The following is a 144,179-nucleotide window of genomic DNA, read 5'->3' on the forward strand; positions in this document are numbered from 1 at the left end:
TCAACACCAGCTGACTGCATGCCAGTTATCTCTCTAAAATGTTAATCCTCATTCCTTCCTAGACGTTATAACTACCTCTTCGAACACCTTTGTCTCATCACTCGAAGCATTTGGCATCCAACAAAGCCTCCCCGGCCCTCAAAAGGCTCGTGATCTTCAATCATCTGGTACACGTGCTCCTTTTGATCCTCATCAGTGATATCAACCTTACGCCAATTATACAGTTCCAATCACCAACATCTTCCCAAACGCATATTTACGAGCCAAATCCATCGATCCGTTGCAGAAAAGCGCCCACCTTGTTTAAAGTCACGAATGAGACTGTATTTTCATCGTTGTATTTGTAATCGCAAAACCAAAGAGCGTAACCCCCTGGATCATACATGTCTTAGAAGCCTGTAAGATGAAGTGAATATTAATATCACAAGAGAAATATGAAAAAATTGTTTGAATGTTAAAGGCAATTTTTTGAAATGACAATCTTGAAGGCAGCTAAGAAAGAAAACCAGGGTGTAAAATTTTAGAATGGGTTCCTAATCCAGAAATGAGAAATAATAGGTTTCTAATCAAGATATGGGCTAGAGGGGAAGCAGCATGACTTATTCAAGAAATTACTTCGAGGATGAATCCACTCAGAGTGAATCTGGATAAGAGAGAATCAAGTTCTAGTCAAGACATGGGCCAAGAAAGAGGTAGCTCAACTTATTTGGAAAATTCCTCGAGGCAGATTTGGATAAGGTGGAATTGGGTTTTAGACTTTTAGTCAAGAAATGGGCGGAAAGGGAGGCAACCCAACCAATCTGAATATTCCTCAAGGCGAAATCCCTTGAGGTGGATCTGAAAAAGGCGGAATTGATTAGCTCGACCAAATCCATACCAAGCAGGAAATTCCTCGAGGCGGATCTAGATGAGGTGGAATTGGGTTCTAGACTTCTAGTCAAGAAATGGGTCGAGAGGGAGGCAGCTCAACCTATTTGAGAATTTCTCTTTTGGGTGGATCTGGATAAGGCTGAACGGTCAGCTCGACCAAATCCATAGCAAGCCGGAAATTCCTTGAGGCGGATCTAGATTAGGTGGAATTGGGTTATAGTCAAGAAATGGATCGAGAGGGAGGCAACCCAACCTATTTGAAAATTTCTCAAGGTGAATCTCTTTGAGGTGGATCTGGATAAGGCGGAACAGTCTGCTCGACCAAATCCATAGCAAGTGGGAATCACTGCCCCACTTAATCTTAATTAAGATAGTGTTATGGACCCACATTAACGCATGACTTGCAAAAGTTGCACACCACAACGTGCACTAACCAAGATATCCGCTTAGGTTCACCTATAAATACTTAGTAGGCATAATTGTCAAATTGCTACGATAGATTTCACCTTAGTGTCAATTTGCTAACCTATGTTTTATTTCAGCCAATTTGCTACCCTATGTTTTCAAAATTAGCTTGCTACCTAGAATTTATTTTAGCCAATTTGCTACCCTATGTTTTATTTTAGCCAATTTGCTACCATTCTATCAAATTTGCTACTCTAGGCTTTCAAAATTAACGAATTTACTTCGCCAAATTTTCAAAATTAGTCATTTGCTATCTTAGATTTTCAAAATTAATCAACGTAGGGATGAAATATTGTACAAATTAATATTACGAAAAGGAGGTAGATTGGCTAATTTTATAAACATAAAGCAATAAGATTGGTAGAAATAATACTTAGGGTAGCAAATTGGCTAATTGTGAAAACCTAGGGTAACAAATCGACACCACGGTGTAACGTAGGGTAGCAAATTAGCTATCAAGGAAAGCAATCAATCCCTAAACAATCATGACACGTTTACTTACTTCGAATGTGAATGAAAACAGAAGGAATGGTTCCGGGATAAAAGTCTTTTACTAACACTAAGATTCGAAAAAACGCTAGGCACTAGTCGGGCGGTGGACAGGAGACTAGCGGCCAGACGTCTAGGCGGTTTTCTATATATATACACACACATATGCCCACTATATAAAGAAAATTAGAATAAGAGGAGTAATAAAAATATATTTAACTGGATTATTAAATTTTTGTTTAACTAACATTTATTTAATTAAATATTTATTTAACTAAATAAAGGAAAAATTGAAGCAGTATTCAATTATCCCTCTAAGTTCTAATAATGGTTGGCCTGCACACACCTGTCCCACTTACTCATCTATTCCTTTTCTCTTTTGAGACGAACAGGAGCCACACATTTCTTTTTTATTCTATTCTTCATCTTCTTCATTCTGTTCCTCTCTTCCTCTCTTCGCAAAACCAACAGCCACCACTCCACGTTCTCTCTCATCATCGATTTCTCTGCTTTCTTTGTTGTTCAATCACTGGGTAAATAACTACACAAAAAGAAGGTTTCAGTTCTCTGCAGATTACAAGACGTTGTGATTTTTCAACTGCTCTGATCAAAGATCCTGGTTTTTAGTTTTGAATCAAGGCGACTGAGAGAGGTGGTCAGAGACTTAAAAGGATGAGCTTGCAGCTGTTTCGAATAAGAGACGAAGTCTCTTTCTCATCTTCTCTTTGATTTTGACGAGAATTGAAAAAAAAAAAAAAAATCAATGCCCAGCGCCTAGACGGAGCTGCCTAGGACCGCCCAGCCTCCGCCTAGACCACCTAGGCGGGCGCCTGGGAACCCAGCGCCCAAACCATTCGCCCAGGCCAAAATCGAATCGGGCAAGTGACGCCTAGCGCCTAGGCGCCGTCTGGGCGACCGTTTTTTAGAACACTGACTAACACATAAGGAATCAAAATGGGTGTAGGTCACACCTCCTTGTCAAGGATCAATTCTTGAATACTCAGGAATTTGATTATAAAGGGAGGAGATGGGTTTAAGAATCAAAGCTTCCGGAATCAAGATCGATTCTTTTCTTCTCCCATTCATGATTTTTTTTTAATTTTTATTCTAAGTAAGTAAAAGTGTCATCAGTGATTTAGGTATTGAAGAATCTTTTATAGATATCCCCTTATTTCAATTTGACTTGCCAACGCCGATCGAAATCTAAGTGCATAGGAATAACCTCTTGATCAAGTAACATTCATTCTTACTCTAGTCAACAAAGTAGGTGAAGATAACTTCTAAGTCTACCAAACACTGAATTGAGGTTTATGGCTGGTGCTCATTTTAATAGCTAAATTTTTTCACAATTGTGTATTCTCATACCAATACCAAACTATTAGGCTCAGTTTGGCATTGCTTCCTGAGCTGATTTTGGGATCAAAAGTACTTTTGAGCCTAATCTAAGCTATTTGGTAAAACTCCTTAAAACTGATTTTGATCCAAATAGCTTCTTCCAACCGCTATTTCTGAGAAGCAGCAATTCCTAGCTTTTAGGATTTGCTTCTGCGGAACCGCTCCGACAAAACACGGAGCTTTTAATGAAATATATTCAACTACCTATTTTGTCATCGTCCTTTCTGAAAATCACGTTGAACCCAACAACTCAATCTTCTCTCTTCATCGTAGATTCGCAGATGCATCGTTCTTCAGTTCTTCTGCTCCTCTCTTTGTTGTCAATCCCTAATCCTCATCGGAACAAATTGGAAGAGAGGACCTCTACTTGTCCTCCTCTCTCTGAGAAGTATCGTTCTCATCAGAAACACGAGATGAACTCTATTTGTGATTGTCGTCTCCTTCTTTTTCCTCTACGGTCATTGAATTGTTAAAGAATCAATTATCCTCATCAAAAACTGGGTAGAGCAGCGTTGTCCCCCAATTCTAAGAGGTAAAACCTCTTACCAACTCTTTTACAGAAATATTTGGTCGGATTTAGATTTGATTTTTTTTTTCTGGGTTGCTGGGTTTGCTAGATTTTGGGCTTATCACTCTTTGAGCTTTTTTTGTCTTCTGTTAATGCAAAACGTACTTTATGCCTTACAATAGTTGATTTCTTCATCTTTCATATATACAGGCCAAATGAAGGACCACTCTTTCATTGCAAGAATTGTTTATGGCGTGTACTGTCCATGAGAATTACATGAGAAAGAAGGGGGGACTCTGGGGTGGAGAAAAGTACAGAAGCTTCTTGAATTGCATTGTTGCAAATGTGCAATTAAAAAGGGGAAATGTTTGTTTGATTGTTTGGACGGGGAAATGTTTTGCTATAAACTTGAATCAATTTTTGTGCTTCTTTAATTGAGAATGCTGTAAGAATGATGACTTCTGTGAGTATGCTTTGGTCTTTGTACAAGTCTGTGTGATAATTTAATTGAGAATCCTGTTTGTGCTAATGGAGGGAAATGAACTTAACTTTTTCTAGAGGCAAATCTGACGATTCCTGACTGTGTACGGTATGGTCTAACCTTCAAGTGTTGTTCTAGGTTGAGTTATGGTTAAATGTGTCCTCTAATTATTTGTATTTACTGGTACTAGTTGCAAGCACTGATCGGGGAACAGTTTGATCATGGAGATGAAATATGTGGAGCAATTGTCAATGTCAGAAATAGGCAAGAAAAAATTGCTCTTTGGACCAAGAATGCAGCAAATGAGGCTGTTCAGGTAATTGTTATGTCCTACTATGTGTATTTGTTGGGCTGATCAAAGTGAATTCATTTATCTAATCACCAACTAGCTATTGCCTTTCAACTATTTCCTTATTACAAATGATGAGATACTTCTAGGCGAATCGCATACAATCCTTTTCATTTATTGCACAAATACAATATTGATCAGCTAAGGTGTAAATATAAGATCCCAAAAACTACTGTGAAATTATATCTTTGTTGCTTTATGGTATTTGCAGATTTGCATTCTATTTTCCCAAAAACCAAGTATTACTGGTTAATATGGGCACCATAAAGTTTCACTTATTTATACCTACGAGTTGGATTTTCTTAACTGAAGTTTGGAGATATATCATATCCTCTTTCTTGCATAGGTGAGCATTGGAAAACAGTGGAAGGGCATTCTAGAGAGCAATGAAACTACAGGGTTCATATTTCATGTAAGGATATCTATACATGTATGTTATCTTTTGATTTATTCAAATCATGTTAAGTTATATAAGTAATAATTTATGTTTTGGTCTGATTGGTTCTGCAGAAAGATGAGAGCAGTGCTAAGAATAGATACAGAGTGTAGTCTCTGTAGTGCTCTGTGCCAGTAGATGTTTTCTGAACTTGAGCATTGTCGACTTTAGATGCGAGAAAATGTAGTACTTTGCTCTAGGAGCTTCTAATTTTGTTGTTTTACAATCTAAGCTTACTTTGTGCTTAGTTTACAACCTAGGTTGACTGTGGTTCATTTGGTACAAATGTCAATCCCAGCCCAACTATTCATTAATTAAAATCAAGGTTCAGGAACGTGTTTGCCAAACATCAATGGAAATGTATTCATCGTACTGTTCTAAGAAATCATATTTATTGGCCAAGCTCTTCAATAACTCATAAACCTGATGCATATAAGGCCTATCATTCTCAATTTCTTATTCGATCTTCAATTTTCATTAGAAATTCTTGTAGTTGTATTTGTAATGGATTTTTCAATTTTGTATTCACCCCCCCCCCTCCTTTTTCTCTTTGCCCACTACATGGCCTCGCTCTGTCCACCTCCGTCATCATCACATGCCTCCTGATCTCCTTCTCTTTGTTGTCAAAGATCGTAGAGTTTTTTTCTTTAGTGTTTTTTTTTTTCACTTAGAAGGGTTGGGGTGAAATAGGAATATAAAAATGTAAAAAAAAAAAAAAAGGCATGTGTATTTAGTATAAAGGATTGTGTATATAAATTTCAAAAAACAAAATTATGTATTTTAGTATCATATATTAGCATGTATGATCATTTTGGTAAGTATACCAAACAAAAGCACTTTTTTCTAGCAACTTACCAAACACCTAGAAATTGCTTTTCATTCTCACAGCACTTTTAAAAACAGTTTACCAAACACCTCAACTGCTTCTTCTCACAGCAAGTTCGGAAGTGCTTTCTCTCACAGCAAATTTGGAAGTGCTTCTTCTCACAGCACAGCAATCTCAAACTAAGCCTAAGCTGTAGTCTATCGATGATCTTTGACCAACCTCATTGTTTAATTTTCAAGAAATATGGTTAATTTTCATTTTCTTTACACCAATAAATGCGTGTCCTCTATTCAGCCCTTGGATTAACGTTGATGAGGTGGCAGCAATCCGATGACCACTCGAGTACTAAAACTAACAAATGGCTCGAGCGGAGGGAGATCTAAAACTGAAAGTGAAATCCCCCTTCCTTACTCCGCAAAGCTCTCTGCCTTAGGGCTGGGCATTTAAGCCCGAAAACCCGCAAACCCGGACCGGCCTGTCAAAGCCCGACCCGTACAGGCCGGGCCCAATTTTTTTTTTGTCTAAACGGTCCGGGCCCGGGCCTTGACTTGCGAGCAAACGGTTCGGGCTGGGCCCTGTCTTTCAAAGTGACAAAAGCCCGTCAGGCCCGTCTAAGAGATTAAAGGACAGATGTCCTTGTATTATTGGTCATAATATAGAGACTAAAATCCTTATCATAGGATCGAATACACAAGATTATATTCTACTTCAAATACCTAAACCTAATCTTCAGCCTTCATTTCTAACATCTACACGATCTGTCGATCTGAACAAGAGGCCGCCTCCTCCTCATTTCTAATCTCCACTCGATCTGAACACAGAACACACGATGCATGCTGCTCAGTTTCGCCATAGCTGGGCCGCCTACTCCGCCATAGTTGTGAGCCTGTGACGCCGATGCTGTGACGGTGAGACGCCGATCGAGACGCCCAGAAGCAGTGACAGTGAGACGCTATTCGAGACGCCGAGAGCCGTGAGTCGTGACGGTGAGACGCAGATCGAGACCATGCCGAGGCAGTGACGCAGATCGAGACCACGCCGCCCATACTGCTCTCTCTCTCTCTTTTCACTTCACCTGTTCGGCTGCACAGCTCTTCCTTCTTTCTCCCTCACAGATCTTTCTGCCATAAGCCAATTCGAAGCCAGGGAATAGAAGCTCGTTCTTCAGGTCTGCAGTTTCTGGTATTTTTGTTTATTAAGAGATCTGCAGTTTCTGGTATTTTTGCATATTGACTTGATGATGATCTTGAATGTTGGTATTGAAGTAGGTTCTCTGTGTACTCTTAGTTGAGTAAAGTTTTGACTCTTGAATGGTTCTTAGTTATCAAGGTTTCTCTCTCTCTCTCTCTCACTATCTGTGATTTGATTTCAGCTTTCCTCTTTTGAAAGTCTGATTAGTAGATTTCATACTTTTTGATTCATAGATTTCGACTCGGCGGAGGAGGCGCTGACTCGTAACAGACAGTTCAAGTCATACTGAGGTTGCTTGGTGTGAGTCATACTGAGGTTGCTTGGTGTGAGACATACTGAGGTTGTCAGAATCTGGGAAGAATTTCAGTACAAGGTGAGGTTCTCGACTTGTGTAATACCTCCAGTACTTCTCTTTAGAGTTGGTTATTTCACCATGTGTTGTGGTTGTGCTTTGGAAATAATGATTGTCAACTCCTTCTGTTGTGTTCTTGCACATAGTGATGGATATTGCCTTTATATGTACATGCTAATGAAATTGCTGTTCTTGGAGTCTTCTTGTTTTACACTGATGTACGCTAATGGCACAGCTTGTTTTGCTACTTCATTACGGTGTTGGTTTTGTGTCTGTTTTAGCAGTTTGGGTTTAGTTTGATTAATTGCTTGCTGCATTATTTTTTGATTAATTGCTTGCTTGAATGGTTCTTTGTTATCTAAATCGATTTATAATGGCTGTTGTAGGGACAAGTGTGGAAGCCAGTTAATGGATGGTTGCATTGTTGGTGAACTGCTGGATTGAAGACTGGAAGAATGGCTACTAAGTATTTGAATTAGGACTTTCTATTTCATTGCATTTGGACTTGAATTTGGACTTCGTATTTAAATTTGGACACTTTGTATTTCAATTGTAGCTTTCTATTTCATTGCATTTGTACTTGAATTTGGACTTCGTATTTAAATTTGGACACTTTGTATTTCAATTGTAGCTTTAATTGTTCTTGATGAGTAGTTGAATTTGGATATTATGTATTCTAGGTATTCAAATTTGCAGATTTAACTTTGGATCTTGATATTGTGTTTTGATTCAAATCTTCACCAGGTGGATATGAATTAAATTTGGATATATAGTAGGGTTAATGCTCATACACCCTGATTCTACCAAAATACTTCCCAAAAACCCCAGCTAATTATTTCCTTTCCCTTTCACACAAGCATCTGTCTCTTTCTTTCTCACTTGCACAAACTTTCACTTTTTCTTCCATCTGTACCCTTGTGATGTTTATATATATATTAGTTTAATATTTCTGTTACGATTATGAAACGTGGTGGGCCCATTCTCAAAACTATTTAAACAGAAGTCTGTTAGATTTTTCATCTTCTATTCAAAGGTAAACAGTACAATTTACTATTCATAATTTCGATCGTTGACAGACTCGAATTAGTAGCTATCTGCAAACATACTGAAAAAGAACTGCAAACAGAAAAAGAAAAACTGAGAAAATTGAAGGCCTATAGAGACAATCTTAATAGAGAATCCCCCAACTATTGGGATATCATTTATAGACTTCAAAATAGAATTTATAAAATCGAAGAGGAGATAGAAAATCTCTTATATGTTCTGAAAGAGGAACAAAAACCTCTTGATTATTTGAGCATTGGTTAGATCCGCACACAACTGGTATCAGAGCTTGTAAAATTAGCTCAAAGGAGAACCCCTCCTTAATGGGGACAATGTCAGAATTGTTATTAGAGAAAATAAATTCTCTACTGAAATCTTCTGATGAGAAATATCAGAAGCTGTTACTAGAATTATCTAGATGTCAAGATCATCTAGAAAAATTACCTACAATAATCCACCAATTGGAAAGATTGGAAAACAAACTGGATTATATCAAAAAACTTCCAAAAACGGAAGAAGAAAAGCTGACAGTCGTCAGTAGAAAAATCAATGAACAGCAAAAAACGCTGGAGTCTATGAAAAATATACTGAAGGACAAGAAAGTGCCTACAGTAAAAAAGAAAGCTAATGGATTCAAACCATTAGAAAGGCCAGACAAGAATCCTGTTCCAAACATGATTTTTCTGGATCCTTCAACTAGTATCCGGTATGAAAACCCGGAAAAAAGAGAAATGAAGATGTTAAGCATCTTTGGGAAAAAGAAAGGAGTACAACTCCTAAATGCTGAAGAATTTGAGTTCAATGAGATTGAACAAGAAGTAAAAAATTCCTCAATCCCAAAGTTAGATTTCAAACAGATCTACAAAAGAGGAAAATTTGATTTACTGGATAGCCAGGATTTCAAATTACTAGAGATTACAACCCCAGCAACAGCAGGTGGAGAGACTGATCTTCTACTGATCACTCCAACAGAAGTTTCCAGAGCACAAGAAAAAAAATATCAATTTATGCATATCGGAGCAGTCCAGGTAGGCATAAACTTGCTTGCTCGTGAAGGTATAAACTGTTCAGTCCTATGTGTTCTACAGGACAACAGGTTAACAGACTTCCAAGCTAGTCTGTTGGGAACACTTGAAGCCTCCTTATGCGATCAAGTAGCATATTTCAACTGCTTCCCCAACTTCACCACCAGCTTGAAAGATGCAGCTCACTATCTCAGATTGAGAGTCAAGACAGATGGCATATCTATGAAAGAAGATATGCAAGAACTTGCAATAGTATACAGGATATACTATAAATTGATGAGCACCACAGTAGCCCCTAAGACAAGGATTACAAATATCCCAGGTCTTACTACTGGGTTCCTCACCAATCAGAAGAACCATTCACAGCAGATCCATAAAGTTACCTGGAATGAAGTAACATTTCCTCCTGAATGGAAATTATCCGGTCCAAAAAAGCAACCGGAAAGAGCAAGAGCAAAAATCTACGAGAGTAGAAGAACTGGAGAAATCAGCCTCAACTTCGACAGTCACAGGAAGAGTGATGTCTGTCCTGAGAACAACCTCAGGATAAATAGCAGTCTTCTGAGAAGAAGCTATAGCACTAGAGAAGCTAGTGTCAGTGGCACAAAACCCACTATTGAAGAGCCAGTATCGGAAGAAGATCTAGAAGCTGATCTAAACAGACCAGTCCATATGCTCAGAGCTGAGAAGCTCTATGATCTTTATGAAGAAGCTGAGAATTGTGAAAATCCTGAAAGATTAGAAAAACTAATCGAAGAAATGAAAAAATTCAAAATCAGAAAGACAAGAAAAGTCTTTCCATATCAAGATATTGAAATGGAAGAAGGAGAGAGCTCCACGACTTCCATAGTTCGAGAAAAGGGAAAAGTCAAACTCCCTATACAGAAGGCCCCTACGGGCAGAAATGGAGAAAGAAATTCTCAAAGATTTGTCCCAGAGGACAAGATACCCAGAGTACCAATTTCCAACTATGGAATTTGGCTAGATCTGGATAAAGCTCTTGACAAGAGAAAAACTCTTGACCAATGGGTAGACAGCCTAATGATGGCCTCTGCTCTTACTCTTGGAAAATTTGAAGCTCCTGATCTTCAAATGTACTTTGAAACTACTCTCACTGGGGTAGCAAAAAAGTACTACTTCTCTTTCAAGGAAACAGCCAGAGGAAAAGAGTGGCTGGAAGAAATCAAGACTTCAAAGTCTCCGTATGATTTTGCAGTACCTCTGTACGATCAGTTCTGTGGAGATCTCTCAAATTTGAGTGAAAAAGCCAAAGAAACGGCAAAGTCAAATATCTATGCTCTCAAAATCTGTGACATGAGATATTTCGAAGAATACCTGAATGAGTTTCAAGAATACTACTGTACAATCGGTGAACTAGAGAATACTGATCTAGTTAATCTGTTGCACAGAAAACTCCCTGAACCATGGAGAACAGCTGTGAGAGAAAGCATAGCTGAAAAACCAATTGAAAGATTTTCAGTTGGAGGAATTGCCGACAGAATCCGGCAATTACTGAAGGAGCAATGCAAAGCCAATCTTAAAGCTAAGATGGCTAAGAAGCAACTCAGAGGAGTTGAAAATTTCTGTTACGGAATATTAGATATGCCCACAAACTGGGGATGTCATGAATCCAAGTTCCACAGAAAAAGAAAAGAAAAATATTACTCTAAAAAATTCAAAAGGAGTAATCAAAAGAAGAATTGGAAATTCAAGAAAAGTTCCAATTACAAGAAACAGAAGGATGAAGATCCTAAAAAGAAATTCTTCAAGAAAAAGAAGAATACTCATCAGCCTAAACAACCGAGCAAGAAAGCTTGCAGATGTTGGTTGTGTAAAGCTGAAGGTCACTATGCCAATGAATGCCCGGAAAAGGGTAAAAGATTTACTAAAGCTCTCTTTGAAGAATATGAGCAAATAGTAGAGGTAGCAAACTTGAAAGGCTACGAAATAGCCTATTCTGATGATGAAGATGACGAGTCAGTTTATTCTGCCTGGTCTGAAGAAGAAACTTCATCAGATGAGTCTGAGATAGATTCTGAAGTAGAGTACTTCGAATCCAGACAAATGAACGTTTTAAAAATCAAGAATTGGGAAGAAAGCAAGACAGAATCTTTCATGTCTTCTTATCAGGTGAACCCTGGTACATTCGTTTGTGACTACTGCTTTTGTCACGAAAAAGATAGTCTCCCTATGTTTTGTGAAGAGTCTAAGAAGACTTATCATAAAGAATGCTTCATAGCTGAAGCTAGAAGAAAAACCAAGAATGGCCTTGTCAGCCAATTGGTTGAACAAGAATATGAAGAATATTTCTCTGAACAAAAAGAGAAAAAAGAAGAAAAAGAGGCAGAAACTTTGTTCCAAAAAATTATGGAACCTTCTCCTCCCTCTTCCTCAGAAAGAAAGGAAGAAATCATCGGTGAAGAAAACATCGAAGAAGATATTGAACTGGTCGAAATACCAGAAAAAGGAGAACTGGTGAAACCACCAGAAACTATTGAACTGGTCGAAATACCAGAAAAAGGAGAACTGGTGAAACCACCAGAAACTGTTCATCTCTTAGAACGACAAGAGGAGGTTACCAACACATGGGATCTACTTGGCCAACCATCTGGCAAGTTTGATTATAAAGTCAGGTATGACCCTCCGTCATGGTTCAATGATCTAGAGATCAAAGAGATAACTCCTACAAACTGGGATGATAGAATTGATAAATCACCCACTCAGGAAAATGTTCCAGAAGAATGCAAACCATTCATTCCCAAGGAACAAGCTCAGAAAAATGAGCCTCAACAATCAAAAGTCGTCTCTACAAGTAGATACGGCAACTATATAGAGATTGGACTCAAGTTCCCGGATCACAGGAAATATCATCTACATGCTTTTGTAGATAACGGATCGGGATTTACTGTTGCAAAGAGATTTGCAATTCCAGAAAGACTCTGGAAAGAAGATAAGAAAAAATCAGCTACTGGTGTTACATTTGATGGCAGCCATCTCACCATGAAGAAAGTAGCAAAAAATGTTCATATCACCATTGGTGGAGGAACATTTATCATCCAGAATGTTTGGCAATCTGAAGGCCAAGGATCTGATTTTTTGTTGGGAAATGATTTTATTCTCCAACAGAGATTCATTCAGGATGAAGAAGCGATAGGCTTCAGAAAAGGGGAACGGGTGTTCTGGGCAGACCGCCTCCCACAAGCCAAAACTGTGGTAGGTCCCGGTTTTACTACTCAATATCAGAGATCGCAACAGAATAGTGGTGATCTTACCCCCTACAAACTAAAATTCGAACCCATACTCCAAATCAAGCAACAAGAAGAATTACTTGTTGAAGAATCTTCTGAAGAAGAAGAAGAAGAAGAAGAAGAAACTAGTGAAGATGAAGAAGCTAGTTTCATCCACAAGCATAACCTCAAGCACTTCCAGAACAAGCTTGAGTCTCAACAAATTCCCACTCTTGACAAAATCAAGAAACTACTCGAGCAGAATGTGGATACGAATCCTCAAAAGTTTTGGGAAAAAGACCCAGTGGTCTGTGAATTAAGATTGCATGACATAAACGCCATCTGCCATGTCAAAGCCATTCCTCAGTATAAAGAGGAAGATCAAAAAGAATTCAGAAATGATATTGAAGATCTCCTGAAAAAGAGATTAATTCAACATTCCACTAGCCCTCATCATGCTCCAGCATTCTATGTGAGAAATCATGCAGAGAATCTACGAGGAAAAGCTAGAATGGTTATTGACTATAGAGATGTCAATAAGAAGACTGTCAAAGATGGATATCAGATTGCTCAAGTAAGAGTCCTGATCAACCAGCTCAGAGGAGCTAAAGTCTTTTCGAAATTCGATGCAAAGTCGGGTTTCTGGCAGGTCAAGATGCATCCAGAGAGTATCCCTCTCACTGCATTTGGAACACCACAAGGTCATTATGAGTGGCTGGTAATGCCTTTTGGCCTAAAGCAAGCTCCCTCAATCTTCCAAAGAAAGATGGACAACATCTTCAAACATGTGGCAGAATTCTGCGTCGTCTATATAGATGACATCCTGGTCTTCTCCAAAAACAGAGAAGAACACATGAAACACCTCCATGAGGTAGCAAAGCTGATAGTTCAGCATGGAATTATCCTAGGAGAAAAGAAAATCTTCTTTATCCTTGATGAGGTTGATTTCCTAGGGATAAACATCAAGAATGGAGTGATAAAACTCCAACCCCATATTCTTGAAAAGATCTGGAAGTTTCCAGACAGAATTCCTGATGCTAAGAGTCTAGAGAGATTCCTTGGTGTCATAAATTACGGGAGAGATTTCATCCCTAAAATCTCAGGGTTAACAGCAATGTTATCTCCAAAGACAAGTTCCAAGAAAAAATGGAATTTCACAGAAGATGATGAAAAGATAGTAAAGCAGATAAAAAATCTCTGCAAGAACCTCCCTCCTCTCCAACAACTAGAAGAGAATGATGAGATTATCCTCCAAACTGATGCGAGTGATAATTACTGGTCTGGTGTTGTTTTGGCGAAAGCGCCTGGAACCAACATTCAAAAGATTTGCAAATTTTGTAGTGGCAAGTTCAGCCCTGCAGAACTGAATTATCCCACAGGGGAAAAAGAAATTTTGGCTGTCAAGAAAACAATTTTGAATTCTCCAGCTTTTCTTGGAAAACCCTTTATTGTACGCACAGATTGTGCTAGAGTAAAGAATTTCAAAAATTTTAAACTTGATAAAGCTGCTGACAGAGGAAGATTAGCAAACTGGCAATTGTTTCTTAACCAATATGATTATACTGTTGAATTAATTGCAGGAAACAAGAACTATCTTCCAGATGCGTTAACCAGAGAATTAGCCATGTTCAGCCAGAGAGAAAACGACGAAGGTCGTAATCCCAGAAGCAGAAGATCTGGGAAAGAGCATGAACCTGAAGAAGAACCCATAGAAACCCAAGAAAATGTTCTTAAAAGGTTTCTGCTAAGCCCAAAAGGCTTAGCCACAACTGATCAATCCCAGGGTAAAGGATTGGCTAGCCCGTCTCAAACGGCAGACGGTAAAGGCTCATCAAGACCGTTGATGGCTGCTGCTTTGCCAAAAAGCAGACCAACTCCAACTGGAGTTCTAAATGTTTTTAATTATGAATTAAGAACCTTTGATACTCCTGTGTTCAGAACTGGCAGGAGATTAGCTTATCACCAGAAGGCAATCCTTGATACTCTTTTATTTGCCTTTCAAGAAAGAAGCAGTGGTCTAATGTTCCCAGCTCTCTTTGCTTTAGCTGAAGAACTTTATGAGAATGCCAGACCACAAACTGAAGAAATCTATATACAGCAGAGTGCTGTAAGAAAAGAAAAAATTTTCTTCCTTGAAAGTCCAGAAAGTGCTAGGGTTCCTATCAAGGCACTTAAGGAATCAGAATGGCATGAATTCCACAATCTGATAGGAAGACACAATTCAGAAGACCTAGTTCCTCCAACACTCTTCATTGTTGCTGGACCTTACGTTGGAAGATACCTGGTGAATGTTCAGAGTGAACATCCTCAAGAACACAAGCTTTGGCTTGTTGAAAATGGTTTTGTCCATAATCTGTGGACTAAAACTAATGATGATCTAAAAGGTTTGCCACCTATTATTGTCAACACAGTCAAGAACATCCGGAAAAATGACTGTACACTTCGTCTGAAGTTCAGATCTACTCCTCCAGAATGGAGTCAGAAGGCAAACGGAGAAGTTGAATATATTCCTCCCTATCATTATGTTAGACTCATTCAAAGGAAATATCTTCAACCAGCCTGTGTAGCATACAATGGTCAACCATATTCAAGCATTCCTTGGATGAAGGCTATGGCTCTGGAATACATAAAAAAGATCATCTCTGAAGACATCAGCAACACCTTCCTGGCAGCAGGAGAAAAAATAATAATCACTGCTTACGATCATCCTAACGTAGTCAGCAGTGACCTATTCATATCTCTCACCAGAAAAGAGATAGATTCAACTATGGCATGCATGCGGTGGGTGGAAAAGCTTGAAAACGACAACCACTATAAGATGTATGTTGATACTGATGTTGAAGACAATGCTACTACTGTTAGAATGGCCCAGACGGACAACAGCTCCTTTATCTTTGGCTATCATTCAGAAACAGACGAGAACATGTAGCATCACGGGTGAAAAACAGGTGAATGAACCAAAAACAAAATACTGTAGCACTTTTGACTTTGAGAAAAGTTAAAGCTACTTTTCCAAAAGAAATGACGGAAAGCAATCCATTCATCAACTTTCACCTCTGCTTTTGTTTTTCTCTGCCCGACCTACACCAGCAGGAGCACTCAGAAAAGCAAAAGTTGTTCACGGAGCTGTCCTATAGATTTTATGTTTTTGAATTCTAGTTTGAGTTCCGCTCTCTCTATATAAAGAGCTTTAAGTTCCATTGGTAAGGCATCAGAAAATTGAAGAGAAGAGTCTTCTCTCAAGAAGTAAGAAAGCCATAGTAGCAGTGTGTTTCTGTACAGGAGTGTGCTTTCATTACAAGTAAGTACCTGTTTTTCATTCTTATGGAGAACTAAACAGCCTTGTGCTGTTTATCCAAGAATGAAGCTCTGAATTTCTAGCATGTATTTCTGTTGAATATAAAGGGAATACCCACCCATGTTCATCAAAAGTAGCAGAATTAATTAACTTTATCTATCACTATCTAGTTTGCATTATATCTGTCATATTCTCTTAACCTTGTCATCTTTCCATCACCATCCACTTCCTATATGCATCCAGATTTGAAAAGTCTTTTTCACCAGAAAAACTCAGTTTTAAAACCAAGATTAAGACAAGCAGCAGTGATTCCACCTGTTGAAGTATCCGCTAGGCAGGGAGCCGTTAGGAGAAAACTTGGGTATGTTGAAGGCTAGTCTTGTTTTCAAACTTTGCTTTAAAATAAAAGTTTCTAAGGTGAACAAAAACTCTAAAACTCAGGATAACACATAGGAACAACCCTTTTTGGTCTTTTCCTAAGCAAATAGTAAAATACGAAAAGGTTGGTGCATTTGGGAACAATACATAGGATTTTTGGGCAAAAGGGAATTACCCCTATATAGTATAGTAGGTATAGAAATGGTAAAATACAGGTTTTTGGGCCCGAAAGCCCGCAAGCCCGGCCCGAAATGAAACGGGCCGGGTCCGGGCCGGTCCCTGTTTGTGTCAAAACGGACCGGGTCCGGGCTCAAAGAAAAACGGGCCTGTCCCGTGCCCAGTGAAATTATTGTTGGACCCGGCCCGTGCCCAGCACTACAGTCTGCCTCATTCTCCTATTATGGAGAATGGGCCTGCTACTATGGACTCTCAGTCTTCTCATCTCTTACTGGAACCTCCTTTTCGCCTAGATTACTCCTCCTTCCAGATCATCACCTCCCTCATTTCAATCCAGGTCCATTTGCAGGCTACTTCTGGATTGGGCGCTGCGGCGGCCCATGCTCTCTCCGCTCACGCCTTCTTTGTGGTTCTTGGTAATTAATCATAGTTTTCGATTTAATCACTTCTTTCGTAATTTATACAAATCAAGATGCATGTGTATCAAATCCTGTATGCAGTTGGACGCTCATCTCACTTGTTAGAAAAGGTACCTAATCTCCTCGGCTTTCAAATTTCCGACTCACAAATGCACTCTTCAATCCAACTCCTAATTAACAGTGCTGGAATATTTGCTACATCGTCTACATTCACCTCCGAAGTCTATGATCAGTAATGACTTTATTTATCTTTTATCTGTCTTCTGCTTTAAGGAATGTAGCCTTGGTTGATGGCTACAAATTACTTGAGTGCATTTTCTCGTAGTAAACTATTATCACCACTTCTCAGAAACAGCCCAGTTCCTTCCCGTATTGCGAATGTCACATCTTTCACACATCCAAGTGGTGAGTAAGAATCTTTCTAATATTTGGTTCTTGTTCTGGATAGGGCTCAATTTGAGTAGAATTTGGTTTTAGAAAGTGGCTCTGATCTGTACTTAATTGATTTGCTCTATGAATTTAGGATGCTTTTTTTCTTTTCCTTTACTAATGTTCTCCCCCTTCAGTATCTGGGAAGTGCTTTGGCAGAACAAAACGATACCCCATATGCTCATGTCTACGAGTGCATTGACAAGTTCACACAGTGCTGGGTAAATCACAGCCTCTTTCTCTCCTTTTTCAATTTTTTTTTTCCAATGGGATCACTAAGCCTTCAAATAAAATTATAGTGTCAAATTATGAAAAGATTTGCAGAGTAATCTAGCATCCTGTATTACAACTGTTATTGTAGGTGAATGACTGAAAAGATTTATATGCATTTTCTAACGTACTGATTAGTTATTTTTGCTAACTTGGTTTGGCACATAATTAAATTGTATATGCGGTCATCTTTTCAACACTTCCCTCCACACATCATGTATTTAAAGCATATAGGTGGTGATTGAATAATAGGGTGGTTGAGTCCATTACACCTTTTCCAATACCTATATGCTCTTCTGAAAGTCTTGTACCTGTGAAAGAGTGCTTGTGCTTCTTTTTTACTTTAGTTTGAAGATTTTAGTCTCCACTGATCAGAGAAGCAATGTCAGGCCCTCAGTGCTGTTTTTACTCGCCAGTTATCAACACAAGCTGTGGGTCAGACTGTGCTGAAAAATTTGGAGGTCTTAATGTCTGTGTCACAGGGTCTCCTAATCCCAAGCGTGCTATTCTTCTTATTTCTGGTGTTTATGGTACTTGCCTAGATCTTCAAATTTTTTTTATTTTTTTTTGGCTTAAGTTTTTATACAGCTATTTTCTCTTTTATGTTCGAGTGCTGTATTAGGAAGGAAGTAGAATTGTAAGTCCTTGATGGAGACAAGAGGAGAATAAAATATTATATCACGTTGAAAATATACCGATTCAATGTGCCCTGCACGATATGGAGCTCCGAAATTGATGTATTGAGCTATGTGTACATGGATTCTGCTATAACTTTAGCTGTACTTATTGTTTTTGGAAGAAATTGATGTCTCAGTACATTATAACGAGTACATGGGGATGTAATAGAATTATGTTCTGTTGTATATATGAAAATGAATACTCTGTGATCAGGATCCAAACTTATTAGAACTAGAGGTTGCAGAAATCAGTATTAATTACAATATCTGTAGTTATTTTGGATTCCATTTATTGAAGCATGATAAAGTGGAAGGGGCATCTACATGCAGCTTGCCCTGGAAATTTATGGTGTTAATTTTTTTTAACACAATCACATACTTACGTAGAAGTTCCTTTTTCTTAGCAAATAACTCATCTTAAAGATATCAAACCTCCAACCTTCAGTTTTGTCCGTCAGAAAAACTGAATTATGAAAAGGAGATATTGAGTGCAAGAAAGAAGTCTTGTGCCAAACTCATTGATGATGAAAATTATATCAGTTAAGGAAACTTCTGATTGTGGTGGACTTCCCTTCTAGTGTTTGTGATTGAAGCAATAGATTGTAGTGTTGATATAGTCATCTATGTGTTGAAGTTTGATTACACTTCCTGAGAACTAATGCATTTCCACTTAAGGAAGCGGGGCAGGAAGAGTTGCAACTTCTGGATTCTGTGTGGTAGTACCGGACTTCTTCTATGGAGATCCATTTGCATAGGACAATAACAGGCCTCTAGCAGTCTGGTTAAAAGATCATGGAACGGTTCGTTCTTGCTCTTTTCATGGGATTCCTGGTTTTTATTATTTAATTAACTTATGCTCAGCTGTAATATTGAGGCGTGAATCAGATTTTCACATTTTTGGGCTGCATGAAAATTTATTTGTGTCCTGCTGCCTGGTTTTCTTGTTTATCAATTACACCTAGCATAATTATAGCAAAAATGAAAACATTTTGGCCGTTCTAAAAGTCGGTGGTCCTAATATTGCAAACTTTTGCATATAGACTGTTGCATGTTTTGGTTTTAGATTCATGTTAAAGTGTAATGTCTGAAGCATGCTAAGCATTTATCATGATAAGGGATTTGAAGATGCAAAATTACTGATTGAAGCTCTGATAGGCAAAGGTTTTTCTGCAATTGGAGCTGCAGGCTTCTGTTGGGGTGGTGAGGGTAGTTGATATTCTTTTTGTATAGATTGTTTTCTGCTTTTTCTCTGTTTTATTAACTTTCAGTTTTTTTCTCATCATTTCCACCTTATCCTATTGTGAACCAGAACTTAGTTCCACTTGTAGTTTCCCCTATTTTAGTTCCACTTGTAGTTTCCCCTATTTTAATTCTCCAACCACAGAAATGAGGAAACTTCAAATATAGCAGCTGATTAAACTAGATATTCTATGTTTTTCTCAGCCAAGATCGTGACTGCACTTGCGAAATCTGAGTCCATACAAGCTTCTGTGCTGTTATATCCGTCATTTATTTCTGTGATGATATTGAGGGTATGGGTTCCACTACTTAAATGTTTTAAAGTGATATTGTAGTTGCATTATGTCAAATCTGCACTTCAAGTAGTGTTTGTGTTTGGAGCAAGCTTAAGTAAGAACTGTACAAAATGTTAGATAAGTCCAAACAGCAGGATCATATTTATATAAATCAATTCATTGAACTTGCACAGAAATAAGACATTACAAAACCAGGTGACAGCAGTGTCTGTCTTAAGCACTTGCGAATAAAATAGCAAGTACTATGTAATGGATGTATATTAGTACTTGACCAAGTCAGTTGGAATGACGAGCATGATAATATGAAGTTGAATCATACTCAAGTAAGTTCCAGTGCTTGTCTTGTCATACCTAGAATAAGAACTTGATCCATGATCGTGAGTCATATTATCAAAAAAGTGGTTCAGTACTACTCACTAAGATCAGTCTAATAGAAGCTGGAGATGTTGTACTCCATCGTGGAATTCGGGATCAACCGGTGCCATTCATGTTATAGTCAGTCACTTGACTCTTTCGTTTGACGGTTTGGTTGAGGTCTTGAGAATGCTATGTTTACAGTGCATCCTATATTGCTTGACAATTGTTTAGCTATCATTTGCTGAGAAAACAATACCCTTCACAGGTGACTGTTATTGCAATTATGACATTATTATTCTCACAATTTTGCCACACTAAATGGTAAATGCTTTTCTTTGATCAACAGGGGTTAAATCTCCAATTGCCATACTAGGAGCTGAGTTTGACAGCCACTCTCCACCATAACTCGTGAAAGTTTGATGAGATATGCTAAACCTGAGGTGCAGAGGCCTTCTTTTTACTTTTTATTTTTTTATTAGGAATTTGTTCCATGTTGAAGACTTGAAGCTGCTCATCCTACATTAATTAATGTGCATTTAGTCTAAGAACTGGGACTATTTGGAAGTAGTAATTCCATATCTAGGGATATAATGTAGTTTGACAATAATATCATATAGCCATATATCAAGATTTGAATTAGAAGGGAAAAAATAAGGAAGAAGAAAAGAAATGAATTTTAGATCATTTCTTGCACAATTGCATATAGTATTTCAAATCTCTCTCCAATGTATTGAATTTAGTACATTCATCTGCAATCTATCTAGTGTTTTGCATTTTGGTTTAACTGGGATACCAATTGTTGTCAAATTTCAATCTTTTCATTCAAAACTCCCTTGACCAACTTTATTCTCTTAACTATAGGTTGATAGCTACGTGAAGATATTTCCAAAAGTTGCACATGGTTGGGTTGTGAGGTACGATGTTGATAATGAAGGAGCTGCAAAGAGTGCAGAGGAAGCTCATAATGACATGTTGCAGGGGTTTGCTAAACATGTAGAGTAATTATCTCCTTCTCATTCTGTTCTGATGAGAACAATATGGATTCTAGAATGGTTGAATAATTCTTGGAACTCTGATCCAATTCAAAGTCTTGATATATTAAGTATAAGGGGCATTTGATACTCGGCATTTGAATAGTCAATTTATGTTAATTTTAGGGAGAGAGTTTGCTAGTCTTATATGTATATCTTCCAAATGATACCTAATAATGTTCTTATTTCAAATAACCGGATATGTAACCCCTTATGAATGCCTCCTCTCATGATACTCTCGGTTATGACTAGGATGCTGAAGACTTGTGGCCAAATGGTATGTACGTAGTTCCAACCATTTAGATTAGATGTTAAGACCCTCTATTTATCTGAGTTCGATCTGAAATCTTTTGGTTTCATAGAGGAAGGTTTATGTGGACATGGGTCTCTGGAGATTTTACTGCTATCAGTTTATAGCCTTCTAGTATAGAGCTTCAATTCATCAGTCATCAGAACCATGCTCATGCTATCATACAAGTCAGGCTTCTATGTTGTGCGGTTCTAGTTTCTTCCTACTTGGAAATCATAATACTAATTTGGTACCGACTAACAAATAACTGAGGTATTTGAAATTATCAAATACATGGAATTGAAAATCATAAACTAATATGAGCGCGGCACTGTGCTGGACTTCGGGTAAACAGGCCATTGCGTGCCTCCTTGTGGTCCTTCCCAGTACCTCCTTTTTAAAACAAAAAAAAAAAAAAATCATAAACTAATATGATACCGACTACCAAGAAAAATGAGACATTTACTTTTTATATGGGAGATGACTGACGATTAAGAAAACCTGCCCTTAATCCTTAAATAAATAAAACACAATTAGATAAATGAACTCTTTTTTTTTTTCTTTTTTCTTTTTTCTTTTTTTAAAGTAAGTGGGCTTTGTTTGAACAAATAAAAATTAAATGATTCATTGCATTGGCAATATTCTTTTGTACACGCGATGGTGTTTGTATCGGTTGCAACAGCTGCACATGGTTGGATTGTAAGGTTGACTTTTGGATTGTAAAGAGTGTGAACCCATCACATGCAAGCTTTCTGTCTTCCGGTAAAGAGTCCCTGTCTTTCCTAATGTTTAATAGTTTTATTTAGCAAAACTAGTCCCTCTCTTACCTAATGTGTAATAGTTTTATTTAGCAAAACTAGTACACAGTTTTATTTAGCAAAACTAGTCCCTCTCTTACCTAATGTTTGATAGTTTGCCATCGTTGATAAACTAGTCCCTCTCGCATTATTGCAGTGGCTCTAATTTTTTATGATCATGCTTGCAATTATTAAAGAGGAATATTCATAATGCTCTGTTGAACAAATAATTGAGGCACTTTCCTTGGTCCCTATCGCGTCTAATTTCGACACTATATACTCTGTAGAAGAGAGGCGAGAGCAGTCAGGGCACACTCATCCAACAATTTCATATTCATCTCTGTTCTTTTTCTTTATCAATTTTCACCAAGTTCTAAACACGGCAAATGGCTGAGGCACTCATCTCCGCGCTTGTGGAGAAATTGGCTTCAGCAGTATATGAATACACAAATGAAGAGGTGAAACTTGTTTTGAATGCTGACAAAGATGTTAAAAGTTTCAGCAGCAAGCTCAAAGCTATCCAGGCTGTGCTTGAGGATGCAGAGAAGAAACATGTGACGGAGGCCAGCGTGGGAGACTGGTTGCAGAAGCTGAAAGATGTGTCGTACGAGATGGACGACGTGCTAGATGAGTGGAACACTGAAATCCTCAGAAAACAAGTGGAGGAGAAGCAAGAGGAGGAAGGTGAAAATGCTCTTGTTACCGAGAAGATGGTATGTTTCCCCATGCTCTCCGATTGCTTTTGTTTTTGTTTTGGCCAAGTCAATAAGGTCATTCATCATCATAACATTGCTAGAAGGATAAAAGAATTGAATGAGAAGTTAACTTTGATTGCTGATGAAAAAGCAATGTTTGGCTTTCATCAATCCACAATAGGTGGCCAAGATGATCAACAGCTTATTCAACGACAGAAAACTTCATCTTTGGTCGATATATTCAAGATATGTGGCCGAGATGAAGAAAAAGAGATGTTGTTGAGCAAGTTATTGAGAGAAAGTAACCAAGAAGGCGAGCGGTTCCTTGTCATCCCTATTGTAGGGATGGGTGGGATGGGGAAAACAACTCTTGCCCAATTAGCCTATAACGATGAAAAGGTTATAGCCTATTTTGATAAAAAAGTATGGGTTTGTGTCTCGGACCCTTTTGACGAGATTAAAATTGCCAAAGCGATTTTTGAAAGCGTGCGAGATAAAGGTGAAAATCAGAGTTCAAATGAGTTGGAAACTCTACTGATATGGATAAGGACACGTGTTGAGAATAAGAAGTTACTCATTGTTCTAGATGATGTGTGGACCGAAGACAAAACAAAGTGGGAAAATTTGAAACTAGAAGTGATAATGAAAAGTTGTGCTCAGGGCAGTACAATATTGGTGACCACACGAAAAGAAGGGGTTGCTAAAATGATGAGAACAACCAGCAGCATGATCCATTTGGACAAGTTGAGCGATGGGGATTGTCTAGCATTGTTCAATAGTTTTGCATTTTTGGATAGGGAAGAAGATGAGGCTAATGGGTTTGGAGTTATTGGTGTGGAAATTGTGAAAAAGTGTAAAGGTTTGCCTCTTGCTGCAAAGACTTTAGGCAGTCTAGTGTGGTATAAGAAAACAAGAGAAGAATGGCGGGATGTTCTGAATAGTAAGATATGGGAATTAGAAGAAGTTGAGGAACAAGTTTTCCAACCATTGTTACTAAGTTATTTCGATTTGGCCCCTGTAGTCAAAATGTGTCTTTTGTATTGTGCAATATTTCCCAAAGATTATGATTTCAAAAAAGATAATTTGATTGATCTTTGGATGTCACAAAATTATCTTAATTTAAAGGGAAAAAAAGAAAAGAGAAGAATAGGTCAGAATTATTTTGAGAGTCTATCAATGCGGTCTTTCTTTCAAGATTTTGACAAAGATGAGTTGGGAAATATTAGAGGGTGCAAAATGCATGATATAGTGCATGACTTTGTGCAGTTTCTTACCCAAAAAGAATGCACTATTATAGAAGCAGTCAAGGGTGCTAATCAAAGAGTGGAGCTACCGGGTGATTATAAGGTTCGTCATTTGACCTTAATAAATGTACGTGAAGGTCAACTTCCTACTTCATTTGACAAGTGCAAAAATATGCGAACCCTCACACTCCTTGATTCAAGCATTACAACCATAAGCCCCGGTTCAATTATGCAAATGAAATGCCTTAGGACATTGAATTTGAGTGGTAACATGAGATTCGGTGGCATGCTCAATGAAGTTCCAAAAGAGATTGGTGAATTGATTCATTTGAGATATATGGATTTGTCTCATAATTATAATTTGAAAGAATTACCGGATGCTGTGTGTGATTTATACAATCTACAAACTCTGGTCGTTTCGTGGTGTGTTAACCTAGAGAAACTACCCAAGGCAATGGGAAAGTTGATTAACTTGAAGCATCTATATGTTTGGGCTTGTGAAGAGCTGAGGTACTTACCGAAAGGGATTGGGAGTTTGAAAAGTCTGCAAGTACTAGACAGGTTTTATGTATGTGAGGGTGATGATGATGAAGCATTGAAATTAGGAGATCTCGGAATCATGGACCAGCTTCAGGGGAGCCTTGAGATACGATGGTTGGGGAAAGATGATGGGAGTGAGATTGAGAAAGCACAGTTGGGGAATAAGGAGCACCTCTCTTATTTGCGAGTAATTTTCGCTTTCCCGAATGTAGCTGCAGAGCAGAGAAAAGGCGATGAAGAAATAGTGAAAGCATTGCAACCACATCAAAATTTGGAATCTTTACACATTTTGTGGTGCCACGGCACCACCGAGTCTCTCTATTGGATCAATTCTTTACGCAATTTGAGAAAACTTAATCTCGATGGGTGGAGATTTTGTGAATTTTTGCCTCCTCTTGGAAAATTGCCATCGCTTGAAATTCTGGAGATATTGGAGATGAAGAAAGTGAAAAAGGTGGGAGTTGAATTTCTGGGAATAGAAGAAGAAGAACAAGTCTCGGGAATTCTCTTCCCCAAATTGAAACGACTTGATTTTGGATCGATGAAGAACTGGGAAGAGTGGACCTTTCTTTCTGAAATCACAATAATGCCACGCCTTTCTGAGTTGCGAATTCGGTGGTGCCGAAAGCTAAAAGCACTGCCAGAGTTCCTCTACAAGATAACGGAACTGCGTACTCTGGAGATCATTGGTTGTCCAATTCTGGAAGGAGAATACGAAAAAGGCTTGGGGAAGGAGTGGCACAACATTTCTCACATCCCAAACCTCACAATCCAATCTGGATGGAACTGAACAGGTATCGATCACCTAATGCAAAATTCTGAATGAATTTTTTATTCGGAAAAGTTATGTTGTGTGCTCACTTGAAGGGTGTTCTTTAGGTTCTTCATGAAGAACTTGCAAATGCAAATGGAATGCGTGCAAGGTGTGCAAGTCAATCAGGATAGGCATGCTAACTAGATACACTTGAGGACCGCATTGAAGCTTCTAGGAGTAAGAATGTCATTGGAGTTGTCAAGCGCGCTGTTGAAGCTCTCTAGATAGGTATGCTAACTAGATACACCTCAATATCATTCCTCTGCTTTCTCTCTCCCTTAGATCAAATCTTCAAGCTTTTTTTTTTCTTTATATTCATGTCTCTTTTCTAACTCCTTATGCCGAGATGAAAATGAAAATTTTGACCTTAAACTGTTACAGCTAATTGATATCGAAACTGCTTGTTCTTCTCAGCAAAGGTCGTGACCTTGTGAAGTTGGAGTTCATCCAATCTGACGTGCTTATGCAACATGTTGGGATATGGACTATTCTTCAGTCGCTTAAATGTTTCATAGGTATAAGTTGCATTATGTTATATTGTATATAGCAGTTGCATTATGTTATATTGTAATGTTTCAAGATAGAACAATATTTGCACGCTAAAATGTCACATTAGAGTAGTAAAGGAAAGGAAAATTTGTATAACTTAGTGGAAGGACACTTACAGTATTGGGTGAACTGCTTGCTAATTCACAATTTTTATATCTACCGGAGTTGGTTGTTAATTTGTTGAACTGCCTAAATATTAAAGTCCAGGTGGAGAAATGAATTTATTTAGATGAACACATTCTATGCAGGATGGAATATGTATCAGGCGGAAGTTCACCACAAAGGAAATTCCGTATGCATTTGACTGATTGAAGTGACCCTTAACTCAATATTTTATCAGTATCTTAAGCAATCCAATGTACGTAATACTTATTAAGGCTTGAAATTATGCACTTTCCAGTTGTGAAACTAAATAGACTAGTTTTGATCAGTGTTTTCAAAGGCGTCGCCGAGGCGAGCTCGGGGCGCGCTCCGGTGTGAGGCTACCAGAAAAAGCCTCGCTGGATCAAACTCAGACGTGCTGCTGGAAAAGCGGTCGCCCAGGCGATGGAGCGTCGCTTTTTTGCAGAAGCGACGCCTCAGGCGGCAGTGCGAGGAAGAAGAAGATGCGAGGGTCATTTTTTTTTCTTTTTTTTCTTTTTTTTTTTTTAATTTCCCCCATACGAAGTCGACATCTATCACACTGACTTGTCTACTTCTATTAGATTGAGAAGCAAACTTTTTCTCTCTTCTTCTTCGTTGTCGGCGACCTCCGATAAGTCGCAGGTCACTCTGGTCTCTCTGGCTTCTAGCGAAGGAAGGCGAGAAGAGTTCCACACCGAAACGATGACGGATGAGGCGTCGGGGAATCTGGAGTACGATTTCTATTGGAACCCAAAAAAGTGAAGGTAAGCTCTGTAAATGAAGTTTTTTGGGATTTTTGGGTACTATGTGCTGAAGTGGGTATCAATGGTGTTTGGTATCATCTGCATCTCATATGGGTATGAGAAATTTTTGTTCTTTAATTGTAATTCTAGTCTCGTATTTGAGTTCTTTGTTTGCAACCAATTTTGAAATATAGGAAGAGTTGTCATTGACTTTTTAATGTGTTTAAGCTTGAATGATGAAATCAATGTCCAATTCATGGTGTTAATTGATCCACGAGAGTTCTATATGTTTGAACTTCAAGAGTTCTATATCTCGGTACTCATTATATGCTTCCTTGTGCCCTCAGGCAGAGACCATTGTGAGGTCGAAGATGGCTTGGATTTACGGCCAACAGAGGAATGTCTCGACTCAGTTGCTGCGTCTCTTTTTCCATGACTTCATTGAGGTAAAGAACTCAGATTCTTCATGACTTTGGTGTGAGTTTTTTTGTGATATGGCTTTAATTTCTGGTTTGAAGTATCGAAATATAAGGATATATGGATTCTTGAAATTACGGATTTCTTGATTGTTTGTGGCTGATCAGCTTGGCATTGAATGTGGTTTGGGGTTTTGCTCAAATCGGTTTTAGTTGCTCTGCTCTTAACCATTGAAATTACTTCTTGACTCTTGTAATTTAGGGATTTCTTGACTCTTGAAATGCTTAAAATGTAGCTTGTTTCTTTGGATTTTCCTATATGGGTGTTGTTTGGAACCTTATTTAAGTATATTCATATTATTTATAAATGTAGTGTATTATTATAATAATTACGGGAAAAGCGATCGCCTCAACACCTTGAGGCACTCGCCTCGCGAGGCTCTAGGTGGTCGCCTTCGCCTTCGCTTTCGCATTTGAAAACACTGGTTTTGATATCTAATTTCCATGGCATGGGTTCCGTGTCTTAGGAGGAAGCTTTTTGTGAAATGGACCGTAATGCCAATTGGGATTTGGTAAATGAGAGTTGAAAGATTTTGTAATAATAAACATGGAGCCCGATAAATGGTGTAAACTCAGACTTGAAAGATTTATTGGATGATTCGCTGCCCAAATACAAATCTCCATGGAACTGAACAGGTATCAGCAAATGCAAATTCTGAATGAATCTTTACATTTAGTATGAATTATTTGACAATAATCTAGATTATAGATTACAACTCTAATTTTGTATTTTTTTTTTGTTATAAATTTCCATTCAGGTATTCATATTGTTGGATTTCAACTACTTTGCCAGTCTACAGTTTGGTGTTTGAATCTTGGGAAGAAATTTGAAGTTGCTGAATCAGTTCAAGGTAGTGGTGGTTCAGAAGTTAGAGCTGCGTGATTCTGTTGGAGAGAAATTCCTTGTAATTGTTATCTCATGTATCTGATATTTTTCTGCTTATTTTAGATTTTTATGACCGTGTCCTTATAAAAATTTTCTTCCTTGTATCCTTTTAAAATTTACCTTCCTTGTATCATATATTCATCCGGACATGAAGTTGAGTGAGTAACATTACACATTTTCATTCGAAAAAGAAGAAAAATAGTTACGATGCTTTCTGGTGAAATAAATCTGTCAATCAATCATATCCACCTTTTGTGGCATGTAATTAACATATCAATTGCATATATCGTATCTCACAAGATTCTATGCCTTTCAAAGACAAACAAACAAACGATTTGATTAGAACTGTTCTCCAATCCTGTAGGCTCAACATCTCCTTGAATTTTTTCTTTTTTCTTTTTCAATTACATCCCTGCTGGGGTGGTGGGTTGTTTCCTTCGTTGTAATTGTTGTTTGATATATCTGATATTGTTCTGTTTAAAATCATTGTCCCTTGTGTCATATATTCAACCAGAAATAAAGTTCTCGTGACAAAATATCACACTAATTAAGTTACACTAGAGAACATCATTGAAGGTTGTCAAGCTGATGAAGCTCTCTACATCTATATGTATGCTAGCTAGATACCTAATTTTGTTTCTTTAACTGCTACTGATTCATGATCTCCTCTGTTTCTCTCTCTCCATTAGATATAATCTTAGAGCTTGTGTGTTTTATATTCATGTCTATTTTCTACTATTTTTATCTCTTTCTATTTTCTACTCACTAAAAGGATAAATACTTCCATTAGGTCCAATATTCATATTATTGGGTTAGCAATACTCTGCATCAAGCCATCATGTGCAATAAGAATACCACTGTTTAGTCATTTGCCATCTTACTGCAATCCGATGTTTACCGACGTTGGTTGCTGATTTGTTGAACTGTCATAAGATTTCACTCCTGGTGGAGAAATGAATAAGATTTGACAAAAACATTCTATGCAGGAGGGTCTATAACACCGTCGTACACCATACGAGAAATTTGGTATCCATTTGAATGATTGAAGTGCCTCACCTAAACTAGGTAACTTTTATCAGCATCTTAAGTAATCCTATGTATACTTTAAACTTTACAGGCTTCAATTTACACAGCGTCTAGTTCTCAAAGAATCTAATTTTACTAGGTTTGATGTCTAATTTCCATAGCATGGGTGTCCTGTCTTAGGCTGAAGCTTTTGTGGAATGGACGCTGACTGGGATTTGACTAGTAATTGGGGTTTGGAAGCTTTTTCTGCAATCTGTCATTTAACAATAGGCAGCAGGGAGCTCGGTAATTGGTGTTTCTGCAAATGAACCGTTCAAATGCTGCCACCCCAATCGTTGAAGGCTACTTGAAGGTAAAATATATGGTCCACATATAAAGGAATCTGTTGTGTTAAGCTACACCCGAAACATAGACCGACACTTCGATCGAACTACAATGCCTAGAATTGCAAACCGTTCGACCTCACCATCGTTGAAGGTAATACCATAATACCCTAGACAATCATTGTGTTGAACACTTGAACTACACCTGCATATATTGCAAATATACCTATCTGAACTGCTGCTTTAAGTTCTTTGTTAATTGATTGCTGGGGACCTAGGGTGTTAATTGTTAGTGATCCTTATTCTGCTTTCTCTTTTCATCAGATCAAATTTTAAAGCTTTTGTTATATTAATGTCTATTTCTTACTGGTCATTTATATCATTTTACTACTCATGAATACAAAGATATATAAATCCGGGGTATCATACTTGGGTTTCACATATATACTTTGTGCATCATAAGACTTTCGATTATGTAGTCTTTGTTCTGTTTTACTGAAATGTGCTGCTTACTGAACAGAGATATGAAATAATGGGGAAGGAACAAGAAATGACTGGCATGTGCGAAAAGGCTGAATGCCAAGTGTTCAATATGGATGAAAGAATTATGGTCTTTGTTCATGTATGATCAACTTTCTATTACTTCGATAGCTAAAAGCTATACAATCTTATAATAGCTATGAACATATTTTGAACTGTTGCATGTTTTCAGAAGGCAGAGTGTACGTTGATGATAAAGTTCAGAGATGAGGACATATGACATATTATTATGCTCTGTCTCAACTTGTTGAATAAGAGCTCGACTTCAATGCAGCCTTTTATTTACTTAAACTAGTATATGATATGCATCTATCAAACATTTTTTACATTTATTTTCTTGTATTTTTTTTTTTAGGCTCATTTCTGCTGTAATTGAGATACTGAGGTTGTAGGCTTTATGCAGAGTAAAAGGAGATTGCTTGTGGCTCATAGTGACATGTTGGAGCGGAACGATAAGCTTTTCAAGGGATTACTAATTTGTAAGTCCCTTATTCTTATATTCTGATTTCTGCTGGGAACGATTATGGATTCTTAAATGGTTGATTAATTCTTGGAACTCCAATGAAACCTAAGTCTTGATATAGGAATTTGATAATCAAACGGATTCAACAATCTGTCTGGAAATTTATTTCAACAGTTTGAGAGTATATTAAAGTCCTATATGTGTATTCTCCAAATGACATTATAGTGATTATACTAATGTTCTTATTTCAAATTGGAGAAAAGTTGTAATAAGATATATAGACTCAGCCGTCAATGCAAGACCACCCCACAGGGACCCGGTTCTGACTAAAAGTTTCTGAAGACTCCTGTCTAGAGACTTAGAGAGTTCCATGCTAATTACATATAAGAATTTGAGTACTAAAATCTGTTGGTTTTATTTTATATAGGAAGCCTTGAACTTACAGTACAAGTGTACAACCAAGGTTACAGTAAAACCATGCTATTCATGATTCCCTTGAATTATTGTAGTGGCAGATGGGGTTCCTATCTTTTGGGTTGGAAATTACCATATATTAATTGAAGAGGAATTTCTTGCAAGTAAAAACTTGTGTGCTTCCTGAGTCAATGCATGTGGAAAATGTCATCTATATTTTTCTTTAGGGTTATTACAATGTGAAACTAGTCCTGACCTCCTTCTAGACTCTGGTGGTGGTGGTGGTTGTATCTCTCACTTTATGCAGTGTCTCTGCATAGAATCCAATGCTCTAATTCCATTAGTAGTCTTGTTTTTTTTTTTTTTTTTTTTTTTTTTTGCAAGGTTAAGTTAATTAATTAGTAAATTACCTGCTCTTTGGTTGTTCGAACATGGGCAGTGTACTACGCAGTTTCAACAGCCAATCCTCACCGTGTGATTCAATTCTCCAATGCAGAAATTAGGTATATAGCATTGTACTACGCAGCTAAACCTTAATCCTAGTCTCTCTCATCCATAGTTTTCCATGGTACAAGGTAAATACATGCATATATATATATATATATATATATGTATATATGGTTTCATGGAACTCCATTGGGTTAAGCCAAATGCCTATATACTCTGACGTCCTTGATCAAACTCACTAAATCAGTGGCTTAAAGATTGCGTATATGGTTTAGCTACAGATTGATGCTTTAAAGTTTAGTGTCCAAAGCTTGATAACTGCATGTATACTACGATAAAATTCAAAGACAGAAAATCAATTGAAGGTAAAAGGTGGTTCAGTAATTGGAGCTGCAAGATTATGTATGTATAGTGACTTGTTTCATTCCTTGTACAGTAATTCATGTCTCATGTGTCTCAAATTCTTTTAGCAACAACTTTCTTTTGCTTATGTTACTTTTTCCATCATTTTGATCCCATAATGACTACTTTTGTTTCGTAGTTCCACCAGATACAAAGTTTCATTAGTAACTTAACATAAAGAAAAAGAAAATTTTGCCCATAAACTGTTACAGCTAATTGATATCGAAACTGTTTGTTGTTCTCAGCAAAGGTCGTGACTGGAATAACTAGTGAAGTAGGAGTTCATCCAATCTGATGTGCTTATGCAATGTGTCAGGGGTATGGAGGTATGGACTATTCTTCAGTAGCTTAAATGTTTCAAAAGTATACAACAATGTTATATTATATAGTAATGTTTGAAGTCAGAACAATTGCACACTAAAATGTCACATTATTTTACTAAAGGAAAGGAAAAGCTATACATATAATCTAGTTGAAGGGTACTCATTGGGTGAACTGCTTGCTAATTCACAAAATTTATGTCTCATGATTTCAATTTATTAGCCTCTTGGATACAAGAGTTGGTTGTTAATTTGTTGAACTGCCTAAATATTTAACTCCAGGTGGAGAAATGAATCTGACTTTGATGAACACATTCTATGCAGGATAGACTATGTATCATGCGGACTTTCACCATGAAGGAAATTTGGTATGCATTTGACCGATTGAAGTGGCCCTTAACTCAATATGTTTTCATCATCTTAAGCAATCCAATGTATGTAATACTTAAAAGGCTTGAAATTATGCAGTTTCTAGTTGTGAAATTAAATTGACTAGGGTTGACATCTAATTTCTAGGGCAAGGGTTTTCGTGTCTTAGGCGGAAGTTTTTTGTGAAATGGAAGTTAATGTTGTCTGGGATTTGATTGTAAATGGGATTTGGAAGATCTTGTATAATCTGAATCTAAACAATAAACATGGAGCCTGAATCTTGTATTATCTGAGAGATTTATTGGACATCCTCTAGTAGCAAACCCTGCCACCTCACCATCGTCAAAGGTAGTGGTCTAGATCCATTGTGTTAAGCTGCACCTGCATATAGCCTGGCCTTGATTGAGAACTATGGCTCTAACCTTGCAAATTCACACACACACACAATATTCTTGTTATAGGTTTTTGTTAAAAGTTCAGTGTCCGAAACACACACACACAATAATCTTGTTATATGTTTTTGTTAAAAGTTCAGTGTCCGAAACTTGATAAGTGTTTTACTGGGATACGGGATTTGAAGATGCAAAATCAGTTGAAGTTAAACGGTGGTTCAGTAACTGGAGCTACAGGATTCTGTTGAGTGGTGAGTAGTTTTTGTTCCTTGTAATTGGATACTCTAAGATTATGAAGAATGAAATTCACAATCCCTAATTTGCAATCCACAATCCTTTCCTTTTTTCGTTTAAATTCTTACAAAAAGACAAAATTTAAGGTACTAAAAAATGAAACATGGAGTGTGGATTGTAAAATTTATTTTACTTCTTTGTATCAATATCATAAGGAACTTTAAGTTCTTTAATTTGAAACTGGTACTGATTTCTAGGAACCTTTGGTGTTAACTGTTATTGATTATTTGATTGTTAATGTCCCCTGCTTTCCCTCTTCATAAGATCAGATATTAAAGCTTTTGTATGTTATACTGAATCACTGGTGTTTATTTCTTACTGATCGAAATCAGTGGCCATAAGATTGCAAATATAGCATTGCATATATTTGTACTTAAAGATTCATGTTTAAAGTGTTGTTTCTAAAGCTTGGTAAGTGTATTTATACAGGGATTTGAGGATGCAAAATCAATTGAAGGTAAAAGGTGGTTCCATAATTGGAGTTGCAGGATTATGTTATTATGGTAAATTGTTTCTTCCTTGTAATTCATGTCTGGTGTGTGTCTCCTATTCTTTTATTAACAGCTTTGTTTTCTCATTTTTACTTTTTCAATCAAGTTCCCATAAAAAAATTTCTCTTGTTTCATATTTTCCACCGGATTTACTCCTTGTGCAGTGAAAAAATAATTTCACCACAAATTGTTACAGTTAGTTGATATAGAAACTGTTTGTTGTTCTCAGCAAAGGTGGCTGCTGAATGAACTTCTAAAGTCTGTGTTCATCCAAGCTGATTTTCTTATGCAGCATGTCGATGGTATGGAGCTATGGACTATAGCTTTTCTTCATGTGCTTATAAATGATTCAAAAAGTATATAATTGTTGCATTAAGTTATGTTTCAAGATAGAAGAATTGTATCGATACATTAAAATGTCGTATGTTATGAAGAAGATTTGGTGAACTGCTCGCTAATTTACAATGCTTACTATATCTTATACCCCATTTCATCAGCCTCTAGTGTCCTGCCTAAATAAAGTTGCATATTCTAGCCTCTAGCATAATGCATTCGATTTTTGTCCATTGATTTGATGATGATACTGTATCAGGCTTGGGACAGCTAAATGCAATACTAAGAGCTTGTTGCGATTGGCTCGCCATAGGCGTCATGGATTCAAGTACCGGTGCAATTGAACTAAGAAAGAGGATGAATTACAGGTCGGGGGTTTTGCGACTGGTCACCAGCTGAATGCATGCCAGTTATCTCTGTTAAGTGTAAATCACCATTCCTTCCCAATTTTGACTGGTTTAGGAGTAGTTGGCCCAAACTTGTAAACATGAGTTTTCCAAGTATCATTATTATTATTTTTAATTTATCTTTTTATTTTTGAGTATCAATTATGAGCTGCCCAAAAAATAATGGTAGCAATTATAAGTGTATGAGACAAAAATTGAGATTCTAGGGCTGGTATTGTGAGAGAATTCTTGGTGGATTTTAAAAATTTTTTTTTTTTTTTATCACAAGCTAATGAAATCTTTCGGAGTATCCCTCGCGAGGATGTAGTCACTGATTTTGGCAAAACCTCATTCTTGATGTTCTAGTTCCTTTACTTAATTGTGCATCATTTACCCTATCAGATCATTGTTTGCAAGTTGACAAGGCTTCACATATATGATATCTGCCACATGCTACCTGCTGGAAGGATCTCTGCAGTTTTGATTGACCACAGTGAAGTCTTAGATTGATAACCCAACCCAACATATAGTGAAGCCTCCCAGGAGTCAAAAGCAATTAACATTTCACTTGTGCTCATTGTAAGAAACTAAGAAATTGTGATATTCAAAATTTCACCATCCTTTCAAAAAAAAATTCACCAACATACCTGTTTGAAAAAATCTAATATAACTTGCAAATAAATGTTGACTTCATCACCATGTAATTCAATTGATATTCCTAATATAACACAACATTTGTCCCATATCCTATCAATGTAATACACTAGGCCACATTTGGTAGAGTAGATACAATTGGATTAGGATTTCAAAATGGATTAGACTAGATTAGATTGGATAGGAGATGCTAACTCCAAACCAATCTTGCGTTTGTGTAATAGAGGGAACTGGATAACTAAAAGATTAAAAAAAAAAAAAATACAGAGCCATGGACTCGTCATCTTCTTCTTCTACCTCTGCAACCTTCGCTCTCAACTCATCCATGGCTGCCTTAGTCAGCGACTCCCTCATGGCCGTTTCCGCCTTCTACATCCACAAACGCACCGTCGGCCAAGTCATCAACTGCCTCATCGAGATCCGCCGCAAGCTGTTGTCTCGCTTCACCACCGAAGAGGACGCCGACGAAAAAGATTACATCGAAAAAGACGATCAAGAGCAGCAGCGATGGTTTGGGTTCAGACCGCGAGACCGTTATTGATCAGTAAACAACGCCGTCCAGGTCCATGGACGAGAAATCGATTCCCTCTTACAGAATCTCATCCTCGCTGCCCAATCCAAATAAGAGAAGAGGCGGTTTCAACGAGGAGGCCAAGTTTGATCCGCTCTCTTATTATTGAGCTCCTAGTTTTTCTTCTTTAATTAGCGGACAGGCTAAATTTGTTTTCTCGGTGAGGTCGAAGACGAAGACGTTCTGCTTTTTTCATCATATCCAGATTGATAAGATTTATCTTACCTTCTCAGCAAGATTTGATATGATGATCTGACATGATTAAAATTTTCTGGTTACTTAATATCCGGACGTCCAAACACAACTCCTCATTAGATAGGAGATAATTAATCTTGTCCAAGTATCATCTCCAGGCAAACAGCCTAGAGTGCTAGGAGAACTGGAGAAGCAAAAGATAATGTCTGAAACACAAACCAACCAGAATGAACAACCTCTAAAGAAACCTCCTGAAACGTTACAGCTACCTCTTCGAACACCTTTGTCTCATCACTTGAAGCATTTGGCATCCAACAAAGCCTCCCCTCAAAAGGCTCGTGATCTTCAATCATTTGGTTCACGCGCTCCTTTTGATCCTCATCAGTTATATCAACCTTACACCAATCATACAGTTCCATGTCATAACATTCATCAATTATGAACTGGGGAACCTCTTGCCCACGGAACAGCCACAAGCCCTTCACCTTGAAAGGAGGAACAGACCCAATCACCAACATCTTCCCAAACGCATATTTACGAGCCAAATCCATCCGCTGCAGAAAACCGCCCACCTTGTTCAAAGTCACAAATGAAACTGTATTTTCATCGTTGTATTTGTAATCGCAAAACCAAAGGGAGTAACCCTCTGGATCATACATGTCCCAAAAGCCTGTATGATGATCAAGTGAATGTTAATATAACAAGAGAGAAATCATGAAAATCCTGATTGAATGCTAAGGCAGTTAGAAAACCCAAGTACCAGATAATTGCCATTCAGATGTAGCAATTTCCTACCGGAGGAAGGTAGACTGCAAAACCGATACGCGGTATGAACCAACGCAAAATATTGGCATCAATCTCTAACGTTGCAAAATCAATCCATTGCTCCACAAGGGCCTGTCAATCGAAAATACAACAGGGTAAAGACATTACTTTTTGCATCGACAGAAGTGAGGATGGCCAAAATTGCGAATCATATCAGGATCCAAATGAAGATGCTTGATCATAAATATCTCTAGCATTATGTTTTAAGTGCAATCACAAAAGATGACCTATTTCTACATCCAAAATCTCCTCACAGTAGATTTTTAACATCACAATGATCTCATAAACTCTGAATCCAGAAATTCAGACAACAGACACTTAAGGAGACATACAGAGCCCTTATACCACTTACATATTTGATCAAGGAAGAACCATAAAGGGGATTATCCGCCTTCAAATGAGTAACTGCAGCAAGTGAAAGCACACAATAAAAGTTGGGCTAAATACTAGTTAGTACTCTGTGGTTTAGGTCCAAAATCAATTCAGTCTCTGGATTTCTAATTTCATCAAAAACACCCCTGCACTTTCAATTTTGATCTAATAGGTCCGATTCGTTAATATTCTGTTATGGGTTCAAGTTATAGTTGAATTATTTGTTGAAAAACTATTTATTTTTAATAGTAGGACTCACTCCTAAATTGACTATGCAGAACACCTCGACACCACATCATAAAACATAGGCCATATATGAGCCACGTTAACAAGTTAAATAACTCAATTGTCGGAAAACTAACAAATTGGACCTATTAGATCAAAATTGAAAGTGCAGGGGTGTTTTTGATGAAATTAGAAGTTCAGGGACTGAATTGATTTTGGACCTAAACCATAGGGTAGTAATTTGTATTTAGCCCATAAAAGTTCCAATTGACGAAATAGTGACGGATTGGATCGATTTGATGAAATTGGAGAGTGCAAGGACTTTTCTGATTAAATTAGAAGTGCAGGGACTGAACTGATGAACCCTTGAAAGTACAAGGTAATAAGCAGAATTTAATCCTTTTTTTTAATACCATTTTACCCTCACCCCTTTGTTACTTAAAGAGAGAAAGAGAGAGAAACCATAGGATACTTCGCCGGAGTCCGGTGAAATCTGGTCACAGGCTGCCGTCCATATTACTTAAAAGTTCCTTCTGTCCCATTACTTTAAAAAAAAAAATGGGCACATATAAGCACATGCTCTGCCCTGTCCATATTCACATCCAATGCAATGTGTATCTACATAGCACAACGCCAACCATGATGACAACAAACAAATAGACAAGAAAGACTCGTAAATGAACCTACGGAAATGCATCGCAAATGGTTTCTCTGCAACCGCCCTTCTTTCCCTGCCCGCCCAGCGCAACCCCGAAAGCCCATCCAAGATCCACGCCCTCCTTCACGCTTAACCTCCAGGATCCGATTGGCGCATGGAACTGCTGGGATTTCTCCACTCCCTCCGCTCCCTGCGACTGGCGCTGCGTCTTTTGCGACGATACTACTCGGGTCTCCGAGCTTCGCTTGCCTCGCCTCCAGCTCGGCAGCTGACTCAGTGACTCGCTCGTGAATCTTAGGATGCTGGGGAAGCTGAGCCTCCGATCAAACTCCTTCAAACAAACAACAAACAAAACTCGCCGATCTCAAGGCTGAGGTGGTGATGATGATGCTTCTCGATCGAAACGCCGCCACCGCCAACGCCGTCTTCTGCCATGGACGAGTACTTCCGCTTCAGAGTGGCTCGATCTGAGCAGGAAGACTCATAAATGAATCCAAGGAAGGATCTGGTGAGAGAGAGAGAGAGAGAGAGAGAGAGAGAGAGAGAGAGAGTGTGTGCAGATCGTGGAGAAAGCAGAGAGAAAAAGAGAGAGGCATAGAGGGTACATGTAATTAATTAATTAAGCTAAGGGTAAAACTGTCATTTTGCTTTAAACAGGGTAAGTGGGAATAAAAATTTGTTGTTGGGGTAAGTGAGATATTTTTGTTCAATTTTGGTGTTTTGGGTCAAGGACCCTATGTATATTTTACACACACACACACACACACACATATATATATATATAGCCAAAGGCCTGCTCATCTGAGGAACAGTTTTTAAGGGACTGTGAGGGACAAGTGAATCTAACGGCTGAAAATAAATGCACGGCTTTAAGTTGTTATAATTTCTATTTTTATACTTAATACATATGATTGAGATGCATTTGTCCCTCATAGTCCCTCAAAATTGTCTTTTAGATGAGCAAATCTATATATAGCCCTTCCAGTTCCAGTGAGAGATCCTTTTTTTCAGTCTTTTCTAGGGATAGGGGCAGGGCATTAGAAGTGGTGGTTAATTTCAAAGGCCCACATTACACCATAATAATTCTTTTTATTTAAAATATATTTCCATAATTCTTAAATTTCAGAAATTCATAATAAATACCTCGGGTAACGAAATAATTCCCCAAAAATTCCCACGAACTCATCGTGTCACGTATTTAATTATTGGACCCTTAAATTGAGGATTCCACTCTGTGAACAATATCAAAAAATATTCCCGAACATTGTATTAATTTTTGAGATCGTAACATAATTCCCGAATTTAGCTCAATAAATTTTTTGAATTGCAGTATAATTTAGAATGACAACATTAGTGTAGTGGCCAAGGCACAATGTAGGCGTGGCCTGTTCAGAGTTTGAGCCTCCTTGTTCCCATTTGCTTTTTTGTTCCATTTTATTATTTTTTTTTACCTCAATTTTGTTGGTTGCCCAAAAAAAATTTGCTTACTGTTTTAAATGGAACATAACATAAAAATAAATGGAAAAAAATTGAAAATGAATTGTTGAATTAATTTTTGAAATGGATGTTGACATGTTCATTATTTTTGTTCTAACCAACAAGATGGAAGAAATTGAATTTATCAAAATTGACCGTTGGATGTTATCATGATAAGAAAAAATTGTTATGCTCAAAATTTCAGCTATTTTAGTCGTCAGTTGGGTCTGATCTACTAAGACATCCCTAAACCCCAAATAACACATAAAATTAATATGCACATAACTGCTCACTTACAACTTCTTTTTTTGATCTATCAGCTCTCACACTCTCGTGGGTATGAGATATATCAATTAATGTAAAATTTTTAAAGTTGATCTCCTTGTGGTTCAGCACCCCTTAGGAAAGTATAAGCGTAAAACCGCTTTATTTGATGTCTAAATGACGACGGATCGGGGTCTTGAAAGACTCAGGACCGGCCCTGTTCAGCGATGGTCTTGGCTTGTGCAGGTAGATCCAACAACTCAGGCATCACACCCTCCAGAATCTAGATAGGTTGACATTTCCAATGGCTTAATTAGCAGGGTTTGCAAGATGTGAGTTGTGGAAAGAAATCAAAAATGGATGAGGGTGAGAGAGAGCTCCTGGTGGAAAGGTGGATAGGCGAGGCCTCTTATTTATGTTTAGCGAGACCAACTTGATAAATCGAATTTTAATTGATGTAGAGGCCTCTTCTTTATGTCGAGGACTTGAGGGCTTCTCTGAGAATCTTTATGGAGGGAGGGAGGGAGAGAGAGAGAGAGAGAGGGAGCAAAATGAAAGACATGATTGAAGGAAAAAAGTCGAATGTGGATAACAGAGGGCAGGGACCAATAATTAATCTTGGGTTAGTTATATATAAGTGCATTTTTGAATGTTTTTTTAGCCATAAGGCCACCAACTAATTTTTTCCCTCATAAGGCCACTAACTAATTTTTTTTCCTCATAAGGCCACTAGATTAAAAATGATGTTATATTTTGGATATAAAAACCAACATGTTTACATAAATGTCACTAGAGTAAAAAATCAACAATCATTCTCTCTCTCTCATCTCCAGCGAGGTCTTTGGTCAACTCCAGCTGACCTCCAGCCAACTTCCGGCGAACTCCGGCCGACCACAAAAACTACTGTTACTAACATCAAAAGCTACTGTGGCTAGCAACAAAAGGTACTCTAATAAGATTTCCGGCAACCTCTAGCGAGGTCACAAAAGCTACTATCACTAGCAATAAAAGCTATTGTCACTAGTAATAAAAGCTACGCTGGTAAGATTTTCGACAAGGCTACAAAAGTTACTGTCACCATCAACAAAAACTACTGTCACTAACAAAAGCTACACTCTCCAAAACCAAAAGCTACTATCCCTACCAACAAAAGGTACAGTCACCAACACCAAAAGCTACTCTCACCAGCAACAAACACTATTGTCACCAACCCCAGAAAGCTACTCTCACCAGCAACAAACACTACTGTCACCAACACCAAAAAACTACTCTTACCATTAACAAAAGCTACTCTGACCATCAGCAAAAGTTACTCTCAACAGCGCCAAAAGCAATAAACAAGCAGAACAAAAGCTACACCCAGAGACTGAGAAAGTTATTCTCAGAGACTAATAAAGCTATGGAAATGTAAATGATACAACTAAAATAAAAAACCTACTACAATCAAAAAAAGAAAACAAATTCAATGATGTAAAAAGTATGCAGGGTCCAACAATAATATAACTATGTAAAAAGCAAGGTTCCAAAAAACGCTAGGCGCTAGTCGGGCGATAACCCGGGGCCTAGGCGGTTTTTATTTTTTATTAAATTTATATAGCTTTAGTGATTTCGAAATAAGATATTATTGTTTTTTAATAATTAAATGACAATTATAAACGGAATCCAATTGATTTGTCTCTCTGTTGATCAATTGAAATGGCTATAGAACAAAAGGTGTCCCACACCCTTTTGTCCAGTGAATGATAAAACAAAAAATAATAGGATAGAACCACTCTCCTTTGCTCAGTGAAAGACAAAAACAAATAGCTACGAAGCTACAAGATAGAATGAGAAAGAGTGAGACTCTATTTTTTATACCAAGTAAAAGCTGTCATTGCAAGACTTTTGATGATAGCGTCATTGAAGATAATTTTTTAAAAACTGAGGCAGGCGTACTATTCATCTTCTTCATCACCTACCCAGTTTTTCTCTTTCTAGCCATTATTACAGAGCACAGATCTTGAAGACTTTGTGCTTCATAACTGATCTAAAAACTTAAGAGGAGAGAGAGAGCTGACGAAGAGATAGAGGCTGCCGAGAAGAGAGGGTCAAGTCGCGACTCGGAGAGGCGAAGACAGAGAGAGAAGACGACTTAGATGAGAGAGAAGAAAAGCGCCTAGCCCCGCCCAAACCCGACTAGGAACGTCCAGGCCCGCCTAGGACAGCCCAATCCCGCCGAATTCCCCCCTACATGCTGACCGACTACTTCACCCAATTATGAAGAAATCGAGTCGATTGCCAGCCGCTCAGCGCTTAGGTGCCGCCTAGGCCGATTTTTAGAACACTGGTAAAAAGCCACTACTATAGTACTGAAAATTTATTATAATAGTTGTAGAAAGCTACTGTTAATGTTGCAATGCTAGTGTCATATTTCAAATGGCCACCATTAATGTTCCTTCTTGTCAAGCTCTACCACTCTATGCTAACCTTAGGTGTTATTTCGCCACCTTCAGTACTAGACTTCACTTCAACATTTCTTGGTTGGCCGAATAATCTTTTGGTCAATGGAGCCTTCACTACCCAAATTTACATGATTTTCATAATCTGGCACTGCAGATGCATAGGGAAAGAATTCAGGACCAAAGATACAACAAAATATTAATATTTGAAATGCAAATAAAATCAACAGCATGCAGTTGCACTGTAAATGTGGTACTCTTTATTAACTAGATAATAAAAAATAAGTAATCTAAAAAGTTACTGATATAGTCATATAGGTACATTAGCCTACTATGACACATGTACAAGACTACCTTACCAATAATAAAAAGCTACTGATAAAGAAATTTTTTTGCTCAAAATCATATGCTGATCGTCCATGTTTGTCCATGTTGATAGTGCAACACAAATCTCAACCAAGAAATGCTAGAGATACGAAATCACAAACAAAAGAAAACTAAGTTCCATACAAAATTCTGATTTTCCAATAAGCTTTTGATAGAAGACAACTTGAAATCAATCAAAATGAAAACAAAAAAGCTATTAACATCATCTTGAAAAGACACTAACATAGGGAGAGAAAGCTACTATCAATGTGTTGAAAAACCATTATATCAGTTATAGAGAGCTACTGACTTAATATCATCCAAAACATGGGTTTCCGTGTCAGATCAGCACCAATCTCGACATGGAGAGCTTTTGGCTGGTTGGCGTCTGGATATTTGGGTCTTGTGGCAAGACCAAGGTGCGGCGGTGGCAGAGAGACGCAGAGGAGAAGAAGTCGGTGGTGCTGCAGCAAGGAACGGCTGGCGCCAGTGGAGGCCACCATCGCTAGGTTTCTCCCTTCGGTTTGCTCTCCTCCCTCAGGCGAAGGCAGCACGGCGTTTTGCTTCAGGAGGAGGTGGTAGCGGACGTCGGGCTGAAGCCAGGGGGCCCAAGTGCTTGGGTGTCCAGATAAGATTAAGGTGGGCTTGGGCTTTTGTTAAGTTTGACCCGTCTAATTTGATTACTTTGGATTCGGGCCAGATTTGGATCCGTATTTGGGACCCGGGTCATCTTCAAATCCGGATCTTGGATCTGAGACAGCTGCTCATGTTGATCTGGTATTTGTTATGGTTCTTGGGATTCATTTGCTAATTTTCGAGTTTTTGACACCCTCGATTACTTCGAGCTCCCGGTGAGCGAATCACCTCTCCTAGGTGATCATATCACCTGTTACGGTTACTATTACGGTTACTATTATATTTACACTGCTCTCGTGACTTATGCAGTGCAGCGATGTCGTCCAACATTAAGTCACATAGTTACCTTTCATTTTAGATGTGTCTGTGCATCTTGCTATCCTTTATTGTTTTTCTATTTTATAGATGCGTTTGTGCATCTTGTTCTGCTTTATTGTTTTTCTTTCAATGTTTTTGCATCGCTTCTTGTACTTCTCAGTTTCAATTAATATAGTTTGACGTCTTTCCTTTCAAAAAAAAAGTTTCAAAATGACACTTATGATTAATTTTTTAATTAATCTTTTACTTTTTTGTGGGACAATCCCACATAATGGTCAAAGGAACATTAATTATTTTGGTATCTGTCAAATGGTACGTGAATTATTGTTTGGTGCATATTTTAGTTTTCAAATTTTTAAGCTACCGTAGTTGTCTAATAAAACAAAAGTTAAATAAATAAATTACGATAGTTGATTGAGATGATTTACCTTAATAAGACCTCACTTGGTTTGCAAAAAGGAAAGTGATTCCTTTGTTTTTTTCATAGGAATGTAAATGAAATTTTTGAAGAACTTTTCATTTCGAAGGGAAATTATAACATGGTCTCGGACCATAGTGCATGTGGTGGTCTGGATTGATGTTATTGGGCCCATATGACTTGCATTTATTTTTGATTGGTCTCTTAATTTTTTTTTTTTCATCCTCCTGCATGATTTCCACCAAATTTGAGTAACATTATTGGTTTGGAGTCTTTGACCACCACAGTGCCATGTGGTAGTTTGGGACCACAAAATAATTTTTCTAAAAAGAAAGTTATCCGGAAAGTTGTTAAAAAATTTATAGTTAATGCAATAAACTAATGTGTTGTGAGTAATAAATGCAAGGAAAGAAGGGCAAAATGATTCACTTGGAGTAGACCTGTAAATGGACTGGATTTTGATCCGGACCCGCTCCAGATCCGTAGCTATTAAACGGGTTTGGATCGAACATTTTGATCCATTGATCCGTTAATGATCCGAATCCGTTAACCCGTTTAATAAACGGATCGGATTTGGATTTAGGTCGATCCGATCCGTTAATGATCCGACCCGTTTTAGTAATAAAAAAAAATTATTTTTTATTAATATATTATTATTTTTAAAAAAATATAAAATATAAAATATTAAAGATTTCTAATATTACTTTTTTGCAGAAATCTAAGAGGCAGTCTTCGTAATTTTATTTTTGATAATGTAATTTTATTTTTGGTGATACTCTTCATGTAGATCATGTTATTTTAATATTTTATTAATATCTTATGAGATATTATGATATAAATTTAATATTACTATTTAAAATTTAAAAATATTTGAAATTATAAACGGATCGGATTAGCGGATCGGGTATCCGTTAATCCGACGGATACGGATTTGGATCAAGGTATCAATGATCCGCCGGGTTAACGGAGCGGGTTTGGATCAAATTTTTTTTTAGTAAACGGATTTGGATTTAGGTCGATCCGATCCGAACCCGGTTCATTTACAGGCCTAACTTGGAGTAGGGAATGAACCATTTCCCCCTAAATTTTCCTTTACTTCGAAAGTGAGGAATCCTAGCAACCTTTCCTTCTAACCTCCAATCTTCCAGTTTCTATCTTCCCAATTCATTGCATGGCATGTGTATTCTACTATCTAAAAAATTTAAATAATTAATACAATTAAAAGACATGTTTTCACTTTCCCTTTTTACTGTTATTTGATTTCACATGCATTTAATTAAGTAATTAATTTTTGTTTCTCAACTTTTTTTTTTCATTTGTGAATCCTTTTTATTTGCAATTTATATTACTCTTGTGGGTACGTACATATTTACATAAGAAATACGTACATATATATATTTAAGAACATTCTTCAAATTTTGTCCCAAAAAAAAAAACAGAATTGAAAAAAAAATAGCCAAAAGTTTCCTTTATATACATTTATCAAAGAGAATGCTAAGAAAAAAGAGAGAGAAAATTTATATAATCATCTAATCTCACATGTGTTCTAACAAGAAGAGACAAAAAAAAAAAATTTGTACTGTTTGTAGCTGCCATATATGAGCTTTACCATTAATTTTGTTTTTTTGTTTTTTGTGGGTTTTGTATAAAAAAAAAAGGTCAAAAAAAGACTCAATATTATGGAACATGACTAAATGAATGAAAGAAAAATTTTCGTTGAAAATTTAGGAAATATAAGAAATGAAAAAACATTAGAAAAAAAAATTAGGAAAATAAAAGAGTCAAGAGTTTTTTTTTTTTTTTTTTTTTTTTCATATTAATAGAGACCATTTAATAAGATCAAACATAAATAAGGATAACATGTAATGAAATTAGTTTTTTTTTTTTAAGATAATAAATACGTAGATCGTAATCATAAATGAATCAAAATGGCACAAGATAAGTGAGGAAGGTAGAAAGGAAAAGGTTGGAGGAGAAGGTTGCTAGCATTTCTCTAGAGAAAGTTTTTTTTTTTTTTTTTTTTTTGTGTATCCCAAACGCAAGAAATGCACAACTTTCCTTTACCAATGTTTACTTTCCGCAGTAATAACTCATGAATAGACTTTCAACTAAAAACGATAGTATCGAGACCCTCTCTCTCTAAACAGTAGAGAGAGAAAGTAGATCTGAGAAGAAACTCCCCACCTCCCCCTTCTCTTTTGCCCAAATCTTGATCCTTCAGGATCTAGATTGAAGGCTTAAGAGTTGGGGGAGGTCACTCCTTCTTCTCTTTCAGCATCCTAAAGACTATTGTTCTTCTCTCACCTTTGTGGTGTTTTTGCTCCCTTTGTGGTTATATCTGGCCTTGTCCAGTTCTTCTCTGGCTTTGTTCAGATCCAGAGGACCTTGTTCCTCATTTTTTATTTTCTTTCTTTCTCTCTGTCAATCAATCCCACATCTTTCCATATCAATGTATACCCAACCCCTAAAAAGCTCTTCCCTTTTCACTCCCAAACTCCATGAAAGCTATGGTGGCTGTGATAAGAAAGTGCAAGGCACTTACCTAGGTGAGTATGGGTGCTCACGCATGGGTTCATCACCCCCCATTCTCCATGGTTCTAGTTCTCGGTCCTCCTTCGGCAGCCACAATGCTTTCTTGGTATGGGTCTCTATGGTGGAGAGTATGGTGTTGTTTTGAGGGATCTTATCCTTTGGGTTGTTGGATTTCACATGATTTGTGTTTTGGGCTTTGATTGGCATCGGATATACAATACGGAACTACTTGGTGTTCTGCTTCCGGCATCACATCGGCGGCTCTCCGTGGTCGGCGGCGCGAGGTGGTCTGCAGTAACTAGGTTTTCTGTATTGGAGTGGGCTTATTCTTTGGGCCTTTGTTTCAGTTGTTTTATAAGGGTTAATTTCCTTATACTGGCTCTTGTTGAGTCCAGTGGGAAATTAAGTTTCCTTTTCTTTATTAGTGGGTACTAAGTTAAGCCTTATAGGCTAATTTTGAGGCAGCTTAATTGATCCCCATTTCCAAAAAAGAAAAAAAAAATAAAAATAAAAAACTCCTGAATCATATCTCTATTACTCAGTTGAGATCAAAGAGTCTGAGACATTTGATACATTACACCAGGCCAGATCCCAATTTCCCAACTCAGACAGCAGCAACAATCCCATACACTCTTTTGCCCAAAAAAAAAAAAAACAGACACTCACCGAACGCCACCCACCGACTGTCGTTACGACGTCGTTACAAGTAAGTTATGGAACCTCAGTGCAGATGCTTATATATCGAGACTCAGATCATCAAATCACTGAAAATATAAACCATCTTTATCCCCAAATTTCACAGGTTTGACTTGGTTTCGGCATCAAATTGCAAAAGGCGAGTGCGATGGCATTAGATGTTGCTGAATTGCTGTGGAGCAAGTTCTTGAAGTCTCTGGCAGAGCTAGACTCTGAATCTAATTCAGGTTCTATTACCATCTCTGTCTTCAAATCATCAATAAAAGCTCTCGTGTCTGATTTCGAAGCAATCAAAGATGTTGTGAATGAGAGAGACATAATGCCGGAACCTTATTCCTACTCTGAAACTATCAATCTGCTCTACAAACTCAACGATGCATTGGCTGACTGCCGAGTCTTCACACACGAGTGTATGGAGCTTAATAATGTGATCTCACGCTTCAACTTTCGAAGATTTACTTTTGTCGCAAAGGTAAAGAGTCGGTTGACCAAAATAAAGCAGGAGCTTGAGCACTTGCCGCAACAACAAATTGGCAATCCTCGGGCAAAGACCGAGTTCACCGGATCCGGACCTAAAGTACCTTCAGCCAAAGTTTTCAGATTTGATGAGCAATTAAGGGAGATTAATGAGGGGTTGCTACAAGCAGGGGGTTCCAGTTCTAGCAGTGCTGGTGAACTGAGGGCAATTGGGGTAGTTGGAATTGCTGGAGTGGGTAAGACCACCCTGGTTCAGAAGGTTTTGGAGAGCAAGGAAGTGAAGCAGAAGTTTAATCATGTACTTTGGTTACCCTTTTCGTTGAGTGAGGAAGAAGAACAATATAGTAAGTTCAGCTTTGAAACATGTATCTTTGATAGTGATGGCCAAATCATAGAGGCAAGGATTGTTGGCCTTGATAAGCTCCTGGAAAGGCTAAGCCGGCAGCTGTTATCGGATAAATGCTATTTGATTGTGTTGGATGATGTGTGTCATCGGCACATTAACATTATGGAACGCTTATGCAGCGGATTGCCCAAGCATAATGGTGGTGTTGTCATTGTCACTACTAGATTGGAGGAAGTGGCTCAAAAGCTGGGGAAACAACATAGATTGCATCTGGTTCATGTTAAGCCTCTTGACAAAGAGATTTGCGGGCATATATTTGAGGAGCAGGCTTATTCCATTAGAAAAAGTTCAAACTTCTCAGGTGATGAAGCTACGAGAAAGATGGAGGAACTCAAGGATCAGTGCCATGGTCTACCGTTGGTTGCGAAGACGATAGCAAATGCTTTTGCAGTGGGATTTGGAGGCGACGGATCTGAACAGAGAGGTGGTGATCACGGGGAGGAAGTAGGAATTTTTGAAGAATTAGTTGAAGACGACCAGGGTTCAAGAATTGCTGACCTGATCCATCATGTTCAAGAATCTTCTTGAATCATCAGTTCAGTAATCTGCAAAGCAAGATGTTACCAGCATATTTCACCATGGTGGGGATTTATCAGTAGCTTCATTTGGGTATTTGCATCCATGGAACTCTTCCACTGTAGCAGACAAGTACCAACTCGGCCTTTTGCTTTCAATCTCACAAATTTGTTTGTCTTCACACCCATGACAATTGAGATATTGAAGAATAGAAGGGGCATAAGGTAGAGAGGGAACAGAACATTGTGGAAGAAGTGGGATGGTCCGAAAATGTGCAAGTTGCGAAGGTGAACCCAAAACTAGCAGCCATAAATAAGAAGTTCAGGATGATTCACGGGTTACTATATCTTGCCGATATTATGGCTTTAGCAGCCTTGCCATGCACTCATAATACTTGGCAGGTAAACTCAATCTGTAGTTGGTAAACAAAACCCAAGTTCCCCTTTATTTGGAGATGGGGGAGGGAAATGTTCTGGGAATGACTGAATGAAACCACTCAGAATGTACACATCCTCATTGAAGGCCTCGTATACGATACAGGAATATTGGTATACATTTGATTGATTGATTGAAGTGCCTCTCACCTAAACCAGGTAATTTTATCAGCATATTAAGTAACCCTATGTATACTTTAAAGGCTTCATATACGCAGCTTCTAGTTGTCAAAGAAACTAATTTTACTAGGTTGATGTCTAATTTTTGTGGCATGGGTTTTTCTGTCTTAGGCTGAAGCTTTTGTGGAATACATGCTGACCAAGATTTGACTAGTAATTGGGGTTGGGAAGTATTTTCTGCAATCTGTATCTTAACAATAAGCAGCAGGCCGGGAGCCTGGTATATGATGTTTGTGCAAATGAACCATTCAAATCCTGCCACCTCAATCGTTGAAGGCTACTTGAAGGTAAATATATGGTCCAGATCCAAAGGACTCTATTGTGTTAAGCTATACCCGAACAAAGTGTGGTGCTTTGATTGAACTACATTGCCTAGAATTGGAAATATATTCGTGCATATACATTTTAGTTAACAATTCATGTTAATAGTTTAGTGTATGAAGCTTGACAAATGTGTTTTAGGAGGAGCTGTAGGATTCTGTTGGACTAGGGAGTTGTTTCCTTGTAAAACCTCAAAAGCAATTCCTTCTCATTCCTCTAGCTCGGCCTATCTATATGCCTGTTAACTATGAAAGAAAGAAAATCATCTTTATTTGCTGCACGGGTTGTCAGTTTACAAAATTTTGTATCTTATTTTGTAGGTATTCATAAGATATCATATTTATTGTAATCCTCTGGTAGTACCTACGTACTCATTAGATCTGGTGTCTTTCAAAAAGAATAAACGAAAATACATAGCTAATTATGTTTTGTAATCTCGTTTTTTGGTCACTCCTTCCCCATGCCTTTGTCGTAATCTTGACTCGAAAAGAATAACAGCAGTTCTGGAAAGATTTGTTAAGAATTTTAATGTTGCTGCATACTTGGTTTTGATTGATGGCTCTTAGTTTCAGTTTATACCGTTGTCCCCAAATCATGTCTGTTTCCTACCATTGTTGTCTCTTTAGACTCAGTGAAAGGATATTACATTCAGGCTAGGTATTCATATTACTGTGCAATAAGAATACCATAATTTAGTCATTATGTCTTCTCACTGCAATCCAATGCTTATATTCCCTGGTTGTCAATTTGTTGAACTGTCAAAAGATCTATTTACCTCCAGCTGGAGAAATGAATCTGATTTTGATGAACACATTCTATGCAGGATTATGTATCACATGGTCTTTCACCATAAAGGAAATTTGGAATGCATTTAACTGATTGAAGTGGCTCTTAGCTAAACTAGGTACATGTTATCACTCAGCATCTTAAATAATCCAATTTCATACTTAAAAGGCTTGAATTAAAACACTTTCTAGTTGTCAAATTATCTTATTTTACTACATTTGATAACTAATTTCCATGGCATGGGTTTTCTTGTCTTAGGCTGAGGGTTTTTGTGGAATGGACGTGTATGCTGAATGGAATATAGGTACATGGCATTTGCAAGGTTTTTGTACATTCTGTATCCTAACAATAGACATGAAGCTTGGAGAAATGGTGTTTCTTTAGCTGTATTCAGTCTGAAAGTGAGTGGACATCCTCTCTACAAAACTGTTCCACCTCACCATAGTCAAAGGTAATACCATAATAGTCTAGATCCATTGTGTTGAGCTACACCTGCCTTTATTGAGAACTATGTCCCTAATATTGCAAATATACCCATTGGTACTGCTGCTTTAAGTTCTATGTTAGCATGTGTTTGAAGCTGCTGCTTTAAGAATAGTTGGTTTGAACTGAAAAATGTAGCATATTTTTGTTAGATCTAACCAATTTTGTATTCTGTATATAAAGCACAGCTTTAGTTAGAATATCAATTTTGGAAAAATGTAAATACACAAATCTGGCCTCTGTTTAGAATTTTCACTTTTGAAATATGTAAATACACAAGTCTGGTTAGAACCCCACCTTTTGTAATCCACTAATATTTAAGGTATATTACAAATTCAGTATGCAATTTATTACGGATAAAATTCAAGATGCAAGGAAACCCGCAGGACGGACTATCAAGCGGACACCATAAAGGAAATTTGGTATATATCCATTTGACTGATTGAGTGAGGGCTCTCACATAAACTAGGTAAATGTGATTGGCGTCTTAAGTTCCATTACTTGGTCCTTAATGTAAGGTCCTCATTAGAGACTCACCCTTCCAATATAATAGTTTTAGGGCTTGAATATATGTACTTTACCTGTCAAATAATCTAATTTTCTTGGCATGTTTTTTATCATTTTAGGCTGAAGCAATTTGTTGGTAAATGGACTCTGAAAGCATTTTGTGCAATCTGTGTCTAAATCAGTCAATCTGAAAGATTTGTTGGACACTCTCTCAAACTCTGCCAACATCATTGTTATCAAAGGTGAATATACATAAACACAGACAACCACCACCCCCCCCCCCCCCCCCCCCCCCCCCCACACACACACACACACAGAGTTCAGTGGCCCTAAGATTGCAAACATAGCGTTGCATATATATTTTAGCTACAGATTCTTGTTTTAAAGTTTAGTACAGTCCGAAGCTTGATAAGACCATGTATACTAGGCTAAAATTTAAAGATAGAAAATCAATTGAAGGTAAAAGGGGTGTTCAGTAATTGGAGCTGCAGGATTACGTAGGCATAGTGAGTTGTTTCATTCCTTGTACAGTAATTCATGTCTCCTGTGTCTCAAATTCTTTTAGCAACAACTTACTTTTGCTTACGTTACTTTTTCCATCATTTTGATCCCATAAAATTTTCCTTTGTTTCATAGTTCCACCGGATACAAGGTTCCATTAGTAACTTAGCATATTATAACTCCTTATGCAAGAAGAAAAAGAAAATTTAAACTATTAGAGCTAATTGATATGGAAACTGATTGTTGTTTTCAGCAAAGGTCGAAACTGATTTTTTTGTACTCATATAACTTTTAACTTGTTGCAATTGTGTGCGTGAGTCTTCTAGATATATATTGCCGTACTTTTGTCATTATAAAGCAGTGAGAGAAGATAATATAGACTATATGCTTGCTAGGTATCCTCTTTCTTCTTGCAATACTATTCTCATTATGAAGAATTGACAGAATACAAAATATATATGGTTGCAGGTATTCTGATTTTAGATGATGGGTGGAAGTTCGATTGATGATGACTGGGAGCTTCCCTTTTCTAATGCTGCTCGCACTGTGGTCTTGGTTAGTCGCACTGGTAATGGAAAAAGCGCAACAGGCAACAACATTCTTGGCAAAAAAGCATGCACTGGTAATGGAAAGAGTTGTGCAGAATTCTTTTCTAGGATCATGCATTAGATGTTATTTTCAAAATCTCATGTTCAATATGGTTTTGTTTGGTTTTGAAGTGCTGTGGATTCTGGTGTTGTTGAAACCAAACATCATGCGAGAAGTTCCTCCATGCCTTCCAGTTTGGCTTTCAAAGTTTTGAGACTTCTGTGCCTCTTGCAGTCAACTGAAGTTGGAATTAGCTCCATTCTTGACGCATCACTTGCTTCACCAGTAAGCTTATACTAATCCTACACTTATGCAGCTTTTTTATGTGTTGTGAAGGCCAGTGATGGTTTGTTCTGTCTGTCCCAAACTTAATAAGAAGTTCTGTGCCAAAGGATCTCATTAACTCTCCCTTGGGACATTTTATAGGTTGTAGCCAATGTTCTTATCCTGATGCCAATGTGTCTTTTCTTATGCAATGAGTTATAATAATATATGTAACATATGTTTAGTAGTTCATCTGGAAAAGGGGCGTAAGGTTAACTGAACTGTAAAGACTGACTATTTCTCATAAGATATCTTGGAGATTGAAAATTCCCTAGTTAAGAATTGCTATTTTTAATGTCTCATTGTATTTGTTGGTGGGAACAAGGTTTCAAGTAAGGCTTATCAGGTTGCTGGATAATAGATGCATTTATTCATTAAGTTTCCAAATAGTGCATTATGGCATAATCATGTCCACACCATCTTGGTTTAATATTTTTCTGTTGCTTATAAAAAAGAATATTTATAGTAACTGCAGTGGAGTGCATTGTTAATTTAGTCACTGCATATAACTAGAAATCCGTTGGGTATCCTTCAGCATAGTGCTTAACAAATCCATTGGGAATGAAAAAGCATAATCTAATGTGTCTTGAACTAAATGTATACATCTTTCCTTCTTCCCTCACTCTTGAAATGGAGGATTACAGTGAAATCTCACAATTCAGATCATCGAAAGATTCCTCATCTGATCCACTGTCTGTTGATATTAGGAAACATCTGGAGTTTACTTTTTTGGTGGAAAGGGCCAGACTTTCAGCTCTTCTATGCTTTCATATGATGCTAAACTTGCAAAGGCACTTTGGAATACATCGTCTGATCTATTCTTAGAGTCACAGCTTGCTTTCAAGGAAACCTCTACTTCTGTATCAAATTGTGTATCATAGGTAAGAAGCAGTTTACATATAAATGGATGTGTCAATTATAAGGTGTTTGAGTTGGTTGATGACCTGTTCATTGTTATGCCTGGCTCAGTAATTTGCCTTGGATTGGAGTATAGCAGCATGCAGTGCAATAGCTTAGGCAACCATGGTATAACTTTATAGAGTGGATAGCTGACCAGTGGCAGGCAAACATATCGCGAAAATTACAAAGAAATTATATTTGGCTTTAGCTCATTGAAGGAGAGGAACCATATGGATTTTAGAAATGTGATTAGTCCTCCAAAAGTCGTACTCGTACCTATGTCTATTATTACGCCCAGTGGGAGTTGATTTTGCTCCTTCCAGCTTAAACCATAATCTTTCACTTATCCATAAGTGTCATCTCCCTTACGAAAGTTAGCTTTTTGTCAATTGTTGTTTGGTTTGTGTGCTCCAACATGACAGACTTGTGCTGAATCCACCTGTTAAATGAACCCATGTTTGAACAAATAAAACTCAATCAGATAAATGAAGCCATGTTTGAACAGATTAAACACTATCATGTCTTCTGATACACAAAATTAGCATTCCTTTCCGCTACATCCGGTTTTGTGCACCTGCGAGTTTTGAAATCTGTTGGTTTTATTCTATACTAGCAGCATGCCCGCAAGAAAGTGATATTGTGAGAATAATGAAAATTGGTTGACTAAAAAAAATAGTTTTTTTTTCTTTTTCTGAACATAGAATAGTGGTGGTTTTGTGATTTTTTTAATTTTACATTTTTGTAGTTACGTTTTCAAATTTATATTTTATTAACTTAATTTGATTATTATGTTATATAAGGTATTTTTGATAATCTAAATTTTAAGGAAGCTTTTGACATCAAAGAAATATTTAGCTTTATATATAGAGATATGAGGCCTTGACCATATAGTCCAATCAGTCATAATGCAACTATCATATTCATTCATGATGCATGAGGCCCTTGCATAATTGTAATTGCAATAAGGCAAGTGGAACGTGTCATCACTATTCTTCCTCAAGTTTCTAAGACAGAGTCATATACATCACAATGTGAAACACGAGTTTGAGTCATGTCCGACTAAGTGGTGGTGGTAGTTGTTGCATCACTCAATTCATGCAGTGGCTCAGAGAATCCAATGCTCCAATTTGGTTTCACATACATGGTTAAGTTAGTTAGAGCAACTCCAACAGTTTCTTTATATTTTAATTTTTCTCTACTTCAGGAAAAAATGAATCTTTTTTGTTCCAACAGATTTCTTATAATTATCCATATTTTAGGAAAAGTGAGGAAAGAGAAAACGAAATTTCTTATATTTACATCAATCTCTAAAATTTAAGGAAGAATATGAAGATTTTAGAGATGACTTTGACTTTTGCTTCCCTATTATACAGAAATGATAAAGAAGTTGTTGGAGTTAATCTTAGTCAATTACTGCTCTATAATCTTGATATTTCAGACAGGATTGTAAGTTCTAATTTTTCTTATAAACGCCATCTTCTTGAATTTGTTTTGTCCAATTGTTTTTACTAATTACTATTTATAATGGAGCACGTGGTTGCACATGGCATATTTCCAACAGTTGCACACGGTTGGACCCAGTCCACTATTAATAATGGAGCAGCTGTTGATATATGGACACCATGTCATAACTCATAAGCTTTCTGTCTTTCGGAGGTCGGTAAAGAATGCTGCTTTTCAAATCGTGTGGCTTTAGTTTCTTTATGCTTGCAATTATTAAAGAGTAATATTCATAATGCTCTGTTAAATAATAGTCACCAAGATAATAATCAGTCTAACAGAAGCTGGAGATGTTGTAGCCTATTATGGAATTCGGGATCAACCGACGCCGTTCATGTTATCAATCAGTCACTTGACTGTTTCGTTTGACGGTTTGGTTGAGGTATTGAGAATGCTATGTTTACACTGCACCCTATATTGCTTGACAATTGTTTTGTTTTACCTATCATTTGCTGAAGAAACATTAACCCCCCTCCTCCCTCCTCCTCCTCCTCCTCCTCCTCCTCCTCTTCTTTCTCTCTCTCACGGGTCACTGTTATTGTAATAATACTTTACTATTCTCACAATTTTGCGATGGTAAATGGTAAATGGTAAATGGTAAATGCTTTAATTGATCAACAGAGGTTAAATCTCCAATTGCCGTACTAGGAGCTGAGATTGACAGCTACTCTCCACCAGAATTCATGAAAAAGTTTGAGGAGATATCCTAAACCTGAGGTGCAGAGGCCTTTTTATTCTTTTTAATTTTTTTTTTAATTAGGAATTTGTTCATGTTGAAGACTTGAAGGCTTGAAGCTGCTCATCCTACATTGATTAATGTGCATTTAGTCTAAGAACTGGGACTATTTGATAGTAGTAATTCCATATCTAGGGATATAATGTAGTTTGAGATAAGCCATAAAAAATAGCACTATTGTAATTTTGAAATAGAAGGGGAAAAATCAGGAAGAAGAAAAGAATGATTTTTAGATCATTTCTTGCACTATTGCATATAGTATTTCAAATCTCTCTCCAATGTATTGAATTTAGTACATTCATTTGCAACCTAGTGTTTTACATTTTGGTTTAACTAGTTTACCAATTGTTGTCAAATTTCAATCTCTTCGTTAAAATCTCCCTTGAGCAATTTTTTATTCTCTTAACTATAGGTTGATAGCTATGTGAAGATATTTCCAAAAGTTGCACATGGTTGGGCTGTGAGGTACGATGTTTATGATGCTGCTTCGAGTGCAGAGGAAGCTCATAATGACATGTTGCAGTGGTTTGCTAAGCATGCAAAGTAATTAAATATTTATCTGCTCCTCGTTCTGTTTCTGATGAGATCTATATCGATTCTTAAATGGTAGAATAATTCTTGGAACTCTGATCCAATTCGAAGTCATGACTCATGACATATTAAGTATGATATTTAATACTCTGCATTCGAATGGCTAATTTATTTTAATTTAGTGAAGGAGTATGCCAGAGTACTGTGATATGTATATATTCCAAAACAATGTTCTTATTTCAAGTTGGAGAAAATCATATCGTAAGTAACTGGATGTGTAACCCCTTGTGAATGCATCCTCTCATATACACCCGGTTATGACTAAGATGCTGAGTCATGGACAAATGATACGTAGTTTCATCCATTTAGATTAGAAGTTAAGACCTCTGTTTGTCTGAGCTCTGAAATTTTTTGGTTTTATAGAGGACGGTTTATGTGGACATGAGTCTAGAGATTTTAGTGCTATCAGCTTATAGTCTTCTAGTGTAGAGCTTCAATTCATCAGTCTTCAGAACCATGCTATCATACAAGTGGGGCTTCTATGTTTTGCGTTTCCAGTTTCTTCCTACTTGGAAATCATAATACTAATTTGGTTCCGATTACCAAGTAATTGAGGCATTGGAAATTACCATACACATGGAATTGGAAATTAATACTAATATGGTAAGGAATGTGACATTGTATGCGCAAGTGACTTTTCATGTGGGGAATTATTAACACTTAAGTGAACCTACTGCTGAACAAATAAAACTCGTGTTTGAACAAATGAAACACTATTACGTCTTCTGATATACAAAAACTAGCAATCCTTTACCGGCATACTCGAGATTTAATTAATTAATTCACTCTTGGTCTCTTGTTAACAATGAACTTCAAATGATTCCTATCATTCTCAATATTCTACCTAATGCTAATTTGTCATCGTCTGCGACTCTGCGTGATGTCTCCTCCTTGTCATTGCTAATTTGTCATCAATAAAATCAGACTAATCTCCTGCCTCAGGTATACAAATCCGAATGCCTCTAAAATTTGTTGGCCGCAAACTAGTAGGAGTTGGGACTCGAACTCTAAACATGAGAGTTCATTCTAGGTAGCTCAACTAACCTTACTATACCATTTAGTTAAGACGTTAAGTCGTGTGTAACCTTCTGTTTATTTTTTATTTTTTTATTTTTTATTAATGAATAATAAGGAGGAGACTCTGGAGTGTGGATAATAAATTATTTTTCCAATATTTTTATGTTTAAAATTCTCACACCCACATTGGAGTTGGGTATACTTTCAGACAAAAACAAAGTTAGGTTAGCTAGACAGCCTAGACTCCTGAAGATTAACGATATCTTATTAACGTTGCAAAGAAAATACCATCTCCTCTGGCAGCAAGTGGGCTGGATCCCGCGTCCTCTGCCAGCAAGAGACGCACTATGAGACTGTTTGTAGTTGTTGGACAGCATCTTTTGACTCACCACCCTCATTTGGAGACTTGCGACAATTATGTAGTGGGTCATAGAATAATACATACGACGGTGAGAATTAATTAAATAATTCACAAAGGCCTGCAATTATTAAAGAGGAATATTCAGAATGCTCTGTTGAACAAATAATTGAGGCACGCTCATTGGCTCCAGTAGTCCCTAGCTTTATCTAATTTCGACACTATATGCTTAGTAGAAGAGAGGCCAGAGCACACTCATCCAACAATTTCATATTCGATTATCTCTTCTTTTTCTCTTACAATTATAATCAAGTTATAACACAAAAAATGGCTGAGGCACTCATCTCTGTGCTTCTGGAGCAATTAGCTTCAGTAGTATATCAACACACAAATGAAGTGGTGAAACTGGTTTTGAATGCTGACAAAGATGTTAAAAGTTTCAGCAGCAAGCTCAAAGCTATCCAGGCTGTGCTTGAGGATGCAGAGAAGAAACAAGTGACGGAGGCCAGCGTGGGCGACTGGTTGCAGAAGCTCAAAGATGTGTCGTACGAGATGGACGACGTGCTAGATGAGTGGAACACTGAACTTCTCAGACAACAAGCGGAGGAGAAGCAAGAGGTGGAAGGAGATAATGCTCTTGTTACCAAGAAGAAGGTACGTTTTCCCATGTCCTCCGGTTGCTTTTGTTTTGGTCAAGTCAATGAGGTCATTCATCATCATAACATAGCTAGAAGGATAAAGGAACTGAATGAGAAGTTAACTTCGATTGCTGGTGAAAGAGATTTGTCTGGCTTTCATCAATCCACAATAGGCGGCCATGATGAGCAGTTTACTCAACGACAGAAGACTTCATCTTTTGTCGATATATCTATGATATTTGGCCGAGAAGAAGAAAAAAAGAATTTGTTGAGCAAGTTGTTGAGAGAGAGTAACAAGGATGGGGGGAGGGTCCTTGTCATCCCTATTGTAGGGATGGGTGGGATGGGGAAAACAACTCTCACCCAGTTAGTCTATAACCATGAAAATGTTACGGCCCATTTTGATAAGAAAGTTTGGGTTTGTGTCTCGGATCCTTTTGATGAGATTAAGATTGCTAAAGCGATCATTGAAAATCTAGATGGACCCCAAAGCAGTTCCAATGACTTGCAAAATTTACTGCGATGTATCAAGACACTTGTTGAGAACAAGAAGTTACTCATTGTTCTAGATGATGTGTGGACCGAAGACAAAACTAAGTGGGAAAATTTGAAACTACAAGTGATAATGCAAAGTTGTGCTCAGGGCAGTATAATATTGGTGACCACACGAAAAGAAGAGGTTGCTAAAATGATGAGAGCAACCAGCAACATGATCCATTTGGACAAGTTGAGCGATATGGATTGTCTCGCATTGTTCAATAGCTTTGCATTTTTGGATAGGGAAGAAGATGAGGCTAACTCGTTTGGAGCTATTGGTGAGGAAATTGTGAAAAAGTGTAAAGGTTTGCCTCTTGCTGCAAAGACTTTAGGCAGTCTAGTGTGGTATAAGAAAACAAGAGAGGAATGGCGGGATGTTCTGAATAGTAAGATATGGGAACTAGAAGAAGTTGAGCAACAAGTTTTCCGACCACTATTACTAAGTTATTTTGATTTGGCTCCTGCAGTCAAAATGTGTCTTTTGTATTGTGTAATATTTCCTAAAGATTATGAGTTACAAAAAGATAATTTGATTGATCTTTGGATGTCACAAGATTATCTTAATTCAAAGGGGAAAAAAGAAAAGAGAAGAATAGGTCAAAATTATTTTGACAGTCTATCAATGCGGTCTTTCTTTCAAGATTTTAAAAAAGATAATATGGGAAATGTTTATGGGTGCAAAATGCATGATATAGTGCATGACTTTGTGCAGTTTCTTACCCAAAAAGAATGCACTATTATAGAAGCAGTGGAGCTACCGGGTGATTATAAGGTTCGTCATTTGACTTTAACAAGTTTACCCGAAGGTCCACTTTCATTTCCTACTTCATTTGACAACTGCAAAAATATGCGAACCCTCACACTCCTTGATTCAAGCATTACAACCATAAGCCCCGGTTCAATTATGCAAATGAAATGCCTTAGGACATTGAATTTGAGTGGTAACAAGACATCCGGTAGCATGCTCAATGAAGTTCCAAAGGAGATCGGTAAATTGATTCATTTGAGATATATGGATTTGTCTTGGAATCATAATTTGAAAGAATTACCGGATGCTGTGTGTGATTTATACAATCTACAAACTCTGGACGTTTCGTGGTGTGATAAACTAGAGAAACTACCCAAGGCAATGGGAAAGTTGATTAACTTGAAGCATCTATATGTTTGGGCTTCTGATGGGCTGAGGTACTTACCGAAAGGGATTGGGAGTTTGAAAAGTCTGCAAGTACTAGACTGCTTTTATGTATGTGAGGGTGATGATGATGAAGCATTGAAATTAGGAGATCTCGGAATCATGGACCAGCTTCAGGGGAGCCTTGTGATAGATCGATTGGGGAATAAGGATGATGCGAGTGAGATTGACAAAGCACAGTTGGGGAAGAAGGAGCACCTCTCTCATTTGGGAGTATGGTTCTTGGATGAAGAGCAGAGAAAAGGCGATGAAGAAATAGTGAAAGCATTGCAACCACATCAAAATTTGGAATCTTTAGAGATTTGGGATTGCCACATTGGCACCACCGAGTCTCTCTATTGGATCAAGTCTTTACGCAATTTGAGAAGAGTTGAGCTCTATGGCTGGAAATTTTGTGAATTTTTGCCTCCTCTTGGAAAATTGCCATCGCTTGAAATTCTGGAGATAAGGAGGATGGAGAAAGTGAAAAAGGCGGGAGTTGAATTTCTGGGAATAGAAGGAGAAGAAGAAGTCTCAGGAATTCTATTCCCCAAATTGAAACGTCTTGCGTTCGAATCGATGGAGAACTGGGAAGAGTGGGCCTTTCTTTCTGAAATCACAATAATGCCACGCCTTTCTGAGTTGCAAATTGAGCGTTGCCCAAAGCTAAAAGCACTGCCAGAGTTCCTGTACAAGATAACAGCACTGCGTACTCTGGCGATCATGGGTTGTCCAATTCTGAAAGGAGAATACGAAAAAGGCGTGGGGAAGGAGTGGCACAACATTTCTCACATCCCAAACCTCACAATTGGATGACTCGCTGCAAAGGTATCGATCACCAAATGCAAATTCTGAATGAATCTTTACTTTAGTGTTAATTATCTGAGCATAGTCTAGTTTATAGATTACTACTCTAGTTTAAAGGAACCTTTCTCTGCAATCTGTATGTTAACAAAAGCAGCCAGCAGGGAGCTCGGTAATTGGTGTTTCTGCAAATGGACCGTTCAAATGCTGCCATTCTCAATCGTTGAAGCCTACTTGAAGGTAAATATATGGTCCAGACAGACATAAAGCACTCTGTTCTATTCTGTTAAGGTAAATATATGCAATTGCAAATATTGTATATGACAAGAGGCAATGCTGCCATGCCGTCTGGTTATATAAATCTGTCTGTCAATCATATCCACATTGTAAGTCTAGCATTTTGACTAATTCAAGACGCTCTTACCTAAGCTATTAGGTAATCTGATATTAACATTGTAAGTAGTCCTATATAATAAGTTTATTTAAACAATCCTATATTATCTATTGTACAAGTGCTTGCAATTGCAATTTCCTGTTGTCCAATTCTAAAATATTACAAGGTTTGACATCTAGTTTCCATTACATGGATTTTCTTGTCATATAGGCTGAAGTCTCTTGTGGAAATGAAACTGATTGGAATTTGACAAGTGAATCGATCAGACATCCCTTAATCAAAGGTTCGATCTTTCTCAATATGGTCTTCTTTTACAACATCGGTATATCCTTGTCTGCTGCATGGACTCAATTCCTTTGTATGTTTACAGATAATTGTGTGTTAGTTTACAAAGTTACTTTTGTGCACACCAGATGCTCGATATTTTGTCTAGCTGGTTCTCTTATGTAAAATAAATGATGTTCGAAATGATGAGCCCAGCAATGTTTTAGTCTCATAGGTGGTTTTTGTCATTTTCTTTACACAACCCAAATAAGATGTATATAAGAAATGGGAATTACCTTTCTTCCTTTCCCGTATGATATTTCTAAAATTTTGTCTGACGAAAGACTTGTTACATATTGAGATATGAAGAAATGATGGCCGTGTGTGGAAAGGCTGAATACCAAAATGTTCAATAGGGATAAAAGAGTTATGGTCTTTGTTCTTGTATGATCAACTTTCCATAACTTCGATAGCTAAAAGCTATGCAATCTTATAGTAGCTATGAATATATTTAGAACTGTTGCACGTGTTCAGAAGGCAGAGTTGATGATAAAGTTCAGAGAGGAGATATGACATATCATTATTCTCTGTCTCAACTTGTTGAATGAGAGCTGGACTTAAATGCAACCTTTTATTTACTGAAACTAATATCTGATATGCATCTCTCAAACAGACCTAACATTTTGTACATGCATTTTAGTAGGAGTTGATTCTTGTATTTTGTATGTGAGGCTCATTTCTGCTGTAATTGAGATACTGAAGTTGTAGGTTTTATGCAGAGTAAAAGGAGATTGCTTCTCATAGTGACATGTTGGAGTGGAATGCTAAGCTTATCAAGAGATTACTGACTTGTAAGTCCCTTATTCTCATACACTGATTTCTGTTGGGAAAGATTGTGGATTCTCAAATGGTTGATTAATTCTTGGAACTCCAATTATACCCAAGTCTTGATATATTACTTTGATAATCAAACAAATTTAACAATTTTTCTGGAAATTTATTTCAAGAGTTTAAGAGTATGCTAGAGTCCTATATGTATATTATCCAAACAACATTATAATAATGATCTTATTTCAAATTGGAGAGAAGTTGTAATAAGATACATAGACTCAGCCTTCAATGCAAGAACACCCCACAGGACTATAGTAGAAGAGGGCACCTATAATAGAGGAGGTACACCCGGTTCTGACTAAAAGTTTCTGAAGACTTCTGTCTACATACTTAGAGAGTTCCTTGCTAATTACATACATGAATTTGAGTACTGAAATCTGTTGGTTTTATTTTATATAGGAAGCCTTGAACTTATAGTAAAACCATGCTATTCATGATGCCCTTGAAGTATTGTAGTGGCAGATGGGGTTCCTATTTTTGGGCTTGGAAATTCCCATACATATTTGTGGATAAATTGCAAGTAAAAATTTGTGTGCTTCCTGAGTCAATGCATGTGGAAAATGTCATCTATATTTTTCTTTAGGGTTGAAAAAGTCGTACATATCAGGATGTGAAGCACCCGACTTTTGAGTCCTGACTTGTGGTGGTTGTATCACTAGTTTATGTTGTGTCTCAGAGAATCCAGTGCGATCCAATTCCCTTAATAGTCCTTTTTTTTTTTTTTTGCAAGGTTAAGTTAATTAGTAAAGTAACTGCTCTTTTGGTTATTAAGACATTGGCTTAGCTGAACAGTTTCAACAGCCAATCCTCACTGTCTGATTCAATTCTCCAATGCAGAAATTAGTAGTGCACCACACAGATAAACTTTGGAGTTAAATACTAAATCTAGTCTCTCTCATCCTTAGGTTTTCCAATTGTACCATTAATTTCTCTTTTGGTGATTAGAGCTGCTATTGTTACATTAGTCATTAGAATTTGGATATTTGTAATTGTAAATTTGAAAACTTTATTATGATTAATTGTTCCAAGTTGGTATGGCCATTACCACAAGTATTTGGACAATGAACTGATAGGTTTGTGGTTGTTACAAGCTGAACTACTTACCAAAAGGGATTGGGAGTTTGAAAATTCTGCAAACACTAGAAAGCTTTCAGATATGTGATGGTGGGTCTCTCTTCCTTGTACATTTTGGGCAGCCCAGTGCTGAAACAATTGCCAGACTTCCTGCGGAAGATAACAGCACTGATTTGGAGATCAAGCGGTGTCCATTTCTCACATCACAATTGTGAAACTTGCTGCCCAAATACAAGTTTCCATGGAACTGAACAGGTATCACCAAAAGCAAATTCTGAATGAATTGTCACAATGAAATTAGTTTATTTTATAGACTAGTCCTCTAATTTTGTATCTTTTTTTTTTTTTTTGCAGACAGAAAATACAATCATTCAGGTATTCATACTGTTGGATTTAACTTTATTGCAAGTTTCCATTATGTGCACATTTTGCAATAAGAATATATTAGTTGCATAGTTATTCTATCTTGTTATTGTAGTACAACGCATGCAGATGGTTGCTAACTCGTTGAACTTTCATAGATGATTGAACTCCAGCTGGAGGAATGAATCTAATTTGATGAACACATTCTTGCAGGAGCGTTTTTTAAGCAGTGGTAAACCTTAAAGGAAATTTGTTACCAATTAGACTCAGGTGGCTCTTACCTGAACTGGGTAATATATTATGTATAGAGTTTATAAGCTTGATCACTTTGTGGTTGTCAATGCCTTATATATATTCTAGTTATGGATTCCATTTAAAATTTTGGTGTCTGAAGGTAGATACAAAATCAGTTCAAGTTGATGGTGGTTCAGATGCCTGATTCTGTGGGACTGGTGAGTTGTTACTTTCCCCATAATTGTTGTCTGATGTATCTGATATTATTCTGCTTGATTTTTTTTTTTTTTATCGTGTGCTTATAAAATTCTCCTTCCTTTTACTATATCCCCAACCGGAAACAAATTGAAGTGCCGTTAATGACATTACATATTTTCATTTTACAAAGAAGAAAAATAGTTACCATGCTTTTCTGGTGATATTAATCTGTCAATCAATCATATCCACTTTTTTTCTGGTATGTAATATCATTTGCAGTATAATAGTATCTTATATGATGTGATACCTTCCAAAAAAAAAAAAAAAGATATAATAATCCTATTGTCACCTAAAAATTCTGAACGAATCTTTACTTAGTTTGAAATTGACTTTCCCTTCAATTCAGTCACCTAATTATGTTTTCTCCTACAGAAAATTCACCAAGCTACACTTGTATATGGAACACACTGATTGAAGCTTCAAGAATGGTATTAGAGTTGTGAAGCTGACAAGCAGTACATAGGTATGCTAGCTATATACCTCGATATCATCACTTTAATGTGTTAATTTCTCAACTGTTAGATTCCTCATATATTCATGTCTATTTCCTACCATTGTTATCTATTTCCACTCCATAAAGGGACATATTTAGATTCAGGTATTCATATTATTAATTGAATTATGAATACTTTGCATTATGTATTCAGAAGTCCAACGCTCTCAGAAGTTTAGTCTTGTACTGCAGTCCAACACTCTCAGAAGTTGGTTGTTAATTTGTTGAACTGCAAAAGAATTGACTCCTGCTGATGAACTGAATCTTTTTTGATAAACACATTCTATGCAGGAGGGACTATCAGCCGTACACAATAAAGGAAATTTGTTATATAGCCATTTGACTGATTGAAGTGAGGGCTCTTACCTAAACTAGGTATATGTGATTAGCATCTTAAGGATTCCATTACTTGGTCCTTATTGTAAGGTCCTCATTAGAGACTCACCCTTCCAATTTAATAGTTTTAGGGCTTGAATATATGTACTTTCTACTTGTCAAATAATCTAATTTTCTTGGCATATTTTTTATCATTTTAGGCTGAAAGATATTGTTGGTAAATGGACTCTGAAAGCATTTTGTGCACTCTCTGTCTAAATCAGTCCCTCAGAAAGATTTGTTGGACACTCTCTCAAACTCTGCCAACATCATTGTTATCAAAGGTGGGTGGATGTGTGTGTGTTTACTCAATTATGTTAAGCAACATGCCCATGTAGTCTGACCTAGATCGAAATCACTAAATCAGTGGCCCTAAGATTGCAACTATAGCGTCGCATATATATTTTAGCTACAGATTCATGATTTAAAGTTTAGTTCTGTCCGAAGCTTGTTAAGTGCACGTATACTAGGCTAAAATATAAAGATAGAAAATCAATTAAAGGTAAAAGGTGGTTCAGTAATTGGAGCTGCAGGATTATGTAGGCACAGTGAGTTGTTTCGTTCCTTGTACAGTAATTCATGTCTCATGTGTCTCAAATTCTTTTAGCAACGACTTTGTTTTTCTTACATTACTTTTTTCCATCATTGTGATCCCGTAAAAATTTCTTTTGTTTCATAGTTCCACTGGATACAATGTTCCATTATTAAGTTAACATATTATAACTCCTTATGCAAGAAGAAAAAGAAAATTTCGACCACAAACTGTTAGAGTTAATTGATATGGAAACTGATTGTTGTTCTCAGCAAAGGTCGTGACTGGATTAACTAGTGAAGTAGGAGTTCATCCAATTGGATGTGCTTATGCAATGTCAGGGGTCTGGAGCTATGGACTATTCTTCAGTAGCTTAAATGTTTCAAAAGTATATAGCAGTTGCATTATGTTATATATCATAATGTTTCAAGACAGAACGAAATTGTCACATTAGACTAGGAAAGGAAAGGAAAAGCTATGACTTAATTGAAGGGCACATATTGCATGAACTGCTTGCTAATTCACAATGTTTATATCTCATGATTTCATTTTATCAGCCTCTTGGGTACAAAAGCTGGTTGTTAATTTGTTGAATACTATCTGATTTGTAAATGTGTCCAGGTGGAGAAATGAATCTGATTTTGATGAACAAATTCTATGCAGGACGGACCATTATCAAGCGGACTTTCACCATAAAGGAAATTTGGTCTGCATTTGACTGATTGAAGTGGCCCTTAACTGAATATGTTATCAACATCTTAAGCAATCCAAGGTATGTAATACTTAAGAGGCTTGAAATTATGCACTTTCTAGTTGTGAAACTAAATTGACTAGGTTTGATATCTAATTTCCATGGCATGGGTTTTTGTGTCTTAGGCGCAAGCTTTTGTGAAATGGACGTTAGTGCTGATTGGGATTTGATTGGTAAATGGGATTTGGAAGATTTTGTATAATCTGCATCCTAACAATAAACATGGAGCCCGGTGAGTGCTCTTTATGTGGCTGTACTCAAACTGAAAGATCTATTGGATATCCTCTAGTACCAAACCCTGCCACCTCACCATTGTCGAAGGTAGTGGTCTAGATTCATTATGTTAAGCTACACCTGACTAGTAAGAGCTGGTTCATGTTAAGAGTTCAGTGTCTGAAGCTTGGCAAGTGTTTTACTAGGGTAAGGGATTTGAAGATGCAAAATCAGTTGAAGTTAAATGGTGGTTCAGTAACTGGAGCTCCAGGACTCTGTTGAGTGGTGAGCGGTTTTTGTCTCTTATAATTGTTGCCTGGTGTGTCTCTGACTATTAAATGTATTTTGCTTCTTTGTATCAATGTGATAAGCAACTTTAAGTTCTTTTTCGTTGAAACTGGTATTGATTTCTAGGGACCTTCGGGGTTAACTGTTATTGATCATTAATGTCCCCTGCTCTCTCTCTCTCTCTTCATAAGATCAAATATTAAAGCTTTTGTATGTCATACTGAATCACTGATGTCTATTTCTTACTGATCGAAATTAGTGGCCATAAGATTGTAAAAATAGCATTGCATATATTTTTACTTACAGATTCATGTTTAAAGTTTAGTTTGTGAAGCTTGGTAAGTGTATTTATACTAGGATAAGGGATTTGAGGATGCAAAATCAATTGAAGGTAAAAGGTGGTTCAGTAATTTGAGTTGCAGGATTATGTTAATATCGTAAATTGTTTCTTTCCTTGTAGTTCATGTCTGATGTGTGTCTCATATTCTTTCATTAACAGCTTTTTTTCTCATATTTACTTTTTCATTCAACTTCCCATCAAAAAATTTCTTTGTTTCATATTTTCCACCGTATTCCAAGTTCCATTAGTAACTTAACATATTATTACTCCTTATGCAGAGAAAAAGCAATTTCACAGCAATTTGCTACAGTTACTTGATACAAAAACTGTCTGTTGTTCTCAGCAAAGGTGGCAGTCGAATGAACTTCTGAAGTCTGAGTTCATCCAAGCTGATTTTCTTATGCGGCATGTCGAGGGTATGGAGCTATGGACTATTGCTTTTCTTCATGTGCTTAATAAATGATTCAAAAGTATATAAGTGCTGCATTGAGTTATGTTTCATGATAGAAGAATTGCATCGATACACTAAAATGTCATATGTTAATAGTAAAAGAAGAAAGCTAAGTCTTAGTTGAAGGGATTTGATGAACTGCTTGCTAATTTACAATGCTTACTATATATTGTACTTCATTTCATCAGCCTCTAGAGTCCTGTCTAAATAAAGACATGATTGCATATTCTAGCCTCTAGCATAATGCATTTGATTTTTGTCCATTGATTTTGATGAAGATATTGTATCAGGCTTGTGACAGTTAAATCTACTAACACCGTCGGCATCATGGATTCAAGTACGGTGCAATTGGACTAAGAAAAGAGGATGATTTACAGATCGAGGGTTTCGCGATCCGTCACCAGCTAACTGCGTGCCACTTATCTCTGTCAAGTGTTAATCATCATTCCTTCCCATTTTTTTCTGGTTTAGGGAATCTGATTTGGCCCAAACTTGTAACCCACCACCTATAGGTGTTGGGACGCCTAGAAAACATGAGTTTTACTACATTAAGAGTATCAATTATAAAGCTGCCCGAAAAGTAAGGGTAGTAATTTCAAGTGAGAGAAAGATTGAAATTCTAGGGCTGGGAAACACAGGTATTGTGAGAGAATTCTTGGTGGATTTTTTCTTATCACAATCTAATGAAATCCTTCGGAGGAACTCTCCCCAGGACATAGGCACAGATTTTGGCCAAATGTCATTCTTGATGTTCTAGTTCCTTTACTTCATTGCTTTTCGATTTTGCATCATTTGCTCTATCAGATCATTGTTTGCAAGTTCACAACGCTTCACATATTCAATATATGGCACATGCAACCTGCTGGAAGGCTCTCTATAGTTTTGATTGACCACAATGAAGCCTTAGATGGGCGATTGACAACCCAACCTAGGCCTCATCAAAAAGCCCGCGGATCAAGTGAGCCGATGGAGGCCCGCCGGCCCGGAGGGCTTTTAGCCCGGCCCGGCCGGTCAAAAAACCCGCAAAAGCCCGCCTTGGTGGGCAGAGGGCCGGCCCGCCTAAAGCCCGCAAAAATCCGGCCCGGCCCGTAGGCCCGGCCCGTAAAAGCCCGTAAAATATTATATATATATATATATATATATATTTGTAGTTATGTGTGTGTGTGTTTATAAATATATATACACACACACACATAGATATATATATTTGTGTGTGTTTATATATATATATATATATGTGTGTGTGTGTGTGTGTGTGTGTGTGTGTGTTTATATATATATGTATATATATTTATATATGTGTGTGTTTATATATATGTATATATATATTTATATATGTGTGTGTGTTTATATATATAATATATATATAGAGATATATATATATGTGTGTGTGTGTGTTTATATATATGTATATATATATTTATATATGTGTGTGTGTTTATATATATGTATATATATATTTATATATGTGTGAGTGTTTATATATATAATATATATATATAGAGAGATATATATATATATATATGTGTGTGTGTGTGTGTGTGTGTGTGTTTATATAGAGGATATATATATATATATATGTGTGTGTGTGTGTTTGTTTATATATATAATATATATATAGAGATATATATATGTGTGTGTGTGTGTTTATATATATGTATATATATTTATATATGTGTGTGTTTATATATATAATATAATAATATATATAGAGATATATATATATATGTGTGTGTGTGTGTGGAAGTTCTTATACTTCTATTATTCTATATAGAATATGTGCATATATATATATATTCTACATATCGGTAATCGGTTGACCAATTAGATCGGGTTCAAAACTATGGTGAAATTGACTAAATTTTTAACCACACGCATAATTTATTGTAATAAACTCATCCAACGGTCGGTTTTTCCATTTTCTTTGAATTGATAGGGGTTGCTCTTTGGAGTGTATGATATATAAATATAGGTTTATAAGAGTAACTAAGTTTGACCTAGTTGATCGAATTCGAAACAATAACGAAATTGGCTAGATTTTCTACAATCACCATAAAACATTACAATCTCTCCATCGAGCGGTTGGTTTCTCCGAATTCATTTTCTACTTCATGGTTGCTTTAGAATGAACCTAAACAATTTAAATGCAATGTATAAGTCATACAACTAAAGGAATAAAATTGGTATACACCAATGTGTTTGTAATTAATTTTTTTTTTTTTTATCTTATGTCCACGCACATCCATCGATGGAATATATACAAACGTGATGTGAAAAAATAAGCACGTTTCGCGGTTGCCACGCCATCGGTCAACCAATAAAACATATAAGTGACTACGGTTGACCAATCCGATCGGATTCGAAAATATGGTGAAATTGGCTAAATTTTTTACCACACTCATAATTTATTGTAATAAACTCATCCAACGGTCGGTTTTTCATTTTCTTTGAATTGATAGGGGTTGCTCTTTGGAGTGTATGATATATAAATATAGGTTTATAAGAGTAACTACGTTTGACCTAGTTGATCGAATTCGAAACAATAACGAAATTGGCTAGATTTTCTACAATCACCATAAAACATTACAATCTCTTCATCGAGCGGTTGGTTTCTCCGAATTCATTTTCTACTTCATGGTTGCTTTAGAATGAACCTAAACAATTTAAATGCAATGTATAAGTCATACAACTAAAGGAATAAAATTGGTATACACCAATGTGTTTGTAATTAAAATTAATTTTTTTATCTTATGTCCACGCACATCCATCGATGGAATATATACAAACGTGATGTGAAAAAATAAGCACGTTTCGCGGTTGCCACGCCATCGGTCAACCAATAAAACATATAAGTGACTACGGTTGACCAATCCGATCGGATTCGAAAATATGGTGAAATTGGCTAAATGTTTTACCACACTCATAATTTATTGTAATAAACTCATCCAACGGTTGGTTTTTTCATTTTCTTTGAATTGATAGGGGTTGCTCTTTGGAGTGTATGATATATAAATATAGGTTTATAAGAGTAACTACGTTTGACCTAGTTGATCGAATTCGAAACAATAACGAAATTGGCTAGATTTTCTACAATCACCATAAAACATTACAATCTCTCCATCGAGCGGTTGATTTCTCCGAATTCATTTTCTACTTCATGGTTGCTTTAGAATGAACCTAAACAATTTAAATGCAATGTATAAGTCATACAACTAAAGGAATAAAATTGGTATACACCAATGTGTTTGTAATTAAAATTAATTTTTTTTATCTTATGTCCACTCACATCCATCGATGGAATATATACAAACGTGATGTGAAAAAATAAGCACGTTTCGCGGTTGCCACGCCATCGGTCAAACAATAAAACATATAAGTGACTACGGTTGACCAATCCGATCGGATTCGAAAATATGGTGAAATTGGCTAAATTTTTACCATACTCATAATTTATTGTAATAAACTCATCCAACGGTCGGTTTTTCCATTTTCTTTGAATTGATAGGGGTTGCTCTTTGGAGTGTATGATATATAAATATAGGTTTATAAAAAATTAGTGTCTTTAAAAATTTATTTATCAATAAATTAGTATCTATATATAAATATAGATTTTTTTTGGTACAATATAGTTATATAGATCTATTATCTTTGGTTGTATTTGATCATTATCCATTGAATTTCCAAAGCTTGATTAAAAAAAAAACTTGTGTCTTTAAATATTTATTTATAAATAAAGCCCGCAAGGCCCGGCCCAAAAAAGCCCGCAAGGCCAAGCCCGGCCCGGCCCGAAAAAGCCCGCAAGGCCCGCTTTATATGGACGGGCTTGGATCCTTTGATTTTTAATAAAGCCCGGCCCGGCCCGGCCCGCAATTATTTAAAAATATGGCAAGGCCCGGCCCGGCCCGGCCCGAGCCGGCTATGAATGGGCCGGGCCGGGCCCGGCCCGGCCCGTTGACGACCCCTAACCCAACCTAACATATAGTGAAGCCTCCCAGGAGTCAAAAGCAATTAACATTTCTCTTGGTAGTCACAGAGTGCTTATTGCATGAAATTGTAAGAAACTGAGAAATTGTGATATTCAAAGTCACCAAACACACCTGTTTGAACAAATCTAATATAACTTGCAAATAAATGTTAACTTCATCACCATGTAATTCAATTGATATTCCTAACATAACAGACAACATTGTATCATATCCTATCAATGTCATAGATTAGAGTGCTAGGAGAAGCAAAAGATAATGCTGAAACACAATCAACCAGAATGAACGACCCTCTAAAGAAACCCCTGAAACATTACAGCTACCTCCTCGAACACCTTTGTCTCATCATTTGAAGCATTTGGCATCCAACAAGGCCTCCCCCTCAAAAGGCTCCTGAACTTCAATCATCTGGTTCACGTGCTCCTTTTGATCCTCATCAGTGATATCAACCTTATGCCAATCATACAGTTCCATATCATAACATTCATCAATTATGAACTGGGGAACCTCTTGCCCACGGAACAGCCACAAGCCCTTCCCCTTGAAAGGAGGATCAGATCCAATCACCAACATCTTCCCAAACGCATATCTACGAGCCAAATCCATCCGCTGCAGAAAGCCGCCCACCTTGTTTAAAGTCACGAATGAGACTGTTTTCTCATGCATCATTGTATTTGTAATCGCAAAACCAAAGAGAGTAACCCTCTGGATCATACATGTCCCAGAAGCCTCAAAGAAGAAGTGAAAGTTAACACGACATGAGAAATCATGAAAACCCTAATTTTTTTTTGAAAGAAGGCAGTAGCCAATATATTGATCGAAAGCCAGAATGACCCTTACATACCCTTCCGCTGCCATCTATAGACAGACAAGAAGATGTGTTAGTACCCACAGTGGTATGTTGAAACTAGGTCACTCATTTGACATTAAATACATCGAAATAGCATAAATCTTCCATCGGTACTACTCCGGAAGATTCGCTAGAGGCACAAAAGTGCGTAACTCCCTAAAAAAATTAGAGACTTATTGAAAGTAATAAAATTACTATCCTAGAGTTGGCTTAGGGCTAAAAAACCTCAGCCTAAATAGAGGCCCAATAGGGCAGCCCCAAAGAGACAAGGCCCAATCCATGGCCCATCAATACTGGAATGATTCAAGCCCAAGACGTCACCACGCCCTCACATCAGGAGATGACACCCCCGCCCGACCTCGCAGCCACCGCGCCGTGACTCGTACAGCCACATCCCATGCTGCCTCAGCCTCTGTGACTCGTACCACCACGCTGCCATGGTACCACGCCACCTCGACCTAAGCAAATCGGCCCGCACCACTACGAATCAGCGACGATGCAGCGCGCCAGATCATTACCTCCACGAGCCAAACCTCTGACACCGGTCCTGGAAACCCACGACAAAGCATCAACATCCACTGTGATTCAGAGACGACGCCCAGAAACTTCACCAAACCAGCATACCGCAACCACAAAACAGAAAACCTCTCTCCCGTGACAGCCCCGGGCAAATATCATCAAAATCCCGTCCGGCAGCAGACCGCGGCACGTCAGCGAGGCCAGAGGCCAGCGAAGACGTCCGGGTGCTACCGGACAGGGCTGATCTGCAGGTACACGGACGCCGCCGGCCTTAGGAGTTTTCTCACGCTAGAGAGAAAAACCTAGTTCGAACAAAGAGCACTTCAAATGGTTTTTCATGAAAACCCTAATTGGATGTTAAGGCAGTTAGAAAACCCAAGCTCCAGATATTTGCCATTCAGACGCAGACCTTTACAGAATTTAACAATATGTGCTCAATTCTTCTTTTCTTAAAGGCATCAAGTTCAAAAGCTGTCACACGGAATCACACCAGTATCCAGTATTAACAGATACAAATAAAATGAATTGCTTGCCTTGGAGAAAATGAAGAAAGCAAAGCAGCATGCATGGTAAGTGCAAAAGAGAGTCCTTCAAAATTGAACTTTCACCAAAAAGTATTTTGGCAAATGCAATGAAGTTCCATTGAAACACAAGTATAAATTACAGCCATAAGTATATTTTCACTATTGCGACAAGCATTTAATACGAATTCTGATTTGGCATTACCCAGAAGTTAGGATATTGATATAGCATATATAAAAGATCAACTGGAAGTACAGTTAACTATCTGATGACATTGAAGGTCTGCTATTGACTATCCTACAGAAGAGTCTGATTCATTAACTTGCCAAAAGCACCGGTATGCTTTCATTGAGGGCTGATAAAGAGCAAGGCCATATAACTTGTCATGAACCAATAAACATACAAAATGACCAAATTCCATCTCAAAGGCCACCCAAGTAATTGAGTTGAAGAGTATAAACAATACAGGGAACAGTAAATCATTTAAATTGAATATTGTAAATGATAACACTGCACAAAAGAGAATGCATGAGGATGCTATATATTGACTGAAAATGCAAGACCATGATAAATTAAAGAAATTGCAGCTTCCTCAGCTTATGTGCTAAAAACAAAAGATGGATGTGAATCACTTGACGAGTTTATGTAGATACAAATTACAATAAATAACGAACAGAACTGGAGAAACAAAATGTAGCAATTTCCTACCGGAGGAAGGTAGACTGCAAAACCGATACGCGGTATGAACCAACGCAAAATATTGGCATCAATCTCTAATGTTGCAAAATCAATCCATTGCTCCACAAGGGCCTGTTAACCGAAAATACAACAGGGTAAAGACATTACTTTTTGCATCGACAGAAGTGCGGATGGCCAACATTGCAAATCATATCAGGACCCAAATGAAGATGCCTGATCATAAATATCTCTAGCATTATGTTTTAAGTGTAATCACAAAAGATGACCTATTTCTACATCCAAAGTCTCCTCACAGTAGATTTTTAACATCATAATGATCTCATAAACTCGGAATCCAGAAATTCAGACAACAGACACTTAAGGAGACATACAAAGCCCTTATACCACTTACATATTCAATCAAGGAAGAACCGTAAAGGGGATTGTCCGCCTTCAAATGAGTAACTGCAGCAAGTGAAAGCATACAATCAAAGTTCCAATCCGACAATAATTCCCATATACAACTTCAAAATCCTAACATGGAGCCCTCACCATATCGCGCAATGGCATTGCTCTCAAAAACAGGACCGTCCGGCGTTTCCAACACAGGAACCTAAAACACACCAAAACACCATTTCAGCACCAAAAACACAACACATCATATATAATACACAACTTCCAACACCTGCAAATGACACAACTCCCACCTTCCCAATGGGATTCATTTTGAGAAACTCGGGAGTCTTGTTCGACAAACCCATCTCGAAATCCTTCACCATCTCAACATTGACACCGCTGAACTCGGCAGCAATGAGCTTGTAACCATTCTTATTGGTGTTCCCAGCGTGCAGCACCTAAAAAGTAGATCAAACAATTCATAACTCTCATCTTCAAAACAATAACACATACATAATGCACAGATACATTCACCAACATCACCCAATCAGTTTTTGTATTAGTTTTCAATTCTACAAAAAGCCCAAAACTTTGGAGTCTATATAGTAATTCCAGCACTGGGGTTGGTAGTGTAGCAGTGGAAAGCTTCGTAATGAAAAAGCGTCGTGTTGTGTACTTAATTATTGGACCCTTAAATTGAGGATTCCACCTTATGTAAAATTTTAAAAAAATATTCCTCAAAATTGTTAAAAAGTATTGACTTACTTTGTAGAGAGTAAAAAACGTATAAAGAGAGATGAGGGGAAAATAGAGAAGTGTATTATTCAGTCTTAGAGGCCTCCCTTATATAGAGGTAGGGTTTACACGATAAGTGTTTAAACTATTGATATATTACATGTAGGTCCCTAACTAATAATGTGGACAGTCACATAAGAAATAATATTTACAACACTCCCCCTTGGATGTCCACCAATTGATGATGGCATTGGACGCGCTTATTGTTGCCTCGTTAAAAATCTTGCCAGGTAACAAAAACCCAGTGGGATAAAAATAACCCTGGTCGAAGGACAAAAAGAGCACAACTCGCATATGTCCTAGGTAGCATGTTTCTTGATGCTCCCTCTGATTGCAAGCTCCCCCTGATCTTTGCATGCGTCGCTTGATAGCTTCGAGAGTCGTCTCAATTCGATCCCTTCCACTAACTTCTGGAAAGTACACTTAGGTAGAGATTTGGTGAATAAATCAGCCAAGTTTTCGTCGGATTGAATTTGCTTCACTGCAATTTCTTGATTCTTTTGAAGCTCATGAGTGTGAAAGAACTTTGGTGCGATATGCTTAGTCTTGTTACCTTTGATGAATCCTTCTTTAATCTGAGCAATACAAGCAGTATTGTCTTTATACATGACTGTTGGTTTGTCAGTTACTGAAGGTAAATCACAGGTGCTTCGAATGTGGCGAATCATGGATCTTAACCAAAAACATTCTCGGCCAGCCTCATATAAAGCAATTATTTCTGAATGATTAGAGGAAGTTGCCACGAGTGTTTGCTTAGATGATCGCCATGAAATTGTTGTGTCTCCACAAGTAAAAACATATCATGTTTGAGAGCGACCTCTATGCGGATCAGAGAGATATCCTGCATCAGCATATCCAACAATCGTGGAATTATCAACAGATTTATTTGTATAGAATAAACCCATATCTGTTGTACCATGAAGGTAGCATAAAATGTCTTTTACGCCCTTCCAATGGCCTGATGTTGGAGCAGAGCTATATCTTGCCAATACGCTAACTGCAAATGCCATGTCTGGTCTTGTACATTGCGCCAAATAAAGAAGGGCACCAATAGCACTAAGATATGGTACTTCTGGACCAAGGATAATTTCGTCATCTTGTCTTGGACGAAATGGATCTTTCATAGTGTCAAGACTCCGAACAACCATTGGGGTACTCAGTGGGTGAGCCTTTTCCATACCAAATCTCTTCAGAATTTTTTCTGTATAAGCAGATTGATGGACAAGAATCCCACTATCCAAATGCTCAATTTGCAGCCCGAGGCAATACCTTGTTTTTCCAAGGTCTTTCATTTCAAATTCCTTCTTTAAATATTCAGCCGTTTTTCCAAGTTCTGAAGAACTTCCAATCAGATTCATGTCATCGACATAAACTGCGACTATTGCAAAACCAGAATTTGATTTCTTAATGAACACGCAAGGACATATAGGATCATTGACATATCCTTCCTTAAGTAGATACTCACTGAGGCTGTTGTACCACATTCGTCCAGATTGCTTCAATCCATATAAGGATCGTCTCAGTTTGATTGAGTACATATTGCATGGTTTTGCAGTTGCTTCAGGCAACCTAAGTCCTTCTGGGACTTTCATGTAGATATCAGTATCTAACTCACCGTATAGGTATGCAGTAACAATATCCATAAGATACATATCAAGTTTTTCTGAAACTACTAAACTTATTAGATAGCGGAATGTGATAGCATCCATTACAGGAGAATATGTTTCCTCATAATCTATCCCAGGCCTTTGTGAAAAACCTTGCGCAACAAGTCGCACCTTATATCTTGCAATCTCATTTTTCTCATTACGCTTTCTCACAAATACCCATTTATATCCAACCGGTTTGACATTGGGTGGTGTTTGGACAACAGGTCCGAAAATACTGTGTTTTTCTAGAGAATTTAATTCAGTTTGGATTGCATCTTTCCATTTGAGCCAGTCATGTCTCTGTCTACATTCATTAATAGAGCGAGGTTCAGTGTCATCGCCTTTTATTATTTCAGTAGCTACTGCGAATGAGAATATATTGTCTATGATCATATCTCTACGATCCCACAACTCATTGGTGTACACGTAGTTTACGAAAATTTCCTTATTTTCAGGTACCTGAGCCTCTTCATGGGCTGGTGTCTCACCGATGTCATTTTCCTCTTCTGTAGTCAAAGAATCATGAATTGTGGATCGGACATTAATGTCTTGCCCAATATTCTCTTCAGGGGTGATTTCATTAGGATTCAGATGTGCCTTTGTTTTCCTCTTTCTAGGAACTGAATCTTTTGAACCTACAGGTCTGCACGCTTCAGGCGTGCAGTAGATGGCTCATTGGCTGCCACATTATTTTGTCCAATTTGGACATTAATTCTTGCCGGTGCACTTATTGCTGGGATATGTGATCTTGTCACTTTTGTTGTGTCAGTGAATGCATCAGGCATTGTGTTAGCAATATTTTGAAGGTGCAGAATCCTTCGTACTTCAATTTCACTTTCTTTAGTACGAGGGTCAAGATGAGATACAGTGGGTACAGTCCACATTAATTCACGACATTCATTTGGAACAGTCTTATCTCCCCCTAACGGCGGGAATATTGTCTCATCAAAATGGCAATCTGCAAACCGTGCGGTGAAGGTATCACCCGTCATGAGTTCTAAATACCGAATAATGGATGGTGAATTAAAACCAATGTAGATTCCCAATTGACGTTGAGGGCCCATTTTTGTTCGTTGTGGCGGTGCAATAGGCACATAAACAGCACAACCAAATGTTCGATGATGGGAGATATTGGGCTGGCTCCCAGAAACAAGTTGTAATGGGGAATATTGATGGTTGGCTATGGGCCTCAACCGAATTAAAGCTGCTGCATGCAAAATTGCATGTCCCCATGTAGAAACTGGCATATTTGTTTTCATTAGCAAAGTGCGAGCTATTATTTGAAGTCTCTTAATAAGAGCTTCTGCCAAACTATTTTGTGTATGAACATGAGGAACCGAATGTTCAATTTCAATTCCCATAGACATGCAATAATCATCAAACGTTTGAGATGTAAATTCACCAGCATTGTCTAAACGAATGGACTTGATAGAGTAGTCCGGGAATTGAGCTCGTAATTTAATTATCTGAGCAAGTAGTTTGGCAAATGCCACATTACGGGTAGACAAGAGGCAAACATGTGACCATCTTATAGAGGCATCAACTAGGACCATAAAATATCGAAATGGTCCACAAGATGGGTCAATAGGTCCACAAATGTCCCCTTGAATTCTTTGTAGAAAAGATGGGGATTCAATATCTATCTTTGCATAAGATGGTTTAACCACCAATTTCCCTTGTGAGCAGGCTTTGCAAGGGTTGCTTGGCAAAACAATATGTTTAGTCATCAATGGATGTCCATTGGAATTTGTAATGATCCTACGCATCATGGTGGATCCAGGGTGACCCAAACGGTCATGCCAAAACATAAATGTATGTTGATTTTTGAACTGCTGGTTCACAACATGGTATGCCTCAATTGGTTGAATGGTTGTGTAATACAACCCAGATGATAGGGCAACCAATTTTCCAATATATGCTTTTGGCAGTTTTTATTGGATGTAATATTCCACATGATTATCATTCGTGGTCTCAATGTGGTATCCATTTAAACGGATATCTCTAAAACTGAGGAGATTTCTTCTGGATCTCGAAGAATATAAAGCCTCTTGAAGGAACAATTGAGTTCCATTGGGTAGCCTAATGTGGGCTCTTCTGGAGCCTTCAATCAGGTCTGCAGGACTTGAGATAGTAGTCACATTGGCTTTAGAAGGCGTTAAAGTGGAGAAATAAATCCAATCGCGAAGGATCGTATGTGTAGTGGCACTGTCAGCAAGACATATTTCTTCTCCATCCTTCATAAGTTGAGAGCATCCAAAATCCATGTTCATGCCTTCATAAAAGAAATAATAATAATAATTAATTAATTAATTAGTCTGACTAAGGCAGTAAAACATGATATTATAGATCATTTATAGATAAAAACAATTTAGTCATTCATTTGGATACGAGAGAAAATATATATATATATATATATATATATATATATATATATACCCATCATAATTCCTAGACGTTAAAAAAAATAGATGCATCATAGACCACATGCAATTTAATTAGATGCATCATAAACCACATGATAGAGCAAAAAGTATCCAGAAAAAAAAAAAAAAAAAACTTCTTTTTATTGCCTTGCAAAATAGCTAGGAACAAACCAAACTAAAAAAAATCAGAGGCCTAAACAAAAGGTGACTAATGTAGGAAGAAAATTTTAAAAAAAATGTCTAAACATAGGCTGACAACTAGTGGTCGTCAAGAATTCCACCACTGGTCATATCATCAAAATTGCTTCCATTGTTCGCAAAAAAATCTGAGACATCGAGCGGAGTAATGTCTATAGGCTCAGATGAATCCCAAGGGTCAGAGTGGTCAATGTAGTTTGTCTCCACATGTTTCTTTTTCAAGGAAGCTTTGTAGAGGGCCGCCAAATGGTCTTCTGCACGACAGGTGCGAGCCCAATGGCCTTTACCACCACATCTAATACAAACACTGTCTTCATTTTTATGAGGTTTGATCATCTGACCATTTCCTTTAGTAATCTTGGCATTGTTCCTTGGGCCCAACTGCTGGTTGTAGCCCCCACGAGCTTGGCCATTTTTTCGACCCTGACCACGTCTATGACCATGGTTACAGGCTTTGCCATGCCTTCCACCACGTCTATTGCCATAACGACTAGTAAAAGTAGCATTCGCTTCAGGGAATGGTTGTGATCCTGTAGGGCGAGATTGATGGTTATTCATTAAGAGCTCATTGTTTTGCTCAGCCACCAGAAGACAAGAGATGAGATCAGAATATTTGGTGAATCCTCTTTCTCTGTATTGCTGTTGTAAGACCATATTTGAGGCATGAAGGGTGGAGAAGGTCTTTTCAAGCATCATGGCCTGAGTTACAGTTTCTCCACAAAGATTCATTTGGGAGGTGATCCTGAATATGGCAGAATTATAATCTATCACAGAACTGTAATCTTGAAGGCGCAGATGCGACCATTCTTAACGTGCTCTAGGGAGCACAACAGTTTTTTGGTGAGCGAACCTATCTGCCAAACCTGTCCATAGCTCAAGTGGGTCTTTGACAGTTAAGTACTCGTCCTTCAATCCCTGATGGAGATGGTGGCGCATAAAAATCATAGCTTCAGCTTTATTCTGCGGGGACGCTGAGTTTCCTTCCTTGATTGTAGGCCCAAGGTTTTGGGCTTCGAGATGAATCTCTGCATCAATGGCCTAAGACAGGTAGTTCTTGCCAGAGATGTCAAGGGTGACAAAATCCAATTTTGCCAAATTCGTCATCTTCCTGCCACAATGAAGATGAGGTATGTTAGGATCCATGTATAGTGTTAGAACTACAGGTTCTTAACAAATAAGTAATCAATATCGAAACTTCAAGTTCGAAAAAAAAAATAAACATTGGATCGCAATTATATACACGAAGCATCAGGTTCGTGGTCTTATGATTAGAACTTCAGGTTCTAAAATTCCGTATTTTTTGAACTTCAGGTTCAAACGGATATGTACTCGAAACTTCTGGCTCGAGTAGCAGGAGTGAAACTGTTTGGACCCAAAATGAACATTTTGGCCTGACAATGTATGTTTTGGAGAAATTGAGCCAATGTCAGTGGCTCAAGCTATATATTGTCGACAAGCTCCAAATATATATTTAGAAGCTAAATAAAGCCTACTATGGAAGCATGGAAGCATGAAAAGTCAACTTTAGCACATTTTCCTATTTCGGCTAGGAGAAACCGAGCTAAACAAGGAAGGAGGGGCGGAAGACTAACCAAACAAGATTCAAATAAGTTTAAACTTTCCAGATTAATACTAGACATCCCAAGGATCATTTCTTATGAAGAGTGCCAGAGCTAGTTTTGAGTGGAAGGCTTTCAAACAATCAGTCCAATTTTCTACAGAAGCAAAACTGGAAAACTAGACCTGTAAGAGGTCCAGCAGCATTTTCGGCCCAACCGCATGGAATAAAGCTCTGAAAATTTGTCAGGATGATCTACACTCATAGTGGAACATTTTTTATGAAGAAGTCAAAGGCTCATTCTGAAGTCTTATTGGAGAAATAATTGAAGGAATAAAGGGGCAGAAACTGACCTAAAACCAGCTCAATATTCACATGTTCATGTTTCCTACCCACATGAAGAAAGCTAGATGCTTTTCTTTTTTTCCTTGGATATATTTTTCTACTACAATCTCTTTAATAGATCATCATCACTTCCATGTTTCTTCACCTTCATGCTTTGCTTTCATTTCATCATTTCTCTATCTTTTCCATATTTTACAAATCACTTTCATACTCTACTTTCATTATTTTTCTTCCACTCATTATTTCACTCTTCTTTTTCTTCCCTATATAAACCCCTTCTCCTCTCATTCTCAAACACATATTCACATTCAACAACAACATCTCTAAGATGATCTAAGTTCTCTCTATAGCAAATATCTCTAAGAGTAACTCCTCTCCTTTTCTTTCTCTTACCGGTGATCACACTCCTAGTCCTAGTCTTCTCAGAAGCCGACTTTCAGTGCCACCAAACCCTCTGTCAACGTACTTCGGTCCTAGTCTCCTCGGGAGCAGACGGTAGTGCCGCGACCACAACGATTACAGAACCAGCCAAGCAAGGGTAACGCCCTAGCAACCCAGCCAAGCTAAAGTCACGCTTTAGCAAGTTCTCCTCATTTCCCAGTGGTGCTCGCTCTACTCGATCTACAACATCGAGTATTGATTTGGTGATTTTCAAGAAGCTCAGCAAAAGTCCTCGCCACGAGGCACAAAGAATCCCACGACGAGGTTGGTGCTCTCCTCGTCCACAATCGCTTGATAGAAGTCAGGTCAAGGGACATCCCCGACAACCGCACCCGAACGGTGCTGGCACGCCCGCGCAAGAAAAGAGACTGTTGACCAGCTGCAACAAAACTGGAGCCAAACAGAAACTTCAGGTTCACTTGTATTATGAATATTAAGTATGCTTAATTGATAAAACATATAAGATAAATTTAATTAAATAAATATCAGATATGCTATAAGGAATGAAACAGTAAAAATATATCCATTATGTTAACAACATATACCTCATATATATATATATATATATATATATATATATATATATATATATATATATATATATATATATATAAAGGAACGTGTTTGCTATTAGGTGTGCAACTGCACATTTAGATATTTTATATATATATTAACGAAGTAGTAACAAAACAACCATATTAAACTATATATATATATATATATGTGGTGTACTTGATAAAGTGATATAGTAAACAAAACAACCATATCGCAACAACCATATTAAACTATATATATATATATATATATATATATGTAGTGTACTTGATAAAATGATATATTAAACAAAACAACCATATCGCAACAACCATATTAAACTATATATATATATATATATAGGATTGCAGAAATGGCAGATGAAGAACGAAAAAAAAAATAAACAAAACATTGATATGATGCCGTATATCTCCATAAACCCTAATATACATAATTGATTGATATAGATTATAAATAAACTCATAGATCATGAGTTATAGTTAAGAGCAACAACGTTGCACTATAAACTCGTAGATCATCATAGAGTTTTAAGAAAAATAGCAGAGCGTGCTGATAATGTGTTAAAAAGTATTGACTTACTTTGTAAAGAGTAAGAAACGTATAAAGAGAGATGAGGGGAAAATAGATAAGCGTATTATTCAGTCTTAGAGGCCTCCCTTATATAGAGTTAGGGTTTACATGATAAGTGTTTAAACTATTGATATATTACATGTAGGTCCCTAACTAATAACGTGGACAGCCACATAAGAAATAATATTTACAACAAATATTTTATTAATTTCCGAGATAGTAACATAATTATCGAATTATCTAAATTTAGCTCGACATAATTATCTAAACAGACATAACATAAAAAAAATGGAAAAAAAAATTAAAAATTAATTGTTGAATTTATTTTTGAAATGGATGTTGACATGTTCATTATTTCTGTTCTAACCAACAAGATGGAAGAAATTAAATTTATCAAAATCGAATGTTGGATGTTATCATGATAAGAAGAAATGGTTATGCTCAAAATTTCAGCTATATATTTTAGTCCTTGTTTGTGTCTTAATCTACTAGGTCAATCCTAAACCCTAAATATCACATAAAATTAATATGCACATAACCACTCACTTGCTACTTCTTTTTTTGATCTGTCAGTTCTCACACTCTTATGGGTATGAGCTATATCAACTAATGTAAAATTTCTAAAAGTTTCTCCTCGTGGTTCAGCACCCCTTAGGAAAGTATGAGCATATAGAGTGTTGACCGCTTTATTTAATGTCGAAATGACGGCGGATCGGGTTAATTTTTTTTACGTAGCACCTATTAATATCCTTTAAAATATATGGGTAATGTCAAATTTATTGATTTCCGGTTTCGATTATTTGGATCACACAAAATCCTTACATGTCAACTCATGTGGTCTAACTTGTTTATTAGTTATACCGAAAAGTATACCTTCTATAACCAACAAGGTGGACAAAATTGAATTTATTAAAATCGACGGTTGGATGTTTTCATGATAAGAAGAAATGCTTATTGTTGAAATTTCAGCTATTTTCGTCGTCATTTATATCACAATCTACTAGGTTAACCATAAACTCTAAACACCACAAAAAACTAATATACACATAACCACTCGCTTGCAACTTCTTTTTTTGATTTGTCACCTCTCACACTCTCGTGGATATGAACTATATCAGCCAATGTAAAAATTTCTGGATGTTTGTATCCTCGTGGTTCAGCTCCTCTTAAGGAATTATAAGTGTATAAAGCACATTGTTTGATTTAAAATGATGGCGGATCGAGTTAATGTTTTTATATAATACCTATTGATACGCTATAAATAGATGAGTAATTTCAAATTTATCCATTTCCAATTTTTATTTTTTGGATTGCAAAAAATCTTTAAATACCTACTAATGTAGTATATTTGAGTAAGCTTTTACTTTCCGATATATCTCCATCTTTGTAAAGCGAATAGAGTAACTAGAAGTGCACTCTTTACTAATTGTTGCATGATAGAATACAATCCTATTGTTGAGACTCTAGTTCTTATCTCGAGATGTTCTCCTTATGCTTATCGTAATTTGGGGTTCAGGTATCATGTCCCCTCCCCTCTATTGTATTCTGCAGTTTCATTAATGATCAAGACTTAAGGGTAGCTGTTTTGGCCCTCTTTAAAAAAAAAAAGTGGTATAACTTGTTTACTATGTGTGTGTGTGTGTGTGTGTGTGTGTGTACCTTCCATAACAAACAAGGATGAAAAAATTGAATATATCAAAATCGACAGTTGGATGTTATCATGATAAGAAGAAATGGTTATGCTCAAAATTTCAGTTATTTTTGTTGTCGCTTGAGTTTGATCTACTAGGTCAACCCTAAACCATAAATACCACATAAAACTAATCTGCTCATAACCGTTCATTCGCAACTTCTTTTTTCGATCTTTCAACTCTCACACTTTCGTGGATATGAGCTATATCAACCAATGCAAAATTTTCTACAAGTTTATATCCTCGTGGTTCAGCTCCCTTTATGGAAGTATAAGTGTATAAATGGTTGACTACTTTGTTTGATGTCGAAATGACTGTGGATCGGTTTTTTTTTATTTTTTTATATAGTCCCTATTGATATGCTATAAATAGATGGATAATGCCAAATTTATCGATTTTTAGTTTTAATTTTTTGGATCACACAAAATCCTTATATGCCTAATAATCTGGTCGAACCTGTTTATTAGTTATATATAAAAAATATACCTTCTATAAGCAACAAGGTGGAGGAAACAGATTTTATCAAAATCGACCGGCCGTTGGATGTTATCAAAATTTTATGGTCAAAATTTTAGCTGTTGTTGTTATCGTTTGGGTCTCGATCTATTAGGTCAATCCTAAACCCTGAATACAATATAAAACTTATGCTTATAACTAGAGGTGGCAAACATGCCACTAAACACAAGCACGGCAAGGGCCTGGCACGCTTAAAAGCGGCCCGGCACAGCTCAAGCCCGTTAGTGGTCCGGCATGACCCGAGCACGTTAGAATGACGGGTCGGGTTAGGCCTAGGAATATTAGCCCATTGGCCTAGCCCCGGCACGATCCTAGCATGACATATTGTGGGCCGACCAGTTACAAGCACAAAATTTCATTTTGTTTTTAAAAATATTTAAAAACCACAATGATGAGATTTAAATATTATACCTCTTTATTTAAAATCTCATGACAATTCCAACAATGCTATTTCCTTTATGTTGTCAAAATATGAAATAAAACATTATATCCTTGTTTTGACATAAAGTATTTTTTCTAGATATTAAATATATGTTTATTAATAAAGACTAATCTCTTAATAATATAACTATAGAATGAAGGAAAGAATAATATGATACTAAATCTTCATTATAATCTCACAATAATATACTATAAGCAATATATTTTGAGTTATTTTTTTTCTTTCTTTCTTTCTTGTAGTGGAATATAAAAAATTATTAGAAAACTAATCTTAAAAAGCTAATATTAAGAAAAACATTGTAGAACTTAATTTATTTTAATTTTTTAATAGTTAAATATAATTAATTTTTATTTATTCAAATTAAGATTTTAAAATCGTGCTTTATAGTGGGTAGACACGAGTACGGCCCGTTTATTGACCCGGCACGAGCACGACCCTGCACGATATGGGCTCGGGTCATGGGCCAGACGGGGTTTAATCTTTAAGTAAATGGGCCGGCACGATAATAAATGGGCCGGCCCAAGCACGGCACATAGCACGACTGGGCCAGCTTAAAATGGGTCTGGCCGGCCCGTTTGCCACCTCTACTCATAACTGCACATTCGCAACTTCGTTTTTTTGATCTGTTGGCTCTCACACTCTCGTATGTATGAGCTATATATCAACCAATGTAAAAATTTCAGGATGTTTTTCTCCTCGTAGTTCAACTCCCTTTAGGGAAGTATCAGTGTATAAATGGTTGACCGTTTTGTTTGATGTCGAAAGGACTGCGGCAAAGAGTGCAGAGGAAGCTCATAATGACGTGTTGCGGTGGTTTGCTTAGCATGTAAAGTACTTACCTCCTTCTCAGACTGTTTCTGATTAGAACAATATGGATTCTTAAATGGTTGAATAGTTCTTGGAAATTTGATCTAGTTCGAAGTCTTGATATACTACGTACAATATTTGATACTCTGCATTCGAATGGTCAATTTACTTTAATTTTAATTAGGAAAGAGTTTGCTGTAGTCTTATATGTATATCTTCCAAATGATGCTTAAAAATGTTCTTATTTCAACATCACAAGTAACCGGATATGTATACCCCTTATGAATGCCACCTCTCATGATGCACTTGGTTTTGACGATTGACTAAGATGCTGAAGACTGATGGCCAAATGGTACGTAGTTCCATCCATTTAGATTAGATGTTAAGACCGCCTATTTATTTGAGTTCTGAAATCTTTGGTTTTATAGAGGAAGGTTAATTTATGTGGACATGAGTCTAGAGAATTTAGTGCTATCAGCTTACAGCCTTCTAGTCTACAGCTTCAACTCATCAGTCATCATAACCATGCTGTCATGCAGAACCATGCATGCTATCATGCAAGTGGGTACTATTAGCAAAATAATAACACACAAAGATTTACTGTAACTAAAAGCCACAGATATCCGTGCGAAATAGAAATACTAACATATAATCGTGTGAAATGAGCATAATTGAGCCCACAATAATTTATACAATAAAAATATCAACAGAAATCCATGTGAATAAACAACAGTAACAGATGTCTGCGTAAAAACTAAAACCTTTTCACACGGTTATCTGTGTGAATATCAATTCACACTGATTTCTGTACATATTATAAATAAGTTTATTGAGAAATCGTTAATTTTTTATGTTATGTGAATTATGGAGGGACGGATTTCCGTTACAATAAGTTTTTTGTTCAGATTTATGTGTTCAATGAGTAACACACGAATATCTGTGTGAAATGTTAACACGGATATCTGTGTGAAAAAGTTTATTAGAGACAGAATTCCGTGCAAAAAATTGAATGACAATTACACGTGTTACTCAGATAAATATACACGGATATCAGTTACAAATGTGTAAGTATTTCACACGGATTTATGTGGCAAAATAACTTGAAAGAAAATTATTATCAATAAAAATAAAAGCTAATGACTAATTATTTAGTTTGCTAATCAATTTATTCCCGCTCAATATTTGAATATTCCTACATATTACTGTGGATACTGTTGTAAAAAAAAAAAAGGATAACACATGAGATAAATACACACGGACATCTTACATTTGCTAAAAATGTATTTCACACCGATTTCTGTACGTATTATAAATTAGTTTATTTAGAAATCATTAATTTTTTATGTTATTTTATTTATGGAGGGACGGATTTCCGTTACAATAAGTTTTTAGTACAGATTTCTGTGTGAAATGAATATCACACGAATATCAGTGTGACATGTTAACACTGAAATCCGTGTGAATAAATAACAGTAACAGATGTCTGTGTAAAAACTAAAACCTTTTCACACGGATATCCGTGTGAAAAAAAACAATTAACTACAAAATTCCGTGTGAAAAAGTATAGGTGTATATAAGGTTGACCACTTATTTGATATTGAAATAACGGCGGATTGGGTTAATTTTTTTTTACAGAATACCTATTAATACACTATAAAATAGATGCGTAATGTCAAATTTATTGATTTTCAATTTTGATTTTTTGGTTCGCACAAAATTCTTATATGTCTACTAATGTGGTATAACTAGTTTATTAGTTGTAATGAAAAGTATACCTTCCATGAGCAACAATGTGGAGGAAATAGACTTTATCAAAATCGACCGTTGGATGTTGTCATGATTAGAATAAATAGTTATAGTAAAATTTCAGCTATTTTTGTTATCGTTTAGGTCTCGATCTACTAGATCAACTCTGAACCCTAAAATACCACATAAAACTAATATGCTCATAACCGCTCATTCGCAACTTATTTTTTCGATCTGTCAGCTCTCATACTCTCATGAATATGAGGTATACCAAATAATGTAAAAAATTTGAAAAGTTTATCTCCTCGTAGTTTAACTCCCCTTAGGGAAGTATATGCGTATATAAGGTTAACCAATTTATTTGATATTGAAATAACGGCGGATTGAGTTAATTATTTTTCACCATACCTATTAATACGCTATAAATAGATGAGTAATGTCAAATTTATTCATTTTCAATTTTTATTTTTTGGATTGCATAAAATTCTTATATATCTATTAATGTGGTATAACTAGTTTATTAGTTATAATGAAAGCAACAATGCGTAGGAAATAGACTTTATCAAAATTGACTGTACGATGTTATCATGATAAGAATCAATGGTTATGTTCAAAATTTTAGCTATTTTCGTCGTCGTTTAGGTTTTGATCTAATAGGTCAACCCTAAACCTTAAATACTACATAAAACTAATATGCTCATAACCGCTCACTCGTAACTTATTTTTTTGATCTGTAAACTCTCATGCTCTCATGGGTAGAAGCTATATTAGCTAATGTAAAAATTTCTGAAATTTTATCTCCTCAAGTGTCGGCTCCCCGGAAGTAGAAGCATTTAAAGGGTTGACCGGTTTATTTCATGTCAAAATAACGGCGGATCGGGTTAATTTTTTTACACAATACTTATTAATATGCTATAAATAGATGGGTAATGCCAAATTTATCGATTTTCAGTTTTGATTGTTTAGATCGAACGAAATCCTTATGTGCCTACTAATGTTGTTTAACTGGTTTATTAGTTGTATTGAAAAATATACCTTCTACAAGGAACAATGCGGAAGAAATAGACTTGATCAAAATCGACTGTTAGATGTCATCATGATAAGAAGATATAATTATGGTCAAAATTTCAGCTATTTTCGAAGTTGTTTGGGTCTCAATCTACTCATCAAAACCGCTGATAAACCAAGAGTTTTCAAGCTCTATTTGTCATCTCTCGTCGTCGATTGATCAATACATGTCTTGTAAAACTATTAGCATAATTGTTGTTGGATACAACATCGGTCAACTAAATGTTACAAAGCTAATTAATTTCAGTTTAACCAAATGGATTGAAGTCAAAACATAGACAAAAATAAATGAATTTTGGATTAGAAGCCTAAAATGTTGTAATTCTCACATCTAATGGTCAGTGCCCCAAACCTTACATCCGTTGACTGTCTTTCCCTTTGAATTGTGTAGTTAATAATAAAGCCTTATTCGGTTGACCAAGAAAATCGAGGCTGAAAAATAGACGAAATTAGATGAAATTTCAACTAGAAGCCTAAAATAATATAATTCTCATATCTAACTGTCGGTGTCTCAATCATTATATCCGTTAATGGTCTGGCCCTTTGAAGTGTGGAGTTAAAAAAAAAAAACAAAAAACAAAAGACGTATTTATGTGATTTATGGAGGGACGGATTTCCGTTACAATAAATTTTTGGTAAAGATTTCTGTGTGAAATGTTAACACGGAAATCCGTGTGAATAAACAACAGTAACATATGTCTGTGTAAAAACCAAAATTTTTTCACACGGTTATCTGTAAAAATATCAACTCACACTGATTTCTGTTCTTATTATAAATTAGTTTATTTAGAAATCGTTAATTTTTTATTTTATGTGAATTATGGAGGGACGGATTTCCGTTACAATAAGTTTTTGGTACAGATTTCTATGGGAAATGAATTACACACGAATATCTGTGTGAAAAGAACAATTAGCTACAGAATTCGGTGTGAAAAAGTCTATTAGAGACAGAATTCCTTGTAAACAATTGAATGACAATTAACATGATAGTTATTGGATACCGAGGTAAATACACACGGATATCAGTTGCAAATGTGTATGTATTTCACACGGATTTCTGTGGCAAAATAACTTGAAAGAAAATTATTATCAATAAAAATAAACGCTAAAAGGGTGGGCCAATCAATTTATTCCCGCTCAATATTTGGATATTCTCACGGATTACTGTGGGTGCTGTTGTAAATATTTGAATGAAAATAGATGATAGCTATTGGGTTACTGTGGTAAATTCACACGGATATCTGTAACAGATGTAAATGTATTTCACACGGATTTTTGTGTGCAATATTATAAACACACAGATTTCCGTGCATCAATGCTGCTTAAAACCAGATTGGGTAAATTGAAAAGCCTCCTCTGAATTCTCCTCTGTCTCCCTCTCTCTCATCTCCTCCACCCACTACCCCCTCCCTCACCCTCATCTTCTCCGCCTCCCCCTCTCTCTGCTCCTCCGCCCACTGCTCCCCCTCTCTCTCATATCCCAGCTCCTCTTCTCTCCCTCCCTCTCTCTCATCTCCAAATTGTTTTGGTTTCATGGAGGATAGAGGAACTAGATCTGTTTTCTCTCTCCTCCGACACCCACTTCTAGTCACCACCGTGACTCACCTCCACAATCACAGACCTCACCAACCTCCGACGAGTTTAACGCAGCCTCCTTGACTTCCGGCAACAACCCACGCACCGACGCTGCTCACTTCCACTGTCAAGCACAGCCTCCCTCCACTCCATCGGCATAGCCGACCCGTGCACACCACCTCCCTCTAGTCCATCCTTCCCTCTTCTCTGTGCCGGCGTTTCTTCCTCCGCCCAGGAAATTGGCCGGCACCGACATGCTTCTTTTATTTTCTCTTCACTTTTGTTTTGTTTAACACTGTTCTGTTTTGCAGGATCTTTTCCCTTTTGTTTTGTTTTTACTTGTCTTTTTTATAACTATTGTGGGTTTTCATTGCTTTGCTGTCAAGTATGGATGCTTTTCGAATGATTTTCTGGTTCCTGCTTTGATTTCAATGTATGTCGGGGACAGGGATTTATGTGGTGCTAGAAACTTGTTTGATTCTGTAGTGGAAAAGAATGTTGCTGTTTGGAATGCCATGATTTCTGCAAATACAGGTTGGTATTTGGCGTGGAAGCTATATATCTCATTGGCCTCATACTCGCCAGTTGCCAACAAACGACACACAACGAAGAAGAAGATAACCATATCCCAAGACTCTGTAATTTGCTCACTCTCACTCTCACTTTCTCACTCCAATGAAAGCTCTGGAATTTTCGTCCCTGAATACTCACACCATTTCGTGCTCTAGTTTTTAGAACGAAAACCCACCAAATTACCATATGAAACAAACCATTGTTCAAGCTCTTCTTCAGAACCAAATGACCTTCTTACAGAACCCACCATTTTATAAATAAATTCTCAACCTTTTTCATGTTTTGGTTAGTGGGTTTCTCTTCTTATTTAAGTTCTCTTATCTATTTTCTGACTTGGGTTGTTGTCAATTCAACGTAGGAGTGCTACAAGAATGCAAGCAATAAAGATTTTGAGTTGAAGCAAATGAGAGATATGGCTGCTGCAAAAAAAAAGATGGGATGCTCTGGTATGCTATGAAACTGAGAGTGAAAGAGAGAGACTTTCTCTTTTATTTTACAGATTATATGATTTATGTTGCCGGGTCGACCAGGTACTTGATCTATTCTAAAGCAATAAATTGATCTTTTCCAAAGCAGTATATGCGCTGATACATGCAAGAGGTAAAACTCTATGAGGAAATGGCCAACCTCTTTAAGCAGATGTGCTACCTGGTGCACAAAGTTTCAGAGACGATTCCTCTAGAATAGAGTAGGAGCTTTGGGCAATAATCTCTTCAAATGTACAATTGGGATGGATGAAAAGGCCCAACCTTGATCGGATTTTGGGGTTAAACTGTGAAATATGTACTTTTGATTTTCTTTCTTTATGTAATTTTGTGTGAATTGTGGAGTTTCATATACTTGTGCATTTGTGAAATGTAAAGAATATCTTGTTATGAATGTAAAGTTTTAATATTTTCGATTAAGTTGTGGATTTGTTCATTTTATTGTAAATATTTGTAGTATATTTATTGCAGAATTTAATTTAATTTGTTTTTTAACATGCTGTTACTTTTACACACAGAAATCAGTGAGAGTTAGGGTATAGGGATTTCACACGGAAATCCGTGTCAATAGTTATAAATTTTGACACAGAAATCAGTGTGAGTTGTATCCCGCACAGTAATCAGTGTGAAATAGAGTTTACATATTTTGCACAGAATTCCGTGTGAAATAGGGTTGTTCACACGGACTGCATTTCGTTATGGTATTTTATATTTATAGAAAGACTGTGAGCCCACGTATAATATTCACACGGACAACATAATCTGTGTGAGATGAGTATTACCCCCCCCTCCAAACCACACGGTAACTCAATCTGTGCGTGTACGGTGGGTAAAAGCTATCACGCACTGAAATCCGTGTGAAAAAGCTTATTACACACAAATTAAAATCTGTGGGTGATTGTTGTTTTGCTAGTAGTGGGGGCTTCTATATTGTGAGGTTCTAGTAATTTATTCCTACTTCGAAATCATAATACTAATTTGGTAACGACTACCAAATAACTGAGGCATTTGAAATTACCAAACATATCGAATTGGAAATCATAATACTAATATGGCACCAACTACCAAGGAATGTGACATTGTATGCGTAGGCGACTTTTTACGTAGGAAATGATTAACGCTTAAGTGAACCTATCTTTGAACAAATTAAACACTATCATGTCTTTTGATACACAACATTAGCAATCCTTAGGTGCTATACTCGAGATTTAATTACTTTATTCACTCTTTTAACAATGAATTTCAAATGATTCCTTGCATTTGCAATATTCTACCTAATGTTAATTTGCCATCGTCTGCGTGTTGTCTAAATTATGAGTTGATAGGAATGTGAGATATTTCTTTCTTTTTTTGAAGAATGCTGCTTTTCAAATCGTGTGGTTCTTTTTTCTTTGATAGGAATGTGAGATATTTCTTTCTTCATGCTTGCAATTATTACAGAGAATATTCATAATGCTCTGTTGAACAAAGTTGGCAATCCTTTCAGTGCACATCGTGAGACATATTTAGCTTTTTTAACATTGAACATGATTCCTTGCACGAAGTCCATCTCAAACTCATTGTATTTAGTTAGTTATTTTAGTTGCAATATTCTACCTAAATTTCAAGTGTTTAGTTCATTTACCACCATTGTCAAAGTTAAGTTGTTTTAAATCAAATCATTCAAATCGACTTTAAAGAATATGTTGTTTTCAAAAATATGGGTTAATAGGAATGGGAGGATAGTTGCAAAAGTTTCATATGGTTATATGTTAGCACATAGTCATCACTGTTCTTATTCTCTTTCAATTATAACCAAGTTCTGAAGCCAAAAATGGTTGATTTACTCATCTCCCTGTCTAGGTACAAGAACTATTTATGGTGGGTTGAGGAATGAGAAAGTAGGCAGAACGAAAAAGAAAAAAGAACTTAAAAAGGAAAAAATTAAATAAGGAACAAGAAAAAAAGAAGAAAAAGCAAAAAAGAAATTTAAAAAAAAAATGAAAAAAAAGAAATTAAAAAGAAAAAAAAACAAGAAATAACATAGGGGTATATCAGACATTTCACCTAAGGTCAATTCCTAATTTCCCACGGAAATGACCTATTGGAGGGAAATTGAGAGATCAAGAAGTTTTTAGATTAAATTAGAATGTCAGGGACTGAAACGATGAGAGAGCCAAAGTATAGGGACTAAACAGAATTTATCCCTATATATATATATATTTATATTTATATAACTGGGACTCTGGAAGGTGCTGTAGGTCTTCTAAAAGAAGTCTAATCAACCTTAACCTTAAGAACCCACACACACACACACACACACACATATATAGGATTTTTCTCAGGTGCGGACGTCCGTACTAAAATTTCGGTACGGATTTCCTGTTTTGACCACTTTCCGGCCACATTTTTACATCTTAACCGTTCAGTTTTTAGGTTCTAATGTATAGATCACCTCTGCAAAATTTCAGCCAATTTGGTGATCATTAAGGCATCCAAAACTGCAATTTACACGAACGGACCAAATCTGTCTAACTGGAACAGTTCGTATTTATAATGGTAAATTGCAGTTTTGGATGCCTTAACGATCACCAAATTGACTGAAATTTTGCAGAGGTGATCTATACATTAGGACCTAAAAACAGAACGGTTAAGATGTGAAAATGTGATCAGAAAGTGGGGGAAAACAGGAAATCTGTATCGTCCGCACCGTAGCCGGACTGTATGTATATACACATACATACATTTGTTAGTAGGAATCAATCATTAAGCAACCTATCATTAGCTATTAGGTTCATGTTTAGACAATTTTGAAACAGAGTTTTGTAATTGAATAATTTATCAGACTAAAATTCTTTGCAATAGTAATTGCAAGTGTTCTATTTCATATTTGATGTTGATGACTTGATCTTAGTTTTTTTTTTTTTGATGACATGATATTAGTTGTTCTTGTTAGTGTAAAGATATGGTTTTGGGTTGAGAAGCTTTTCACTATAATTAACATGCTTCGCATAAAGGCTCTTTTCGGTCTTTCTTGGCATTGATTCGAAAGACACTGCAAGTGCACTGATCCTTTATGAAGTTTGCCCAAAGCTCATATTGAACTTTGCATGAATTGGTTTCTCACTCATGTATAGGTTTAGACTCTAAAGCTAACAGTTGCAGTGATACTCTGTTGTACAGTTTCATAATGTTCTTCACCAACAATCCGAAGTTGGACCATAGTTGATTTCCAAATACTGAGTATCAGATCAAAGTTCTGAGGGGAAATTTGGTTATAGCAAAGCTTTTGAGTAGGTTTCAACTTTTCTAGCAATCTGATGCAACCTTTATTCCGCCCAAAACCGATCATAAATGGGCCAAACCACAGCCGAACCGAAGTGGGTCGGTAAGCCCAAATTCCTAATTGATACCGGGCCGAGCAAGGCCCAAACTGAATTTTCGGTATACCGAGTATTTGGTTGGTTTGCTTCAGTAATGGGCTTCGACCGAACTAATTTGGCCTTCTAAGTTTTTTGGTTTTGCAAGGCCCATTTCAGTTTTCCAGCTTTTTGATTTTAGCAGCCCAATTTTACAATATTTATTGTCTAATTAGTTTTTCAGTTTTTGGCCTTTTGCAACATAGTTTTAGCCTATTTATGGGTTCCAGTTTATTGCTTCTGCATCCCACTACTGACCTAATCAACCAGACATTAATCATTCAGTATAAACTAATGCTGCCCAAATTATATGAACTGAAATCTGAAATGCCACAAGTCTATAACAAACTACAAAGCTGCTACTCATCCAAAAGTCCACAACAAAATGTAGCAGCAGAAATTCTAAGTTAAATATTACAACTACTAAATGTCTCAATAAATGTCTCAATAATACGCATTGTCCCATTACAAAATAACACTCAAAAATAGTAGTGACAGCACAATAAGGTTGCTTTAATCTTCCGATCAGCCATCACCTTATCTTCCCCGTTATGTTGCTGCAAACTTGTTAAATTGGATCTACTAACCATTTCTTGACCTCTATCCATGCCCATTCTTGAGATGCAGCACTTGCTTCATTACACTTATGCAGCTTGTTTATGTGTTGTGAATGCCAGTGAAGGTTTGTTCTGTCCGTCTCAAACTTAATAAGAAATTCTATGCCAAAGGATCTCATTAACTATTTCCTTAACATTTTATACGTTATAGCCAATGTTCTTATCCTGATGCCAATGTGTCTTGTCTTATGCAATGAGTTATAAAAATATATGGAACATTATGTTTAGTAGTTCATCTGGAAAAGGGGCATAAGGTTATCTGATACTGTAAAGACTGATTATTTCTCATACGAGATATCTTGGAGATTGAAAATTCCCTTGTCGAGCATTGCTATTTGTAATGTCTCAGTCTATTTGTTGGTGGGAATGGGGTTTTAAGTGAGGCTGCATGCTGTATTAGGTTCCTGGACAATTGACACATTTATCCATTAAGTTTCCAAATAGTGCATTATGACATAAATCAGTGTCCAAACCATCTTCGTTTAATATTTTGCTGTTCCTCATAGAGAAGATTAATAATATTAACTGCAGTGGAGTGCATGGTTAATTTAATCACTGCATATAACTACAAATCCAATGGGTGTCCTTCAGCATTATGGTTAACAAATCCATAATTGGGATTGAAGAAGTATAATCCAATGTGTCTTGAACTAAATGTTATACATATTTCCTTCTTCCCTCACTCTTGAAATGGAGGATTACAGAGAATCTCACAATCATTGAAAGATTCCTCATCTGATCACTGTCTGTTAATTTTAGGAAACATCGGGAGTTTACTTTTTTGGTGGAACGGGCCGTACTGTCAGCTCTTCTATGCTTTCATATGATGCCAAACTTGCGAAGGAACTTTGGAATACATCATCTGATCTATTTCTAGAGTCACAGCTTGCTTTCAAGGAAACATCCACTTCTGTATCAAATTGTATCATAGGTATACAACAGTTTACATATAAATGGATGTGTTAATTATAAGGTGTCTGAGTTGGTTAATGACCTGTTCATTGTTATGCTTAACTCAGTAATTTGCCTTAGATTGGATTATAGCAGCATGGACTGCATTATCTTAGGCAACTATGGGTTAATTAGAGTGGATAGCTGACCAATGGAGGAAACACATCTCGAAAATTAAAAAGAAGTTATATTTGGCTGTGTCTCATTAAAGGGCAGGAAGTCAGGAACCCTATGACATTTCTAAGTCCTTCAAAAGTCATACTTATTTCTATTATTATAGCTATTTTCTCAAAAATTTCTTCTCTTTCACTCAATTTTTTATATAGCTATTTTCTCTTTTATGTTTCAGTGAAGTATTAGGAAGTAGAATCGTAAGTCCTTGTATTTGTATATTGATGGAGAGAAGAGGAGAATAAAATATTACATCGTGAAGAACTTATAATATACCTATTCGACTTGCCCTACAGGATATGGAGCTCCCAAGTTGAGGTATTGAGCTATGTCTACATGGAATCTGCTATAACATGAGCTGTACTTCTTGTTTTTGAGAGAACTTGATGTCTCAGTACATTATAACAAGTAAATGGGGGTGTTATAGAATTCTGTTCTGTTGTATGCATGGAATGAATACTCTGTGATCGGATCCAAACTTATTAGCGGTTGCAGAAATCAGAATTAATTGCAGTATCTGTAGTTATTTTGGATTTCATTTATTGAAGGCATGGTAAAGTGGAAGTGGCATTTACATGCAGCTTGCCAGGAAATTTATGGTGTTAATTTTTTAACACAATCATATAACTCACATAGAAGTTCCTTTCTCTTAGCAAATAACTCATCTTAAAGATATACAAAACCTCCAACCTTCAGTTTTGTCTGTCGGAAAAACTGAATTATGAACAGGAGATATTAAGTTCAACTGTGCAAGGTAGAAGGCTTGTGCCAAACTCATGGATGATGAAACTTATATCAGTAATGGAAATTTCTGATTGTGGTGGACTGCCTTTCTACTGTTTATGATTGAAGCAATTGTTTGTGCTGTTGAAATCTGGTCATCTATGTGTTGAAAATTTGATTACTACCTGAGAACTAATGCATTTCCACTTTAAGGAAACTTGCAGGAAGAGTTGCCACTTCTGGATTCTGTGTTGTAGTCCCGGACTTCATCTACGGAGATCCATTTGTGTATGACAATTACAGGCCTCTAGCAGGCTGGTTAAAAGATATGGAACAGTTCGTTCTTGCTCTTTCATGAATTCCTGGATAATTATTTTTTAATTAAATGCTCAGCTGTAATATTGACGCGTGAATCAGATATTTATAATTTTGGGCTGCACCAAAATTTATTTGTATCGTGCTGCCTGGTTTTCTTGTTTTTCCTTCACACCTAGCATATATTGTTGCATATTTTAGTTATAGATAATGGTCAAATTGTGATTGCTAAGCATTGATCAGGATAAGGGCTTTACAGATGCAAAATTAGCGATTGACGCTCTGACAGACAAAGGTTTTTCTGCAACTCCTGCTGCAGGCTTCTATTGGAGTGGTGAGTGTAGTTGATATTCTTTTTATACAGATTTTCTTCTCCCCTTTCTCTTGTTTTGTTAACTTCCAGTTTTTTCATCATCATTTCCACTATTTATCCTATTGTCAACCAGATACCTAGTTCCACGTGTAGTTTCCCCTAGTTTAATTCTTCAGCAACATAAATGAGGAATCTACAAATATAGCAGCTGACTGAACTAGAAACTCTTATGTTTTTCTCAGCCAAGGTCATCACCAAACTTGCGCAGTCCGAGTCCATCCAAGCTGCCGTGCTGTAACATCCTTCATTTATTTCGGTGGATAAGCAATTTTATTCTCTTATTTCTTAACTATAGGTTGATAGCTCTGTGAAGATATCTCCAAAAGTTGCACATGGTTGGGCTGTGTGATACGATGTTGAAATGAAGTAGCTGCCTGCAATATATGACGAGTTGCAGTGCTTTGCTAAGCATGTAAAGTAATTATCTCCTTCTTGATCATTCTGTTTCTGGTGAGAACAATATGGATTCTTCAATGGTATAATAGTTCTTGGAACTCTGATCCAATTCAAAGTCTTGATATATTAAGTATGACTAGAAGTAGAAAGGCTGCCCGCGCTTTGCTGCGGGATTGATAATAGGGATTTACTATTATCAATGAATTAGTAGAAGTATGTAATGGGAAGAGCAATTATTATATATTGGTGGAGATTGTTCAGAAAATTAACTGTTCGTATACAAAAGAATATCGTTGATTTCATAACATTACATAGCATAATTTTCATTACGCACGAAATCAAACTTTGGTGTGAGAACTTTTTGATGGATGGCTACAATCTGTCATCAGGGCTGCAATTCAATCAATTACTTCCATAAGTAAATGCATAATAAAGTTGTATTAAGTTTGAATCAAAATCATCAAAATGAGGATAATGTGAAATAGGTAAACAAAATAATATTTGTGTTGAAGACAAAATAATATTTGTGTTGAAGACAAAATAATATTTGACGAACACTGCTTATATGAACAACAGGGTTTTGCTCCAAGTTCAGGCAAAATAATAACGGGGACACAGTTAGAAACACTTTAGTGCATTTAGGCAGAAATTAAAATATGCATGCACATTAGAAAAGATGATTGATATGAAACCTGGGAGAGAAGCAGAGTCAATACTTGAACTGCAACAAAACTAAAATCAGAATCTCACCTTCTATCAGGCTGGTAGTGGCCGATGGTAAAGGGTATCTTCCTTTCACGAAGCTCTTTCATAGCAATCTATGCAATTCAAAACTCGAGAAGATTACACTTGCGTAGAATATGGAAACAACATTTACATTATAATGCAGTAAAAAATGACAATTGGACCTCTCACATGTTTCTTTAACTCAAAAGAAACACATAATCCTATACACACACAATAATTTCTTTCAGCTAGAAAACAGAAGCCACCAGAAGAAAAAAGAGTGTTACATATAAACTACAAAGCACATCATATGATCTCTTTTTCAATTTTAAAAACTGCCTTTGATAGAAAGAGATCGACAATAGTTAACAAAACATAAGATGTTAACTTGTTCTCTACATACAATCAGAAATGTTTGTATATTGCTGCGATAATTTACTATTTGTTTTAAGTCTACACCATAGTATTAGTAGATGCTCTCATGTGCCATCAAGAAAATGCACATACTCATAACACACCATTTCTGGTCTTGATGGGATTCTTCACTTTCACATGATACTCGAATTTGAGGAGTATAAACTAAACAATAAATGAGAAGCCAAAATAGAATCTCTTGTTGGTGGTAGCGATAGTAAAGCAGCAAAATAACATATCCAAAAGGAGCTGCAAGATTTAAATTGACATTATGGTATTTAACCAAAAGCAGTAAATTTCAGTATTGGAAGGGTGAAAACTCATTGTATGCATTTACAAAGGGATAAAGCAGATAAGGGAACAACAGAAACAATAATCGTGGGCATCCAGAATAGGCATAGGAGAATCTTATACCTCAAGTGGGTCAGCCTCACCCTCCACCTCAACCATCACAGAGGCACTGATGCTGGTCATCCAAAAATTAGATTTGGTAAAGGGTTGGCCAAAACCAATCAATATAATTTCATACTAATAAAAGTTTAAAGAATACCTATAAATTTTGATGTTTTGGGAGGCCGTTCTACTGGTATCTTGCATCTCCAGCAAGATCATCATTGTTATCCATATCCTCCTCCTCTGCATTTTCCTGACCATTGATATGCACTGGAGGGTAGTAAATATGTTGGTGAGAAAATGCAGAATGTGTTGTTATCAATAAATACAGCTGCTTTGTAAAGTTTGTGTATCTCAGATGGCAGTTTTCCTAATTACCAATATCAGAAGATAAATAAAGTAATACTATGACCTTTTTTGAAAGAGAAAGGTAAAGGAAGGTAGTTGTGCTTCTTAAAATGGAAGCGGATATTGATAATTAGGAAAGAGATTGATAGTACATCACCATTACATATTGCTATTTAGACTCTTTGGTGAAAGAGATTGAACACATATATTGATATATATTTCAGAAAGAAGAACATCACATGCATCCACAAAAGGCAGCAAATTAAAGAGGTATATAAAACATTCAAACCTACCGATTAGAACTTTGGGGCTGTAGTCAAAACCCAGACCCCTCTCACACTTCTTTCCTTCTCTGTGTGCCTCTCTGATCAGTCTCTTTCTTGAATATCACCTCTATCTCCCACTCTCTCTTTTCGTGCGAAGCAAAGAACAAATGCCGGGTCTCTGGATCATTCATGAACTCTCTCAAGATTGCTCTCTCTCTTCGTGGAGCAATGAGCAATGAAAAAGAGCCACATCCAGTCCTCATCGGGGTAGTCAGGTAAAAGCCAGCGAGAATGTAGGGGTAAAAATGTCACTATCATTCAACAGATCTCGTATCCTCTTTGCAGCAGCAGCGTCCCTACATGATGCATCTTGTTGCTGCTTCTTAATTGTATTAAAATGCTTATCTCCGTCTTTCTCCTTCGAAGTGGCTGGTTGCAGACTGCCTTTCCTCAAGTAATACCGCTCAACCTCTTTCACTCTTTTCTCAAGCTGCAAATCCACCACAAACTAATCAATCCAAGAAATGCAAAACAGTATAATTGAAGAATAAATCATAAAGACAACTGTTTAGATAGAGATAATAGCTGACAAAAAAAGCAACAGCAGCTATAATCAATGCGAAACCCATTGGAGTAGCACAGCATATAACAACAAACAGATTAGATAACAAAACCAGTACTGATATATGTCCTATAAAAGCCAATATTAAAGGTCAGTAAATAATCCAACTCAAATTAATAGCTATTATCAATGATAAAAACCAATGCTTCAGAGTTCTCATTTGGACTTATCCTCCACCTTCTCTGACGCTTGAGCTTCAGGGGTTTCTGAGTTCATTATTATTTGTTTCTTTGTCGAAGCAAATTGCAGGCGTATCTGGAAGGAAGATAAAAAAGAAAAAGCATATGAATACATTTCAAGAAATATTCATATGACAGTACAGTACCCCTTAAGTCTCTTTTACCAAATTTTCCAAGCCACCTATAGCTCACTTTGTTTTTCAATATAATTCCAAGTAAGGTTAAATGATTAGAGTATACACCTCCAGTTCTAAACTCACTTTTACTTTCTCACACCCCAGAAAAACACACACAAATTGACAATTTGATTTTCCTAAGATCAAACTCTCGAGAACGAAAATCGAAAGGTCAAACCTTCGAGAACCTCTGTTGGGCTAACATGTGCAATAGCTGTGTTAGAAGGCAACATCATCATCCAAGCATTGTCCCGGCAAGACTTGAAGCAGCCTACACCTTCTGCTTAAACAAAAACCATGAACCAAATCAATAGACAGATAGCAATTAGCAAACCATAACTGCAACATATAAAATTTCCATAAAAATGTTTTCTCAAGATAGCAGTCAAGAAAAAAAAATCAACCCAAATAAATTAATGAGAGCTATAAAGATCATGGGGTACCTGGACTTCTGGACGTGAGATTATACAAATCCCTCGGCATGATCTAACAAATTTGAGGAGCTGGTGTTGCCAAGAATCCTCAGGTGCAGGTAACCAACCTTAATTCTTGTCAGAGAAAAACATGGAAATTGTTAGCAAAATCAATATTCCGTTTAATCAATACCTCCGAGCCCAAATCCTAAATCAATCACACAGGACGATTTGCACTGATTTTGAAGAAATCAATTAGATACCTCTTAAAATGAAGAAGATCGCCATCTCCAGAAAGCTGGAGCTTTGTCTCACTTCGAGGAAGCTCAATAACCTCATGCCGAGTGATCAAATGTAGGTCAGAGACGGAATATTGATTTGAGACAGAAATCAATCCCTTTGCCACAGAAATTAATCCTTGCCGCGTATCAAATCACCCCCAAGCATCAATTTCTTCGATTACAGACGGATATCAATTCCCTCAAATCTCTCTTTACCTCTCGGTGGAGTCAAGTACCATAGACACGACAGCACTGAGCATCACCCCAGATGTCGTAGCAAGAAACAGCATGCACTGTTGAGTCTTTCTCTCAGTTGACATCTGCCTTATCCTATGTCGGCAATAGATAAAGAATAGAAAGATAGCAAGGACAAAATCGTAAATCCGATCACCACCTCAGCTCGGCTCCACTCAATACACCAACGGCTTGATCACAACAGAAAGAAACCAAGGCAGAATCATCGGCTGGGCTGAAGCCGATACAAAACAGACGGCTTATGAATAGTAAGAACAGTAAACCCAACTTTAGGTGGCGTTCGGTAACGTTTTCAAGTCATCTTTTTCATTTTATAAAATGAAAATAGCTTGAAAATGCGTTCGCTGGTCTGTTTTCAAAAATGCAGAAAATAATTTTTGAAAATAATTTTTTATTTTACTTGTAAAACAGGAAAACGACAAATAGACGTTTTCACATTTTCAGTCTCATATTTTAGAAAACACGGAGATATATTTTCCAAAACAAAGAAAAAGAAGAATGTGCTCTCTTCTTCCATATTCTCACGTTGCTATCTTCTTCTCAGGTCTCTCTCATCTCTAGTAGCAATCTTCTCTCGTTTTTGAAAATTGTTTTCGGAATAAGCTACCGGACACATTTTCGGATCTCAAAAATCCAATCTTGTTTTCTCGTTTTTATTTTCAAAATCGATTTTTGAAAAATCATTTTTAAAAACATTACCGGACAAGCCCTTAGTATTTCCTATATAGAATATACTAGCAATGATGCCCGCGCGATGCTGCGGGTACATTGTTGAGGCATTTTAAGACAGCGGTTAGAAACATTGATGCGTTATATAGCTAAAGAGTTCTTTTATAGATTGCAAAATCTTGTATGTTGACCAGATGTGTATTTACAATTTTGCAATTAGGAGAACCTAACCAACTTTAGGTAAAAATGGTTAGATTTGGCCTTAGCATTTCCAAAATGGATTCAAAGGCATAAGACGATATGTGTTTCTGTGAAAAGCGGTTGGTCAAACTTACTACTGCATATTAACTTGCATCCTCGGCGACGGGAAACAGCTCGTTTGGCAACTTATTTGTGCAGCTGCTGCTGGATATCAAAAATAATGATCAATATGAAAGTCAGTTAAAAGTTCAAATGGATATGTAAATAGCTGAATTGAAATGTGAGGCTCATGTATAAGCATGAATGTAGTTTAAGGTTATCATTGTCGTATTGACATCTTAACAGCTCTTTTGTGATTACCATCAAATGTTGCTGAAATCTCATGTTGGGCTTTGTGGACCATGGCAAAGCCTGGCCATGGTATGTGAAGTTGAACGGAAATTATAGAGTCTACATCTCTTATAACTGAAGCCATTTGACTTCTTGCCAGGATAGTTGTTCAATGGGATCCTGATACCATTCTGCATCCTTGGTTCGGTGTATTGCAACAGCATATCGTGTAGACATCCAATGAGCTCTAATTTTGTCACCTGAGGAAGATGCAATAGCAAAACAAAAGGCTGGAGTCAATTTCATTTTTTTTCTTTTTCTTGTCAACAGTCATATTGGAAAAAAAGTAGCATGAGTGTTCAGTCCTTCTAATACAATAAGCAGCAAAGTAATGACTATGCCATATTGCCATTATGAATTGAGTTAAGACAGAGAGAAGTTATGGATCACTGTTTTCCAGAAACCAAATATAAAAAACTTATGGTAGTAAAAAATAAAATTTTCCATGAAGAATAAGACACTAAATGGACAACCTCAGTGAAAAAAGCAAGAAATGAATGTAGCAATGAGCCATGAGCACCTTCTCCAAGCACTTGCTGGAACTTCTATGATCACCATTCTTATGATAGGCATTTGCAAATTAGCTATTATATGTCCTGGTTTAGGATCTTCATTCAAAGATGCTAACAAATACTTCTCTGCAACATTTGCCCTTATATGTACTTATAATGACGCAGGTTCTTTGACCAGAGTATTATGATGATAAAGCAGCACTGAAACCTAAATCATATTTCTTTCAGTTCCTAGGCAGCTAAACAGAGCATAAAGGAGAATCAGAAATCGGTATTTACCTGAGAGAGGGAGTTTTTAGTTTGGAGAGACTTCCATCGCCTGCAAAACTCCGCTCTTCGTTTGCCTGCAAAAACAAAAATATGAAAACCCTTTCAATAACCTATCGAAATCAATAAAATCTCAATTTCAATCAAAATCAAAATCGAAACCAACTCCCTAGTTTTAGATATGTCAATAATCCTAAACCAAAGAAGTCAATTCTTCTATATCTAATTCAAAAAAGCACATAGGCTACCACAGGGAACAAAGTTTGAGTCATCTATGTAGAGAGATGAAAATAGATGATTTGGTAAACGAAATCAACTGATTCCGTGAAAATGAAATCTTACCCAGTTTTCGGTGATGTTGATTGTAATGAATAAGCCTGATATCGCCTAACAATAGAGGTTGACCTTGGTGGAGGCTTGTCGAACTGAAAAGCAGCTGGAGATGTCGGTTTTATACTGAGGCATTCAGGGCAAAAGTGTAATCCCAAAGTGAATCCCTTTTGAATACTGTTTGTTTCTAATCCAGAATCATCTCCATCTTTCATTTTGTCTGGAGTCTTTCTCATTTTGTCTGGAGTGTTTCATATTACTTCTTTCGTTAATTTTCAAATGAGATGGAACCGGAAACAAATTGCAACCATAACTGGAGAGATGTACTGGGTCTCTTCTCAATTGCTTCCGTTGACTAATTGCAATACAAAATTATCAAAAATTAGAATAATTATTTATTTATTTGATAATCAATTGTGTCACATGAAACTTGTGTCAGTTATTCATATTTTGAACATCTGTCATAAACATGTAAAATATGTACACATTTAATATTTGTAGCAACTCATGTTATTCATTAGTTCAGAGCATAATTCGGTTTTTGTGAATAAACGATTGAAATATATAAAACTTTAGTTTGATATAAAAATTTCAAATCAATAGATGAATTCTCTGTTTTTCTCTTTTGTTTCTATTTATAGATTTTGTAATACATCTTTATAAACTATATTTTTAGTATATTTATTTGATACATCATTGTCATTGTTTATTAAAATTTTCAATCCATTTCTTGATGTAACTCTTGAAAGTGCAACGTATAATTGTGCATGAGTAAAAATAGGTTCTGGTAAATATATGCCAACTTGATTCAGCGATTGACCTTGGCTCTTGTTAATAGTCATAGCATAACATGGTTTTACTGGAAATTGTCGTCTTTTAAAAGTAAATGGCCATTTATTTTCAGATGCAGTAAGAATAATTCTAGGTATGAAAATTTTTTTACCTATATTGTTTCTTGTTAATATTTTTGCTTCTATTAGTCGATCAAATAGTTTCGTTATTATCAATCTTGTACCATTGCATAAGCCAGACATTTGATTTAAATTTCTCAATAACATGATAGGCATTCCAATTTTTAAAATTAATTCATGTGATGGTAATCCGTTAAATTCAAGTGTATTCAAAAATTTTATAGGATATACAAGATTGATATTTTCATTATTCCCTGAATTTAATAAGATATTGTCAGCACTTAAATAGGTTGTTTTGTCACCTGGTAATAGATTTATAGCATAATCATTTATATCTCGAACTGTACTATTTCGTGGTGTAACAATTGCACGTTCCCTTAGATAATTAAAGTTATTGTAATTGATGTTAAAATTTGGATAAGTTGCAAGAAAAATTGCTTCTATTGGATTTATATCATTTGGAATTTCAACCCAAGATGCATCTTTATCATTTTCATCATTAATTGAACATATGTGACCTTCTCCAATTTCCAATAACCAATTTGCAAAAGTTGAAATATTTATTTTCTCCTCATCAGTTAAATTTTTTTTCGATAATCTCATATTTTCTATTAAATGAAATATTTTGAATGATGACCAAAGGTATGAACTATTTAACGAAGCTTCAATTATTTGTTCTTTAGTTCCTCCTGTAATAACTGGTAGAATTTTTCTAAAATCCCCACCCAATAATATAGGTTTACCGCCAAATGGTTTGTCAATCTGCATATTATTTGGATCTGATAGAATGTCACGTAAAGATTTATCTAATGCTTCGAAACAATATTTATTACACATTGGAGCTTCATCCCAAATAATTAACTCTGTTTTATCAATTAATTTTGCAAGATGAGTGCCTTTTTTTATCGGACATATTGATAAATTATTCACTACTAAAGGTATTTTAAACCGAGAATGAGCAGTTCTTCCGTTTGGTAATAATAACGAAGCAATTCCAGATGAGGCAACTGCTAAAATTATTTTTCCTTCAAATCTTAATTTATTTATTATTGTATGCCATAAAAATGTTTTGCCAGTTCCTCCATAGCCATGAACAAAAAAGGTATTACATGTTTTGTCTTCGATTGCTTTAATAACCTCATCATATATAATTCTTTGGCATGTGTTTAGCTGAGCTACTAAATTTTGATGTTGACGTTTTAATTCAAGGCAATCGTAATCTAATTCTTCTCTTAAAAGTCTATTATTTAACTCAAATATTTTGCTTGTATCAGGCAATGGTAGTTGATGATCTTTTAATGAACTTGATGATCGATTAAATATTTGTTCTAATTCAAATAATAATTTATTTTTTAATTCTGATTCAGGTAAGATTAAATTTGGATTTCCAATTTCTATTCTCGCTTTGTGCAATAAATCATCACACATATTTACCCAATATGAATCTAATAAGGTTTCAGGATTTGCCACATCACAAAATAAGACAATTGTAACAAATAGTTGACGGATTTCAGAAGTTGTTGCAGCGTGTAAAGAATTTTCTAATGCTTCAATCCACTCTTTATCATCACCTAATAAACCCAAAACTCGGCAAGCTTCTTGATAAGAAGAATATGTACTACCATTAATTGTCTTTATTGAATCAAAACTGTGACAACCTTTTTTAATATTTAATAACATTCTCATATAATATAATTCTCCTAATGTGGGAGGTACATGTGCTATTCGACCAATAGTTTGACATTTTTTTCTTGGTATCCAACATTTGTTACGATTATCCCATACAAACTTATTTGGAAATTCTGTATACGTTAATTCAGATGCTCCTGGATAAGTTGTATTTGCTTTAAACCATCAGGTTAGCGTTGTATCTTCTATACTTTTACGTTTTATTATTGATTCAGTTGATTCATATTCATTAAAAATAATATTTTGTTCTAAAGGCATATGAATATCTAAATGCTGAACAGCAGGAAGTCAGGAATGAATTGGATATTCAAACAATCTCCATACAGATTCGTGAGGAGTTAAATAACGACAATTAAGATAAGTAGTAATTTCATCATTTAGATTTCCATGTAACAAAATTCGAGCTCGATCTGGACCTTTATTAATATATTTAAATAAATATTTAATTAACATAGATTGAGAACATGATTCAACATTAATATGAGCATTATATCTTAATAATAAATCTGAATTATAAGGCACAACGAAATTATTTCCTATATGAACGCCATTTTTTTCTACAAATTTTGTATCATCATCACGACGTCTATATATTGGAGGAGTATTTGTTTCGAATATGGTATTTGTATTGTAAGATTTTGAAAAAAATTTTGAACACTTTCCATCTCGCATTCAAGGAGATTTTAAATTTAAATGACCGCAAGGTCCATGAATCATAAATTGACTAACAATTTCAAAAAGTTCTGGATTAGCATTTTTATCTGGTAATTCTGCTGAAATAATAGAATCAATATCAGCTGCTGTATAACATTTGTAAGGTTTTTTTAACCAAAACAACATATGAGCATGTGGAAGTCCTCTTTTTTGGAACTCTATTGTATGAACATCTGCTTCGATTTCTCCAAAAGGTTCTCCAGATTTAATATAAGCAATCATATCTTGTAATTTTATTTTAAAAATTATTGAAATTATATCAAGCCTATCTTCGACTTTATATTTGGGTTTGGTTTGAAAATATCTTTGAAATTCTATCCATTTAACATTGCAAGTAAAAGTTATAAACAAATCAGGATTACCGTATTGTCTACATATTGTCATAGCGTCTTGATAATTGTTAATCATATTTCTAGGACTTCCAGTATGAGAACTTGGTAAAATAATTTTTTGTCCTAAATCAGAAGCTTTATTAATTCCAGCTGCAGATGCAGTATAAATATTGTTGTAAATTTTACTACGTAAATTCTTTTGATTTTTTTCTAATCCAATCTAAACGATCTTCTTCGACTGTTGCATAAGAATCAACCAAAAATTGTTGAAATAATCTTCCACCTTTTAATAAAGTACTGAATTCATTATTTCTGTCTTGAATTTGATATGTAATATATGCTTGTAATTTGTTGCATCGGCAAATCTGGTTTATATCCATCTTCACCATATGGAAAAAGTATTGGATATTGCAATGACATATATTTTGGATGTATTTTAGAAATCCGTTGTAAACATCCATTATTGGACTCAATAATTATATCTTTATTTGAATTATGCTCTCCAATATCACCAACAATTAAACCACCAATTTCATCAGTTGTCGGTATTTCATATTGTTTACTATCATTAGGTTGACGATCAAGCATAGTCATATTCACTGTAGGTATATGATGACTTTCTAATTTATCTTTCATTGTGCGAAATTCTTTGACTAATTCATTAGTTTCATTGAACATTTCAATAAGTCTTTCTACAATATTTGGTTTGATATTTTCATTAACATGAGTAGGATCAATTGCATTAATATGATTTGATACATCATTTTTTGTATCATATACATATAACTGAGCATATTTAGGAGATTCTCCATCAGAAGGTAGTATAGAGCCCATCAAATGATGCACTTGACCACTAATCTTAAAAACATAAGGGTCTGATCCAGTATTTATTTTGCAATCAATTGTTGCTCCCATTGAAGTAAAAGAAAACATTGAATTATAAACTCTGATATTTTCTCTGAAAATCCTGCTTTCTGAGCCATTATTTGGATCTAATAAATTTTCAAGATAGGTTGGTGTTGGTTTTGGTTGCTCAAGTTTGATTTGACCTTTTTTGCAACAATTCGTATAAATAAGTGGTGCATTTAAAGATGATTTTTTAAGAGCTTCTCCAGGCCAGAAATTTGCATGACAATAATCACATGTATAAATGTTATCACCTGAGTCTTCATATGTCACAGCAGATCCTGCAGTCAAAAGTTTTCTTTCTGTTAAATAATTTCTATGATTATCATTGTTTTTCAAAGACAACAGATAAAGAATTTCAGAGAAATAACCTTGTTTTCTTTTTTGATATAAGGCCTGGCCAAATGAATGTGAGCATTCACCTATATCCAACATTTCAAAATTGTTAGCTCCACTGTTAAACAAAGCTACAATTATGTCATCATTAGTTGAGAAAAAAAAATAAATAAACCTCTGGTATCATCCGTTTGCAGAAATAGCGAATGATCATTTGTAGATTCGGAATTGGACAAAGTTTGGCTCTCTTTTGACGCTGCTGGTCCAAAAGCTATAAGTAAAATGTACATAATGTTACCGATCTTGAAGTTAGAAAGTGAAAATAGATTTTGCTAAAATCGTTTGTCCAGATTAGTATTTCCTAAAGTCTGAACTCACCTTTTCTCCACCTTTCTGATCTAATCTGATGACCTTCGTCCAAACCGGAAAATATACTTTCAGATTCAGCTGCGGTTATGCTAGAATCCTGAGCATCACAGATTTCTTGAATTTCCCCTTAAGCAGTCTCTACCGGCATAACTGTATTAAAAAACATAACCCAATTAATGTTTTAAATGTTTATACTTTATATTTAAGTGCCATTAGAACAGGTAATCAGAACAAACTATTTTGTTCAATCAACTTTAAGTAAGCATAACCATACTTAAAACTTTGGCATTCACAAAGATAATTTTTTTACTGCAACCCAAGTCTTGATTCATTCCAAGAAATTGTCAAGCTCTTTTATATAACACTAATATATTATCTTACTTCTAATTAGTTTAACACAATAAAAGAGATTTTTTTTTTCATATTTGTGAATAAAAAAAAGTACATAAAATGGATAAAGATTGCGTACTGGATTATCAAGTAAAAATAATATAACTCAGCACCCTAAAAATAAGTGTGCAATGATTAAGTATAAACATTTATTGTCGTATAAACATATTACAACAGTTAACTCCTAATTTACATATATCAGCAACTTGATTCATACATCAATCCATTATTCTTTATATTAACTAAGTGAACTAATAACAGCAAAGAACATTGCTTTTTTCTCCAACTAAATAAAGCACCATCAACACACTGAAAAGAAGCCGAACATTCTAACCATAAATGATACTATACTCAAAACCTTACAACCACTACTTTGCAAAAAAATCAGTACTCCGGAGTGCACTAAGTGTTTCTTCGCCTCAACCAAAAATCTCTCTCTCATTCAACTCTAAACACTTTTTAACATTAATGAGTGAGAAGAAAGATAAAGAATGGAAGCTTAAAAATATACCCAAACTGTGATAAACTTCAAGATATAAACTTACAAAAACAAACAAATTCTTAAATCAAAACTCAGTGACAATGTAGTGATCTAACATAACAGTTTCACAAAACCGTTTACCAAGCAGAACATAATAGAGAGTAAGATCTCATTGATATGAATAGCCAATATTCATTTCACATATAATATAACAAAAGCATCAAAAGATCAAAATATGTACCTTCTAGACCCATAAATGGATCTTCATTTAGAGTTGCACCAACATTTTGGTCGTTAGCTCTCCATTGTTTGTCAGAATGTTCAATTCCAGTGACATTCTCACATACATTTGATGCTTCAGCAATTTGAGGATCAAACACTATAACCATATATCAAACAATATCAATTAGTATTGGTATAAATTTCTAAACAAACAATGATTTTTGGCAAGACTATTTATATATATCACTGTTTCAAAGAACATAAAATATAGGATTAATTTCAGTTTACCCCCCTGAGGTTTGGGGGTGTCATCATTTCACCCCCTCTACTTTTAATTTTGAATTTTTACCCCCTAAACTTTCCAATTTCAATCAACCGTGTCCAATTTCTCCTATTCCGTCTAAAGTCAACGTTAACTTTGACTTTTGAGGGGTAAAATGGTCTTTTCAAGATAAAAAATATATAAAAAAATAAAAAAATAATTTTTTTTCTGTTTTTTTTTTTCTTCTGTTTCTTCGTTTTTTTTTTTCTTTCTATTTCTTCATTTTTTTTTTGTCTTCAACCTATACACCAAAAGTTATAATAGGTTTATAAAAACAAAAAAAATACTCTAGGTGGTTGAAAGCCGCTTGCTGGTCTATGATATTTGTGATATATCTCCGATAAAGTGAAGAATTTTAAGATATATCCCCAATAAAGTGAAGAAATATCTATAAAAAATAATTTTACACTTTATCTAGAAATAAATATCTGTAAAAAATGATTTTACACACTCGCTGGTCTACGATATTTGTGATATATCTCTGATAAAGTGAAGAAATATCTGTAAAAAATAATTTTACACTATCTGTAAATAAATATCTGTAAAAAATGATTTTACACAGATATTTCTTCACTTTATTGGGGATATACAGATATTTACAGATAAATTGTAAAATCATTTTTACAGATATTGGTTCACTTTATTGGGGATATATCCTAAATTTTTTCACTTTATTGGAGATATATCACAAATATCGTAGACCAAAAATGAATTTACACAGATATTTCTTCACTTTATTGGGAATATACTGATATTTATTTACAAATAAAGTGTAAATAATTTTTTACAGATATTTCTTCACTTTATTAGGGAATCCTAAAATTCTTCATTTTATCAGAGATATATCACAAATATCGTAGACCAGCGAGTGTGTAAAATTATTTTTTTACAGATATTTATTTCTAGATAAAGTGTAAAATTATTTTTTACAGATATTTCTTCACTTTATTAGGGATATATCCTAAAATTCTTCACTTTATCGGAGTTATATCACAAATATCGTAGACCAGCAAGCGGCTTTCAACCACCTAGAATATTTTTTTGTTTTTATAAACCTATTATAACTTTTGGTGTATAGGTTGAAGACAAAAAAAAATGAAGAAATAGAAAAAAAAAAAAAAAAAAAAAAAAGAAACAGAAAAAAAAATATTTTTTATTTTTTTATATATTTTTTTATCTTGAAAAGACCATTTTACCCCTCAAAAGTCAAAGTTAACGTTGACTTTGGACGGAATAAGAGAAATTGGACACGGTTGATTGAAATTGGAAAGTTTAGGGGGTAAAAATTCAAAATTGAAAGTAGAGGGGGTGAAATGATGACACCCCCAAACCTCAGGGGGGTAAACTGAAATTAATCCTAAAATATACTTACTCGTTTTCCATCTCTCTGAGTTAATTCGATCATATTCATCTCCACCAAAAAAAACATGATTACGTGTAGTTCTCCTAGTTCTCCTTTGCTCAATTGTGTCTTTACTTTCATTACTTCCAGTAGCACACTGTATTAACTATGATGCACGGAAACGCGAAAATGCTCGCGTTTCCCGTTTCGGAAGCGGAAACGGGTCGGAAACGGGTTGGAAACGCCCGGAAACGGCCGGAAACGCGTATCCTAATTTGGAAACGGTTTGGAAACGTCTGTATCCAATGTGGAAACGCCAGAATGTAAATAAATAGGAAACGTGGGGTAAAAATGACTTTTTACTTGGAAAAATTGAAAAAAAAAAAAAAAAAAAAAAAAAGGAATCTAGATCGCGACCTCTCTCTCGTCTCTTTCTGTTGTTCCGCTCGGAGGAGACCAACGCGACCTCTCTCTCGTCTATTTCAGTCGTTCCTCTTCTGCTCGGAGGAGACCCAGACGCCAGACCCAGTTCGGACTTCAGACTGACGTTCCTCTTCTGCTCGGAGAAGACCCAAACGCCAGACCCAGTTCGTACTTCAGATCGACGTTCCTCTTCTACTCGGAGGAGACCCAGACGCCCAGTCTTCAGACCGACGTTCCTCTTCTGCTCGGAGGAGACGCAGACCCAGTTCTGTCGGTCGGTCGTTCTTCTGCTCGGGTCGCTCATTCCTCTTCCTGCTTCGGGTTTCTTCTGCTTCGGGTCGTTCCTCTTCTCGATCGATCTATTTAAAAATTAAAAGCAATATTTCTTTATTGTTTTGGCTGAGAATGAGGATTAGAATACAGTATAATTTTTTTTCTAATTATATATATATATATATTTAATTGCCGTTTCCTTCACGTTTCCGTTTCCTATTACATTTAAGATTTGCCGTTTCCACGTTTCCGATCGTATCGTATCCGGAAACTCGTACCCGTTTCCGTGCTTCTTAGTGTATTAATAATCTTTTTCTTCCCCTCATCATAGTTTCTGACGCCATCACTACATTTAAACCCCAAAATAAAAAAATAAAAAAAAAACAATAAACAATTCATAACATTAGTTTAATTTCAGCTATCAATAAACAAACTAAAAATAACGTATTAATTAACACCTTCTCAAACTTAACAATCTAATAATTTTAACTTTCCTACAAATCAAGAATAAACTGAACATTACCAAAGACGACATGAACCTCACATAGAACCAATGTTGATACTCAACATTATTCTTTAAATTTGATGAACAACATTAGCTAAACATTCATACCTGAATCCACAGTACTTCCAAATTTGAATAGCACACTATCCCTAATATCTGCAGAGCATAAACAAAGCAACCGTTTATTACAATGTCTAAATAGAGCATCTGCTTATAATCAAATATAACATGATATAGCCTTATTAAAATAACCACTTTGATTCAAAAACAATTATCGAATTTAAACTAAAAAAAACACTCATTACATTACCAGAAGTCACACACCTGAATTACAATAGGACAACGAACAAACACCCAATATCAGAATCAGGAACAGTGGCAAAAGAACAATACAAATGCTCTTTTGCATAAAACCTACAGAATCAAAACAATAAAATCGGTATGATTTCGAAACAGGAAAATATATGCAAAATAAAGTGTCAACATCAACAAAAATCATGAAAATTAACCATATACATGCAATTAAAACTAAATGAGTGTTTTGCTCTTTTGAAGCCCTAATAATTACCTGATGCTTTTAAAAAGTTTACTGACCATTAAAAGAATGACCATTAAAAGAATAATGCAATTTTTTTGTGCCGCAGCATCGCGCGGCTGGGTTTTCTAGTAACATACTAAAGATGATTAAAGAAGAAAGAAGGAAACGGCAAAAACCAATCACAAAACAGCAATTATGCCCCTCACAGGCTCACTGTCACACCCCGAATTTTGAAATAATGATTCAAATCCGGAACATGACTAATAACAATACAAAAACGTTCTGAATTTTTTTCTCTCAGAAACGACCACTAATTACACCTCTTGAGATTACATAAACCAAATCCTCAAGCTACTTATTACAGCACACTCTCACCAAATCAAATTGTAAAACTCAAATGAGTATAATTCTCCTCACAAAACAATTGCTGTAAATCTATTACTAAAACTCTAAACCGCACGATCACTGCCCTGATTCTCCTAACCTGTGAGATTACCCGCTACACAATTTGAATAGTGTACCGGGATTGCAACAACACCAAACCCGGTAAGCTTTTTGCAAAGCTCGTGAGTAAACAAGAAAGAACTGTTGATTTATTTAATTACAATTATTATAACTCAAGTAAACAATCAACAAATATTGCAGCATTAATATGTGAAATAACATTTAAAGCAACACATGCTTGATTCTCTTTTTACTAACACCTTCACATACTCAAAATTTATCATGGATAGATATTTGATCAATTCAGCATAACACCTTCACATATTCAAAATATATCATGGATAGATATTTGATCAATTCAGCATAACACCTTCACATATTCAAAATATATCATGGATAGATATTTGATCAATTCAGCATAACACCTTCACATATTCAAAATATATCATGGATAGATATTTGATCAATTCAGTCTTTTTAGTGAATTTTCAGATTAACTGGTAACAAATCATAAATCCACGTGTTAGGGTCCAACGTACTATACCCAAAACACGGGAAAACCAGGTTGACTGGTAACAAATCATAAATCCACATGCTAGGGTCCAACGTACTATACCAAAGCATGGGACAGCCATCAGCATACCAAGGACACTACCAAAGTATGTATACTCAAAGTAAGCAACCTTCCTAGGAGTATAATAGTGCACTATCTGTAGGGACTAGGGCCCAAGGCTAACTTCTCATAACACAACACACTTTTACCAGTAATTCACTTAAGCACGGGGTAGTAGATAACACCCGGCTTCACAATTGTACTTCTCAGACATAACCAATTTCTCAACATACAATCTTTATAAGTTTTAGATTGTATAAATGTGTATAAATGTATATGTACACCCATATAAAGAGACATATTATTTCAAGACAAATCTTTACTTCTCAAAATAATTTCCACATATTCATAATTGGCCATATAAAATAGCTTTCACATCACATGATCAACATTTCATTATCCAATCAATTCTCAATCATTTCATCATACCAATCACACATCAATCAACATATATATTTCACGTAAATATATATATATATACTTAATTATCCGCTCAGGAATGACCACTAATACCAACTATAGTTCAAGTATAAAAACCGTGAAATTCATTTGTATAATAAAATCATTTTACTTACCTATGGACCGTAGTTGATCAAGTCCATATGATTTAAAACAAATATTTATTCCATAAATATTTTCACACAATTACGACAAAATAAAGTAATTAAATTTATTCGGTTCGTAATATGAACCACGTGAGGTTTACTCACCTCTAATCCTGCTGCGTCTTCTTATAATTCGAATAAGAATCATAATTCGTCCGCCAAATCAAACCGTCAAACACCTAATCAAATGCGATCATAACTTAGCCAAAAACTCAAAGAAAATTAAATAAACGACGAGCTAATAGTCGGATCGAATTTATACGACCATCCGACGGTCAGATTGAATTTATACCACATTTATACAGCGATCCAACAGTCAGATCTAATTTATACAGCAATCCAACAGTCAGATCAAATTTATAAAGTGATCCAACGGTCAGATCGAATTTATAAAGTGATCCAACGGTCAGATTGAATTTATACCGCATTTATACAGCGATCCAACAGTCAGATCTAATTTATACAGCAATCCAACAGTCAGATCAAATTTATAAAGTGATCCAACGGTCAGATCGAATTTATAAAGTGATCCAACGGTCAGATTGAATTTATACCGCATTTATACAGCGATCCAACAGTCAGATCTTCGCCTACGACCTCACAAGGTCATCAGAGTAGTCATACGACCAACGCATTAAAATTTGAAGTAAAACCGATGGTCTGATCTTCGAAATTAATAATTAAAACTCACTCCACTCACAATAAATTTCCTCACAACATCAATTTCCACCCATCATTATTTGTCAAAATCGTCAAAACTAAACATTCCAAAAATCATCAATTCCATAAATGTTAGTCAACTACTCAACCCTTCTTAAAACATTTCCACAATGGTCACCAAATTGGCCCTTACTAACTTTACATAGACATAACACCATCGAAACATATTTAAGGTCGTTACCTGCACAGCTTTGATAACATTCTGTCCAATTCCAAGCGCACCCGTTCGAGTCCTTTCCAAATCCTTTCTTTGGTTGCCTCGGCTTAACGTCCTTGACCAAAATCTCTATGACATGCTACCTCTTGTAGTCTTATGCTCTACACCATTCCCTAAAAACTCAACTCGCAACAATGACCAGAAGTTGCCCTTCCTCTTCATAATCCAAACGTTTCCAACATCCAATTGTCAATCATCAACTTAATTCATCTCTAACAGACATTTCCTCTAGCTGTGCTCGTATTTCATTATTCTCACTCATAACCAACTCCAAGCTTCAATCTTCCTCTCTAACTCAGCCTTCAACTACGAGTGCTCATCCCTGCAACATTTACATACCACATCCAATCATACAAAAACCCAGAAACGTCAAAAGCATCTCCCCTCACTTTTACGAGTAACAAACACAACCAGGAACCCGAAATGATTTCAATGTTAACCAAACTCAATCTCACCAAATTTCAATGTTTATCCCAACTGATCCAAAGGACCCAACGTTAATAATCTCCATGGAATTCAACCAACTCACCAAAGGAAGCTTCGGGTCAACTTACTGGAACCGTTTGACGATGCCGGCGAGGTCCTCAGCGGTGTGTCAAGCGCGTGCAGCATCTCTGGTGTAACCGGAGATTGAAACCAGAGGGTCCTCATGGTCGGTGATGCCCTGATTCCGATTAGGGAGGTCGTTGAGTTGGTTTCAAGCTGGAAGCCGGAGATCGAAGGTATGTGAATCAGTTGGGGCCACGGCTCCGACGATGCTTCTGCAGTGTTGTTCATCATCGATCGGCGACGATGATAGATGGGATGAAGTACTCACTGCCAGCTGAACTGAGCGGTGATGGCTGTGTGTTGCAGAGATGACCGGAGGAAGCTTTGGCTAGAAAACACGGCGGTGGAGCTGTGTTGATCGCAAGTGGAACTAACGGTGGTGTATGGTGATGATCTTGGTTAGGCTCTGCTCGGATTTGGGAACTGGTTCGAGTGATTGTGGCGATGACAAGGGATGGTGGCCGGAGGTCAAAATCTCCACTGGTAGGAGAGCAAACAGAGGAAAAGGGGAAAATGGCTGGACCGGAGCGAAAGAGAAAAGAGAAGGAATAATTGTCCTTAAAGAAAAGAAAACAGAAATTAAATTAAAAGAAATCCTATTTAAAAAAAGAAATTCTAAATTTTCAAATAATCGTAACTTAATCATGCGGACTCCGAATATTGCATTCCACATATGCACGCGATCGTATCGACGAGCTCTACAACTTTCATGAAGGAAGTTTTCCCAAATTCTGTACGTACAAAAAGTCAATTTCGCGCGCCCCTAATTAACTTACAATTTCGAAATAAAATCGATCGAATTAATTTCACCATTCCTCCAAGCTTCGTACAATCACCCATGACCACGAAATCATTTTAAATGTCCTCGATAAATAATTTGAATTTTCGGGGCATTACACTCACAACACTAACATCACTAAAACCATCCCCTTCAAAACATGATAAATACTTGAGACTGACAAAATCACTTGTAACCACCACCCAAAATTTCCCCTTCTTCTTGAAATCAAAACCCAAAATTCTTAAACAATAAAAAATCACAACTCCACCTTGTAATTTTTTCAATCAACCGTCCAGAATCCAAACTGCAGGACAAACAAAACACCCAAAACATCAAAACCCATATCATCAGTCAAAAGCCAAAGTTTTGAAATCACTCAAAATCAGAGCCTCACCTTGAACCTTTTCGAATCGATCACTCAAATCCCAAACTCGAGCACAAACAATACCGCTAAAACATCAAAACCCATATCAATTCAAAGGCAACCATAACCAAAAAGTCAATGAAAACCCAAAAACATAGAAATCAATAAAACAATACCTTCAGTCTGTGTGCCTCTCCGATTAGAAATTTGGGGCTGTAGTCAAAACCCAGATCCCTCTCCCACTTCTTTCTCTGTGTCCATCTCCGATCAGTCTCGGGATGAAGAGCAACTAACGTCGTGCTGAGATGATGAGATGAATTCTTTATCTTTCCTGAATTTCACCTCTCTCTCACTCTCTCTCTCTCTCTCAATCACTAATTCTATGGATTGTTCTTGAACTCTCTCAGGGTTGTGCTACAGAAGACGTACAGCTGTCGAGGTAGAAAGCGAGAGACAGAAAATATCTAGAGCTTTTTAACTCAGACTGAATGGCAGGGATGTAACTTAAGGGGAAAAGGGAGGGCAAAGACGTCATTCCATTGTTACATGAATAGTGATGAATAGGGATGAACAGTGGATCCACATTTAGTATATGTAGAATGATACTCTGCTTAAGGCAGAAAGGCTCGGTTTCTGAGCCATATCCAGCCCGGGCTATATCTTTGTTTGTTTGTTTTTTATTTTTTTTATTTTTATTGAGAATAACGTAGCAAGCCACCTCAATTACGTTAGTGTATTAGTAACACACGCACTAAGTCAGTATTCGGACCGAGATCCACAACAATATTTCAATAAAGCCAGACTAATCTCCCGCTGTAGGTATACAAATCCGAAGGCCTCTAAAACTTGTTGGCCACAAACTGGTAGGAGTTGAGACTCGGACTCTAAACATGGGAGTTCATTCTAGATAGCTCAACCAATCTTACTATACCATTTAGTTAAGTTGTGTGTAACCTTCTGTTTTATTTATTTATTTATTTTTATTAATGAATAATAAGGAGGAGACTCTGGAGTCTGTATAATAAATTATTTTTCCAATATTTTTAGAGGTCGTGACCACTTACCCAATTTAAGCTTAAATATTGCCCACTTGCTTCACTAAAAGTTTTTTAATCTCATTCATCCAATTTAAACATCAATGACAGTTTTGGCCTCATTTTAATTAACAAACTACTCTCTCTCTCTCTCTCTCTCTCTCTCTCTCTCTCTCTCTCTCTCTCTCTCTCTCTCTCTCTCTCTCTCTCTCTCTCTCTCTCTCTCCTCCAACACCAACTGTCCAACTTCCTGTCATCACCGCGCCCGACCTCCACCACCAACTTCCGGTCATCACCACTCCTCACCTCCACCACCACGGCGTCCATCAATCTCTGGCGACTCAAACCAGGCCTTTATCACGTTCAGCGATGCCCCGGAAGCAGATTCATGCACCGACAAGCTTGAAGTTCTGGGTTCGTGTTTGAAGAGAGAGAAACAAGATCTCAGTTTTTTCTCTCTCCTTGGTCTAGAGACTTCAATCACTTTTTACGACTTACCACTGCCTTAATCATGCTCACACTCCTCAAACAAGCAAAATTCATTCTCCAGATCATCCGGCAATGGCCAGAAATAAAACCACACGCTAACGCGTCGTCGCTGGCGCCATTTGATTAGTTCCAGTGACGATCACCAGCACCATCCCTTCGATTTAATAATTTGAGACAAACACCCACCATTAATTTGGGCACCCGAGTCCTCCCTTGATACCCATTCCTCACTTCCCCGACAACCATTTTGCATCTTGGCCCCATTCTTCCTCTCGGCAACTTCTCACCATTAACCTCATCATCTCTAGCAGATGCATCTCGGTAGCTCTCTCTCTCTCTCTCATTTGAAAAGTCCACAACAAGGATTGATCTGGGCACCCATTCCCATCTCCCAATAGCGACAACGACAAGCACTAGCTCTCGGTGTTGGCGTATTGCTACTCTTCCAGTATCCCAACAATCTCCAGCAAAAGAGCCAGAGAGTGAGACTTATCACTAATTATTAAAACAAGTAACTTGATCATGCACTTATAACATTTTTAATCTGAAAGTGAGAGAGCCAGACTTGTCACTCATTGAGAAAAAGGACATTTTCCCTTTTTTTATTTTATTATAATTTGGTTGGCAATAATAAAATTATTGGGAGGCAATAAGAATATTACTAGGGGAAATAAAATGTTTATTAGGGCAATAATAAGATTATTTATTTGGATAAACCTACTAAAACATTCAAAATTAAAAACATCTTCATTTTTCACTAATTATTGATCCCCAATGAACTTGTTATTTGGGGAGGGGGGGGGCAATAATATGGTTACTGGATATTATTAGGGGGCAATAAATTCAGATGCCGGAATCCGGTCACCAGTCCAATATTCGGACTCCGGTGAATCTGACCACCAGTGGTTGTATTCCCGTCATCGGTCGCCGGAGTCCGCGATCGGTCACTGGTCATGGGAGTCTGGCAAGGTCTTCGATGACTTCTCTCTCTAAGTGACAAAGAAGGAGAGGGCAAAAATGTCTCAAAAATAAATAAAAAGGAATTAAAAAAAATAATTAATTGGGTATTAGGAAAATGATCTCTTAGAGTGTTTGGGTAAATGGGCAATCTCTTAGAATGTTTGGGTAAGTGAGCAATTTTTATCCTAAAATTGTGTAAATGATCATTATCCCATATTTTTATGTTTAAAGGGAGAATTTCATGGTCATTTAATTATGACTCATTCGACACTTTGATCACTTAAGTTTCAAATATATCACTTTGGTTACTCAAGTATTACACTGTCATTCACAAAAGTCACCCAAGGGGCATTTTTTCTTACAACAAAGTGACTTTTGTGAATGACAGTGTAATAGTTGAGTGACCAAAGTAATATATTTGAAACTTGAGTGACCAAAGTGTCGAATGAGTCATAGTTGAGTGATCAAAATATCGAATGAGTCATAATTGAATAACCAAAGTGACTATTTTCCCATGTTTAAAATTCTCACACCCACATTGGAGTTGGGTATACTTTCAGACAAAAAACAAAGTTAGGTTAGCTAGACCCTGAGTTAGGTATGGTTACAGACAAAATTAACGATATCTTATTAACGTTGCAAAGAAAACACCAGCTCCTCCGCCAGCAAGTGGGCTGGATCCCGCGTCCTCCGCCAGCAAGAGACGCACTATGAGGCTGTCTGAAGTCTCCATTCTCATTTGGAGACTTGCGACAATTATGTAGTGGGTCATATAATAATACATACAATTTTGAAGATGAGAATTAATTTTGACCCAACAACCCTCATGTGGAGACTTGTGACAATTATGTAGTGGGTCATAGACGGTGAGAATTAATTAAATAATTCACAAAGGCTTCCAATTATTAAAGAGGAATATTCAGAAGCTCATGATCTGTTGAACAAATAATTGAGGCACGCTCATTGGCTCCAGTAGTCCCCTAGCTTTATCTAACTTCGACACTATATACTTGGTAGAACTTATCCAAAAATTTCATATTCGATCATCTCCTCTTTTTCTCTTCCAATTATAATCAAGTTCTAACACGAAAAATGGCTGAGGCACTCATCTCTGTACTTCTGGAGCAATTGGCTTCAGTAGTATATCAACACACAAATGAAGTGGTGAAACTGGTTTTGAATGCTGACAAAGATGTTAAAAGTTTCAGCAGCAACCTCAAAGCTATCCAGGCTGTGCTTGAGGATGCAGAGAAGAAGCAAGTGACGGAGGTCAGCGTAGGCGACTGGTTGGAGAAGCTGAAAGATGTATCGTACGAGATGGACGACGTGCTAGACGAGTGGAACACTGAACTTCTCAGACAACAAGTGGAGGAGAAGCAAGTGGTAGAAGGAGATAATGCTCTTGTTACCAAGAAGAAGGTATGTTTCCCCATGCCCTCTGGTTGCTTTTGTTTTGGCCAAGTCAATAAGGCCATTCATCATCATAACATTGCTAGAAGGATAAAGGAACTGAATGAGAAGTTAACTTTGATTGCTGCTGAAAAAGCCATGTATGGCTTTCATCAATCCACAATAGGTGGCCATGATGACCAACAGCTTATTCAACGGCAGATAACTTCATCTTTGGTCGATATATCTACGATATTCGGCCGAGAAGAAGAAAAAGAGTATTTGTTGAGCAACTTGTTAAGAGAGAGTAACCAGGATGGGGGGAGTAGCCAAGAAGGCAAGCGGTTCCTTGTCATCCCTATTGTAGGGATGGGAGGGATGGGGAAAACCACTCTTGCCCAATTAGCCTATAACAATGAAAATGTTACAGCTCATTTTGATAAGAAAGTTTGGGTTTGTGTCTCGGATCCTTTTGATGAGATTAAGATTGCTAAAGCGATCATTGAAAATCTAGATGGAACCCAAAGCAGTTTGAATGAGTTGGAAATTTTATTGCAGCATATCAAGACACGTGTTGAGAATAAGAAGTTACTCATGGTTCTAGATGATGTGTGGACGGAAGAACATAAAAAGTGGGAAAATTTGAAACTACAAGTGATAATGCAACGTTGTGCTAAGGGCAGTAAAATACTGGTGACCACACGAAAAGAAGGGGTTGCTAAAATGATGAGAGCAACCAGCAGCATGATCCATTTGGACAAGTTGAATGATACGGATTGTCTAGCATTGTTCAATAGCTTTGCATTTTTGGATAGGGAAGAAGATGAGGCTAATGGGTTTGGAGCTATTGGTGAGGAAATTGTGAAAAAGTGTAAAGGTTTGCCTCTTGCTGCAAAGACTTTAGGTAGTCTAGTGTGGTATAAGAAAACAAGAGAGGAATGGCGGGATGTTCTGAATAGTAAGATATGGGAACTAGAAGAAGTTGAGGAACAAGTTTTCCGACCATTGTTACTAAGTTATTATGATTTGGTTCCTGCAGTCAAAAGGTGTCTTTTGTATTGTGCAATATTTCCCAAAGATTATGACTTCCAAAAAGATGATTTGATTGAGCTTTGGATGTCACAAGATTATCTTAATTCAAAGGGAAAAAAAGAAAAGAGAAGAATAGGTCAAAATTATTTTGAGAGTCTAGCAATGCGGTCTTTCTTTCAAGATTTTATAAAAGATATCATGGGAAATATTAGAGGGTGCAAAATGCATGATATAGTGCATGACTTTGTGCAGTTTCTTACCCAAAAGGAATGCACTATTATAGAAGCAGTCAAGGGTGCTAATCAAAGAGTGGAGCTACCAGGTGATTATAAGGTTCGTCATTTGACTTTAACAAGTTTACCCGAAGGTCCACTTTCATTTCCTACTTCATTTGACAAGTGCAAAAATATGCGAACCCTCACACTCCTTGATTCAAGCATTACAGCCATAAGCCCGGGTTCAATTATGCAAATGAAATGCCTCAGGACATTGAATGTGAGTCGTAGCGAGCTCAATGAAGTTCCTAAAGAGATTGGTGAATTGATTCATTTGAGATATATGGATTTGTCTTGGAGTCGTAATTTGAAAGAATTACCGGATGCTGTGTGTGATTTATACAATCTACAAACTCTGGACGTTTCGTGGTGTGGTAAACTAGAGAAATTACCCAAGGCAATGGAAAAGTTGATTAACTTGAAGCATCTATATGTTGGGGGTTGTATTGAGCTGAGGTACTTACCGAAAGGGATTGGGAGTCTGAAGAGTCTGCAAGTACTGGACTACTTTTATGCATGTGAGGGTGATGATGAAGCATTGAAATTAGGAGATCTCGGAATCATGGCCCAGCTTCAGGGGAGCCTTTCTATAATATATTTGGGGAAAAATGATGCGAATGAGATTGAGAAGATTGAGAAAGCACAGTTGGGGAATAAGGAGCACCTCTCTCATTTGGGAGTATGGTTCCAGGAAGGAGATGAAGAGCAGAGAAAAGGCGATGCAGAAATAGTGAAAGCATTGCAACCACATCACAATTTGGAATCTCTTTCTATTGGGTGTTGCCAAATTGGCACCACCGAGTCTCTCTATTGGATCAAGTCTCTACACAATTTGAGAGAACTTCGTCTCTATGACTGGCGATTTTGTGAACTTTTGCCTCCTCTTGGAAAATTGCCATCGCTTGAAATTCTGGAGATAGAGGGGATGAAGAAAGTGAAAACGGTGGGAGTTGTATTTCTGAGAATAGAAGAAGAAGAAGAAGAAGAACAAGTCTCAGGAATTCTATTCCCCAAATTGAAACAACTTACTTTCAGATCGATGTACAACTGGGAAGAGTGGGCCTTTCTTTCTGAAATCACAATAATATTAATGCCACGCCTTTCTGAGTTGCAAATTGATGGGTGCCCAAAGCTAAAAGCACTGCCAGAGTTCCTGTACAAGATAACAGCACTGCGTACTTTGGAGATCTGGGCTTGTCCAATTCTGGAAGGAGAATACGAAAAAGACGTGGGGAAGGAGTGGCACAACATTTCTCACATCCCAAACCTCACAATCCAATCTGGAAGGAAGGTATCGATCACCAGATGCAAATTCTGAATGAATCCTTACAATATTTACTATGAAATTAGAAGAATCTTTATATTTACTACTCTAACTTCCATTAGGTCCGATATTCATGTTATTGGGTTAGCAATACTCTGCATCATGTGCAATAAGAATACCAATGTTTAGTCATTTGCCATCGTACTGCAATCCGATGTTTACCGACGTTGGTTGCTAATTTGTTGAACTGTCATAAGATTTCATTCCTGGTGGAGAAATGAATAAGATTTGACAAAAACATTCTATGCAGAAGAGACTATAACACCGTCATACATTATACGGGAAATTTGGTATCCATTTGAATGATTGAAGTGCCCCTCACCTAAACTAGGTAACTTTTATCAGCATCTTAAGTAATCCTATGTATCCTTTAAACTTTACAGGCTTCAATTTACACAGCGTCTAGTTGTCAAAGAATCTAATTTTACTAGGTGTGATGTCTAATTTCCATAGCATCGGTGTCCTGTCTTAGGCTGAAGCTTTTGTGGAATGGACGCTGACTGGGATTTGACTAGTAATTGGGGTTTGGAAGCTTTTTCTGCAATCTGTCATTTAACAATAGGCAGCAGGGAGCTCGGTAATTGGCGTTTCTGCAAATGAACCGTTCAAATGCTGCCACCTCAATCATTGAAGGCTACTTGAAGGTAAAATATATGATCCAGATATAAAGGAATCTGTTGTGTTAAGCTACACCCGAACATAGACTGGCACTTTGATCGAACTACAATGCCTAGAATTGCAAACCGTTCGACCTCACCATCGTTGAAGGTAATACCATAATACCCTAGACAATCATTGTGTTGAAGACTTGAACTACACCTGCTTATATTGCAAATATACCTATCTGAACTGCTGCTTTAAATTCTTTGTTAATTGATTGCTGGGGACCTAGGGTGTTAATTGTTAGTAATCCTTATTCTGCTTTCTCTTTTCATCAGATCAAATTTTTAATGCTTTTGTTATTTTAATGTCTATTTCTTACTGGTCATTTATATCGTTTTACTACTCATGAATACAAAGATATATAAATCCGGGGTATCATACTTGGGTTTCACATATATACTTTGTGCATCACAAGACTTTTGATTATGTTGTCTTTGTTCTGTTTTACTGAAATGTGCCGCTTACTGAACAGAGATATGAAATAATGGGGAATGAACAAGAAATGATTGGCATGTGCGAAAAGGCTGAATGCCAAAGTGTTCAATATGGATGAAAGAATTATGGTCTTTGTTCATGTGTGATCAACTTTCTATTACTTCGATAGCTAAAAGCTATACAATCTTATAATAGCTATAAACATATTTTGAACTGTTGCACGTGTTCAGAAGGCAGAGTGTTGATGATAAAGTTCAGAGATGAGGACATATGACATATTATTATGCTCTGTCTCAACTTGTTGAATGAGAGCTGGACTTCAATGCAGCCTTTTATTTACTTAAACTAGTATATGATATGCATCTATCAAACATTTTTTACATTTATTTTAGTAGGAGTGATTCTTGTATTTTGTATTTGAGGCTCATTTCTGCTGTAATTGAGATACTGAGGTTGTAGGCTTTATGCAGAGTAAAAGCAGATTGCTTGTGGCTCATAGTGACATGTTGGAGTGGAATGATAAGCTTTTCAAGGGATTACTAATTTGTAAGTCCCTTATTCTTATATTCTGATTTCTGCTGGGAACGATTATGGATTCTTAAATGGTTGATTAATTCTTGGAACTCCAATGAAACCTAAGTCTTGATATATGAATTTGATAATCAAACGGATTTAACAATCTGTCTGGAAATTTATTTCAACAGCTTGAGAGTATATTAAAGTCCTATATGTGTATTCTCCAAACGCCATTATACTAATGTTCTTATTTCAAATTGGAGAAAAGTTGTAATAAGATATATAGACTCAGCCCTCAATGCAAGACCACCCCACAGGGACCCGGTTCTGACTAAAAGTTTCTGAAGACTCCTGTCTAAAGACTTAGAGAGTTCCATGCTAATTACATATAAGAATTTGAGTACTGAAATCTGTTGGTTTTATTTTATATAGGAAGCCTTGAACTTACAGTACAAGTGTACAACCAAGGTTACAGTAAAACCATGCTATTCATGATTCCCTTGAATTATTGTAGTGGCAGATGGGGTTCCTATCTTTTGGGTTGGAAATTACCATATATTAATTGAAGAGGAATTTCTTGCAAGTAAAAACTTGTGTGCTTCCTGAGTCAATGCATGTGGAAAATGTCATCTATATTTTTCTTTAGGGTTGAAAAAGTCCTATATATTACAATGTGAAACTAGTCCTGACCTCCTTCTAGACTCTGGTGGTGGTGGTGGTTGTATCTCTCACTTTATGCAGTGTCTCTGCATAGAATCCAATGCTCTAATTCCATTAGTAGTCTTCTTTTTTTTTTTTTTTCAAGGTTAAGTTAATTAATTTGTAAATTACCTGCTCTTTGGTTGTTAGAACATGGGCTTTAGCTCAGCAGTTTAAACAGCCAATCCTCACCGTGTGATTCAATTCTCCAATGCGGAAATTCGGTATATAGCAGTGTATTACGCAGCTAAACCTTAATCCTAGTCTCTCTCATCCATAGTTTTCCATGGTACAAGGTAAATATATATATATATATATATATATATATTGTTTCATGGAACTCCATTGTGTTAAGCCACATGCCTATATACTCTGACCTTGATCAAACTCACTAAATCAGTGGCTTAAAGATTGCATATATGTTTTAGCTACATATTGATGTTTTAAAGTTTAGTGTCCAAAGCTTGATAACTGCATGTATACTACTATAAAATTTAAAGACAGAAAATCAAGTGAAGGTAAAAGGTGGTTCAGTAATTGGAGCTGCAAGATTATGTATGTATAGTGACTTGTTTCATTCCTTGTACAGTAATTCATGTCTCGTGTGTCTCAAATTCTTTTAGCAACAATTTTCTTTTGCTTATGTTACTTTTTCCATCATTTTGATCCCCTAATGACTTCTTTTGTTTCATAGTTCAACCAGATACAAAGTTTCATTAGTAACTTAACATATTATATATCCTTATGCGAGAAGAAAAAGAAAATTTTGACCATAAACTGTTACAGCTAATTGATATCGAAACTGTTTGTTGTTCTCAGCAAAGGTAGCAAAGGTCGTGACTGGAATAACTAGTGAAGTAGGAGTTCATCCAATCTGATGTGCTTATGCAATGTGTCAGGGGTATGGAGGTATGGACTATTCTTCAGTAGCTTAAATGTTTCAAAAGTATACACCAACGTTATCTTATATAATAATGTTTGAAGTCAGAACAATTGCACACTAAAATGTCACATTGTTTTACTAAAGGAAAGGAAAAGCTATACATATAACCTAGTTGAAGGGCACTCATTGAGTGAACTGCTTGCTAATTCACAAAATTTATATCTCATGATTTCAATTTATTAGCATCTTGGATACAAGAGTTGGTTGTTAATTTGTTGAACTACCTAAATATTTAACTCCAGGTGGAGAAATGAATCTGACTTTGATGAACACATTCTATGCAGGATAGACTATGTATCATGCGGACTTTCACCATGAAGGAAATTTGGTATGCATTTGACCGATTGAAGTGGCCCTTAACTCAATATGTTTTCATCATCTTAAGCAATCCAATGTACGTAATACTTAAAAGGCTTGAAATTATGCAGTTTCTAGTTCTGAAATTAAATTGACTAGGGTTGACATCTAATTTCTAGGGCAAGGGTTTTCGTGTCTTAGGCGGAAATTTTTTGTGAAATAGAAGTTAATGTTGACTGGGATTTGATTGGTGATAGGAGCATAAAATGTGACGTTTATAATGTTTAAACCCTATATTTTGCTAAGTTGTTTCCTTTATCTTAATCAATTTAACTTACTTAGTGTTTTTACAGGTAAAATGGAAATCTACTCATACTAGGAGACCTGTGGAAGACATGTGGAACCATCTAAGAAGTCTCAAGAAGATCATTACCGAATTGAACACAAATTGTGCTTTAAAAATCAAATCCATTACAGATTCGGAAAACTGCCACTGCAGATCAGTCAACTTCAACGGAGTGTCAAAAATCGTTCAGAGCTCAGAAAATTATGATCTTTATATGGTTAGAAAGCTACGGATGTCTAGTTTCTAGAACTTTTTACAGCTCGTCGATATCTATTTTCTAGAAGAAGTTATGACCGTTTTAGTGCACTGAGGTCAAGTCTGCCGGAAATCTGTTTTGTGTCAAAGGAGTTCTAACTCAATTTTGTTTCTTCATCATCTATCTTAGTTTGTTTTCAAACGTGAGTACCATTTGGACAGAACATTTAGACTGTTATAGTATAAATATATTATAGTATAAATATATATATCTTGTAATAGGTACTTGAGTGTATAGATAAGTACTTGAGTGTGTAAATATAGGTATAAAGACTTGTGTGGCATAAAGTATATGGGGAAGCAACAAGCATGGCAGCTTTCATAATTGCAGCAACCAGGTGGAGTTGCAGCTATGATCATTGAAGCCACTATAATGGACTTCTTACCATTACATTCACACTACAATGTATTCCTATAAATACCTTCTTTTGTGAGAATAAATAAAACATCTCTTCCTTCACCCATTTCATCTTCTTTGTCTCTCCATCTCCTCTCCATTTTCCTTTTATTCTCTAGTCTTCTAGTTCTGCATTTTCAAGCAAAGAGGAGAAGAAGAAGAAGCTGTGAGCAATCCTAGCAGCCATCGTTCCACCTTGTGCCGTGATAATGAAGCCTTGCTTTCAAGATTCAAGATCAACGTCTCAAGCTCTCCATCATCCACTCCATTCACGACACAAGGTGGAACGATGGCTACTAGGATTGCTCACAGCTTCTTCTTCTTCTCCTCTTTGCTTGAAAATGCAGAACTAGAAGACTAGAGAATAAAAGGAAAATGGAGAGGAGATGGAGAGACAAAGAAGATGAAATTGGTGAAGGAAGAGATGTTTTATTTATTCTCACAAAAAAGGGTATTTATAGGAATACATTGTAGTGTGAATGTAATGGTAAGAAGTCCATTATAGTGGCTTCAATAATCATAGCTGCAACTCCACCTGGTTGCTGCAATTATGAAAGCTGCCATGCTTGTTGCTTCCCCATATACTTTATGCCACACAAGTCTTTATACCTATATTTACACACTCAAGTACTTATCTATACACTCAAGTACCTATCACAAGATATAGATATTTCTACTATAATATATTTATACTATAACAGTCTAAATGTTCTGTCCAAATGGTACTCAAGTTTGAAAACAACCTAAGATAGATGATGAATAAACAAAATTGAGTTAGAACTCCTTTGACACAAAACAGATTTCCGGCAGACTTAACCTCAGTGCACTAAAACGGTCATAATTTCTTCTAGAAAATAGATATGGACGAGCTGTAAAAATTTCTGGAAACTAGACATCCGTAGCTTTCCAACCATATAAAGATCATAATTTTCTGAGCTCTGAACGATTTTTGACACTCCGTTGAAGTTGACTGATTTGCAGTGGCAGTTTTCCGAATCTGTAATGGATTTGATTTTTAAAGCACAATTTGTGTTCAATTCGGTAATGATCTTCTTGAGACTTCTTAGATGCTTCCACAGGTCTCCTAGTATGAGTAGATCTCCATTTTACCTGTAAAAACACTAACTAAGTTAAATTGATCAAGATAAAGGAAATAACTTAGCAAAATATAGGGTTTAAACATTATAAACGTCACATTTTATGCTCCTATCAATTGGTAAATGGGATTTGGAAGATCTTGTATAATCTGAATCTAAACAATAAACATGGAGCCAGAATCTTGTATAATCTGAGAGATTTATTGGACATCCTCTAGTAGCAAACCCTGCCACCTCACCATCGTCAAAGGTAGTGGTCTAGATCCATTATGTTAAGCTGCACCTGCATATAGCCTGGCCTTGATTGAGAACTATGGCTCTAACGTTGCAAATTTACACACACACACATATAATATTCTTGTTACAGGTTTTTGTTAAAAGTTCAGTGTCCGAAACTTGATAAGTGTTTTACTAGGATACGGGATTTGAAGATGCAAAATCAGTTGAAGTTAAACTGTGGTTCAGTAACTGGAGCTACAGAATTCTGTTGAGTGGTGAGTAGGTTTTGTTCCTTGTAATTGGATACTCAAGATTATGAACAATGAAATTCACAGTCCCTAATTTGCAATCCACACTCCTTTCCTTTTTTCGTTTAAATCCTTACAAAAAGACAATTTAAGGTACTAAAAAATGAAACATGGAGTGTGGATTGTAAAATTTATTTTGCTTCTTTGTATCAATATCATAAGGAACTTTAAGTTCTTTAATTTGAAACTGGTACTGATTTCTAGGGACCTTTGGTGTTAACTGTTATTGATTATTTGATTGTTAATGTCCCCTGCTTTCCCTCTTCATAAGATTAGATATTAAAGCTTTTGTATGCTATACTGAATCACTGATGTCTATTTCTTACTGATCGAAATCAGTGGCCATAAGATTGCAAATATAGCATTGCATATATTTTTACTTAAAGATTCATGTTTAAAGTGTTGTTTCTGAAGCTTGGTAAGTCTATTTATACTAGGATAAGGGATTTGAGGATGCAAAATCAATTGAAGTTAAAAGGTGGTTCCGTAATTGGAGTTGCAGGATTATGTTATTATGGTAAATTGTTTCTTCCTTGTAATTCATGTCTGGTGTGTGTCTCCTATTCTTTTATTAACAGCTTTGTTTTCTCATTTTTACTTTTTCAATCAAGTTCCCATAAAAAAATTTCTCTTGTTTCATATTTTCCACCGGATTTACTCCTTGTGAAGTTTACTCCTTGTGAAGTGAAAAAGAAATTTCACCACAAATTGTTACAGTTAGTTGATATAGAAACTGTTTGTTGGTCTCAGCAAAGGTGGCTACTGAATGAACTTCTGAAGTCCGTGTTCATCCAAGCTGATTTTCTTATGCGGCATGTCGATGGTATGGAGCTATGGACTATTGCTTTTCTTCATGTGCTTATAAATGATTCAAAAAGTATATAAATGTTGCATTAAGTTATGTTTCAAGATAGAAGAATTGTGTCGATACATTAAAATGTCGTATGTTATGAAGAAGATTTGGTGAACTGCTCGCTAATTTACAATGCTTACTATATCTTATACCCCATTTCATCAGCCTCTAGTGTCCTGTCTAAATAAAGATTGCATATTCTAGCCTCTAGCATAATGCATTCGATTTTTGTCCATTGATTTGATGATGATACTGTATCAGGCTTGGGACAGCTAAATGCAGTACTAAGAGCTTGTTGCGATTGGCTCGCCATGGCGTCATGGATTCAAGTACCGGTGCAATTGAACTAAGAAAGAGGATGAATTACAGATCAGGGAGGGGTTTTGCGACTGGTCACCAGCTGAATGCGTGCCAGTTATCTCTTTTAAGTGTTAATCACCATTCCTTCCCAATCTTGACTGGTTTAGGAATCTGAGTTGGCCCAAACTTGTAACAGTTGTAACCCACCACCTATAGGTGTTCGGATGCATTGAAAACATGAGTTTTCCAAGTACTACATTATTATTGGCAAAGCCGAAGTATTACATTAAGAGTGTCAATTATAAGCTGCCCAAAAAATAATGGTAGCAATTATAAGTGTGTGAGACAAAGATTGAGATTCTAGGGCTGGGAAACAAAGGTACTGTGAGAGAATTCTTGGTGGATTTTTTTTATTTTTTTTTATCACAAGTTAATGAAATCTTTCGGAGTATCCCTCCCGAGGATGTAGTCACTAATTTTGCCGAAACCTCATTCTTTTCTTTTTTGAGGGGAATGAATTAACTTCATTGACGTCAAATGTCATCACATTCAGAGATTATAAGGTCCTCCACACTTGGAGGAGATACAGTGAAGAAATTCAAAGAAAAAGAACCATGTTTGGCCTCTTGAGCGAGGGTGTGAGCAACCCTGTTTGCACTACGGTGAACATAACGAACCTGGGCATAAGAAGCAGCCCTCAACAACTCCTCAAGATCATGCACCAAGAAACCCAGCTCAGTCCAGTTCAAGCTAGAGCTCCCAATTGCAGTGACCAAATCTTGGCAATCTGTTTCCACCATCAGGGGAACAAAATGGTGGGCAACTGCCAGCTCGACCCCATACAATAAAGCAAGGAGCTCCCCATGCCTAGCTGAGTTTGAGACCAAGACAGAGTGCCTAAATCCTCCTAGACAAGAGCCACTGAAATCTCGAAAGATCCCACCCACCCCAGTACAACCTGTAACACTATCAAATGTAGCGTCAACATTAAGTTTCACCAAGCCCACAGGAGGCTTCTTCCACAGCTCGCGCCTTACCGGTCTTGGTACCTTTGTTGAAGCATAAGCTACCTTATATTCCTCCCACCAACCTAGAGTAATGGGTACCACTTCAGAGGCAGGTTTAACATCCCCATCCCACACTTTTGCATTCTGATTCCTCCATATAGCCCAAATAACCATCAAAAGCGTAGCAAAAGTAGTGGAAGATTGAGAAAAAGAAGAGACTAACCAATCAATGATACTTGTTGCTTGAGATGAAGATTGAATATGAGCTAATTGAAGAAACAACTCTGTATGGCTGCAATCATGAAGGGCATGAAGGGGGGATTCAATCTCTTCATCACAGAAAGGGCATTGGGTATCTAAATCAATACCGCGTTCACTGAGCCTACTACACGTGGGAAGAGTATTTGAGGCCGCTCTCCATACACAGATCTTAACTTTGCCAGGGACAGGAGCTTGCCGGAGTTGCTTCCAAAGCAAGGCACTAGGATTTGATGGCCCTGGTAGCTCTTCCAAGACTCTGCTCCTTGCCACATGATATGCTGATTTAACGGTGAAGACACCTTTCTTGTCACCACTCCAAATCCAACGATCATTATGAACTCGAGCACTAAGAGGTAGAGCTACAAGTTTCTGAACAATATGTGGAGGAAACAACTCAGTAAGAAGAGAAAAGTTCCACGTACCCGGAGACGATAAGAGATCAGAAACTAGCTGAAACCTCGGAGTATAGAAAGGCTGCAAATTCTCATTCAGTAACCAAGGATCAGTCCAAATACTAGTAGACCTGCCATCCCCAATATGCCGTCGAATACCAGCCCTCAAGATATCCCGACCATGAAGTATGCTACGCCAAGCAAATGAGGGAGACGACCCCAACTCATTCTTGATGTTCTGGTTCCTTTACTTAATTGTGCATCATTTACCCTATCAGATCATTGTTTGCAAGTTGAAAAGGCTTCCCATATATGATATCTGCCACATGCTACCTGCTGGAAGGGTCTCTGGAGTTTTGATTGACCACAACGAAGTCGGATTGATAATCCAACCTAACATATAGTGAAGCCTCCCAGGAGTCAAAAGCAATTAACATTTCACTTGTGGTCATTGTAAGAAACTAAGAAATTGTGATATTCAAAATTTCACCATCCTTTAAAAAAAAATAAAAAATAAAAAATATTCTCCAACATACCTGTTTGAAAAAATCTAATATAACTTGAAAATAAATGTTGACTTCATCACCATGTAATTCAATTGATATTCCTAATATAACAGACAACATTGTCCCATATCCTATCAATGTAATACATTAGAGTGCTAGGAGAAACAAAAGATAATGTCTAAAACACAAAAAAACCAGAATGAACGACCTCTGAAGAAACCCCCTGAAACGTTACAGCTACCTCTTCGAACAACTTTGTGTATGATGATACTAAACAATCCATAGAGGCGTCTCGATATGATGCCTGGAAAGATTATTGAGGCAAACAAATATTTGATATGCCACTCTTTGGTGACTCTAAATATGATCTCGATGCGGAGCCAATCTATGATAAATATGATGATAATTATTATTTGATTATCAGTTTCAAAAATCATATGGAGTTCAGGTTCTTTGAAGCTCTTGATATGGAGAATTCAGACCAGCAAGTGGTCGAATGCAAAAGCCAATTCGTGGCTAATTCTACAAAGACCATGATCTATGACATGGTAGTCAGCGACAAAGCCAATCTATGTTCATCCTCATCTCCAAAGTTGCAATTGAAGATCATGCTTCGCCAACCAACAAGGATACTTGGGGGGCAAGATTACTCCTCCTACGAGCCAAACTTCTTCCAAGTCTTTGACGCGAAGTATCCGTGTTCTTTTCCTGCAAGCTCTCACAAGAAGGGTTTTCATGCTATAAATTTTGATACATCGGAGCTTGAGTGAAGCATAGATGGCCTCCCCCGTGATCTTGTAGAGAGCAAACCGTCATTTACTGAGAGGAAGCTGAACATCAAGATGAGGAGCTGAAGTGATGGAATAGAGACTCAAACTCAAGGAAATTTCTCCTTACTCGGATCTGCTTTGAGGATATTTCTCCTCAAAGAAATATTGGAGAAACATTTTAAAGGTCTTGGGTCCTCATTAAATCAAGCTCAAGGAGAAAGTCAGTGAGTGTTCACGAAGAACATTTTCGCCAAGCTCAAAGAGATTTCTCCTCACTCAGATCTCTCTTGAGAAGATTTCTCCTTACTCAGATCTTCCTTAAAGGAAATAGTCAGAAAATGTTCGCGAAGAAAATTTGTTCGCAAGGAACACTTCTCCGCTACGCCTTGATTTGTGGCTCAGATATTTTTGGAGATTAATTTATTAGCTGGGCCAGTGAGTGGCTCTAGTTGATAATTAATTAATCATTATTACATCTTGAGAATTGCATATGAGGCGGCGGTGAAGAGATGGCATTGCACCTTTCCCTACAACCACAGGGCCAGCATAGTGGCCTGCTATTTTTTAATTAAACATGATTAAAACCCATGCGGTTTTAGATGCTAAAGTTGCAGCAAGTATGGTGGGTTCACTTGGTCACATGTCATGATGTCGATAGCCATGATTTAATCATCCTCTTCAGCATAAGATTCGCGAAGGATTAAATGGCAGCAAACAATTTGCTATTCTGCATCTTATTTCGCCAAGTACTGTAGGCCTTGATCAAACTTGATCTAGCCAGCGCAGCGGCTCCAACACCTACATTTGAGAAAATCAACAGAGAGCCAGCGAACAAAGCAAATACTTGCTGCTATACACATGGCGAAGCTACCACCAAGGAAGAGAAGGATCCTCATTCGTGATCAAAAGTAGTCTCCTTCGCATGGGGGGCATGCTAAAGTTCTGATCTCCTACAACCTGCCCAAGTTTCGCCAATTCACTGCATACCAGACATCAGATACACGAGGGGCTATTCTCATCACTTGAAGCATTTGGCATCCAACAAAGCCTCCCCCTCAAAAGGCTTGTGATCATCAATCATCTGGTTCACACGCTTCTTTTGATCCTCATCAGTTATATCAACCTTACACCAATCATACAGTTCCATGTCATAACATTCATCAATTATGAACTGGGGAACTTCTTGCCCACGGAACAGCCACAAGCCCTTCACCTTGAAAGGAGGATCAGACCCAATCACCAACATCTTCCTAAACGCATATTTACGAGCCAAATCCATCCGCTGCAGAAAACCGCCCACCTTGTTCAAAGTCACAAATGAAACTATATTTTCATTGTTGTATTTGTAATCACAAAACCAAAGGGAGTAACCCTCTGGATCATACATATCCCAGAAGCCTGTAAGATGAAGTGAATGTTACTATAACAAGAGAGAAATCATGAAATTCCTGATTGAATGCTAAGGCAGTTAGAAAACCCAAGTACCAGATAATTGCCATTCAGACGTAGACTTTTACAACATTTAACAATGTGGCATGCTCAATTCTTAATTTCTTAAAGGCATCAAGTTCAAAAGCTGTCACACGGACTCACACCAGTATTAACATATACAAATATAATGCATTACTTGCCTATGAGAAAATGAAGGAAACAAAGCAGCATGCATGGTAAGAGGATGCATATCAAAGAGAGTCCTTCAAAATTGTACTTTCACCCAAATATTTTGGCAAATGCATTAAAGTTCCATTGAAACCCAAGTATAAGTGTATAACTTACAGACACAAAGTATATTCACTATTGCAACAAACATTTATTAGGAATTCTGATTTGGCACTAACCAAAGTTAGGATGTTTAGGAGAAAATATTACAAGTAGTTCCCAAACTTTGAGCTATTCTAAACTTTCATACCTGATGTTTGTAAACTATCACTTTGATACTTGAAATCACTGTCCGATTAGCATTAATACCTGCCGGTTAATAACGGTGTTAAGTAAAATCACTGTCCGATTAGCATTCCAATATAATTTTCACCCCTGATTGGCTAAAAATCCGAAACTGAAACATGAAGTTCAATTGGAAAAATCTGATCTTTGATTTAGCATCTCAATAAAAAATAAACTGCCTCATCCAAAACGAAGATCAACCCAGATGCACTAACTCCATCAAAGCAATAATCCAATAATAGCTCAGAGATAAATCAACAACATAAAACAACAAAAGACCAAATCCAGCTTTGGCGTATCAATTAATGCATATAAAAGATTGCATCAAAATCCAATGTTGAAAAACAAGAGAGGAGGAACAATGCTCAGGCTCCTGCTCCTATACAAGATATCTTGGATGAGGGAAAGATGGCTTTGTGTGGAAAATATCTCATCTTTCTGAGGGGATAAAAGCTTTTACAGGTACTGGAATCCAATTGCAGGTAGCATGCTTTTGTTTTTTTGGTTTTTTTAAATCGCTAATTTCACATCTCTGCAGCTCAGGATGATATGCCACTAACGAAGTAGTTTATCGGATTTACAATAGGTGGACACTCATGGAAGTTATGGAACTCATTACCTTAGTTTATGCAGAACAAGCAAGAGAGCTAAAGAGTATGAGAGAGTATGAGGGAGGGAGGGAGGGAGAGAGAGAGAGAGACAGAGAGAGTATGAGGGAGGGAGGGAGAGGGAGAGGGAGAGAGAGAGAGAGAAAGAGAGAGAGAAACCAAAATACCATTGGAAAAAGAGTACACATGATCGCACGTGATTTGACTTAACAGCGTTAGAGATGGCAGGTATGAATTGTAGTCGAAGATAAGAAATTGAGGTACCAAAGTGATAGTTTATGAAATTGAGGCACCAAAGTGTCAAATGGCCTAAAATTTGGGTACTGTTTGTGACATTTTCTCATCTTTTTTTTGGCTGAAAGAAGTTGGGATGTTGATATAGCATATATAAAAGACCAATTGGAAGCTATAGTTAACTATCTGATGACATTGAAGGTTTCTATTTACTAGTCTAAGGAAGAGTCTGATTCATAACTTGCCAAAAGCACTGGTATGCTTTTATTGAGGGCTGACCAAGAGAAAGGCCATATAGTTTCTGTGGTTTACTTTCTATCTAGGAAAGTCCTATTTCACATCAAAAAGATTGAAACCAAAACAATCCCACAACTCAAGACCCTGACATTCAAACTAGAAGAACACCCTTTGTCATGAACCAATAAACATACAAAATGACCAAATTCCATCTCAAAGGCCACCCAAATAACTGAGCTGAAGAGTATAAACAATACAGGGAACAGTACAGAATGTAATTTGAATATTTAAATGATAACATTGCACAAAAGAGAATGCATGAGGATGCTATATGTTGACTGGAAATGGAAGACCACATGCATACCATAAAGTCATAAAGGTTTGTAATAAATTAAAGACAAGATCTGATTGAATGCATGTTGAGAGAAAATTGCACACAGTGAGCGTAAATGTCACCCAACATAATTTCACTCGTATTCATTTAGTGAATAGAGTTTTTATTATTTGGATTCGACCCATTCAAGACAGAATGTGTCTCTTAATTACAATCCCTTGTTACAGGGAAACACCCTTTGATTCCATTTATGAAGAAACCAATTGACGGGATGTGTGTTTGTTTGTTTTTGCGGCTGCACCCGGATATTTGAATGGGTTGCCTAGTACCCTTGGAGAGGGATCAAGCCACTCGTAGTTCAAGAGTTCCAATGAGTGGATGACTCATTGGAGGGCTTTGATTTTTGGAATTAGAGTAGTGTTTAGGTGAATTTGGTTGAAGTGAACCAGGGATTCAATTTTGTGTTTAGGACGCGGTTGCATCTAGATGAATTTGATTCTAGATTGCCTACATACCCTTTGCGGGATCAAACCACATGTAGTTCCGGTATTTGAGATTTAAATGAGTAGATGACCCATTTATTTTGGATTTGTGTTTGAGAGATTTGAAAGGCTTAGAGCCTTTGAATTTTGTATGATTTGGGAATGATTTGATTTTCTGGTGCTGGGAGAATTTGACTGGAGTTAGTGATTCATTTGGGACTGGCTGAATTTGACTGGTGGAGTCAGAGATTCTGTTTGGAGTTGTGGTTGCATCTAGTGAGTCGCTAGACTGCCTACATATCCTGTAAAGGGATCAAACCACTGTAGTTCATCGTATGACATTTTTTGGTTTTATACCAATTTTTACTCAACGAGTATGTATTTTGAACTTGTCGATAAAACATATTTTGGTGAACACTCGATTTTAGTAGAGTGTCCACTGATTTGAAATGGGCACCCGAATGTGCCGAGCTTCGTAATGGGTCCTGGATTTTGCAATGGGCTTTGTGCAACTTTTTTACTTGTCGATGAATAACTCAGCTGACCCGTATTTCTGAAATAGACCGACTTGGAGTGGGCCTTGCCGAGCTTCAAAACTCGTATACAAGTGATTCGGAAGAGCCCATGAGCTTGCAATGCATAAACTGATTTGGACACCCATTAATACAGCCCCATTGAGCCCAACTCACGTCTTCAAGGTTCTGATCCTAAAAAGAAGACGTCACATCTCCATTGTCGAAGCTTCAGATCCTCTAGGAGACCTCTTTGGTGTAATCATCAGACAGAGATCAATTTCAACAAGATAAGGATTAACTATTTTAATTCGATCTGGAGAGGGAGTCATATCGCTGAAGTCCATATAAATGGGTTGGCTCAAGTGCCTAGATTCCCCATTCGTTCTCTTTCGCATACCAAATCAGGTACCAGTTCACCTTCTTCTTTTTCCCCATAGTTGGAAGTATTTATGCTAATCAATGTTTCTTGTTTTCTTCTCATCAGAGGCCTTGATTTCTTACCCCTGTTCGTGAAACGCATCTATCACAGTTGGTGTCGAACCCAGAACCGGTGAGGACATTCTTTCGACCCAATTGAATTGCTGGGCAGAACACTCTAATTCATGCTTTATTTAAATGATGTCACCGATTTCTTTTCCACCGATGTCCACCGCGACTTAATTGCTTTGTCTGCCAAGATTTGATTATCATGTGCCTCATCTTGAATTAATTCTTTGCATGATTCTCTTTTGATTGATAAGGAAACACGTAGCTAAAATTTGTTAATGTTCAAATGCATGTTTCCAAAGCTTTTGTCTTTAGTTCATGGTTTAATTATGAACATGAATTTGTTGTCTTGAAATGTGCTGATCAGTTTTCCACAAAGAGAAGGGCTCATGGCTGCTAGTTGGTCACCATTTTGTCTTCTTGCAATATCACTTATGCCACCGCTTTATGATTAAGGTGGAAAGTTTGATTAAACAAACCGATATATATATATATATATATATATATATATATATATATTGCTCTGACTTGTAGCAAACGTGTTCAATCACAAGCTTTTGACTTTGACAATGCTATTTGTAATTGTCTGCAGGTTTTTGACATTTCTCCACCGCCAAGCTTCGTAGCTACTTGAGAAGCGACCTCTACTTCTTTAATTAAGTGTAATTGCTTGCTTCTTGATCTTTTTATTTTAGCTTGTTCTGAAAAAGACATGCAGCGTATTCTGAAGCTGCTGCTCTGCTGCAAATAAGTGGAATTTAGCTTCCATTTTCTCTTTGTGTATCCGTGACCATGGAATCAAAAGCAAGGAATTCATTCTTCTTTCTTGCTGATCATGAGATTGTTTTTCCATCTTGCAGACATAATTTTGAAGGAAAGCATTGCAGGCGGTGTTCAAACCATTGCAGCAAACATAATTTTGAAGGAAGACGCTGCAGCTTGACCACATCTTTTCTAGGAGTTAATAAACATTTCTACTACTATCTTGTGCCAAGTAACAGGAAACAGACGACTCCCATCTCTCTTGTATTTTGTGGCTGCAATTTAGTGATCGAGGGTGAGTCGAACCGAGCGCTTTGCAGACTTGTGGCTGGAGGTAGGCACCCTTTTATGGGAGATGTCCACTTCACTTTCAAGGCAGCATTTTGATGATGACTTTGATGCAGGTGGATAACTTGGGGCTGAAACTCTGCACGGGGATCATCTTGGAGCAGCTTCCCCACTATTGTGAACAGAACTTCGCAGATTTATCCTTGGCGTGAACCAACAGCCACCAAGCATTCACCTAACATACTCATTTTTGCCACCCATATGCAGGACGCACCGCGATACAGGCATCAAAAACAAGTATGGTGAACCCCCTTGAACTTGAAGCTTGCTTCCGCCACCTATACGCAGGACGCACCACAGTATAGGCATCGAAAGCAAGTGCAGCATAAAGTGACACCACGGCTGTGAATGAGGGCTTGATGTCGACTTTGTGTCTTGCCGGGAAGCCGTTGGTGAGATTTGTGAGGATGACAGCAATGAGGGACTCTTGGAGAGAGGATAGACCATCAACTTCTTGTTTGGAGTGCTCATAGTCTTACATGATCATCTATTTAGCTTTCTGTAATCATATAATGTAGAACAAAGAGAACACTTGAGTGAAAATGATAATTGACCGCATATAAAAGAAATTACACCCACTGCTCTATGTTTGTAGCTTCTCGTGGTCTCTTCTTAGCCTCGAATTATTCTTCTCTTCTTCCCTTCCTCTTCTTTCTCTGCTCCTGCGTTTTTCCCCTCTGCTCTCTGTCTCTCATTTTTTTTTTTTCTGCTTTCGTTGCCTCTCTGCCCTCTTTTTTTTGTTTTGCTTCTCTCCCCGTCTTTTTCCCCCCTGCTTCAGTTTAAGGCTCTATTTATAGAGCAAACAAACAGATGGGATAGAGATGAGATGACTGCAGTTTGAATTTTGAAATCATTTGTTATTCAAAATCAAACCCAACTTTCATAGCATTTGACTTTAGAAGATATAGTTGATAGCTAGCGCCTTTAAAAATTTGAATTAGATCTTATCATGATCATGAATTCAACTACCAACACCTTGATACGTGTATGAATGAGAAGATATGTCTCATTCTTTGGCATTCAACCATATTGACTCCATATATATATATATATATATATATATATATATATTTTTTTTTTTAAACACAAATGGAGTTTGTTTTGATGCTCACGGGTCACCCACATCCACACAACCATTTATGGAACTTTTAAAAAATTTGATCTCAACAATGCATGAATAAACAAAGTCAATAAGGAATCACCTAGCTTTGACAGCAACCTCACGGAAGTTGGTCTTTGTGTTTGAATAAAGCCTCTTCCATTCATCCAGAATCATCTTGCTAGGAGGCAAAAGATCAAGAGGATTCTTTGCCTAGGGTTTGGGTGCCTCTTCCTCCAGAGCAAAAGATCATCTACTTTTTGCCGGTTCTTTCTTCACTTCTTTCTTGGCCTCTTTCTTTGCAGGTTCCTTAGGCTAGGCTGTGAAGGCTTCTTTGCTGACTGAACAGCTGGAACAGATTCAGCTTGTTTCACCTCACCCAGTATCTTGCGAAAATTAGGCTGATTAACCAATTTCCAAAAGTATCTCTCAACATGAGGAAATTCCGAGGTAAAATTTTTTGTCAACAACCGTTTAAATCCCAGTGTTAAATTACATATCATAATGATATCAGCCAATGTCACAGAGTGCCCAACTAAGTACGTGTTGGAAGCTAGATGAGTGTTCAAAGCAGTTAGTGCTCTCTTCAAGGAAGAAATTGCAGCTTCCTCAGCCTATGTG

At 36.7% G+C, this 144,179-nt stretch overlaps 8 protein-coding genes, 1 long non-coding RNA gene and 1 pseudogene across 95 annotated transcripts; 5 read left to right on the plus strand and 5 right to left on the minus strand.

The window, feature by feature from the left end:
* The first annotated feature begins 22,466 nt into the window (after window positions 1-22,466).
* On the plus strand, window positions 22,467-28,596 carry LOC112176896 (putative disease resistance protein RGA3). 6 transcript variants are annotated; one of them, XM_024315023.2, is made up of 9 exons: window positions 22,467-25,588; window positions 25,674-25,836; window positions 25,990-26,123; window positions 26,406-26,515; window positions 26,589-26,770; window positions 26,862-27,044; window positions 27,371-27,469; window positions 27,967-28,135; window positions 28,258-28,596. In XM_024315023.2, the coding sequence occupies exon 1, from the start codon at window positions 22,702-22,704 to the stop codon at window positions 25,582-25,584; it is 2,883 nt and encodes a 960-aa protein (XP_024170791.1). In that variant the 5' UTR covers window positions 22,467-22,701; the 3' UTR covers window positions 25,585-25,588; window positions 25,674-25,836; window positions 25,990-26,123; window positions 26,406-26,515; window positions 26,589-26,770; window positions 26,862-27,044; window positions 27,371-27,469; window positions 27,967-28,135; window positions 28,258-28,596. The 6 variants fall into 6 exon arrangements, with proteins under 6 accessions (XP_024170791.1, XP_040366709.1, XP_024170792.1 ...); XM_040510775.1 differs by having other exon boundaries at window positions 26,023-26,123; window positions 26,365-26,515; XM_024315024.2 differs by having other exon boundaries at window positions 26,023-26,123; window positions 26,387-26,515.
* Window positions 28,597-29,369: 773 nt separating this feature from the next.
* LOC112178154 lies at window positions 29,370-33,179 on the plus strand. The gene is made up of 7 exons (XR_005803270.1): window positions 29,370-29,450; window positions 29,592-29,888; window positions 30,255-30,356; window positions 30,678-30,753; window positions 32,246-32,326; window positions 32,645-32,754; window positions 33,151-33,179. It is a non-coding gene; the product is annotated as an uncharacterized LOC112178154 (long non-coding RNA).
* A 12,964-nt stretch (window positions 33,180-46,143) lies between these two features.
* On the plus strand, window positions 46,144-56,668 carry LOC112176897 (disease resistance RPP13-like protein 4). Of its 18 annotated transcripts, none has more exons than XM_040510783.1 (15): window positions 46,144-47,239; window positions 47,336-49,221; window positions 49,354-49,529; window positions 50,387-50,467; window positions 50,608-50,800; window positions 51,172-51,301; window positions 51,459-51,581; window positions 52,309-52,462; window positions 52,560-52,713; window positions 53,460-53,633; window positions 55,026-55,098; window positions 55,214-55,308; window positions 55,407-55,534; window positions 55,774-55,869; window positions 56,301-56,667. In XM_040510783.1, exon 2 carries the CDS (start codon window positions 47,378-47,380, stop codon window positions 48,638-48,640), a length of 1,263 nt encoding a protein of 420 aa, XP_040366717.1. In that variant the 5' UTR covers window positions 46,144-47,239; window positions 47,336-47,377; the 3' UTR covers window positions 48,641-49,221; window positions 49,354-49,529; window positions 50,387-50,467; window positions 50,608-50,800; window positions 51,172-51,301; window positions 51,459-51,581; window positions 52,309-52,462; window positions 52,560-52,713; window positions 53,460-53,633; window positions 55,026-55,098; window positions 55,214-55,308; window positions 55,407-55,534; window positions 55,774-55,869; window positions 56,301-56,667. The 18 variants fall into 18 exon arrangements, with proteins under 18 accessions (XP_040366717.1, XP_040366719.1, XP_040366710.1 ...); XM_040510785.1 differs by having other exon boundaries at window positions 55,434-55,534; XM_040510776.1 differs by having other exon boundaries at window positions 55,214-55,534; window positions 56,301-56,668.
* Window positions 56,669-57,975: 1,307 nt separating this feature from the next.
* LOC112176890 (putative disease resistance protein RGA3) lies at window positions 57,976-68,690 on the plus strand. 21 transcript variants are annotated; one of them, XM_024315019.2, is made up of 15 exons: window positions 57,995-58,508; window positions 59,742-61,028; window positions 61,162-61,244; window positions 61,609-61,681; window positions 62,442-62,513; window positions 63,645-63,882; window positions 63,982-64,002; window positions 64,204-64,280; window positions 64,385-64,442; window positions 64,855-64,945; window positions 65,267-65,350; window positions 65,512-65,634; window positions 66,546-66,654; window positions 66,759-66,954; window positions 67,053-67,131. In XM_024315019.2, the coding sequence occupies exons 1-2, from the start codon at window positions 58,080-58,082 to the stop codon at window positions 61,014-61,016; spliced, it is 1,704 nt and encodes a 567-aa protein (XP_024170787.1). In that variant the 5' UTR covers window positions 57,995-58,079; the 3' UTR covers window positions 61,017-61,028; window positions 61,162-61,244; window positions 61,609-61,681; window positions 62,442-62,513; window positions 63,645-63,882; window positions 63,982-64,002; window positions 64,204-64,280; window positions 64,385-64,442; window positions 64,855-64,945; window positions 65,267-65,350; window positions 65,512-65,634; window positions 66,546-66,654; window positions 66,759-66,954; window positions 67,053-67,131. The 21 variants fall into 21 exon arrangements, 20 of the variants coding, with proteins under 20 accessions (XP_024170763.1, XP_024170765.1, XP_024170772.1 ...); XM_024314995.2 differs by having other exon boundaries at window positions 57,976-61,028; window positions 61,159-61,244; XM_024314997.2 differs by having other exon boundaries at window positions 57,977-61,028; window positions 62,431-62,513.
* A 3,310-nt stretch (window positions 68,691-72,000) lies between these two features.
* On the minus strand, window positions 72,001-75,529 carry LOC112176898 (elongation factor 1-gamma). 2 transcript variants are annotated; one of them, XM_024315028.2, is made up of 5 exons: window positions 75,185-75,529; window positions 75,030-75,090; window positions 74,890-74,942; window positions 74,508-74,609; window positions 72,001-72,637 (listed from the first exon to the last, which is right to left on the minus strand). In XM_024315028.2, the coding sequence occupies exons 1-5, from the start codon at window positions 75,254-75,256 to the stop codon at window positions 72,254-72,256; spliced, it is 672 nt and encodes a 223-aa protein (XP_024170796.1). In that variant the 5' UTR covers window positions 75,257-75,529; the 3' UTR covers window positions 72,001-72,253. The 2 variants fall into 2 exon arrangements, with proteins under 2 accessions (XP_024170796.1, XP_024170797.1); XM_024315029.2 differs by lacking the exon at window positions 74,508-74,609.
* A 4,469-nt stretch (window positions 75,530-79,998) lies between these two features.
* On the minus strand, window positions 79,999-80,883 carry LOC112178155. The gene is made up of 2 exons (XM_024316348.1): window positions 80,789-80,883; window positions 79,999-80,680 (listed from the first exon to the last, which is right to left on the minus strand). Exons 1-2 carry the CDS (start codon window positions 80,881-80,883, stop codon window positions 79,999-80,001), a joined length of 777 nt encoding a protein of 258 aa, XP_024172116.1.
* Window positions 80,884-99,472: 18,589 nt separating this feature from the next.
* Window positions 99,473-120,106, minus strand: LOC112176900 (ATP-dependent DNA helicase pif1). Of its 13 annotated transcripts, none has more exons than XR_005803032.1 (23): window positions 119,919-120,106; window positions 119,773-119,828; window positions 119,647-119,682; window positions 115,236-115,325; window positions 115,020-115,067; window positions 112,066-112,203; window positions 110,963-111,103; window positions 110,760-110,855; window positions 110,620-110,670; window positions 110,503-110,529; window positions 105,709-106,051; window positions 105,379-105,443; window positions 104,558-104,787; window positions 104,332-104,398; window positions 103,055-103,497; window positions 102,822-102,926; window positions 102,557-102,658; window positions 102,201-102,278; window positions 101,429-101,891; window positions 100,945-101,057; window positions 100,809-100,860; window positions 100,005-100,072; window positions 99,473-99,645 (listed from the first exon to the last, which is right to left on the minus strand). XR_005803032.1 is itself a non-coding variant. In XM_040510428.1 (10 exons), exon 10 carries the CDS (start codon window positions 108,291-108,293, stop codon window positions 106,332-106,334), a length of 1,962 nt encoding a protein of 653 aa, XP_040366362.1. In that variant the 5' UTR covers window positions 108,294-110,529; window positions 110,620-110,670; window positions 110,760-110,855; window positions 110,963-111,103; window positions 112,066-112,203; window positions 115,020-115,067; window positions 115,236-115,325; window positions 119,647-119,682; window positions 119,773-119,828; window positions 119,919-120,106; the 3' UTR covers window positions 106,067-106,331. The 13 variants fall into 13 exon arrangements, 11 of the variants coding, with proteins under 11 accessions (XP_040366362.1, XP_040366363.1, XP_040366368.1 ...); XR_005803031.1 differs by having other exon boundaries at window positions 104,332-104,401; XM_040510428.1 differs by lacking the exons at window positions 99,473-99,645; window positions 100,005-100,072; window positions 100,809-100,860; ... (8 more) ...; window positions 105,379-105,443; window positions 105,709-106,051 and having other exon boundaries at window positions 106,067-110,529.
* A 3,068-nt stretch (window positions 120,107-123,174) lies between these two features.
* Window positions 123,175-133,903, plus strand: LOC112176895 (disease resistance protein RGA2). Of its 32 annotated transcripts, none has more exons than XM_040510685.1 (10): window positions 123,175-126,212; window positions 126,496-126,576; window positions 126,699-127,013; window positions 127,814-127,889; window positions 129,378-129,467; window positions 129,786-129,895; window positions 130,152-132,387; window positions 132,858-132,937; window positions 133,171-133,243; window positions 133,535-133,903. In XM_040510685.1, exons 1-2 carry the CDS (start codon window positions 123,318-123,320, stop codon window positions 126,505-126,507), a joined length of 2,907 nt encoding a protein of 968 aa, XP_040366619.1. In that variant the 5' UTR covers window positions 123,175-123,317; the 3' UTR covers window positions 126,508-126,576; window positions 126,699-127,013; window positions 127,814-127,889; window positions 129,378-129,467; window positions 129,786-129,895; window positions 130,152-132,387; window positions 132,858-132,937; window positions 133,171-133,243; window positions 133,535-133,903. The 32 variants fall into 32 exon arrangements, 30 of the variants coding, with proteins under 30 accessions (XP_040366619.1, XP_040366618.1, XP_040366621.1 ...); XM_040510684.1 differs by having other exon boundaries at window positions 126,718-127,013; XM_040510687.1 differs by having other exon boundaries at window positions 126,499-126,576.
* A 3,624-nt stretch (window positions 133,904-137,527) lies between these two features.
* Window positions 137,528-137,896, minus strand: LOC121048859 (elongation factor 1-gamma-like). The gene has a single exon (XM_040511500.1). It carries the CDS (start codon window positions 137,894-137,896, stop codon window positions 137,528-137,530), a length of 369 nt encoding a protein of 122 aa, XP_040367434.1.
* Window positions 137,897-140,959: 3,063 nt separating this feature from the next.
* LOC112178156 overlaps window positions 140,960-144,179 on the minus strand; it is a 4,612-nt pseudogene continuing 1,392 nt past the window's right edge.

The sequence above is a fragment of the Rosa chinensis genome, chromosome 7, assembly GCF_002994745.2.
Source record: "Rosa chinensis cultivar Old Blush chromosome 7, RchiOBHm-V2, whole genome shotgun sequence".
NCBI classification, from domain to species: Eukaryota; Viridiplantae; Streptophyta; class Magnoliopsida; order Rosales; family Rosaceae; genus Rosa; species Rosa chinensis.

What these genes read in the sequence shown, in the direction of transcription:
- LOC112176890 (XM_024314995.2), top strand. Translation starts at nt 58,080, where the DNA reads ATGCTTAGTAGAAGAGAGGCCAGAGCACACTCATCCAACAATTTCATA.
- LOC121048859 (XM_040511500.1), bottom strand. Translation starts at nt 137,896, where the DNA reads ATGTATGATCCAGAGGGTTACTCCCTTTGGTTTTGTGATTACAAATAC.
- LOC112176900 (XM_040510430.1), bottom strand. Translation starts at nt 108,293, where the DNA reads ATGAGAATGTTATTAAATATTAAAAAAGGTTGTCACAGTTTTGATTCA.
- LOC112176897 (XM_040510776.1), top strand. Translation starts at nt 47,378, where the DNA reads ATGGCATTAGATGTTGCTGAATTGCTGTGGAGCAAGTTCTTGAAGTCT.
- LOC112176898 (XM_024315028.2), bottom strand. Translation starts at nt 75,256, where the DNA reads ATGGTGAAGGATTTCGAGATGGGTTTGTCGAACAAGACTCCCGAGTTT. An exon ending in AAATGAATCCCATTGGGAAG is followed by an intron (nt 75,091 to 75,184) that starts GTGGGAGTTGTG and finishes GGTGTGTTTTAG; the next exon opens with GTTCCTGTGTTGGAAACGCC. An exon ending in TTGCAGTCTACCTTCCTCCG is followed by an intron (nt 72,638 to 74,507) that starts GTAGGAAATTGC and finishes TTCTTCTTTGAG; the next exon opens with GCTTCTGGGACATGTATGAT.
- LOC112176896 (XM_024315023.2), top strand. Translation starts at nt 22,702, where the DNA reads ATGGCTGAGGCACTCATCTCCGCGCTTGTGGAGAAATTGGCTTCAGCA.
- LOC112178155 (XM_024316348.1), bottom strand. Translation starts at nt 80,883, where the DNA reads ATGATTTTTATGCGCCACCATCTCCATCAGGGATTGAAGGACGAGTAC. An exon ending in TGGACAGGTTTGGCAGATAG is followed by an intron (nt 80,681 to 80,788) that starts GTTCGCTCACCA and finishes TGCCATATTCAG; the next exon opens with GATCACCTCCCAAATGAATC.
- LOC112176895 (XM_040510669.1), top strand. Translation starts at nt 123,318, where the DNA reads ATGGCTGAGGCACTCATCTCTGTACTTCTGGAGCAATTGGCTTCAGTA. An exon ending in CAATCCAATCTGGAAGGAAG is followed by an intron (nt 126,213 to 126,717) that starts GTATCGATCACC and finishes GTCCTGTCTTAG; the next exon opens with GCTGAAGCTTTTGTGGAATG.